At 42.1% G+C, this 144,179-nt stretch overlaps 3 protein-coding genes across 7 annotated transcripts; 1 reads left to right on the top strand and 2 right to left on the bottom strand.

Moving 5' to 3' along the window:
* Window positions 1–16,275: 16,275 nt before the first annotated feature.
* Window positions 16,276–71,849, bottom strand: PDXK (pyridoxal kinase). Its single transcript, XM_061453463.1, has 11 exons — window positions 71,507–71,849; window positions 45,722–45,776; window positions 32,128–32,232; window positions 29,037–29,120; window positions 26,930–26,976; window positions 25,441–25,526; window positions 24,761–24,806; window positions 21,768–21,879; window positions 21,225–21,361; window positions 20,742–20,808; window positions 16,276–19,958 (listed from the first exon to the last, which is right to left on the bottom strand). The coding sequence occupies exons 1-11, from the start codon at window positions 71,597–71,599 to the stop codon at window positions 19,846–19,848; spliced, it is 945 nt and encodes a 314-aa protein (XP_061309447.1). The 5' UTR covers window positions 71,600–71,849; the 3' UTR covers window positions 16,276–19,845.
* Window positions 71,850–84,049: 12,200 nt separating this feature from the next.
* RRP1B (ribosomal RNA processing 1B) lies at window positions 84,050–103,636 on the bottom strand. The gene is made up of 16 exons (XM_061453464.1): window positions 103,472–103,636; window positions 101,371–101,453; window positions 100,380–100,437; window positions 99,578–99,663; window positions 98,031–98,092; window positions 96,309–96,438; window positions 94,803–94,867; window positions 94,105–94,268; window positions 93,440–93,534; window positions 92,526–92,623; window positions 92,006–92,025; window positions 91,491–91,616; window positions 89,943–90,685; window positions 89,291–89,437; window positions 88,509–88,575; window positions 84,050–87,404 (listed from the first exon to the last, which is right to left on the bottom strand). Exons 1-16 carry the CDS (start codon window positions 103,602–103,604, stop codon window positions 87,214–87,216), a joined length of 2,268 nt encoding a protein of 755 aa, XP_061309448.1. The 5' UTR covers window positions 103,605–103,636; the 3' UTR covers window positions 84,050–87,213.
* Window positions 103,637–103,742: 106 nt separating this feature from the next.
* HSF2BP (heat shock transcription factor 2 binding protein) lies at window positions 103,743–135,173 on the top strand. 5 transcript variants are annotated; one of them, XM_061453466.1, is made up of 9 exons: window positions 104,523–104,661; window positions 107,171–107,318; window positions 108,866–108,969; window positions 113,307–113,456; window positions 117,472–117,610; window positions 118,962–119,079; window positions 125,885–125,988; window positions 126,413–126,528; window positions 134,480–134,669. In XM_061453466.1, exons 1-9 carry the CDS (start codon window positions 104,587–104,589, stop codon window positions 134,528–134,530), a joined length of 1,005 nt encoding a protein of 334 aa, XP_061309450.1. In that variant the 5' UTR covers window positions 104,523–104,586; the 3' UTR covers window positions 134,531–134,669. The 5 variants fall into 5 exon arrangements, with proteins under 5 accessions (XP_061309451.1, XP_061309452.1, XP_061309450.1 ...); XM_061453467.1 differs by lacking the exons at window positions 104,523–104,661; window positions 126,413–126,528 and adding an exon at window positions 103,743–103,800 and having other exon boundaries at window positions 134,480–135,173; XM_061453465.1 differs by lacking the exon at window positions 126,413–126,528 and having other exon boundaries at window positions 104,527–104,661; window positions 134,480–135,173.
* Window positions 135,174–144,179: the final 9,006 nt, after the last annotated feature.

The raw sequence follows: 144,179 nt of genomic DNA on the forward strand, positions 1-144,179 counted from the left end.
GGTAGGCAGGGATGGATAAGGAGAGGCAAAAACACTGGATCTCTAGCCTGGCAAAGTAAAGGTGTAAAATTCCACAGCTATTTAAAGTATGGGCTTGGCAGCGAGAGAGGGGAATTGCCCATTTTACCCTGAAGGAGCATGTGCAGTGTCAGCTGATCACAAGAGCGAAACCCAGTGAAGCATGGTGCAGGCTCCCCCAGGAAGCTTTTGGAAGCACCATTCTTCAGGAGTTATACAAAGCAGGCCTAGGCATGGTGTTGGGCACTGGAGCTTTGGCAGAACCGAAAGGGAGAAGGGTCGACTTGGGAGGGTGAGGGGGCATAGGCAGAAGCAGTCTAGATGAAGCTTTCTCATTTCCTAGTTATCAGCTATCCGCAGTTTTCTGCGTCTTTATGGTCTGCTCTGAGTGCCAACATACAGGCTGGGCTTCTAAAGGAAAAATAAAACAAGAAAAAAATGCTTGAGCATATTGAAAAGAAGGCACGTTATTAAAATACCACTGGAAGTCACAGAAAAGCCATTTTGAAGCTAGCCATGCTGTCCTATTGTAAAAGCTGCCAGGTTTCTACAGCATTGCCTCTGTGACTGTGACCAAGACACTGATGGCAAGCAGAGCTTCTGAAGCTCATTGTGGGCAACTTGGCAGGCATGGGTCATTTCTGGCACGTGAACAAAACTCTGGCAGTTGGCAGGCCTCTATCAACATTGTAGAAGTAGAGGACAGAAAAAGATGACTGGTTTTGGATCAACTGGAGACAAGGGGCTCTGCCTGCACATGAGCCGCCTGGTGGTGCAGGAGAGCTGCTTCGCCCAGGCGCTTGCCAGGGGACACCGGTGGGAGCAGGCCGAGACATCTGCTCTGCATGGAGCCAGGACAAGGTCATCAAGAGTTATTACTAGACAAAAACGAAAACCTACATGGCTTTTCCAAAATAGCTGGTGTCCTGCAAAACTACTTAAGAAAGCACCCTCCATTTTATGTACAGCTCAGCAACAAAAGCTTTTACTTTAAATCCTCTCATTTCAAAGTACCTGGGGTAAAAAAGCAAGCTCTCCTGATTTCTCCATCGAAGCAGGACTTTGTGTGGTGGTCATGTTAACAAACAAGCTGACATAAAAAACATCTGATGCTGTTTTCCTGTTAGCCGTGCTAAATCCTCTCTAGCCAGCATCCCAGTCCTTCACAGCAGGCCTGCTCTTTGGATCACAAAATCTTGTTCCACCTCCATCAAACACCTTTTCACATACTCATATGTGTGTATATACACATCCCATCCCCTACTCCGGGGATTACTCAATAAACCAGCTTAAAAAAAAATAGTCTACCCGAAGCATTACATTCCTTAGCATTTGCCTTAACTAAGCCAGTCATGTGGACCAAAACCAGTTTTCCCTCTAAACTGTGGATAACTAAGCTTGAATTCAGTGTCAACAAGGAATTCAGTCTGTAACTACACACTCAAGACAAAAGCTCTAAGCTCGACTGTGAATTTTTCTGTTAACAAGCACATACATCAAGAGGCAGAGCAGTATCCTGGGTACCTGACAGACTGATTGCTGCTGCTAATGAGCAGCCCTGATTAAAAGCTGTTATTTTCTGTCCATAACAGTACTCCGAAGCAAGTTCCTCTAATAAGCTAGCTCTTGAGCAAAACGATCACTAGCGGGTGTAGGTCTTTAAAGCATACCCGAAAGCTGGTAAAATGGGGTGGAGTTGAACGTACTTTTAATTAATTTAGGGTCAGACAGTCTCTGGGGTGTCAAAGTGATCTGTCACTATCATTCCCCCAGCTGCACCTGCAAGAACCAGCTGAGAGAGGCACCAGGATTTACGAGCAGTGGCAGGAGGTAGGTAGCTGTTCCATTGCCAAAGAAGAGCTCAGGGAGGGCAGCATGCACAACTCACACCAGCCTGCAGAAGGTGTGCAAGCACAGACCGCTGGGCTCCCTTTGCTTGGGTTGCCACAGGCTTCTTTCTTCAAAGGCTGTGAGTAACATTCAGGGTGCCAGAAGGCTCCGGGAGGCTGACTGGGGCTCGCAGCACTTAAAGCCGCATGGATCAGCAAGAACAATACAAACTAAGAGACTTGAAATGGTAAAGAGCTGCAGACCTGACACCATCTGTAGGTACAGCACAGATCTCAGAAATGTGGACAGCAGTACCAGGAAGTTGTTCAAAACAAATTCGGAGCTTTAGGCAACTGTTGGTATGGGAGGTAGCACTATGGAGCTGAAAACCATCAGGGAAACAGGAGAGAGCTACAGGAGAGGACCACTCCTATGCCTGACTGCACAGGGCGAGCTCTTCATGCCAGACTTGCTGTAGTTACACCTTTACCTGGGCTGCCTAGAACACATTTATCACAGGGCTGCCAGCAGCCATAAGAATGGGCAGTGCCTACCAGGACCTCAGGGCCCACAAGGACAACATTATCAACTCCTAGATGCTTCTACTGATGCTGCGGGTGAGGGCGTATGTGCAACACCGCAGCTCTCTTGTCTGAAAGAGCACCAACGCAATAAGCGGGTTGCGGGGTGACAAGCAGCAAAGCCCTCGGGGAGGCAGGAGCAGAACTTGCTCTGCTCTGTCCCTACCAAAGGCTCCTTCCTCTCTGCTTGCTGCCGCAGCTGTGAGAGGAGCCAGGACTGGGAGCCCAACCCTGAAGCTCAGCAGGTTGCTCCCCAGGGGAAAGGATCTGCTTGGTCCTTATTTGCTCTTCACTTTTGTTCCTCATCAGAGACAGCTGTAACGCGACCATTACTAGATAAGCCTCCATAACTCTTCTGATAAACGGCCACCTGATTTCGCATCAGGCTGGGCTATCGCAAGTCTCTGGATGCAACGCTGCTATGTAATTCTCCAGCAGAGCTTGGAGTGGCAGGAGTGTGTGTGCTACAGGCACAGGTGGGAAAGTGTGACCAAGAGCTCCTGCCCGCAGGCTCCTCAATGCTGCTGCTCTGGGTGCCATGGAGGGAGACAGGAGCTGGACTGCAGGGCCCATTCGGGCGTGGAGCTCCCTGTGCAGGCCAGGGACGCCCTTGTGCCACCCCGTCTGCTCCTTCTGGGGAGGCTTAGGGGCCCTGGGAGCTCTGTCCTGCCACGAGGAGGGTTGCGCTTTGCCCGCTGCAGGGGCCAGAGAGCCACGCGCTGGCCGTGGCCGCCTGGGTGGGGTGTCGCCATGGGGCTGTGGTGCCTATGGGGTGCCGTAAGGTGCCAGCAGCAGCAGCAGCAGCACTGCCACTGCAGTATAGCTCAGGAGAGCGGTGGGTGAGGCGGCCGGGTGGAAGGCAGGGCTGGATGAGGGCTGGGGCACAAGTGCTGGGCCATGGAGGCCTCTCAAAGGCCGAAGCGAGGGTGCAGGCACCGCAGGGAGCTCCTTGGGCAGGGATAATGCTGCCTTCAGGGCTGGGCGCAGAGGGGCCCGGCCGGGGCTGGCAGCCACGATGAGTGCACGAGGGGCTGTGAGGACGTGCCCCCATGGTGCAGCGCTCAGCAGCCTTCCCCTTGCTGCCTGCCAGCTCCCTCGTGCCCTGTCACAGCCGTCTCTGGGCCCCTGCGTCTCCTGCCTCCCTGTGCGAGCCACCGTCTCCCTCCCGGCCAGCCCTGCTGAGGGCTTTGCCTTTACCCCTTCTCTCCCTCTTCCTGCAGACCATGGCTCTGGGCATCGTCCGCATCCTGACCGTGCTGAGCATCCTTCAGTAATCTCTGAGGGTTAATGAGCGGCCAGACCTCAGCACACAAACCCTCCTGCGGCAGCGTGAGGGGGAGCAGGCGGACCAGAGGCAGCAGATGCTCTGGCTGCAGCAGCAGATGGAGCTGAAGAGCCAGGAGCAGAAGAGGCAGGAGCAGGAGAGGCAGGAGCCGGGCGGGCTCCGCGAAGTTGCGGTCCTCGCTCTCCGGCAGCACTGCGGGTTGGGGCTCGCTGCCGAAGCCCTGCTCATGCTGTTGGGGCACTTGTGGCTGCGCAGGAAGACGAGAGCGGCCGCTGGCAGCGGCAGCCAGCACGGGAGCTCCGGCACTGCGGAACAGAAGCGGGGCAAAGAGGAGGAAGGGCCCGGCAAGGCAGAGCGCAGCCGCACGCCGCGTCCAGCCCGCTCTTCGGCTCGGCGTCTCAGAGGACTGAGGGGACGGCGGAGGCCTTCTCGGCCTTCTCCGAGCGCTTCCCGAGAGCAGCTTCATGACGGGGCTGCACACAGCCGTGGGAGCGCGCAGTGCCTCCAAGAGGGCGCTTGGATGTGTAGGACTTAAGGATCATTTTGCTAGACATAGATAAGGTAGCTAGGAGTTGTTTCCTGTATAAATTAGGATTAGGCTCTTCAGTAGCAGTATACCTGCATGCGGTAAGGACTGCAGCGCAGCTGGCTCTCAGGCATTCAGCTCAACCAGTGTCCTTCAGAAGATTTGGATGCAAGGCGACTCGCAGCAGAGACCTCTGTGAACAGTGTGAGAGCGACCGCAAAAATGCCAATAAATTAAGACATGATCAAGGAGACGTGTACCTGTTGTCATGCCTCTGGTTTTGGCCTGCTGTTCAGGAGACCTAACCCAGCAGCAGCTGTCAGGCTAGTCCCCTTCTGATGCTGCACTGAGATTTACTGCCCACTCTTTACCGCATGTACACCCACTGAAACCTCAGTAGCTGCAGAGGCTACTTAAATAGCTCAGATTCCCAGAGGGATTCAGCGTGTTTTACCTGTCCCTATTCCTGACGCTGGGGGTTTGAAATACTCCAGCGCAAGCAGGATTAAATTCTTTCCTTCTGGCTTTTAGGCGTTCTTCACAATAATTGAAATTGCCCAGATCTGCAGGAACTTGCGGTCAGTTGGCAGTTAATAGCAAGGCACTGCCTCAGGGAGTGAGATTTTCTTGTATGGGATTCCTGGGAGGAAAGCTCCAGCCGGCTGGCCGGATGCAGAGGAAAGTGGAAGCACCTCCGTCTGCTTCCCTGAGGTGGACGGCAAGCAAAGGAGAGGTAACACACAGCAGGACAGGCACAAGGCTCAGCTCCAGGTAACTTATAGGAGGCATTTGTGAGAGGGCAGCAAATGCCAGCACATGAATCCCACAGTTACCATAGAATCGTAGAATCATAGAATAGTTAGGGTTGGAAAGGACCTTAAGATCATCAAGTTCAACCCCCCTTGCCACGGGCAGGGACACCTCACACTAAACCATATCACCCAAGGCCTCGTCCATCCCACTGCCAGGGATGGAGCATTCATAACCTACCTGGGCAACCTATTCCAGTACCTCACCACCCTAACAGGAAAGAATTTCCTCCTTATATCCAATCTAAACTTCCCCTGTTTAAGTTTTAACCTGTTACCCCTTGTCCTGTCACTACAGTCCCTAATGAAGAGTCCCTCCCCAGCACCCCTATAGGCCTCCTTCAGATACTGGAAGGCTGCTATGAGGTCTCCACACAGCCTTCTCTTCTCCAGGCTGAACAGCCCCAACTTCCTCAGCCTGTCTTCATACAGGAGGTGCTCCAGTCCCCTGATCATCCTCGTGGCCCTCCTCTGGACTCGTTCCAACAGTTCCATGTCCTTTTTATGCTGAGGACACCAGAACTGCACACAATACTCCAGGTGAGGTATCATGAGAGCAGAGTAAAGGGAGGATCACCTCCTTCGTCCTGCTGGTCACACTCCTTTTGATGCAGCCCAGGATACAGATGGCTTTCTGGGCTGCAAGCACACACTGCCTGCTGATGTTCAGTTTCTCATCGACACCCCCAAGTCCTTCTCCTCAGGGCTGCTCTGAATCTCTTCTTTGCCCAACCTGTTGCTGTGCCTGGGATTGCTCCGACCCAGGTGTAGGACCTTGCACTTGGCATGGTTAAACTTCATGAGGTTGGCATCAGCCCACCTCACAAGCGTGTCAGGGTCCCTGTGGATGGCATTCCTTCCCTCCAGCGTATCAACCGAACCACACAGCTTGGTGTCATCGGCAAACTTGCTGAGGGCGCACTCAATCCCACTGTCCATGTCAGCGACGAAGATGTTGAACAAGACCGGTCCCAACACCGATCCCTGAGGGACACCACTCGTTACTGGTCTCCAGCTGGACATTGAACCATTGACCACAACTCTTTGTGTGCGGCCACCCAGCCAGTTCTTTATCCACCAAGTGGTCCATCCATCAAGGTGATGTCTCTCCAATTTAGAGACAAGGATGTAGTGCGGGACAGTGTCGAACGCTTTACACAAGTCCAGGTAGATGACATCAGCTGCTCTACCCCTGTCCATCAGTTCCGTAGCCCCATCATAGAAGGCCACCTAATTGGTCAGGCAGGATTTCCCCTTAGTGAAGCCATGCTGGCTGTCACCAAGCACCTTGTTGTTTTTCATGTGCCTTAGCATCCCTTCCAGGAGAATCTGCTCCAAGATTTTGCCAGGCACAGAGGTGAGACTGACTGGTCTGTAATTCCCCGGGTCATCCATTTTCCCCTTCTTGAAAATGGGGGTTATATTTCCCTTTTTCCAGTCGTCGGGAACTTCACCTGACTGCCATGATTTCTCAAATATGATGGCCAGTGGCTTAGCAACTTCATTTGCCAGCTCCTTCAGGATCCGTGGATGGATCTCATCAGGACCCATGGACTTGTGCACGTTCGGATTTTTAAGATGGTCTCGAACCGGTTCCTCTCCTACAAGGTTTTCATTCTCACAGTCCCTGCGTCTGCCTTCCAAGACTTGGGTGGTGTGATCAGAGCCTTTGGCAGTGAAGACTGAGGCAAAGAAGTCATTCAGAACCTCAGCCTTCTCCAAATCCTGTGTAGCCAGTTCTCCCGAGAGCTTCCTGAGGGGGCCTACGTTGTCCCTGGTCTGTTTTTTATTTGCTATGTACCTGTAGAATCCCTTCCTGCTATCCTTAGCATCCCTAGCCAAGTTTAATTCTAACTGAGCCTTAGCTTTCCTAACCTGATCCCTTGCTTCCCAGACAACATCCCTGTACTTTTCCCAGGCCACCTGTCCTTGTTTCCACCTTTTAGAAGCCTCTTTTTTTCAGCTGAATTTTCCTCAGCAGCTCCTTATCCACCTAAGGAGGTTTCCTGGCCCTCCTGCTGCACTTCCTTCTAGTTGGGGTGCAACACTCCTGAGCTTGTAGGAGGTGATCCTTGAATATCAAACAACAGTCTTGGGCCGCTCTGCCCTCTAGGGCTGTATCCGATGGAACCTTCCGAAGCAGGTTCCTGAAGAGGCCAAAGTCTGCTCTCTTGAAGTCCAGGGCAGTGAGCTTGCTGCACGCTCTTCTCACTGTCCTGAGGATCTCAAATTCGAGCTTCTCATGATCGCTGCATCCAAGGCTGCCCTGAAGAGTCACATTTCCAATGAGCCCTTCCCTGTTGGTGGGCACGAGGTCAAGCATGGCACCTCTCCTTGTTGGTTCCTCTATTACTTGCAGAAGGAAGTTGTCTTCCACACAACCGAGGAACCTCCTGGATTGCTTGTGCCTGGCCGTACCGTCCTTCCAACAGATGTCAGGGTGGTTGAAGTCACCCATGAGAACAAGGGCCTGTGAGTGTGAGGCTTTTCCTATCTGTCTATGGAGTACTTTATCCGCAGGTTCTCCTTGATCAGGCAGTCTGTAACAGATCCCTACAGTAATGTCTCCCATAGCTATATTCCCTTTAACCCTGACCCACAAACTCTGTGTTAACTGCTCACCTGTCCCCAGACAGAGTTCCGTACTCTCCAGCCTATCCCTAACATAAAGGGCAACTCCCACTCCCCGCCTGCCAGGCCTGTCTTTTCTAAAGAGCCTGTAACCTTCCATTCCAACACTCCAGTCATAGGAGCCGTCCCACCATGTTTCTGTGATGGCTGTTATATCATACCCCCGTAGACGTGCACACATCTCTACTTCCTCTTGTTTGTTCCCCATGGTATGGGCATTTGTATAGAGGCATCTGAGCCAAGCTCCAACTGAAGCCGGCTCATTGGCTGGAGTGGCTGGAATACATCTACATTGCTCCGAGCAACTGACAGGTTCTGGCAACTGACTGGGTGTGTTGGGATGGAATGATGCCCCCTGCCCCCAACACATCTAGTTTAAAGCCTCCTTGACCAGTCTGGCAAGTCTCCTACCAAAACTGCTCTTTCCCTTGTTTCATCAGAGCAGCTCCACCAGCCCCCACTAGACCTGGCCTACAAGCTTGGGTCCCGTGTTCAAGACACCCAAACCCCTGACTATGACACCACCCTTTTAACCAGTTATTAACCTAGCCAATCCTCCCAGCTTTTTTTAGGTCCTCCCCTGTACCCTGGAGCATTGATGAAAAGACCACCTGAGCTCCAGAGCCCCTAACCACCTCCCCCAGGGCTCTGTAGTCCTTCTTTATGTTCCCCAGGCTACTACTATCTATATCCCTAGCACCCACATGTATCACCAGGAGTGGGTAATAGTCCGTGGGACTTACTAGAGCAGGCAGCCTCCCTGCAACATTCCTGATCTGTGCCCCTGGCAGGCAACAGGCGAGTTGACAGGCTGACAGACAAGTGCTTCTGTCCCTTTCAGTGTAGAGTCCCCTACTACTACGACCTGCCGCTTTTTCCTAGCAGCACCAGCAGAGATCTTCTTTACCAGTGCATCAGCCGGCTGTTTCTGGCGCGAGTGCGCTTCCTCATTAGCCCCCTGCAGGACAGCAAAGTGGTTCTGCATGGGGACAACAGATTTAGGAGGAAACCCTTTGCTTTTAATTGTCCTTTTCCTCTTTTTTTGTTGTTTTTTTTTGTCACTAATTCCCACTTCCCAGGTTAACGGCCTCCTTCTTTCCTTCATGATCTAGAGGGGAAGCTTGAGGCCCCTGCACAGTTTGGGCCAGGAGCAAGCATTCCAGCTTCCTCAGCTTCTCTGACATCTCGCAGTCTATTAATAGTCATCCCGCAGCTCAGCCCCTGCTGCAGGAGGACCCCCACCAGGGAGCACCGAGCGCAGCCCTGCCCATGGCGCACCCTCCCGTCACCAGACCAGTGCAGGCACTCCCTACACCCCGAGCTCTGCACTGCAGCCTCCCCTCTCATCAGCTCTCTCTGGGTGTCTACGCTGGCCACTGCCGGGGCAGCCAGAGCAGAGCTCCCAGACCGGGCCCTGGTCATACAACGGGTGCTCACCATCCTGCTTGAACTGCCCGTGCGAACTGCTGCGCAAACTGCCTCTACGTGCTCCTGGTTGCTCGCGCTCCCTGGGGCAGGTTTTTAACCAGTCAGGACCATGCCTGGGAACTTCCACTTAACTGAGGGAAGAGACATAGCACCAAGGAAAAAAAAAAAACCAAAACAAAACAACTCAAACATTTAGGAAAGGAAATGGTATTTTATTGAAAAAAAAAATTATGTTTCACTTATACACCATGAAAATACCGAGTTGTGTGTTATTTTCATAAGAAGAGGTCAAGACTTTCACAAGAAAACCACATTCTTTATTACAATGTTATTACACAAGATGAGGCTCTGGTGGCATCTGCACTGGGCGTTTTCACTAAACAGTAGAGGGGGACTAAATGTGCCTTGGGGAAAAACCCTAAATATTGGCCTCTTCCAGATGCTACCCCATTGAAGACATGGCACCCATTTGGTCAATATGGAATTATTTCTGAATTAGAGACAAATCTCAAGATTTACTCACTTGGATTTTGGGCAAATTCACGGCTAGCCCTCCCCTCCATTTTATCAGTCTGGATTTGTATTTCCCATTCAGCCAGCTAAAAGCATATCAAAACAGCATATAGACTGTCCCCCTCCCATCTTCCAGAAAGAAAACAATACTGAAGGGGATATATTACACAAACAATCACGAACAGCAAAGGGCAAGATCACTGGATGCTGCTAAATTCTCTGGTGTTTCCACCCAGCATTGTGTCTCCAGCAACAGCCCCTGCAGTTTTCTTCCCTAGCAAGGCTTATATTCACGTATGGCACATATTAGGCACGTGAACACGTGCTGTACTAAATAACAGCCCACAGGACAGGAGTACCTGACTGCAGGTGGTATCCAACAACAGGGCCATTTGTTTGAAGCTGCTGTGCTCCAAGCCAGCTGTGACAGGCTCTATCACATCACTTGGCAAGGGCTCTTCTGAAAAACCCTTAGGAACTAGAGACCTTCAGTATGGCAAGATTTGAAAATCTGTAGGCAAAAAAGAAATACTAATGCCACTTAAATTCCTTATTTATTTACCTATTTATGTGATTTCTTCCTTCCTTAAAGGGTCCAGGAAGGAAAAGAGCTAGACCTGGCCAATTCTGACACCATGCAAGTGCTTTGAAAGTGGATTTGAAGCTTTCTCCACCTGGATCTTCCTACTAAGTTCCCTAGTGAGATAACTGCTTTATTCTGTGCTATTTTCTACGCTGCACGAGCATCGCAGAGATCATTAAGAACAGTCACACAAACTCTTTTAGTACCATAATGTTTTTGCAATACAAGGGGTGGGCTGGATTGAGAACACCAAATTCTGATTATTAAGCCTGCAGCTCTTTTTGCAAGTACTCATCTGGCAAAGTCTTCTTTTACCACTCACAGTGCAGCTTTGCCATTAAGTTCTGCTTATCCAGCATCTATCTCACTGCCAGGAAAAGAGGCAACCCCATGCTCCCTCATTTGTCTATCTGCACATTCCCAACCACCCCCTAGCAGCAGCACAAGCGTTCCCGGGATGAGGTAGGGAACTAAAGGAGATGAAAGCTTGGGGGGGGGGAAGGGGGGGGGGGGGGGGAATGGGCAGGGGGAAGGTGGCTGGATAAATTTCCCATTGGTCTTAGCTCCTTCTCTTCACTTGTTATGGGACAGGCAAGTACCAGGGAAAGCACAAGTGATGGGAAAGGAAGGCTAGGGCAGGGCAGGGTTTTATGGTGTAGCTGAGCTGAACAGGTCAAATCTATCATAGCAGCCAGTAGTTCTCTACCTTTCTTTTCCAAAGAACAAGAGTCAAGCCTAAATCACCTGAAGAGCTCACTTTTAGAGTCTCATACTCCACGGCCTACAAATGAAGTCTAGCCAAACTACATGGCTAAGCTAGGTTCCTGCAACAGGGAGAATGAATACCCTACCGCCTTACACTGCTGCCAGGAAAGCGGTGTGCTGTTCAGCGCATGCTTTAAAGTGCAGAGCTGTGCTAAACCAGAGCTTTAGCGCAGTACTTCAACATAAACAGCCCAACAACTTAATGGAGAACTCATCTCCCACTTGCTCAATTACTCTTCGGAATTTCCTCAAAGGAAGGTGCAGGCAACAACAGTCACTGCTACTACCGCAAGTACGCTGCACCCGCTGACTCCCAGGGGAAGAAAAGCCAGGCACAGCGAAGCATGCAATGCATGGCTGCTCCCTTCCATAGCCTCTCATCTCCACAGTGCATTATTAATCTCAACACTATTTTTCTCACTAACTCAGCAAAGCAGAACTTTTCTTTTAACATATCCAAAGCTCAGGAACTCTGGAGGGAAAAAACAAGTTTTGTTCCAGTCTCTTGGCCTGTCCATTTATATGTTGCTATCAAGCACTTGTAAGGTCCCCAAGTCTTACTTAGAATCATAGAATCATAGAATAGTTAGGGTTGGAAAGGACCTTAAGATCATCTAGTTCCGAAGCCCCTGCCAAGGGAGAGACACTTCACACTAAACCATGTAATCCGAGGCTCTGTCCAACCTGGCCTTGAACAGCGCCAGGGATGGAGCATTCACAGCTTCCTTGGCCAACCCATTCCAGTGCCTCACCACCCTTACAGTAAAGAATTTCCTCCTTATAGCCAATCTAAACTTCCCCTGTTTAAGTATTAACCCGTTACCCCTTGTCCTATCACTACAGTCCCTAATGAAGAGTCCATCCCCAGCATCCCTATAGATCCCCTTCAGATACTGGAAGGCTGCTATGAGGTCTCCACGCAGCCTTCTCTTCTCCAAGCTGAACAGCCCCAACTTCCTCAGCCTGTCTTCATACAGGAGGTGCTCCAGTCCCCTGATCATCCTCATGGCCCTCCTCTGGACTTGTTCCAACAGTTCCATGTCCTTTTTATGTTGAGGACACCAGAACTGCACACAATACTCCAAGTGAGGTCTCACAAGAGCAGAGTAGAGGGGCAGGATCACCTCCTTCAACCTGCTGGTCACGCTCCTTTTGATGCAGCCCAGGATACGGTTGGCTTTCTGGGCTGCAAGCGCACACTGAAGCTGGCTCATGTTCATTTTCTCGTCGATCAATGTTGCAGAATGGCTCCAAGAGCAAGGCCATGGATCCTTAGAGGCCTTGTGCGAGCAAAGCAAGGTGTAGGCCTCACAGGTATCCGGATACCGGATGTGGGAGGAGAATGTGAAGGAAGCTGTGTAGAACTGACCAATACTGTTGTGACTAGTAGGCGTGGCTAAACACCACGCCGATATAAGCGAACTGCGCCACAAATAAAGTAGAAGTTTGCTTATCACCCATATTGGGTTGACGTGTCTTGCTTCTCCTCGCCGCTAACAGATCAACACCCCCAAGTCCTTCTCCGCAGGGCTGCTCTGAATCTCTTCTTTGCCCAACCTGTAGCTGTGCCTGGGATTGCTCCAACCCAGGTGTAGGACCTTGCACTTGGCATGGTTAAACTTCATGAGGTTGGCATCAGCCCACCTCACAAGCGTGTCAAGGTCCCTCTGGATGGCATTCCTTCCCTCCAGGGTATCAACTGAACCACACAGCTTGGTGTCATCAGCAAACTTGCTGAGGGCGCACTCAATCCCACTGTCCATGTCAGCGACGAAGATGTTGAACAAGACCGGTCCCAACACCGATCCCTGAGGGACACCACTCGTTACTGGTCTCCAGCCGGACATTGAGCCATTGACCACAACTCCTTTTGTGCAGCCATCCAGCCAGTTCTTTATCCACCGAGTGGTCCATCCATCAAATTGATGTCTCTCCAATTTAGAGACAAGGATGTTAATTAAATAAACAGATCCCTCATCACATACTTTTAACCTGCCCTAGATGTATTTGATATTTTATTCCAGTGCAAAATCTAAATTTCAGGTTTATGCCACAAACCTCACCTGATTTTATAATGGATAGGGTAGCAATATTTAGGGTTTTCATTTTAAACAATGGCATCTACCATCCTATTGCCCCTCTCTACAATCAAGCGCACAAGCTTTACTGCAGAAAGAATACGATTCGTAACTGCCAACCAGAAAAATACACAAACACTACAAAAGCCTACACTTTGATCAGAAATTAAGTCATTTGCTACTAACAGAACTGCACTGGTTTTCTGTCATAAACGTCATTAAATTGCTACAAACACCTCGAAGACAATCATTAAGATGTGTAAACATATAGCAGGTCTACGTGGTCAGTACAAAGCACCACACAAAGTACATAGAAAGTCTGCTCATAAATACTTTTTTTTAACAATTTAGCACTAGAAAAATATTACTTTAAAAGGCATCTTTTATTAAGTTATTCAGTTTGTCCAGGGCTGCTGGGGTTGTTCTATCCCTACTATATTACAGCCACCTGACTCTCTCTCCAAATCATTTTACTTTTCTGGAAGAAAAGGCTACATGTGGCTGGGATCCAAAGCTTAAGTACAATCTATAAAAATATAATTCTTTTAAGACCTTCTGCTCACATCCTGAAGGCCTGCTCAGCCAGCCCCCAAATTCTGTTTCCCACCCCCACCACACTGCAAATAAAAGCTTCGAAATACATACATACATACACACACAGAGTACATGTGTTACACTCTTCTACACAGAGATTTTTCTAAATAGCAGTGCAACCACAGGGCAATAGGTAAGTACACGTGATTTCAGTGGTAACATATGGCATAGCCTTCTCATGTTGCTGGTTTTCTTTGTCTGAATAATGTGCTGCCTTATTCACTGCTTTGCAAATAGTGGATTTATTAGTATTATTTGCACTGCGGAGGCACCAGGTTAGGAATGTGTTCTTATTTAAGAGCAGCCTTGGGAGCATCACATTTGCCTCAAGGTTCATTGCTGCTGCAGCAGTGACACCACCAAACTGGTGGCTGGTAGTTCTATTTCTGGTATCCAGTACTGGTTTTCCTGGTAAAGCTCACGAGAGCTTTCCTAGACTGTTGAAAGCCAAACTACTTTGTTTCCTTCTGGAAAATGTGAGAACCTAGCTTGGGCTCTCCTGAAAAAACATGCTGATAAAGCAGCTCCTTTCCATTCTGCATTCAATCCTCTTCGCTGGGTCCCTAGGGCATACTCCTCCAGTTTCTGATTTAACCTCATAGATCTACCTGAAATCTGCTCCTGCGTGCATGTATAAACTTGCTGCTTTACTCATTTGAAAGAGAAGAGGTATTTTTAGGGCTGGGATTGAACAGTTTCCATGGTTGGGTATGTGTCTTCAGTGGACATGTTTTAGAAAGCTACAAAACTGTTTAGCAGTAGGATCTCCCTAGAAGCAAATACCTTTCACAAAGAATAACCTTATCCTGTGATTCTAACAGGAGATGAATGACTAGTCTATGAGCCAGTACAGCTGCAATGAGATGCAAAAAACAGTTGTGTTTTGATTTATGAAGAAATAATTTTGGCTGAAGACTGACCAAAATTTGAAATGCTTCTCAGCTTCTAGACTACTCTTTAAACAGGCAAGGGCCTTTACTCAGGAGAGGTGGTTTTGTTTAGTACAAATATGAGCCAAACTTCTCCAGTGGGTGTAAGCATAATGAGGTAGCACCTTCTCTAATACGCAGTGCTCTCGTTAAACTAGGTACCTGCTCTCTTCCTCATGCAAAATGCTGCCCTAGCAGAAGACAGTATAAAGTGCTGACAGAAGCACTTGCTCTGACATGCAAGAACAACTGTTTCCTAATGTACAGCCTTGTAAGCTCTAACTTACGCAGTAAGACAAAAATTCCACGAAGGGGAGTGCAGCTAAGCACTGCATGAGAAACAGACCTAAAAATGAGTTACGTTTCGTGTTCCAAGCCCCTCTTCTCACCTTGTACGTAGGAATAAAGAGCACAACGCAGAAATCCTACACATGCAAGTAAGAGGCATACAAGAGCAGTGGTGCAGAACGCCAGCAGTTGTCTTCCCATGACATTTCTTAACAAAAAACAACAAACCAACAACTAAGACAAGAAGGATGTTACTCACTTCCTCATAGATGCTGTCTTACAATGAGATGATTACAGCACTCAAATGTGTGCTCCTTCATCAAGTACCCTTTCTCTATACTAGGATATAAGTAAGGAGACCTTTAATTACATCCACTTTATTCAGCAAGACTATCGAACTGTTCTTGTTCCGTTTAGTTCTGAAATTATTCACATATGCAAAAATAGGATCTAACACTTTGTGTGTGCACAGTATATTAAATGTAGATGCTTTTATTACAATCTTCCTTGCCACATATTTTAAAATAAAATAAATCAATACAATCACCGTAACAGTCTATGGACAACAAATTAACACCATCCAATCAGAACACAGTTAAGATAATCAAAAAGGCAGTACGAGTAGCTGGAAACCTTGGTCCTCTGATTTTCCTGTATAACATATTGACTATAGATTTCTTCCATTTATGAGAAAAATCAGCAAAGAAAACGTTAACAATTTATACAGATTTCTTAAATATCTATATAGAGTGTGAACAGCACTGATTGTAGCACAATGTCTTTATGCACTTCTCCCAAAGAGGTATGTGGGAATTTTAAGCATGTAGAGACTAATACAGGCCCAGAATAGAGTAGATCTTTTGTAAACAACTTTTGGTCTCTCCTGCATGATGGCTCCACAAATGAATGCACTTGGGAATAATCAAAATGGCTGACCACATACACTGCAAAATTCATTCCAGAAAAAACAGATCCAACATAAATTACTTCCAGTGGGTGAAAGAATGGTGGGGAAGTCGACTGGACACAAACAAAAAGCATTCATCACTCCCATGCATACGTGTACGCATTAGAAGACTCTCTTGCTGCTAACTTCACACGTACGCATGGGAGTATGTGTGGCAGTGAAGTCAGCAGTCCCTAACTGGTGATGCTGGACTGGTGGGCTACAGACACCTTTCATGCTGTTAGGACGGTCACGGAAGATTATCCAGTAGTTATTGATTGTTAAGAGATGTTAAGCCTAATTCTTCACTGAAGACATAAACCCAACCTAATTTAGATCAGGTCAGTGAGAGTTTAAAACAGGTATCACATGAGCAAATCCCAGAGACTTAAGCAGAAGAAGCTAACAGCCCATTGCTACAGAATCCAGCTACTTCAAAATATGAATGCTTGCTAATTGAGTGCACTAGTATTTTATTTTTTTTCTTAATATGGATATGTCACAGTTTCTAGGGAAGGTGTGAATTACTGAACTGATTCATAGTGGGAAAAGACCACACCTGAAAGGTAGAAGCTGCTCCAACAAACATACAGATTTTTATGTCAAGATGACAGTTCATTATGGTTTACAGATAAAACATTATTTGCAAGGTAGCTTTAGGTTCTGTAAATCCCAAGCTTCTTTGTTTCAGAGAAAGCCAGCCCTTGCCTTTCTCTCACTTCCCTTGTGAAAGTCTACTTTTTTTTAGTGGTAAGAGAAATTGTGTTGTCTCACACTTACTAAATGGGCTTTCTGTAGCACATGCTCACAACAGGAAAGGTTTCTTTGACAGCGATTACTTATTGCTTCTTACAAAAAAAATTAAAAAGCCAGTTTTGAGCTTCTCTCTCCTGTTGATCCGCTGATGTGAAGAACTGGAAATCTACATTTTGCACTGCACTAGAGCAGGGATGGCCACCATATGACCCTCAATTTGTCCCCATGCAACTCCCAAGACGGACTGTGTTACGTGACTGGCAATGAAGTTATTTCAGGGAGTGCTGGGCATTTCACAGCTCTGGCTATAGGGAAACAGTACAGCAGGATCCACTTCCTGGGTCATACATTCCAGGCAGGTAAGGGTGTGAAGCATAACGCCACAAAGTCAACCATGATATGTACAGACAGGGAAGTTCAGTATATTGATCCCTTCTTCCCAAGAGTATGGTAGGGATTATATGCTTCCACATGAAATAAGTCTAATTTTAAAAGATAAATAAACTCACAGTTACGTTTGGAATATGGCGTGCAAGACTTCTTTAATCAATGCTATAGACAGTTAAAATCCTTTTGTGTTCAACTGCTGGAATGCATCACCAGCAACAATATTTAAGTACCTTTGCTGTATTCAACTATCAAAAAAGGCAACTGCATTCCTGGCACAACTGCCCAAGCAAAAAGCAGCATATCTAAAAAGGGGGCAAATTATTAATGCTGAGCTATCTCCTAGCATGTCTGGAAGTTCGTGTCTCAGGAAGAAATAAACTATTTGCATTAATTTAAAAATACAGCGCCGCAAAGAAAGGCAATTTGTTGTACTTCACAGAATCACAGAATGGTTGAGGCTGGAAGTGACCTCTGGAGATCATCTAGTCCAGTCCCACTGCACAAGCAAGGTCAAGTACAGCAGGTTGCTCTGGGACATGTTCAGTCAGGTTTTGAGTATTTCCAAGGGTGGAGACTCTACAAGCTCTCTGGGCAACCTGTGCCAGTGTTCTATCACAGTGATTTATATTTTTTTAATGTTTAAATGTAATTTCCTGTATTTCAATTTGTGCCCATTGCCTCTTACTCTTTTGCTGGGCACCAGCAAGAAGAGCCTGGTTCCTTCTTCTTCACCTCTTCCCATAAGATATTTATACATACTGTCAAGATAGTTTATGTCTTTTTCCATGCTGGCTACCAGCCATGAGCTCATAGAATCATAGTATCAACCAGGTTGGAAAAGACCTTTAAGATCATCCGGTCCAACCCTTACCCTAGCATCTCTATTACTGACTGATAATTTTAGCAACTGTTCACATCCCTGATATTATTATTGCTAGAAAGTTATTTTATGGCAGTGGTTACTAAAAACTGTGGCAGGAGAGTCACATTCTGTAGGCTGTTTCTGGTGGGGTTTCCACCCTCCTTAAAAGTCTCACAACATACGAATTTATTTTTTTTTTTAAATGTCAAATGCATGAGAGAAAAAAATTATTATTCATTGTTGTGACTGAAAGCCTAAAGTTTGCCTCTTACATTTACTGCAAAACGTGTTCATCTCTTAAATTTCATTTGCTTCATGAAATGAAAAATATGGGGGATTTCAAAATTATTATTAATTATGAAATCTTACTAGATAAAAAAGAATCTGTTCAGCCAAAAATTCACCTTAAGGATAAATTACTCTTCTACTAGGTGAAACCAATTAACTTTTTCAATGGCAGAAAATCCACAAAAATAGTTGGATAAATGAAGACTTCAGTGGCCAAAGCAATCTCCAAACCAGCTCTTCTGGGGACTCCCAAGCTATGCAGGTGACACTATCTGTTAGGCAGGTGTGATGAGGAAGATACAGGAAAAGTTATCTTGGAGATACCCAAGAGTGAGTTTCCTGAGCATACTCGAGTAATCAAGTTAAAATTAGTCCTTTCCACTAATACAAATTTGCTTCATGTCACTGGAAATAGAAATGCAATTTTAAGCTCCCTATACATCTTAAACAAATAAAGCTCATCAGCTGAATTTGGTTTTAACATCACACTAGACCTCATCTTGGGAAAAGCAAGAACCTCAGTTTCATTCAGAAATCATATAGAAGTACAAGTGGTCAGTACTGTCAGCGTATCTGCCCTACTTGTGTAGTACGTGCGTGTGATGTATAGGATGCTGAAATTATTAAAAATCCAATTTTGAAACCTTATGAAGGGAATTTTGAAATAAAGATGCATTAATAATAATGAATTTCTGTCATCTCTAATCAGTGTAGGCTACAGAGACATTATGAACAAATTAATGTTGTATGTTTTACTGCATCTGGTAAACATACATAGTTTAGTAAGGTTTAGTAAATCACAAATACTACTTTTACAACATTGCTTCATTGATAAGCCTGCCCATACTGCTCACTACTGTTAAATGTAAGTGCCCTGGGCAGTTTGTAAATGCATCTGTCCATGAAGAACAAACTAGGGAAGCCAGCTTTCAGGGCAAGAGCTGCTTTCTCTTTTGTCCTTACAGATTGTTTGTCCTTAGTTAAAAATAAACAAAGAATCAAACCTGGCCTCAGAGGCAGAACTACAAACTTCTAATCAGTGCTACTGAATTCATATTAATGAAGATGTTTCTGGAGCAGCTTTTGGAAGAAAATCATGTGGGTGCCCATAGACATCAGAAATAAGCAGCCAGTACCTGCAAAAACTGAAACTGTGCAGCTCTTCATAGACAAGAAACAGGAGCAGTTATCAGTAATGTGAATGACTCCTCAAGGTCACTTCAGAGAACTTAAATGCCAAACATCTTCAAAGTACTCCTACACACAATCAGAACTTTATGTGTAGTTTTAACCCTGCTTAGTTTCATAGCAGCTGAGATACTGAATACCAGAGTAGGTAACCAGATACCTCCAGGAAAAGCGAGCATGGAGCCAGCTCCATTGGCCCTGGATGCCATCTTGAAAAATATTTTCCAGTCAGTCAAGCATTCCATTAGCAAATTCACATCTAAAGTCTTTGGCAAGGCAGGAACATTGTGAACATTGTACTCTCTTGCCCTGGGTAATTACACAGACCACATGAATTTGACAGCCATTTTGATGCCCGCCAATATGCTTCAATGCACACCAACTTGTTTTTAAAACTGAGCAAGGCCAGCACATATGTTTGAGAGTGGATATCTGCCTATGCTGGGCACTATTTCATGAAAGTCAGATTTCTGTCACAGATCTAAGGCAAATATTACAATTTACAGGAAAGAAATGAGGACATCAATACATTGTGCGTTATTGGAGACATACAACCTTTATAACACTGTGGCTTTCACTATGATCTCTGGGTTTTCTATGTCTTTTTTGCTTTGGACCATTCTGAGTTCCAGCTGGGCTGAGTTTGGTTTGTTTCCTTCTCCAGCTTGTGCTAGAAAGAGTACATCAGAATGTCACTAAAGATAGCAGTATAAAAAGAGAACAAACTACATTGTTCTGTTACCCCCCCTCCCCAGTCTCTCTTACTACCCCTTAGTTTCTAAGGTGGAAGATCCAGGTAAGCACTGTGATTTCCTATCACCCCTGTTCTGTACCACTCTCCAGGAAAGAAACACAGCTCTGCCATTAATTAGAAAGTGACACAGCCATGCTCCAGGAACCAAGAGATCTGTACCTCTTTAGGAATTGAAAGGCATGAGAACTCCTAAGGGGAGAGAAGACAAGGAAAAAAAAAAAATCTAAAAAAAAAAAAATAAAAAAATCACTTCTTACATGGCCAACACAGCAAACAGACAGTTTATTATTAGATGATAATCCCTTCTCAATACTAAACACACGCACTCCAAGGGAAAGTAAGTGAGCTACACATGAAACAGAGAGCAAAACACTTAAAAAGAGAGCAAGAAGCTCTCTTGCACATCAAACTCAGCATTTCCTCAAGTTCTTCCACCACTGTTTTGCAAAGCAGTCAAGTGCAGTCAGTGTGACTGCAGTCCCACTACAAGCTGAACAGTGACATCTTCAGTCAGGTGTTGTCAAAAATCAAAAAACTTGGAGGACACAGTGAGGAACAAAGACTGTGAAGCTCTCATTCTGTAAATCCTCTGCTTTTACACTGAGAGCTACCTTTGGCCAGGAAACCCAGAAATCTCTTTAAATGTTTCTTCTGCTGTAAATCCGGATGGAACAAGGGAACGAGATAAGAATTAATTACCTTTTGCACTCTTAATGGTCCTTTGCAGAACATGCTGCATGGCTGACACAGTCTTTTCACATGCTACCTGCATTAACATAACATATTCAGGTTTTAGTAAAATTCCAGCTGCTTAGTTAATATTATTATTTCAAAACCACTGGTATTAAGAGGCAAACATGACTGAGCAGTCACAAACAGGATGACAACCATGTAATATAGAGTTTGGGGAAAAAAATTTAGACTCTTACTTCTTCCAAAACAGGTATTAGAAATCACACACCTGTAAGGACTTTATGTGCTTAAAGGGAAAGAAACAGAATAACATATCCAATGAATTGATTTCAGGGCTTATGATGAAGTGAGAGTAAAAAATGTAACTACATACATGCATGCAGTCTCTCTCTCTTGAGAAGAGCATCTTATTTGTCAAACAAAAATGCAGTAATAAAGGAAAAATAAACAGTCTAAGCTTGCAGAGACATAAATAACTTCTCTCACAACCTTCAAATTGTTTGGATGCTTATGTGTCCATGCCAAAAGCATAGCAGCGAACAAGTCTCCTGTTCCAACAAAGACAGCATCCACTTTAGGAGACTCCACTCGAATTCTTTGTGTCATCTTGGTACCATCTGCTTTAGCTAAAATAAAACAGACAGTTAAGTAACAGACCCAGCAATGAATACAATAGCAGTCACTATAATTTAAAAGTGGTTACTGGATTTGAATTCCTTTGTTGTCTGCAATATAAAGATGCTAAGGATTACTGTAAACTTTGTACCAGCTCTTCTAGAAGATGCTACCTTTCAAAACTTTGCCAAGTTGGGATAGCTTTTACAACTTATATACTGTAGTTATTTCACTTAAGAGGGAGCAGGTAGCTAGCACCTTTATTTTCATGTAGGATTGAGAGCCACCTATTTTCATTTAGACAGCAGCAGCAGCTTGCTCAGGAAACCACATATTTATGGAGAGGGCTGAAGGTAACTGAAAGCACAGAACAGGTTAAAAAAAAAACCCAGTTTAATGAAGGAGTTTGTGACTTACTTTTCCTGTGGCTTCCCAGAGCAATTAGGTAGTCGTTTCCTAGAGGTGCTTGTAGGTCTGAGCTTGTGATCACCACAGTCTCTGGTCCCATGGCATGGAGCATATCCATTACCTTTCCATGTGCAAAAAGGCAGAAATCAATTTTTAATCACCACTACAATGTGTGTTGATTAAACTTTGCATCATTCTTAGTACTAAGGATTTTTTAACAAGCACCTTATTTTGGCATCTTTTGTAAGGAGAAAAAAGAGTTTCTACTCAAAAGAATTCATTGAATTAGGAGAAATTATTTGAAGTAGTAGAATGAAAACATGCATTTAAATGAACACACCTGTTAAAATATACAAGCATCTCTATTATCTTTGGATGCTGCTCTGAAAAGAATACTCTGCTTCAGATGTGATCAGATTTTTTTTTGTCTGCATCACGTTTTCAGAACATATTATCAAAAGAATAAGAGAACAAATACACAGATACATGCTAGTTTTCAAGATGGCAGCTCAGGTGCTAGAAAAGTCACAACTCCAAGTCATGAAGTCTTATTTAGCTACTACTTCAAGAGTTAGCAAAAATGAAGAGTTAAAAAGCTAAATCAGAGGCACAAGTGTGTGTCTGTCACAATCTTTTCTCATTCTGTTACAAACGCCAAATTACACCTGTAAATTCTGTACCTTTGCAGGTGTATTTCCACTCTGTGTGTGCCTCACTTAAATTCATTAATACTCTACTTCTGACATCATGATCAATTGCCACAGAAATGATTTTGATTTCACAGAAGAATTACTTCAATAATGATTTTAGCATAAAACACAGATAAAATATTAATTCTCCCAGAAGAGTTTAACTAAAAATCCTTTCGGGCTAGCTATGACTCAGGAGGAGCTGAATGATAAGGATTTATTTCTGCTATTTTGTAATTCTCTATTGCTTGCTTTCTTGCCTAAGCCTCCAAGTTTCTTCAGCTGTCAGAGCTCTTTGCACAGACATCAGCTGGGTTTTAAAAGAAGTAGGAAATCCACCAGCATATGCCAACATAATCAACCTGTGTGCATGTGAGGTAACAATAAACTCTGTTGTATTTCTTAGTCACAATTCACCAAGAACCTAATCACCACTATTTCCAGCTGTAGGACTTAGTCACTTCTACATTAATAATTCATCATATTTAATGTTAGAAGACTATACTGTTGCCACTGTTTTGCTAAAGAAATGAATGAAGGTACGTCACCATGGAAATAGATGCAGAATTCCTATCACCTCCACAGGGGATAAATTCCAGCATGGGTTATTACGATCTATTTATAACATGCAGCTGGGGAGACATTAGAATATAATATCCTGAAAGCAACTATTTTAAAAATGCTTCCATTCCTAAGTATAATTCTATCTCTTTAGAAGAGATTTTTTTAGACTTGTTATAAGTGCGAGATATCACATGAATCAGTCAGAAAATGAACTTGTAAAATTATTTAGCACACGCAACTTGTGTTTACAGCTGAAATATGCAAACTTATAACTAATGGCTGTACAGCTAATAGCATTGGTCTTCAGACTGTGGTTCCGCTGGTGAGGGCCAGAATCAAAAAACTAGGTTTCAGTTAGCAGCTAGTGGCATGAAGCACAGATTAATCAGCCTCGCCCAGCACAGTGTTGTAGTCTAAAACTGCAGGGGAGCGAGGGTGGATGGACAGTTAAAAGAGCTGGAGCTGCTTCTGTCCTGAGATGGTAATCAACCCGTGTTGCATGATGCTGCTGAAGGAAAAAAAACAACAAACATTTGGGCCCAGAGACCCCAGCTACTCTCTAGGGTGCCACTGCAGCTGCCTTTTGTTTAAAGATTTTGTGTCCCTTTGAAGTTCAAAACCAAAATGGAAAAAATAACATCAACCCATTATGAAAGCACTTGATCAGTCAACAAAACAAAGAGTTCAGCCCTTCCCAAGACATCAGTAAAACCATATTCCTATTTTGTCCTCCACCAAGCCATGCAGTTTTTTATTTTCCTCAGTTTGCTTCAGAGGGTAAATCTTTACACCTCAATGCAATCTGTTTGCAGGCAATCTATCATCTCTGTATGGTGATGACAGCGGCTGTCAATGCTGTGGATTTGTCTGTCTTTCACCAGGTAGCACCTGAAGGCCAACATTCCCAATCTAGTTTCTCATGTATGCACCCTATTCCTTTGCAACCCAGGTCTCACCCCCTTTTGAGTCAATTTAAGGAAGAGAAACAGCACCAACAAGCACTGTCAGGAAAAGATTCAGAGTGTATTGAACAATCCTTGTAAGAGCTTGCTGGTAAGCTCTCTTCTTGCAAACTGGCAGAACGAGAAACGTCCGTCTTAACACTCAGCATTGCTGTTGCACGACTCGCTTGTGGACAGCAGAGGGAGTGATTCATGCAGGTTTCTAGCGCTCAGCGTCACGCCGGGTTTTCACCCCTACCACTGCATTTCCACAGCGTGTTCTTCTGCTACCCTTCCTATACTGCAGGAAAACAAACTCACAGAGATCTACCCATTACCATTGCAATGCCTTTATTTGTGGTTCTTGCGGGAAGTTTCTCCAGGAGCCTGACACCAGAACTTAAAGCGGTTTGTGCCTGGAGTGCACGAGCTTTAATGATAAATGGAGAGAAATTAGATTGGAAATTAGAAATTAGATTGGATATAAGGAGGAAATTCTTTCCTGTTAGGGTGGTGAGGCACTGGAATAGGTTGCCCAGGGAGGTTGTGAATGCTCCATCCCTGGCAGTGTTCAAGACCAGGTTGGACAAGGACTTGGGTGATATGATTTAGTGTGAGGTGTCCCTGCCCATGGCAGGGGGGTTAGAAGTGGATGATCTTAACGTCCTTTCCAACCCTAACTATTCTATGATTCTATGAAAGGACAGAGGCCAAAGTGACTTCAAGGTTGAAGACAAATAGCAAACTACAGCATTGCAGGCAGGAATTCCAAAAGAGATTATACACATCCTACCCCTTGCCTACTTACCTCTAAAGCTTCCTTTTCTGTGTGAATCTTCCTGCCCGTGAGTAACCTGAGAATGAAACACAAATCTTAAAAGAGCACAAGCTCTCCAGGCAATGACTGCTTTGTTTACTCTGAAAGGAGGAAAGCTTGGGCTGCACCATACAGGCCTAACAGGTTTGTAGCTACAAGATCTGCTGTACCAGACCATTGTCTTTAAAAGAAACATGCAGAGACACACAGCACTTCTGAAGCCACCCTAACTCACACCAGTCCTAACCTGCTTCCTGTATTGATCCCTGGACCATAGAATTCCATCACAAGTGTCTTCTTTTCATCTCCCATGCAGCTGCTTCCTCCCCTTAGGGGGGACAGCCTGTTATGTATCACAACAGATTATCCCCTGACCAAAGAGTCACAGCTATGTAGACAGTACAGGCAAGACATTTAAATTCGTAACTCCTACGACAGGTTCCCATAGTGCTAATTCTGAATCTCATTTTAGGGGGTTGAGCCAAACAGTTTTGATATTCTGACATATAATAAAGTGTTTCTTTGAACAGCTAAAAAACCAAAACCCAATACATACATACATATGGCAATATATCGAGACAAACTATACTGAGACAAAATAAAAGAATAAGATCAGTCTCCCCTGCTTTTACTCCAAGTTTGTTTGTCAGTGAAAGGAAATAAGTACTTACTCTGCTTCAAACTGGTTAGGAGTAATTATATCAGCAACAGGTACAACTTTGTCCCTGTAGACTGGGAGAAGATCCTTGGGCACATACTAGGGGAGAAGGAACATTATCAAATGTTGTCAGCAGCATCTGAGATACTGGACTGCAACTCTCCTTTCCTCAGCTACCATTCATGCTGTCATACAGCCCATCAGCAAAGGGAGATTGGTTGTCTAAGCAGGTGACAAACTAAGATGTAACAGGAGTCCACAAAACCTGTTTGTTCTTGAGACTCAAAGCTGAAAAGCATCGGCTGCTTTGGTATGCACTGGAGCTCAGCTAGGAAGGAGTTCAGGTTAGATTGCATACAGGGGACACCTCACCATCCTGAGTCCTGCTGTAACTCAGTTTAACAAAACCTTTAATGGAAGTTCATTGTTCTAGTAGCTGATATTCTCTGGCAGAACCCCCTTTTGTCCCTGTTTTTTCTCTGTTAGTCTCAGGAAATCCAGAGAGGGACTTTTTACAAGGACATGTAATGAATGGACAAGGGGTAATGGCATTAAACTGGAAGAGGAGGCATTTAAATTAGACATTAGGAAGAAATTCTTCACTGTGAGGGTAGTGAGGCACTGGCAGAGGCTGCCCAGAGAAGCTGTGGCTGCTCCAACCCTGGAAGTGTTGAAGGCCAGGTTGGATGGGGCTTTGAGCAACCTCGTCTAGTGGAAGATTTTCCTGTCCATGGCAGGGGGTTTGGAACTGGATGATCTTTAAGGTTCCTTCCAACCCAAACCATTCTATGATTCTATGGGTCCCTGTGTTACTGTCTCCCATTCCAATTGTATAAGTAACAGATACAATCCCACCGCAGTGTTGACCACTACGTAATGGTTTATGAGCAGGTAAACTGTAGAAAGGTACAGGAACAAAGAGAAATTCATAGTGCATGACTAGCTAAGGCAGAAGAAATTACTATTGCTGATCTCTTCCCACACTGCATTTTTACTAAAACTATTCGCTAGTTTTAATCAAAAAGGAATACTTCTTTGTCAGTATGCTGCCTGCTATTGTCACACAGAAACCTTCTGTCACTGATCGCAGCTCCGCGCCTTAGAGTTGTTGGATCTCACACGAAATAAGTCATCTTCACTTAAGTGGTATGTCAATTCACATGATCATTGATAATGCCAGCCGGGCTATCAGCCAAAACAGATCTCCTGACAGATGAGGGAACTCCAATGAGACAAAGATGGGGAGCAGAGGGGTATGTTCCTGGTGACATGGTCTGTATTCCACCTTGTTGCTCAACAGTTAGAAATAATCCCATGGCTATGCAGCCATCATTCTAATACTAAACTCATTCAAATACAGGAAATCAAAGAACAAACTTTCTTGATGCTGGAATCCAAATCCACAGTTAGGTAAAGTAGCTTAGGTTTGATGTTTAAAATTAGTAAATCTTTATACATCTATATACTCATTATACAGAGAATCCAAACAGGTAAGTACTCACCATAGAGCCTTCTCCATTCCATTTGTCACCCATCACTGGATCGCATACTGTAACAGAATAAATGTGGCTTTAGAAATGGGGTACAATTATAGAGACCTCGTGGGAGGGAAAAGTTCTAGGTAACAGTAGTAGCTATGTAACAGAACTGAGCACCTTACAACTTACATACTCTCACAGCTCTTGCAGCACACTCAATCTGAAACTTGTAACTGGTGACTGCCAATTCTGAAAGAGCAGGCCAAGCATCTTAAACAACTGTCAGAGGGTTATAGGCACCCTCTCCTTACACGTTTCCATGTTGTTGTATCTGAAAGTGATGAGTATGAGAAGGTCTGACTGATGGGAGTAAAGGGGCTTTTGATATGCAATATGCAGAAAGCCCTCCCCCTTCACTCCCCAAACCAAAACTCTGGAATAGTAATATGGTGGGGAAGAATAGTAATATGGGAGGAGCTGATAGCTGTGAAGAGAGTCCTATTTTTAATTTAGCATAAAAAGATACATGCCAAACTTACACACCAAAATGCTGTGTGTACACATAAAATAAATATGTGTATTACAATGAAACAAGAAGAAAAATCCATGCCAAAGTAGGTAAACTCCTATCAACACACATTTGGCACAGGTTATGAATTATAAGTAGTATTAACAACATACTCTGAATGCCCTCAGTTTCAAAGTGGAGATGGAAACAGCCTAGCTTTGTATGTTAAAAAGGAACATTGTTCATTATAATAAAAGTTAAAAAAAGCTTTTAGCAAGATAAAAAAGAAATACAAATGGGAAAGTATCAAATCAAGGTTCGATCAGTATTTAATGAAGTTTCTATGGGTAAAAAGAGGGTAATTTACTTTACGTTTTAAAAGTATTTTCATATAATCATAGAATAGTTATGGTTGGAAAGGACTTTAAGATCATCTAGTTCCAACCCCCCTGCCATAGGCAGGGTCACCTCACACTAAACCAAGTCACCCAAGGCTCTGTCCAACCTGGCCTTGAATTACATTTCCTTACATTATAATCTATTTCTTAAATATAAAGGATCTTAGAAGCCTGGCTGTGTTCCCATCCTCTGACCACTTCCTTCCTGTTCTACAGAGCTAAACGTTTCTTTCTGCTCATACTCCCAACAGTTTTTAGCTTTCACTTACTAGTACAAGGCTCCGGAAAAGCTGGCAATACAACAGTGTTAATAAGGGCTAAAAAGCAGCAAACCCTGAATTCATGAAGATCTCTCTGCTACATTTTTCTAAATGAGAACTCTGCTTTGTTAAGTCAGATATCACACTGTGCAGTATGACACCTTGCAAATCCTGCAAACCATTCTAGATATTTCCTGACCGCAGTTTACAGAACCTGAAGGTGACAGGCTCAAACCTTCATTCACAGCTTCATATCCCACTAAATTCTCACTGACTTTGCCCTGTCACTCTAAACGTTTTGCTCAATTCAAGCCTACGCTGGGTATGTTCAAAAGTCCTGAAACACTCAAAGATTCAGGAAAGAAAGAGGAAAATCTTTTATCACAGGTTTAAGTTTGCTTTGACACGTCAACAACAGTTGCTAGAGTCTGTTGCTCTTTGAGTGCTCCTAGGCAATCTTAGCAGAGGGCTCCAGAGTTGAGTTAAATAAACCTCAGAGTTTAAGCTAAATTATGAAGCTTATAAGGCATAGTAAGACACTTACGGGATGCAACATGAAACCATAGCAGGATAACATGAGAGAGCCTATCCTGCTGTTGACTGACTTGGGAAACAAGGAGAGGCTTGATCTATCAGCAGTTACAGGCTATGCCTCTGAACTACAAACAGCAGCAACTGGCTGGGATTTTACAAGTCTTTCTTTGATAACAGCCAATCAGTCCTCAAGGTGCATTCTCCTTTGGACAGCACAACGCAAGAAAATTTCTGAAAGGCATAAAACCATAAAGATAAAAACCTGACTCCCTCAACACTTAAGCAATGCTGAAACGCATCTTCAGCCAGACCAGAGTACAAGATGGTTGTGAAATGCTTGGTAATGTCAGACCAGGGTTTTCATCCTAAAACATTAAAATGATGGGCATGTACACTGATGAAGCAGAAAGGATTATAATATACATCCTTACCATATACTAGGTTAGAATTCTGTTGCTTCAACTCCTGGACAATGTCCACCACCATTGCAAGAAACGATGTGTCTCTTGTATACCCTTTGGGGAAAAAAAGACACTTCTGAAGTTACGTTTTCACAAACACTTTTTTTCTTTTCTCTGGATGGGAATGTTGCATACTTCCCATTCTTGAATGATGCATTTTTAGAACAAAGAAATTTTAGTATTTCATTCAGGAATAATAAGTAGAAGACAAATTGAGACAGTGTTTGCACAACTACAAATATAACCTTAAAAATCCATTTACCAAGTATGTTATATAAGAAGGGCTCATACAACTTCAAAATGCTTGACTATATACACAAACAGGTCAGACTTGAAGGAAAAAACATGCCTTTTCTTCAAAACAGCAGTCTGAATCAGTGCTGTTTATCATCTAGTAAATAAGAAATATTCTTAATTCCATATACTTTTCACGTACTGTAGTTTGAAACAGGTTTTTTTGATTATTAATGTTGGTCCAACACATTAATGCCATGGAGAATTAATCTTTAATATTTTAGAGCAATGGCTGATATCTCAATAAAATTCCTATTTTTAAGCTTAGCAATGAAATAAGCTGGAAATAAGTTTTCTTGTATCTCAAGGCCCTAATCACAATGCTAGGACCGCAATACTCTTATTTCATCATTAGTTTCTTTATTTTATAGATGCTTCTTTTTATATTTTATGCATTAGTTTTATTTACAACATCTATTAAATAATAATTTGATTTTCATTGATTTTAGTTCATTTAATAGTAGTAATTTTAGCAAGGTAGTTTCTTCAAATGTTCAGCTTGGAAATGTCGACTCCACTAACATTTTTAAATACATTTTGGAGATGTTTTTTTTTAACTCACAAATTTGATCAATTCTTAGATATTGCAGAGAAATGCAAAAAGTTTTTGACAAAATGCTTTGTCTAATGTCTATGAAATACTGTTAATCAGTCAAAACAGCCAAGCAGAGATTTTTCTTTACAATAACCTGTGATGGTAGACTGGCTGAAAAAAAAACAAACCAGATTATGTTTATTAATGATTAATGTTATTGACAGAGGTGTTTGAAAAAAATTACACTGATTTGGAGTTTCTCACCTTGCGTATTTTACTCTAAGTGAAACAAATACATGGAGATCTACAACTAATTAACAGCTACAGAAGTTAACAAAGTGTTATTTTGTATAATCAGCCTAAAAATAATAATTTCAATTTCAGCCAAGATATTGACAGCCATCAGACATACAATTACAGTCAAATCCCACCTGCTGACAATATTTTTTCCATGTTTGAACAATCAAATCCAGGCTGTTAGAAGTACAAAGTGCAGTTGTGCACTATAGTGATAGAAAAAAAAAATAAAAAATCTGTCTTTTGGCTGAATGAAAAAAAAATCTGAATTATAAGTCTGACCACAGCACAAATGAACACTAAACCACTGACTTTCATTAGATCTTAAGAAACTAGTGCCATTTCTACCCATGCCTTCTTTTTTTCCATACTGAAAATGGCTATTTTTTTAAATGAGATATTTTTAAATGAGCATGAACACACTGACCCATCTACCCACAAATCCTATTTGAAAAGGCACATTAATAAATATTTCTTTTATTTTTCTCCAAACTTTTTCTGCTGAAGATTACTGGGTTTCCTTCTACCATTTTTAATTTCTTACCTCTGTTTTGCCAGTGTAAGACTGTGACAGCAAAGTGTAAGACTGTGACAGCAAAGGAGTTGTGAGTCTCTTCAAAGAGTTCAAAGTAAAATAAAAAAAGACTATATCAACTTAAAAGTTTACAAATTTTACACACTAACATCTCCTGAAACTCCTACAATACAAAAGCGTGCTTTTCCGGAATATGCCCTCTGAGTTGCTGTGAGGAAAGAAAGGGTGTGCATCTATTTTTCAATCACAAAGAATGTATTTATGCTGAAATTGATTTCTTAACCTTAATCCAGGCTGTTTTCTGTTTAGTTTCCTTTACTTTGGAGCTATTTCCTGAAGAACTGATAATAACTCTTCAGATATGCCACAACCTTCAAGACAGAATGACTGCTTTATTAGGGTTATGACCCAGACACTTAAAAGTTTTCCCTGTGAATGAAGCACTTTCCTGTATGTGTAGAGATGAAATTAAATCAATAAATCAATAAAGTCTGGCAATATATTTCTGTTTACCTTTAAAAAGTGCCTGTTCACAGCTATAAAATATTGACACTGTAATCTAAACTAGGTGCCAGCACTTACTGAGGTGAAACCCAATCAGTAATCTACATTTGAGAAACAGGTATTAGATGAGAAGTAATTTTTTATAAAAACTGCACATAGGATTTCTCCTTTCTATAAAACATTCTACAAGAAATTTTCTTTGTCTATATTTATAAGTATTTTTGTCTGAATTTATAAGCAAATACAGAAATACTTCTACATTTGTTTGCCTAATGGCGAGCAAATGAAAAACGCTGCATGGTCATTATGTCCTTCAGAACTGTATCCATTCAAAGGGCCTACACAGTAACAAAAGGAAAAAAAAAAGAAAAAGAAGTACATCAAGAGATATGACAAAAGTCAAAACCAAAATCCAACCGTGCTTACAGTTTAGTCTGTATCCAAGGCACTGCCCTAGAATGATCAAGTACAAAAAAGGAAGACAGACAACTTGTGTATAAAATCATGCTATAGCACTAGAGAGTGCCAGTCCTGCACATTTAGGAGAAATGGTTAAACTCATGTCTTCATAATAAAAGTTTTAAAATAATACTCTGACATTCCTCACCCTTTTTTTCAGTAGACACTCCCAAAACATTAATTAAGTCTGTACATGACTGGCCTGTACAAGTCTGTGAACTATACAAGGCTATCAATTTACCTAAAACGCTGGAAAACACTGGCTGTTTCCAGCTAAACAGCATGAGCAGTTGAGACTCATACACAGACAAAACTGCAGGAGGAATCAAAGGAGGGAAAAATGCAATTGCTTGGTTTCGAATAAGGAGCGATGTGATTCATATTCTTTTACTTTTATTCACATACCATAGGAACTCCAAGGAACAAGCTCTTCTTACCTGTGAGTACATAATCGTACCGGTTGACCTTGTTCAGCTTAAGTCCTTCATACAGTTCATGAAGCTCTTCTGAATTTAACACCTGACCCTTCCAGTGGGCATAACCTGCAAAGTAAATGCCAGATAATTTTTCAAGAGCTAGATTTTCTATTTAGGATCACAGATATTAGCACTAAAAAGCATTTCCACCTCTTCTCCCATAAAACAGTGTTGCCAAATGAAAGCTGCTGTCAGCAGAACAGTTAATGATGTGCTCAACTGCTTCTTAGCGTCTCTGTTTCCCAAAGGAACTACAGTGACTACACTGGAGTCCGAGATTGTCCATTTAGCAGCAAATCGAGCAGAGTACACGAAAGCTCCTGCAAGTTTTCTCATGGAGCCTATAAAATCATCCCTTTCCTGTGTGGAGGCAGACAAACGTATGGTTTAGATTTCACTGGAGGAGGGTGTCAGTATAATCTATTTTTGTTATTTTATACTATAAAATAAAAACAAGCTTAACAGCTAGATGACAAGCTTAAATGGGCTTGTGGATCTGTCTGGACACAGGCATGCAGCACTGCTGCACCCATCAGATACGGCATTTGCTGAGAGCTCCATATAGGAAATAAGAGCGACCAGAGAACATTGCCATGGATGCTCTTTAAACATAATATGGCATCTGACAGATTTTCTTCCTAAAATAGCACTGTTTTAATGCTAAGGATCCTAGAGGAGGCAAATGAGTATCAAAAAGACACCATAAACAGAGAGATAACATCCATACACTCTTATCCTTGAATGATCTTTATGAACTACAAGCCAATTATTCCTGGCTGAGAAGCAGATGAAGTTACGTGGGAGAAACTGAACTGATTTTAGCAAATAATAGACAAAGCTCCATGGCAGCCAATTTCAAAGAAAAAAACAAAAACAACAACAACAACAACCAAAGACAAATCTTCCTTGACAGACGTTAAATATTTGTTGAAAAATGTAAATGCATCTTGTACCTTATCATCAAAGACCACCCATCCAGATGGCAGCCACCAATCTCTCTATATAAGAATGATGCTTCCTCCAGGATATTAAATGAAGCATCCGAAATTTAATTCTTCCAACCTTCATGAATCCAGAGTTTGTTAAAAAGCTTATCTTTTTATTAACTGGAATTTGGAAACGTAAAATGTTAAATGAGGTATCTTCTTCCAGACCACTACCCTGTGAAGACAGTGGTATTTTGTTTAACTTCTGCTCTTCGTGTTAGAAAATTCTGTGATAAAAACTGTTGGCTTTGATGATCACTCTAAACTGTGTTATTAGAATAACTGCCAAAAGGTGCCTAGAGCCTAGGATAAGCACATTTTTTGGTTTTCTTTCTTATGAATGCAAATACACCCACAGCAGGGTGAGCAGATGGATCATTTTGTTCTTCTCAGCTCATAAGGGCCTAGCCTCTAAAACACAACTCGCTGCCAGCTGGCTGTGAGACTGAATCACATCAGCCACTACAATTCCTTCCCTAGCAAATGTTTTTTCAAAAGCCTCTATGAAGAAACGAAGTGCGGGATTCCTGTATGTTAGGAATGTAGTTCCATTGCAGAACACAGTGATACTCAGAATGGCAATGCCCAACACCTAGGCATATATCTAGCCACAAGTATATGAGGAACCCTCGACTACAAACTCAGTTATTCAGCTTATTTAACACACATGCAGATGTTTGTTCTGTCACATCTGCAGCTTCAGACAGAAATAATCTGCCTTCTCCTCTTCTCCAAATCTCTACTTCTATTAGCACTGCAAAGCCATCCACACAAGGACACAACAGAATATTTTCACAGCATCACAGAATGGTTTGGGTTGGAAGGGACCTTAAAGATCATAATAGTTCCAACCCCCCCCTGCCATGGACAGGGACATCTTCCACTAGACCAGGTTGCTCAAAGTCCTGTCCAACCTGGCGTTGAACACTACCCTCATATTGAAGAACTTACTCCTAATATCTAATCTAAATCTGTCCCCTTTTGGTTTTTATTCCCTTGTGCCTATCAATAAAACCAAGTACAGTTATCACCCAGAATCAATGTCAGCTGGCAGAAGAGCAGTCGTTCATTTTACACATGGCCATAAAAATAACTGTGATAGACTGTCAAGACAATCTGTTCTCAGGAGCCATTCCTACAGAGAGACTCTGTACATTCAATATTTAACTAAGTTAATCTCCCTATGTCAAGCTGTCTTAAACAGCGCAGGGTCCATGTCACACTGATCCTCCACTGAAAGAGGGAAATAAATACGGAAACAAAATGTTAGGTAGTGGCCCAGCTTAACTCAGGAATTGGAAAATTACCTACACAGGGCACGAACTCTGCAGCAATGACTTCCAAGGGTACTTAGAGGAACCTTTTTACCACCTGGTAACACATTTAATACAACCTAATCACACAATAGCTGGAGTAAAAAAAAAAAGTCTTACGGGAACTCCCAGCAATTCACACAGAAGAAAAATGGTAATGCCTTCACTGGATCTGCAGAGAACTGTGATTTCAGTAGGAGTGGAATCATGTTTGAGTAAAAAGAAAGAAACAAAATCAAAACTGGCAGCAAGATGGGAACAACCCTAAAGCCTTTCCTCAGGGTAACTTCATGTACCATTATGAACAAGCGGCAAATCCTATGACCCTGCTTTTATCCCACTCTCCTAGTGGAACCAAATAACAGCTTCTCTAGAGAGACAGAATAAAAAGTCAGTTACTTACATTCAAAAAAAAGGGCTTCACTAGCTGAAAGATGGATAATCTGGGGTCCCAGGGAAAGGGACCGTCTTGAGAGGGGAAAGGCAAAAAAGAAGAAAGCTGAGTCTTCCTTGTTTGGTTACAAAACCACAAAGTAACTCCCATCAGTGCTGGACTGAGGTAGCAGAGAGAACACTGAAAATCATGATACAGCTGTCTAAAACTGCACTTGGCTCAGTCTAACTGCATTAGTCTCCCCAGTTAGTAATAATTTTAAACACACAGGTAAACACATAAACATCTTTATACCCCTATGCTTATCTGTGCTACAGCCTTTTATTTCAATTAAATGTTATATATTTGCATTTAGCAGATAAGGGAATGAAGAACAGAGAAGATATTATGACTCTTGTCACTTATCCCTCTAAAATGATGAATGTATTCATTAGACTTCAAGGAAATATCTTGGTTCATGTGTATAAAAAATAAAGAAACCCAGAATCACAACCAAGAGAGCAGCTAATACTGCACCAAATATGAATTTACGTACTTTTATTTCTTGCCTTCTTCCACTGATACATTTGGGTATTTTTGCTTTGGAATGTATTTATAAGCCTCTTAATTACTTTCAAAAACAAGGAGAAAAGAATATAAAACCCAGGCATACCAGGAAAAAAAACAAAAAAAGAAAAAAAAAACAACCCAAACCAAACACCCCCTGCCTCAAAAAACCAAACAAGCTACCACTTAAGAATAGTAAGGCATGTAAGATTTGTTTTCCAACCCAGAACATTCTGTTCTGACATTTGAGTTCCTCCTGTAGCTCTCCCAGCAAAACTATTCCAAGTGGTTTCAATAACCACGTATTTTACATGGGAAAAAAGGAAGGAAGATCTGTCATTTAAGGCACATGATGGGCAGGCTATCTGGTCCCAGCTGTGTTATAAAATCCACATGCAAACTCTGGCAAACAACCCGGCCTAAACATGAATTAATCTTCAGCTACCACGGGGCCTTCAACAAAACTAGAAATACAGTACCAAATTCTCCACTGGATTTTTTACAGATGGTCAGTGTGGGAGTAAAATACTACCAGTGTTATGCATGAGTGGAGATCTTTTCGTCCCACATTCCACAGGTGTGAATGACTCTATATGGGTGGTAGACTGTGAAGAACCACAGCAGCAAGACATAATTTTTTATGTATTAGACCTTCCAGCCAACCTAACCACCCACTACACACCCACTAAGTGGAAAAGTGTTCTGCTTGAAAATAAAGCACTGGGGAAAAAAAAAAACAACAACAAAAACAAACAACACACTATTTGTTCTGGAGCAGTTTCAAATGTATGATTTGGATGGCAAAGTAAGCACGTTATATGCTTACCATTAACTAACCAATTAAAAACTAAATTGCAAATCACTGAAGAACTAAAAATGCACTCCCAAAAATCAACAACACACTATTTGTTCTGGAGCAGTTTCAAAGGTACAATTTGGATGGCAAAGTAAGCACATTATATGCTTACCATTAACTAACCAATTAAAAACTAAATTGCAAATCAGTGAAGAACTAAAAATGTACCCCCAAAAATCAACAACAAAAAATATATCAAATCTAGATTTTTATTTCTGCACATCAGATGATGAGATACTCCTGCAAACAATACAGTAAAATAGCACAGAATCTTTGTAGTTGCATGACAGCTTCTTTTATTTGTATGTGAAGCATGATGCCATTCAAGGGTGAGTCACTCTTATGATTAGTTCCTCACTAAGCAACATGACAAACTGTTCTCCCAGGGGGACTGATTTAAAGCGCATTTTCCAAATTTCAGGATTATCAGAGACTAAAGAAACCTGGATTTTCTGAGCAGGAGTCAGCAGAAATAGGCCATGGGTATCATACTAATTTAAAGACAGGGCAAAAAAAAACCAGTAATGATTCACCAAAGAAAGCCTGTTAGTCATAAATTCTCTCTGCATTTTGCCTTTTGCTGACATGACCAGGTTTAAAGATGAGTATGAGGAAACCAAAAACACCATGTCCAAAATCTTACACACTTTGCTCCCTGTGACCCTCTGGTATGTGGCCTTCTTTCAGAAACGAAAGGTCACAGCTAGATTTTGGAGCAGAAATTTGACCTTCAGCTTTAAGGATGACCACAGAAAGGGCTGTCATAGAAAAATAAGACAGAAAATAAGACAGAAAACTCAAGTTATCTTCACCCATTCATCCAGCATGATTCCTGTGTACTGGGGTACTGCTCCCCACACAAGCCACAGTCCAGCACAGCAGTTTCTATTCATTAATCCCTGAAGCTGTACACTGACTTACAGTTATTAGTGCAAGTTGGTGTGCTGGCGTGTTTAAATGTTCAAGCTTGGAAAAGCCTTCCTATGAGGCCACCACATGTTCCTACGTGCCTCTGTCAAACAGGAGGTGCAACATCACTGGGTCTAGAATCTATCCTTCAATTTAAGAAAGGGTATAAAGGGTTTCATGGAAAAACTGCAGTGTTATAAAACCAGACCTGTCATATAAAGGAATATGTGCCCTTCCTTTCTTTTCTGTTCCTTCCTCTTCCAGCCAAATGACCAATGTTACTAAATATAATCTTTTCTTCACACATGGCAAGTGCTAAACACTCACCATATTGTGATTTTTTTCTGAAAACTCTGCTTCCCAAAGTCATGAGGTTCTGCAGCAATCTTTGGGTTTCTTTTAATGCATTTACTAAGACAATCAAGACTACAAGGGGAGGAGGAAGAGGGAATAAAACAGAAGTGACTCCTAAACACCAGGAGACAAAAAAGTTCTCAATATATTAAAGACTTGTGATTTTTGAGACAGTTTTGGTGTTGGGATGTTCCTACAGGCCTTCTGGAGGTGAAGGGTGGGGAGATGATCACTGATTGGTTCCTTCTACTATCTTCATTGTCTGCCAAACCTTGAATGAAGCACTGGTAACCTTTCTCCAGATGTGAGACTATTAAAAAAAAATCTTCCTTCTTTTCTAAGAACCTGGTCATCCTATTGGCAACATAATTTCCCTACCTTCAGACGCATTCAGTTTATGGTCCAATAAAACATCTTCTAAGCTCATTTAACACCCTGTAAAGCTAATTTAATCTTGTAGCTGAAAGCCAACAAATGACAGGTGCTCATCCATTTTGAGTGCCAAGTTATTTCACGTGAAAAAAATTGCTTAATTTCTGGAAGATTACCATAGTTTTACCCAGCTATCAAACACGTAACAACAAAACCCCCAAAGCTGCAAAACTAAATACATTAAGGAAACATAAAGAAGACATAAGTCGCGTCTAAGTAGGTCTTAAAAACATGAGAGAACCTTTGTATTGTGCCAAAGGGGACAAGCAAAATAAACAGCTTTTTGCCTAAGCACGGCAAGACCCCCACGCCTTGTTTAATTACTACCTCTTTCGTGCCTTTCCTCAACAAGCAGATATGGCTTTCTAGCTACCTTTGAAACATTCATTTCGTATTCCCAGGGGGGCACTGAATTCCTCCCAAGATAGGAACATCTTACAGCATTCTGAAAGCTGCATGGAGCTCAACATAGTAAAAGAGAATAGAAGCTTCCTGGTCTACTCTCTATTCTGAATCAGTTTATTAATACAGCTGTATGGGTGAGATACTAGTAAAGTATTGCAACTTTCGTTGTTTGGCGATTATTTGTTTGTTTGGTGTCCTGGGTTCAGCAGTAGCAGTCATTTTTTCTCCTTTTTAGTTGCTGCTTCAGCGCTGTGTTTTTGACTTTTGGCCTGGGAACAGCACTGATAACACCTATGTTTTTAGTTACTGCTCAAATGTTTAGTCTGGCCAAGAACATTCTGAGTCTCATGCTTTGCCAGGGAGGAGGGGAAGCCAGGAGGAAGCAGAGACAGGACACCTGACCCAAACTAGCCAAAGAGGTATTCCATACCACAGCACGTCATGGCCAAGGTGTAATTGAGAGTTACCCGGAAGAGCTAGTCCACTGCTTGGTCGGGCTGGGTATCAACGAGTGGTATTGTATTCTCTTCCCTTGTTATTTCCCTTATCATTATTATTACTGGTGGTAGGAGCAGTGGTTTGTGTTATACCTTAGTTACTGGGCTGTTCTGATCTCAGCCTGTGGGAGTTACATTCTTTCGATTCTCCTCCCTGTCCCTCCGGGAGCGGGGAGGGGGGGGAGAAAGGGGGGGAGTGAGGGAGCAGGCTGTGTGGGTTACTGACTGCACTTAAACCACGACAGTTCTTTTTGGCACCCAAGGTGGGGCTGGAAAGGTTGAGATAACGACAGATCTGACTGGAGTGTGTCTAATCATATTTGTGATAAGCATTCATTGTTTCAGATTAATAGTCACTTGTCACAATGCTGATTTATTGGCTCTCAAAGTTGTTATTCCTGATCTCACAGTTTCAGTATGTCATACCTTACTTCCATCTGGTATTTGCTGTGTGTTTATCAGGTGGGGGGCTTGGGCTAAGGTTCTTGTCTCATTGTACTTCATGGTAATGACTTGTAATACAATAGAATCATTGATTATGAAACTGATCTGGCTTATGATCCGAGTGTAGTCACCACCTTTATACTTTGGGAGGTATATAATAGAAGTGCTTAGCAATTACACATCTTTTTTCTCCTTCTCGGGTGGTCAACCTGTGAAGGAGACGTTCTGTTACTCTCCCCACCCTACCCCTCCCAGACCGTTTACAGCGTCTAATCAGGAGTCATCATCACATGACGAAGAAGAAGCAGAGGTAACTTCTTGACCTCGGACCTCAACCAAGCTACAGAATATGCAAAAAGATTTTACCCGTCAACCAGGGGAGCACATCATCACCTGGTTACGCCGATGCTGGGACAATGGGGCTGACGGTCACAAACTAGAAGGTACAGAAGCCAAGCAGCTGGGATCACTTGCTAGAGAAGGGGGAACTGACAAAGCAATTGCAAGAGAGAAAAAGTCCCTCAGCCTCTGGAGCAGCTCTTGGCGGCTGTGAAAGAAAGGTTTCCATATGAGGATGATGTCATGATTCGTTTGGCCAAGTGGACTACTTTAGAGAAAGGCATCCAGTCTCTGAGGGACTCAGACATTGTAGAAATGATCTATCACATCAAGCTGAATAACGGGGATACACCCATAGACCCAGATGAAGTCGAATGTACACGACCCATGTGGCGAAAACTTACACGGAATGCACCGTCATCATATGCCCATTCATTGGCAACAGTAACCTGGAATGACATAGTACCACTAACAGTGGATGAAATGGTTCATAAACTCCGAGAGTTCGAAGACAATCTCACCCCCTCCCTCATCTCAGTTGTGGAAAAACTGTCCCAGGACCTCAGACAATTGAGGGACGATCTATCTGATCTATCCAGCTCCTCACGTGTACCAACACACGTCTCAGCTGTTAACAAAAGGCATCCTACGGTTCAAGAGAGAAGATACAGAAGGTATACATCATGGGCCACTCTATGGTTTTACCTGAGGGATCATGGAGAAGGCATGACGAAGTGTGATGGAAAACCTACTTCAGCTTTGGAGGAATGGGTACGTGAATTGAAGAGGAGAACAAAGGTCAAGGATGTTCATCCCACAAAAGCTGCAGCTTCAGTCTCTGGTGAGCAGGTTCCCAGATGGAGTGGAAGAGCTGATTTTACTCCAGCTCCTGTGATAAAGAAGAACAATCCCTTTCTACAAGACCTAAGTGTCCAACGTTGTGATGACTATTAGAGGGGCCCTGCCTCCAGCCAGGTGGAGGTAGGGAACAATCGGATTTACTGGACTGCGTGGATCAGGTGGCCTGGCACATCAGTCCCACAGAAGTATAAGGCTCTAGTAGATACCGGTGCACAGTGTACCCTGATGCCATCAAGCTGTCAAGGGGTGGAACCCATCTATATTTCTGGAGTGACAGGAGGATCCCAAGAGTTGACTGTGCTGGAGGCTGAAATCAGCCTGACTGGGAGGGAATGGCAAAAGCACCCTATTGTGACTGGTCCAGAGGCTCCATGCATCCTCACCATAGACTACCTCAGGAGAGGGTACTTCAAAGACCCAAAACGGTACTGATGGGCTTTTGGTATTGCTGCTTTGGAGACTGAGGAAATTGAGCAGCTGTCCACCTTGCCTGGTCTCTCAGAGGATCCTTCTGTTGTGGAGTTGCTGAAGGTCAAAGAACAACAAACGCCAATCACGACCACAACAGTGCACCAGCGGCAATATCTCACCAACCGGGACTCCCTGATTCCCATCCATCAGCTGATCCGTAGACTGGAGAGTCAGGGAGTGATCAGCAGGACCCGCTCGCCCTTTAATAGCCCCATATGGCCAGTGCGAAAGCCTAATGGATAGTGGAGACTAACAGTAGACTATCGTGGCCTGAATGAAGTCACACCACCATTGAGTGCTGCCGTACCGGACATGCTAGAACTTCAGTATGAACTAGAGTCAAAGGCAGCCAAGTGGTATGCCACGATTGATATTGCCAATGCATTTTTCTCCATTCCTTTGGCAGCAGAGTGCAGGCCACAGTTTGCTTTTACTTGGAGGGGCATCCAGTACACGTGGAACCGACTGCCCCAGGGGTGGAAACACAGCCCTACCATTTGCCATGGACTGATCCAGACTGCACTGGAACAGGGGCAAGCTCCAGAACACCTGCAATACATTGATGACATTATTGTGCAGGGCGATACAGCGGAAGAAGTCTTTGAGAAAGGGAGGAAAATAATCCAAATCCTGCTGAAAGCCGGTTTTGCCATAAAATGGAGTAAGGTCAAGGGACCTGCACAGGAGATTCAATTTCTGGGAATAAAATGGCAAGACGGACGTCACCAGATCTCCACAGATATGATCAATAAGGTAACAGCAATGTCTCCACCAACTAATAAGGAAGAAACGCAAGCTTTCTTGGGTGCTGTGGGGTTCTGGAGAATGAACATCCTAAATTACAGTTCGATTGTAAGCCCTCTCTATCATGTGACCCAGAAGAAAAATTATTTTAAATGGGGTGCTGAACAACAACAAGCCTTTGAGCAAATTAAACGCGAGATAGTTCATGCAGTAGCTCTTGGACCAGTCCGGACCTGGCCAGATGTAAAAAAATGTACTATACACTGCGGCTGGGGAGAATGGTCCTACCTGGAGCCTCTGGCAGAAAGCTCCAGGGGAGACTCGAGGTCGACCCCCCGGCTTTTGGAGTCGGGGATACAAAGGATCTAAGGCCAGCTATACCCCAACTGAGAAAGAGATACTGGCAGCCTATGAAGGGGTTCGAGCTGCTTCAGAAGTGATTGGCACTGAAGCACAGCTCCTCCTGGCACCCCGGCTGCCCGTGCTGGGCTGGATGTTCAAAGGCAGGGTCTCCTCCACACATCATGCAACCAATGCTACATGGAGTAAGTAGGCTGCACTAATTACACAATGAGCTTGAGTAGGAATTCCCAGTTGTCCAGGCATTCTAGAAGTCATCATGGACTGGCCAGAGGGCAAAGATTTTGGAATGTCACCAGAGGAGGAGGTGATGCGCGCTGAAGGGGCCCCACCATATAATAAACTGTCAGAAAGTGAAAAACAGTATGCCTTGTTTACTGATGGGTCCTGTCCTATTGTGGGAAAGCATCGGAGATGGAAGGCTGCTGTATGGAGTCCTCAACAATAAGTTGCAGCAATTGCTGAAGGAGAGGGTGAATCGAGTTGGTTTGCCGAGGTGAAAGCCATCCAGCTGGCCGTGTATATTGCTGAACAAGAAAAGTGGCCAGTACTTTATACTGACTCATGGATGGTGGCAAATGCCCTGTGGGGGTGGTTGCAGCAAGAGAAGCAGAGCAACTGGCAACGCAGAGGTAAACCCATCTGGGCTGCTGCAATGTGGCAAGACATCGCTGCCTGGGTGCAAACTTGGTGGTGAAGGTATGCCATGTAGATGCCCATGTACCTAGGAGTTGGGCCACTGAGGAACACCAAAACAAACAACAAATGGATAAAGCTCCTAAGATTGAAGTGGCTCAGAGGGACTTAGATTGACAACATAAGGGTGAATTATTTTTGGCCCGGAGGGCCCATGACACTTAAGGCCATCAGGGCAGAAATAAACATACAGATGGGCTCATGATCAAGGGGGGGACTTAACAATGGACACTATTGCCCAGGTTATTCATGACTGTGAAACATCCTGCAATTAAGCAAGCCAAATGGTTAAAGCCTCTTTGGTATGGAGGACGATAGTTGAAGTATAAATATGGGGAGGCCTGGCAGATTGACTATATCACACTGCCACCAACCTGCCAAGGCAAGCGCCATGTGCTTACCATGGTGGAAGCAACCACCGGGTGGCTGGAAACATACGCTGTGCCCCATGCCACTGCCCGGAACACCATCCTGGGCCTTGAGAAACAGATTTTGTGGCAGCATGGCACCCCAGAGAGGACTGACTCAGACAATGGGACTCATTTCCGGAATAACCTTATAGACATTTGGGCCAAAAAGCATGGTATTGAGTGGGTACATCACAACACCTACCATGCACCAACCCCTGGGAAAACTGAACAGTACAATGGGCTGTTAAAACTACACCGAGAGCAATGGGTGGTGGAACTTTCAAGCACTGGGGGACACACTTCCCAAAGGCCACCTGGTTGGTCAACACCAGAGGATCTGCCAACAGGGCTGGTCCAGCCCAGTCAGAACTTTTACATATTGTAGAGGGGGACAAAGTTCCCATGGTGCATATGAAGAATTTGCTGGGGAAGACAGTCTGGGTTATTCCTGCTTCAGGTAAAGGCAAACCCACTCGTGGGATTGCTTTTGCTCAGGGAACTGGATATACTTGGTGGGTAATGTGGGAAGTCCGATGTATACCTCAAGGGGATTTGATTTTAGGGGAAAACAGCCAGTGAACTCAATTGTATGCTGTTGCCTGCTATGTAATACTTTTATAGCCCACCAACTAGATGTCTTCAGATCACCAGTGACTGGCCCCGACTTCCCTCCGACCATTATCCCAACAGAGAATGAACTTCGATAGAACCAGATGAGTTCTGTGGTAAAGGAACGATCAGCATCAACAGGCAATGATCCAACACTGCACACAGCCTCTCCTGCCCCAAAAGACTGTTACATGAGATGGAATCCAACATCACGGACCCAATGGACTCAGCAGCTTCATAGGGATTGGTCCATGCATTAAGGAATGATCTGTGTGTGTGTGTGTGTGTGTGTACGTGTGTACGTGTGTACGTGTATATACATATATATATATATATAAAAAAGAGCGATGGTATACTGAAAACGTGGGATCTGAGCATGACGTGAATGGTATGGAATAAGGGGTGGATACTGTCCTGAGCTCAGCAGTAGCAGTCACTTTTTTCTTCTTAGTTGCTGCTTCAGTGCTGTGTTTTTGACTTTCGGCCTGGGAACAGCACTGATTTCTAGTTACTGCTCAAATGTTTAGCCTGACCAAGGACTTTCTGAGTCTCATGCTTTGCCAGGGAGGAGGGGAAGCCAGGAGGAAGCAGAGACAGGACACCTGACCCAAACTAGCCAAAGAGGTATTCCATACCACAGCACGTCATGGCCAGGGTGTAATTGAGAGTTACCCGGAAGGGCTAGTTCACTGCTCGGTCGAGCTGGGTATTGCCGGGTGGTATTGTACTCTTTTCCCTTGTTATTTCCCTTATCATTATTATTACTGGTGGTAGGAGCAGTGGTTTGTGTTATACCTTAGTTACTGGGCTGTTCTTATCTCAGCCCATGGGAGTTACATTCTTTTGATTCCCCCGTCCCTCCGGGAGTGGGAGGGAGGAGGTGGGGGGAGAAAGGGGAGAGTGAGTGAGCTGCATGGGTTATTGGCTGTACTTAAACCACGACATTTGGTTTTGTTTGATTGCTATTGAGGGGAGGGCTATTGAGTGGGAGGGGCATTTGAGGGGTTTTTTATTTGGTTTTTGGTCAGTTGTTTTATGGGGTTTTGTTTTGTTGGTTGGTTGGGGATTTTTTGGGCAGGGTGTTTTTGGTTGGTTTGTTGCTGGTTTTTTTGCTCTTTTCCAAGATGTTAAGGTCAGAGTTTATTCCTGGAGTTTATTCCTGGATTACTTCTAGAATTCCTTTATCTAGAATAGATCTCCCCACAACCAGCCTGCCAAAACCAGGACAGTAGATCTGCCTCGATCCAGAAGTGTAAAGTCACTTGGAACTCCGTTATGGGTGAAAGGCGTTGCTAAAATAAACATAGATTTCAGCTTTCTATTTAAAAATTAAGTCTTCTAGCACTGTGAGTCTGAAAGTATTATGTGAGTGCATCATGTTCAGGCTAAGAACCCAAGTGAAAATACACCCAAATGCATTAACACCCCATTCCCTTCCTCCCTTCAGAATGTAATTTAGGATACTTGCTAGCCAATCTGGTTGGGCAGAAAAAGAGAGAAAACATTATGTCTAGCTCAGTAGTCTTCTGATGTTTGGGTTGGTAATATGATTATGAGTGTCATGGGGCCATAAGGTGCAGAAAACAGTACTGAAGACTCCCTTGTTCATGGAGTGAACATGCCTGCAGAGTGAACATGCCTGCACATACCTGCATAGATGTCAGTACTTGTGTTCTTTCATTGTCTGACTTTAATTAGATTACTGACTAACAAAAGAAGTAGCAGAAGAGGACATTACCACCTAATCCCAAATCCAGACTTCCGTGAGGCTTGAAAACATGAAAATTACATTTCTGTCCTATATCGTGAAAGTGTGACTGAAAACATAAATCTGATCTCCTTTCTACTGTCCTGTGATGAGGTGAGCTACATGTTAAGTAGAGCTGAGACACTGTGGGATGGTATTTGAAGATGCATATAAAATTTTACCTGTATGATTTGAAAACTGAACAGAGTTCACCGTATCAACTTCAAATCCCAAAACCTGTAACAGAACACAGGAATATTTTTTTTAATAACACGTTTGTTAATACATCATCAAAATCACAAAAACACAAGAAAGGATTCTTATTTCACAGTGCAGATTTAGAAATCTTAAGTGTTGGTTTAAAATGAAAGCTGAGTCAACATACAAAAGCCGTAGTGAGGAATAATGTAGGTACCCAGACTGAGCCTTCCTGCAGACATGCGGCCGTGCAGGTCTCTGGCTGCAGTAAATGCCTCAGCCCGGCACTTGTACTGGATGGAGCCAGTGGCACTGCTTGTGTGCGGTGTGAGTGAATAAATGATCTGCTCAGGCAGGCGGCTGAACTGAGGGAGGACGTAGAAAGGCTGAGAGCCATCAGAGAATGTGAAAGTGAAATACATCGGTGGAGCCACACCCTAAGGCAAGGGAAGTGGTTGAACAAGTGATGGATTCCCTTCCCTCCTACCATCAGATAGAAGGAATGAACTTAAGGGACAAGGAGGTATGGAGGGAGGTCCCTCCTCGGAGAGGTAAGCAAAAACCCTCGCATTCCCTTTCTCCCTCCCAGTTGCCCTTGAGTAACAGGTATGAGGTCTTGGAACTACAGGGCCAGGTAAATGGAGATGGAGGGGTAAATCTATCTAGTGAGTCACCTAGGGCTTGTCACTCACCCCCATGCCTTAGAACTTCCTCAAAGAAGAAGAAAAGAAGAGTAATTGTGGTGGGTGACTCCCTTCTGAAGGGAACAGAATGGCCCATTTGTCGACCAGATCCATCCCACAGGGAAGTCTGCTGCCTACCTGCGGCTCAGATTAGAGATGTTAAAAGGAAACTCTCTGATCTGGTGCAGCCCTCTGACTACTATCTGCTGCTGGTTTTTCAGGTGGCAGTGATGAAATTATTACAAGGAGGGCAAGGGTAATGAAGAGAGACTTCAGGGCCCTGGGACAGCTGGTTAGAGGGTCTGAAGCGCAAGTGGTGTCTGCCTCCATACCTGTTACAAGCAAGGGTGAAGAGATAAATAGGAAGAGTCTGCAGATTAATGTATGGCTACGTGACTGGTGCCAAAGGCAGGGTTTTGGGTTTTTCAATCATGGGCTGCTATATGAGACACCTGGTTTGCTGGTAGCAGGTGGGATACACCAGTCCCAGAGGGAAAAGGTTTTTGGGGCAGGAGTTAGCAGGGCTCATTGACAGGGCTTTAAACTAGATATGAAGGGGAAAGGGGAGATAAGTGGGCCTGTTAGGGACAAGCCCAAGAGAAACATGCTAGGGCTTGAAGGATGGCTGACTAGGGAGGACTCTCAATCTATTGCTTCATTTGAGGGAAAGGATAGTTGTTTAGACCCTGTCCTGAAGGGGAAAAAGGTACCAGGGCAAGAGTTAGCAGAGCTCACTCACAGAGCTTTAGGTTAGATTCAAAGTGTGAGGGGGTTGTAGCTGGGTTTGAACTAGTGGGGCATTGTTCTAGTATTAATGAAGACCAGAAGGCCTCCCACCTCCCAGGGGTGCCACTAGCGTGCTCTGCTTGCTCCCTGAAATGCCTGTACACCAATGCACGCAGCATGGGGAATAAACAGGAGGAGTTAGAAGTCTGTGTGCGGTCTAAAGGTTATGACCTGGTGGCAGTTACAGAGACATGGTGGGACAGCTCACATGACTGGAATGTGGCCATGGATGGCTATGTCCTTTTTAGGAAAGATAGGTCAGCAAAGCGAGGTGGTGGAGTTGCTCTTTATGTGAAAGAGCGACTACAATGTATTGAGTTCTGTCCAGGGGCAGATGGGGAGCAAGTGGAAAGTCTGTGGGTACGAATTAAGGGACAGGCTGGTACGGGTGATACAGCTGTGGGGGTCTATTATAGACCTCCTGATCAGGATGAAGGAGTTCATGAGGCTTTCTACAGGCAACTGAAAGCAGCCTCACAACTACATGCCTTGGTCCTCATGGGGGATTTTAACTACCCCGATATTTGCTGGAAGACTTACACAGCCAATCACTCACAGTCTAGGAGGTTCCAGTGCATTGATGATAACTTCTTAATGCAAATGGTGGACGAACCAACTAGGAGAGGAGCGCTGCTGGATCTAGTACTCACCAACAAGGAGGGTCTGGTTGAAGCGGTGATGGTCAATGGCAGCCTTGGCTGCAGTGACCATGAGATGGTGGAGTTTAGGATCCTGTGTGGGAGGAATAGAATACCTAGCAAGGCCACATTTCTGGATTTCCGAAGGGCCAACTTTGGCCACTTCAATCAATTGCTAAGGGAAGTCTCATGGGAAAGGGTACTAGGTGGTAAAGGGGCTCAAGATAGTTGGTCAGCATTCAAGGACCACTTCTTCCAAGCTCAGGATCAGAGTATCCCAATGGGTAGGAAGTCAAGTAGGGGAGCCAGGAGACCAGCATGGTTAAACAAGGAACTGCTGAGCAAACTCATGCGGAAAACGAGAATCTATGGATTATGGAAGGAGGGGCTGGCCACTTGGGAGGAATATAGGACAGTTGTCAGAGGATGTAGAGAGGCAATTAGGACAGCTAAGGCCTCCTTGGAACTTAATCTTACAAGTCGGGTTAAGGACAATAGAAAGGGCTTCTTCAAACACATAGCAAATAAAACTAACACAAGAAGCAGTATAGGCCCACTGCTGAACGAGGTGGGTGCCCTGGAGACAGAGGATATAAAGAAGGCAGAGGTGCTGAATGCCTTCTTTGCCTCTGTCTTTACTCCTGCAGACCCTCCCCAGGGAACCCAGATTCCTATAGCCCCGGAAGGAGTCAGGATAAAGGAGGAGTTTGCTTTGGTGGATGAGGATTGGGTTAGGGATCAGTTAAGCAATCTGGACATCTATAAATCGATGGGTCCGGATGGAATACACCCACGGGTGCTGAGGGAGCTGGTGGAGGTCATTGCTGGGCCACTCTTCATCATCTTTGGTAAGTCGTGGGAAACAGGAGAGGTGCCTGAGGATTGGAGGATGGCAAATGTCACTCCAGTCTATAAGGGTAAGGAGGACCCGGTTAATTATAGACCAGTCAGCCTTACCTCCATCCCTGGAAAAGTGATGGAACAACTTATTCTTGACACCATCTCTAGACGTATCAAGGATAAGGGGGTCATTAAGAGCAGCCAACATGGTTTTACCAAGGGGAAGTCATGTTTGACCAACCTTATAGCCTCTTATGAGGAATTAACTAGGTGGATGGATGATGGTAGAGCGGTAGATGTGGTTTTTCTTGATTTCGGTAAGGCATTTGATACTGTCTCCCACAGCATCCTCATAGATAAGCTAAGGAAGTGTGGGCTTGATGATCAGGTAGTGAGGTGGATCAAGAACTGGTTGAAAGGAAGAAGGCAGAGAGTTGTGGTTAATGGGGCAGAATCTAGCTGGAGGTCTGTGACTAGTGGAGTCCCTCAGGGGTTGGTGCTGGGACCAGTGCTGTTTAATATTTTCATCAATGACCTGGATAAGGGAACTGAGTGTACCCTCAGCAAGCTCGCTGATGATACTAAACTGGGAGGAGTGGCTGACACACCAGAGGGCTGTGTTGCCATTCAGCGAGACCTGGACAGGTTGGAGAGTTGGGCGGAGAGGAACTTGATGAAATTCAACAAGGGCAAGTGTAGATTCTTGCATCTGGGGAAGAACAACCCCATGTACCAGTATAGGTTGGGGGTTGACCTGCTAGACAGTAGTGAAGGGGAAAGGGGCCTGGGGGTCCCGGTGGATAGGAGGATGACCATGAGCCAGCAATGTGCCCTTGTGGCCAAGAAGGCCGATGGCATCCTAGGGTGCATTAGAAAGGGTGTGGTTAGTAGGTCAAGAGAGGTTCTCCTCCCCCTCTACTCTGCCTTCGTGAGGCTGCATCTGGAATATTGTGTCCAGTTCTGGGCCCCTCAGTTCAAGAAGGACAGGGAATTGCTTGAAAGAGTCCAGTGCAGAGCCACAAAGATGATTAAGGGAGTGGAACATCTCTCTTATGAGGAGAGGCTGAGGGAGCTGGGTCTCTTTAGCTTGGAGAGGAGGAGACTGAGGGGTGACCTCATCAGTGTTTACAAATATGTAAAGGGTGAGTGTCAGGATGATGGAGCTAGGTTTTTTTCAGTGATGTCCAGTGATAGGACAAGGGGCAATGGGTGTAAACTGGAGCATAGGAGGTTCCATGTGAACATCAGGAAAAATTTCTTTACTGTGAGAGTGATAGAGCACTGGTTGCCCAGGGGGGTTGTGGAGTCTCCTACATTGGAGATATTCAAGGCCTGCCTGGACAAGTTCCTGTGTGATGTACTCTAGGTTACCCTGCTCTTGCAGGAGGGTTGGACTAGATGATCTTTTGAGGTCCCTTCCAACCCTTGGGATTCTGTGATTCTGTGGTACATTCAGCATAAACAAAAAATGCAGTACTTTCCTACAGCAGTGAACACGGAACAAAAGCGACATTGGAAACAGCATCAGAAAAACAGGGTTCTGGATCCGCTGGCTAGAGTCCATCTGGAGATAAGGATGGAGAGACTGGTCCAGCAGCAGGCACCAAAGACCTGAAGAAAGCCTTGGCTAATCTTTCTTAGCAAGAAAAGCAGTCTAAATTTCAAGGTTCTAAAAGAATGCAAAATATGGAGGGAAGATGAGAAAATGAACATGAGCCGGCAGTGTGCGCTTGCAGCCCAGAAAGCCAACCGTATCCTGGGCTGCATTAAAAGGAGCGTGACCAGCAGGTCGAAGGAGGTGATCCTGCCCCTCTACTCTGCTCTTGTGAGACCTCACCTGCAGTATTGCGTGCAGTTCTGGTGTCCTCAGGATAAAAAGGACATGGAACTGTTGGAACAAGTCCAGAGAAGGGCTACGAGGATGATCAGGGGACTGAAGCACCTCCCGTATGAAGACAGGCTGAGGAAGTTGGGGCTGTTCAGCCTGGAGAAGAGAAGGCTGCATGGAGACCTCATAGCAGCCTTCCAGTATCTGAAGGGGGCCTATAGGGATGCTGGAGAGGGACTCTTCATTAGAGACTGTAGTGACAGGACAAGTGGTAATGAGTTAAAACTTAAACAGGGGAAGTTTAGGTTGGATATAGGAAGGAAATTCTTTCCTGTTAGGGTGGTGAGGCACTGGAATAGGTTGCCCAGGGAGGTTGTGAATGCTCCATCCCTGGCAGTGTTCAAGGCCAGGTTGGACGAGGCCTTGGGTGATATGATTTAGTGTGAGGTGTCCCTGCCCATGGCAGGGGGGTTGGAACTAGATGATCTTAAGGTCCTTTCCAACCCTAACGATTCTATGATTCTATGAAGATGCTGTTAACATTTCAGAAAGCAAATCGTTCTAAAAGGGTGACAGAAGAATCTTAAAAGGGATCAGTGTTATGAGCCATACTTGGATGTCACAAGCAGTTTCTTTACAACTAAAAGAGAACAGAAAGAAATCACAGAGAATTAATTTGAGACATGATTAGGCAATGATAGGGAGAGAGCTCTTAAAAACACAAAGTAAAAAAGGCCCAAAGCATGCTTCAAAAACCACCTGCTACCTTGCATTACCAGCAATTCAAATATTGAAACATCCACGAATTTGCTACTACAATCAAGAAACTCATTCTTGTTGCCCAAAGAGAGCTAAATATAATGAAAATAAGAGCATCAAATAAGAAGAAAACTACTGAGGATTTTTAATCTAGCAGTATGCGCTTAATACAGACAGGTACTGCTGCTCAAGCCATTTTTAGACATTTTTATCTGCCATGAAAGAAATTCTAATGTAACAGTGATGTAACAGTCTGACATTTAGTATTTGTTTCCGCATCCTACTTGCTCTGAGTAAGAATTCTCCTCAAAAGAAGAGCTGCTATGTATGGCTCAGTGAGTCATACCAGGAGATAATAGTAATGATGCATCACTGTTTATGATCCACTTTCAGGCAATTTGCTGATGGGGGAGTGAATAAACGAAGCTTTTGCCAGTCACGTTTTTCACCGAGATGCACGCCTCTCCCTTTTAATCATGAAGGCAACCCCTTTACATGTATTAAAAATCTCTGGGTTTATGGTGCCAGGCATTAGGTTTTTGCTGTGCATGTACTTTCTTTTGCACATGAAAGCCATTAAGTGATAAGCCCTTATTTCAAACCCTGGGCCATTACAAGATGGAGGTACGTGCTGCAGCAGGTAGTCCCTTTTGTCCACAGCACTGCATTTCTGTCATTTCTGCAGCTCAGAGTCAACACAGGTCTTCACAAAGTCTCCTCTTTAATATACAATAGAGGTTTCTGTTAATTCCTAACCAAAACAAAAAAAGAAGTAATTTTACATTAATGATAGACATAATGGTGGGTTGTCTCAGCCTCAACAAGTTAAAATTAATTTCAGCTACTACTCTCACTCCAGGTTTTTGTTTCGCCTTTATTTTAAAGGCACAGGAATTAAAGGGGTGAGAACATGGCAATACCTTGGTTATTATTATCATAACCACTACATTGTTATGAACTTTGCACATGCTTTTCAAATAAATAAATGAGAACACTGCCTCTAACCAGACTGTCATCCCATATTCATTTCACCTCCCTGCAATGAACAAACTTAAGTAGTTCTTATTTCCTTCAAACGTCTTAGCAACAATTGTGAATTAATCCATTTCTCTCCAATATTCAGATCATGTCTCTCCAATTATTTAACACCCGACACTACAGAACATACTTACTATGATTTACTAACGAATGAGGTTTACACTTAGTGCTTTAGGGAAGAAGAACATTCATAAGTGCTTTGTAAGGAAGGCTGTTACTACAACACAGATAAGCACTGTAGCAGCTGATGGTCACCAAAAGAGCAGTCTTTCTTTACTGTCTCTACCAGCATCAGCTATCATTTGATTGAAAAATCAAGCTGTTCTGTAGGATCAGGGATTTTTGGTTTGTTTTGGCCAGTTAGTCTGCTTAGATCAGCAGAAGGGAAAATTCAAGGAAGACCACCTCTTCCAGAGACGGCAGGTGCCAGCCTAGCTGAGCTGTACACTTGGTAAAAGAAAGCTTCAAAAGCAAGTGCTTTTGAATAGTTGAGGAAAAGTCACAGACGGCTCAAATTCTGCAAGGGAGCTTGATATTCTCAATTTTCTCATCAGTGCAAAACTGGCTAAACAGCCTTTAAAGGTTTCCAGATAATCACTTACTAGTGTTAGACTACTCTGTCACAGTTTGTCATTTGCTCTAAAGTTTTGTTTAGAATAAACGTAGATGACTCATCTAACACACCTAATTACAAAACCCTCTAGTTCTGATTCAACCCCCAAAATAAGCTCCGTTAGTCCAAGGAATTGCATTAATGAGGATTCTTATCAAACCAGAGTAATTAAAAGACATATAAAATGTCATTTAAAAACAAAGTAGAATTATAACCTCTAATTAGTACTACCTTTGAAATAAGAGCAACAGATGTTAAGGTCTAGGCTTAGTAAAGAGTATTAAAATAATCAGAAAGAATGTTTAAGTCATGGCAAGCCAGCACATGTTTGCTACTAAGGAAAACTGCATTGAAAAGTCATGGAATTTAGTCATCAGATGGCCTGAAAACAAGGTATATTTGAGTGCTAAAAGCAACTTTTGACAGCAATCACCTCTTCTACCACTACAGAGAAAACTGTGTCTTAATTTTGGTTTGCTTAGTTCATTTTAACAAGCTTGTCATTTCAAGTGAATATGGAAAAGTTATTTTTCTCCTTAAACTGATTAAATAACAATACTAGTAACTATCATCCTTGCATATCTAAATGACCATACGTATCTGAAACAGTTTGATTCATGGAATAATAAATACTTTCCTCACTTCCAAAAGGCACTGTATTCAGAAGATGTCTTGTTAGATCTTTTTAATATATACTTGTATTTTTAATTTCTTGGGCAGAGCTAACTAAAAGCATCGATTCTGAATTTCTGCCCAAACCAGAGGTTAAAGAAATCTTAAGCGAATTTTAACTACCTAATTAAAAATACATTCTTTTCACATGTACAGACCTAGAAAACTGAGATCAGAGCAAGTGTACTGAATCAGATAAATCATGATAAAAAAAAGTCTCTCATATCTGCACACTAAAGTACCAAATATCACCTGAAAACATGACTAAACTCAATTATTTATATAAAAATTATTGTTTGTTGATGTGAAAAACATTTAAATTACTTATTTTAATTCATTAAAATCAACCCGCTCTAGGTACTGATGTTTTTTTTTCCTACATACACAAAAAACCCTCTCCATGTTTCTGAAATAAATACATACATGCCAGTTAAATTGTCACCTCACCACCTTTCCATATCTTACGAGCAATAAAAATGCTGTAATTCAGCAAAGACCGCAAGCGAAACAGTAAATAAATACGAAGTCAGATCTATACAGTAGTTTTGTGGCTTTCAGTCAACAAAGGACAAATTCAAACTGGTAATGGTTTATCAAGGTCCACTGGAATACTCAATTGTCTCTACAGTCTGGTTAAAATAATACAGAAGCCACAAGTAGCACTTTGCCAGGTCTACCTGTGTGACAGATGCCTTTATCGATACCAATAGTTTCACCTCATACTCCTTGATGCACTACTTTCCCTCTGCTTCCTGAACTCCTCTGCATATCAGTCTACCACATTTGCAAAATGACTGAAGTTTGGGTGTTAAAACTGTCTTTTTTTGCGTGTGTGTGGGCGTGTGTGTTCCTTGCCCCTCTGAGTAAATAAACTGAAGGCACTCACTTCACTTGGATTTTACCAATGGCAGCACTAATGCCTTCAAATCCTATTTGATTAGTGTGAGAACTGAGCTTACTATGAAATGGACATAATGCTCTAGAACAGCTTGTAAATAAACCTGTGTTACTTCTCCTCCTTGCTAAAAAAAAAAAAAAAAAAGGATCCTGCAGTGATACTTATGCCTGTCATTTTAGAAATGTAGATTAAGGCAGATATTTTGCAAATGTCCAGAGCTCCAGTTGCCAAGGATGCACATCACCTACATAATCATTATCCCCCGTTTTGGATGATCTGGTCTCTTACAGGCCCTCTAGTAAAGAACAATTCCTGGTTTCCGTGCTCTCCCTCTGCTGTCATTCTGTGTAAGTATCATTAGCCCACAGAACTGAAAATCCTGGGCAAATCTAAACCCGTAGCCAGTCTGGGGGAGAATGATAAGCACTCTTCAAAGGAAAACAGTAACTGAGTTCATCCTAAATTTCTCAGCCTCCAGAGTCAGCACATGTCAAACAACATTCTTCACAAGACCCAAACTAAGGTTGCCTACAACACATCATGTAGTGACATTTATTGTAATTGAAATCTGAAAGGAAAATGGCAAATCCAATATATTTTTTAAGTATCTTCAAGCAAAGGAGACAGAACTGTTACATTTCTAAAAATAAATCACTGAGCATCAAAACTGCAGACGGTTTGTATTTGGAAGGCATGGCTGGCAGATCTGAATGATACGCTTCAGAAGTATATTCAGAAAATTAAATCCAAATACACACACTGGAGCAAAATGCATTTGACACTGAAACAGCTAGTATGGAACACGTTATGCACAAGATCAAATTGTGCTTAGTTCTTCCTCACAAATAACTGAAGGACAGGAACGAACATCATAGTCCTTCCCACAGTGCAGAAAGCGCAATTCCAGCCTTACAAAGAGAAAGTGCATCACCTGTGCAGGCACCTAGTCTACAGAACTATCAGAATGCACATCTTCAAACTAGCAAGTGCTCAAGGGAAATATCAACACACAAGAAAGGAAGAGACTTTGAAAATACATGGACAACATCTAAAGGTCTTGGCTCTTTTTGGAAAACTGGACCAACAGCCTAGTTTACCTAAAAGCACAGAAGTAACTTAAACCTATATCCAGCCACTGTGCCACAATAAAAAAGCAAAAAATGGATCTCCTTCAGGATTCAAATTTACATGTGATAGCAATTATTTTACTACTAGAACAACCTAAAGACTTAGACAAAAAATGTCTTAGGTTATATATATAACTAGATGACAGTTCTGGTTCACCTCTAAAAATGCAGTCTTTTAGACCCTGCCACTGTGTTAATGCCTGAATTAAGAGTTTTGTTACATTTAGAGTGTCTCTTCCTCTCCCTTCCAGAAAACATTTCAGTCACACATACACTAAAACATACATTTCTTCAACACAGAGAATTAGTGCTTAAGATTTTTAGAAATGAAGGACTACAAACACGTATTTCCTTCAAGAGGGCAGCTTAAGTTGCGTCTGTTATGTAAAGGAGGAGATTGAAAAAAGAGAAAGAAAATTATTCCACATTAAGAGAAATCATGAGTGCAGCAACAAAGAAATTAACAGAAAGATTTTGAAGCAAATGCAACACCTCATATTCAGTGTTAGTGATTGCTAAGCTTTATGTTTAAATTTGTGCATATCCACATGGTCTGGAGACAAATAAAAGTAGGCATTCTTACCTCCTAATCCTATTTGGTCTGTGATTGTTAATACCACTTGAGACAGAAAACTGTTAACTACAAAGCCTTGCTCTGCCTCAGAGTAAATATTAATTTAAATTCTCATTTAATAATTTTATTTACTCTGACAAATGCTTAGAGAAATGTGAACTGCTTCTGCTTAAAATTCGCATTGCAGCTTTACTATGCTTCTGCAGAGAAAAAAGTAAATTTTCCAAAGTATCACACACTTCACAGAACTCAAGAAGTGCTCCTTTTTTCATGCTTGTATTCAGTTTGGAAGGAAAAAGTCGGTTGGTTGTTTTTTTTTTTAAAAAGAAAAAAAGAGAAATATCTTAAACCTCCTAAGTGTGTGAGAAAAACTGTCACTTGAATTACACGAAGTTCTGAACTGATAAGACATTTTATTGCTGTCCTGGGCACTAAACATTCAAAACAAATAAACAATTTCCAATGCATTACATGTACATATTTAGAGAAAGAGAAGTTTTGAGAGAGAAGTTTACAGACATTTAATGCTGAGAGACATGCTGTGGAATTGTTGTGCTTGGAGGTTTTTGTGACACAAGAGAACAAAGCCCTGAGCAACCTGGTCTGAACATAGTGCCTACCCAGCTCTGAGCAGGAGGCTGGACTGCGGATCTTCCTGAACTCCCTTCCAGCATGGGTCACTCCATCATTCGATGACACCACCACACAGAAAAAGATCAGTTTTACTCACAGTAGCACTCCATGTGTACAAGCACACAAAATATCATTACCCATCCTAAAGTTCTGGTTATAAGTATAAAAACCAGAGGTATGCCACGTTTACAGTATTAACTATGCCAACTTTGTCAGTAAACATATTATGTCCTTTGCTGTTAAATGATCAGTGGACCAATTTAATTAGAACATTTTAGTTTGTACTTCATTTAGACAACCTTAGAGAACAATTACCTACTTCTGCAAGAATGAAATTCAGTCAAAAACACCTCTCTCTGCTGCAACAAGACCACTACATATTTCCCTCTTTGGGAACTGGGCTTATGCCTCTGGTGGTATTTCATTTTCAGGTTTGAAACTGAAACTACAAAGTAGTAGTGCTACAGCTCAAGTCAGAGGAAAAATCTGGAACAATGAGTAGAGGTAGGGGATGGGAGGGGAAAGCAGTATGAGTAACAAAGAAAAGAAGAAAAAATTGTGTAAAACCAGTTTGTAAACTGCATACATGTTTCTTCCATAGTATTTAAGTCCTCTGATAATGTTCACAGGTTGCTATCTATATTTCATGAAACAAAGCTGAGATCTCCATCCAAAATCCTCAGCTCCTTCAAAGCTCTTCAATTTGGAAAATATTACCTTTACCATATCAGAACACACCAAAACCCATTTTCCCAAGTGACAGCACAAACCAAAAGGTTTGTAAACCACAAGTCCAGGAAAAGTATCAGAGGTTGAAGTTGCAAATCAAGCTCAGCCAATCATTCATACAAATTCTTTTATTGCTGACACAAGGTACCAGATTTCTTGTATGCCTAATTAGTTTCACAACCAGATCTGCGCTACAAACGTGCCACAGGTGAAAATCTCACTATATAATTTGTTTGTTCACATCTCTAAGAGGCAAATTTATCTCCAAGGAGAAAACATTTTGACAAGAAAAGGGCACTGACTAGGAAGAAGGAACAAGAGTCTGCTAAACAGAAGAGAATATCTGAGACTGTACTTCGAAAGGAGGATTCATACAATGCCACATTTATTTTGGGGAGATCTAGATGTATTACAACACTTATTTTTCTCGCATTTCAACTCTTCTATTTTGTATCAAGATACCCACTTTGTATATAAAGTTTATGGAAAAATGATGCCTCTGTTTCAATTATTATTCAAATGATGAACCATCTAAGCCAGGTATGTCCTGTCCTTTGTGCCACCAGATGCTAACAGACTGACAGAGCAAAACAGCAGTAAATATTAAGAACAGTGAGAAGAAGGTTAGCACATACTAGACAAGTGAATCAAAATCATCCAGATAGAGCCTAGAAAGGCAGCATTGTGAATTATGCAGAATTCCAAATCAAGGTTTCAGGTGTGTAAACTCAACTGTGCTACTGATTTGTTTTCCTTTACTAGGCAAGATCAACATGCAGATGTATTTTCAGAAATAACTGCTAATTTCATCTGCTTTCCTACTTGATGACTTTCCGACTTGATGATGCCTAGGAATGATTCAGGAAGTCACGAATTCAGGCAGACCCCACTGCTTTCCCTGAGAAGCAATGGTCAGGATTGTCCCTATTGCAAGCTGGCTCAGACTGACCTATGCTCCACTAAAATCTGCTTGAGTTCAGAGTGATTGTCTCAGCAGAGAAAACATGCCTGAAAAGCAAAGAGCCATGACAGATACTAGGATGTTGTTTTAAACCAGTTCTAAAAGAGTCTATTACCCTCAAACCTTCCAGTGTATGTACTCTCCTCCTGGTAAAAACAGTTATGCTACTGAAGGATATCTCAGCTAACAGCACTCTTGATCAAGATGTGGGTATTCTAAAGCACAAGAAAATCATCGTAATCTGACCTCCAGATCATTCTGTATTTCCAAACCCTTTCTAACCATCGCACTGTCATTTAAAGAAGTAGAAGGAAAGAGTCTAGAAAATGTGGTCTATCATCCTGCTACCTTAAACACAGCACTATTACAGATTTCAGTGACAGAACCTGTAAAAAATAAATGCTATTTTAAATATTTCATATTCACCTCCTCAAAGCCTTGAAAATAAAAGCAGTCACAGAGCCCTGTGAACTGGACAAGTGTTATCAGTGAACAGTGACAAAGAAAGGAGAACATTACTCTGCAAAGCACTGTGCTTAAACCAGTATCACTTGAACTCAGAATGTAAAAAAACAATGTCCTGTTCCTCATCCACGCAGTAAGAATACAGCTGGGAACAAGATACAAGCCCTTCCGTGCTGCCAAAGAAGAGCTTAGGGAATTTATGTTGCACAGAATCGATTATACTGCATTATATGTACTCTACCTGTGTGCTGCCATCATGTCTACAATACTGTATTATACATGTGGTCACCTTGGTTTTTCAGAACACAGACCATATCACCTGCTGCAGCAACCGCAAACCCCCTCTATTCTAAAATTAATGCTTTTTTTTGGAAGCCTTCTCATATACTTTAAAAAAAGCTGGTGTTTAATTTGTAAAAATTGATAGAGACACATGACTAGCCATGTGGCTCTACAGAAAGGAAAAATAAGTCCTCAGTTTAAAGAAAGAGTCAAGCTTTCCAAGCAATGGGGAAGTGCTTTGACTTGTATCATCTAAAACACACAGCAGCATTTAAAAAAAAATATATAAATGAATAATTACGAGAAAATCCTACACCTCACATGTGTATAAATACACATAAAATACAAATACACAGTTTATTAAGCTTAAGAATATGTGAAGTTCATCCCAACAAACATCTGAACTATGATTATGTATTTTAATTAACAAATAATTAATTGCCTGATTACAGTCTTACTCCTCTGCCTCCACAAATGCAGTTAACATCCGAAAAGTCAACAAGGTGAGCTGGTGCAAGGAACGTGAATAAATGGATCTGGGCCAAAAAAAGGAAGGTAACAGTAGACAGGTATACAAACAGAGCATGTCCAGTGCTCCATACAAGCGGAAAGTATCTCAAAGTTGTCAACCAGTAGCCCACCAGACAGCAATGTTCGTACTGAAAGAGAAATAGTTGGCCTGCTCAGGACTGCACAAGGCACATTTGGTTAACCTCAGAGGCCCTTTAGCTGAGCATATGACAGCAATACAAAACCAGTCAAAGGCTTGAAGAGCCCTGCTATATGATCGTATTTTCTTCCAGAGGACCTCCCTCCTCATCCACATTTAGATCACAGCTGGCTTTATTGCTATTAACAGGCCCTACACCAACAGGAAAGTGACTCTTCTAGCAGTGTAACAGACAGATGCATCAGCTAAAGGACAAAGCTTTAGAGCATAAAGACATATGTAAATGGGGTTAGAGAGGCTTAAACAGACACAATTTCTGAGGAATTTTCAAGAAAACTCATCGTAACTCCCCAACTGCTGACTTTTAACAGAGCATGTGTATAATCCACTAACAGAATTAGCCAGGCATACCTGTATTTGTCTAAAAAAAAAAAAAAAAAAATCACTGTGCCACATAAACCAAATCATTCCAACCCTTCCAATTTTATTTTACATAAAACCCAGCTTAATTGAAAGCCATTAACAGAATTAACTTTAATACCACAGTTAAAATTACCCTGTCAAACAAGGTAGTTCAGTTTGGGGGGATTTTTGCAAAGTAACGGCAGTTACATTTTCCAGTAAAAAGTCTCTGTCTCGGGCCATGAAACGCTCTATGTACCCACTGTATTACAAGTTATTTGCATACACATCCTGATGTTTAAGTACTGCAGTTTGGAACTTTACCTTACACAGCCATCACTGCAGTTCCAGTGAACCTCATTGCTCCTCTGGACATGGAACAGGAGTGCATTCAAAATGGCTGAATTTCTATAATCAAATTAATTTGGAGAGGGAGAAAGGATTGCCCAGTTGCAGCTTGCACCTCTCATTATCTGCCAGCTCTTTCACTTAAATGCATCTCTTTCCATTTCATACCGAATGAAAAAAATATACATTGTACTGGGTGTAGAAAATTAGAGCACACATTCAGTTTGAGAAAAGAAACTTGGGAAAAAGAAAAGGCATGTCCTAGCAATTAGTGAAGTAGGCATAATCGCTGGTGTGGGCTGATAAACCGAACTGAAATTGCTATTGACTAACCCAATCTCTTCTCTCGTTCTGAGCTTTTAATAAAGCATATCAAGTAAATAATGAGAACTCTGAACATACAATAGGGCTGTATTTTAGGGCAGCATTTGACAAGGCACTGCAAATAAAAATCATTAATATATTGGAGATACTGTGCCAAGATCAGAAGAGAGGAGCAAATAAACTAGCTTAGGAGCAGGGATTCTGGAGGTATTGTTGGTGCTTCATTAATCTACAGACAGGTACCAAATAGGCCACTTTAAATTCTAAGGTTTGAAACAGACAATTACAAAACAGACAACAGCCCCCCCCCCAAAAAGAACAAAAAACACCAAAAAAAAAAACAAAACAGAAAACCCCACAAAACACAACTGCAGAAAAAATTGGAGGGAGAGGAAGTTATTTCACCAGCGACAACACAGGAAACACTGTAACAGAAATAAAAAAATAGCATTGGGATAGTATCTGATACTTGTTAAAAACAAGAGAACTTTCTACTCTTTACAAAAACCTACAAAACACTATGTGAAGACTATGCAAATAATAGACACAAAATCAAGAACATACAAACTACCTAGTTAGAACTGTTCACCCTCAGACACACATGCACACACACCAAAAAAAAAAACAACCACAAAAAAAACCACCAAACCACAAACCACCAGGCCTTTCCCTACCTGAACCTGCTTTTTACCTCAACTTCTTGTACTCTCAAGTCAAACTCCACATTTCACTGTTTTCTTTCCTTCCCAACTTTGCTTTCCAGTTACAAAAGAACACACATGAAAAGAATATGTGTGGAGGGGTCTGGGATATGTGTTATATATGATACAGCCATATTTATTTGATGTTTCATTCTTGCTCTGTGGCTCCAAGTTCTCAGGTCCAGGCAAATCACAACTAGTGCCACACCAGCAAAAAAAAGAGAATGACCTCAGGCTGCCTAATGCCTGTTTCTGGAGTGCTGCTCCTTTTTCAGCTCTGACCAACTGCATACCAGTTTTGAGGATCTACAAGCTGACTTCAGCACTGGACACCACAGAGGATGTACTGAAGACAGGAGCAGAAAACAAATGCCTCTCTCTTCTGCAAGAGCAGACTGCAGTTTTTGTCAAAGTGCTCTGTCAAAACTGGTACTTAGAATTTGCACATGGGCTGATCTAGCTGTAACATCCTGATCATCTGTACAGAAAAGACTTTAACATCCTGAGACTGCAGTGAACTTGTTCTCAACTATTTTATTTCTTTATTTTTCTGAAAAGGCTCACAAATATGTCTGTATCTGAAACATAATCAGGCCAAATTCAAGGTTATCCAATAGTGCCTTAAACATTCTCATCCAAATAAGCCTTAGAGACACAGGAATGCTTCAGAGCAAATACCACCAGGTCACCCATTTTTACTTTCCACCCTGATTGGTGCGCATTGCTAACTATTCAGTGCAATACACTAAGATGACATAATATACATGCCCTTACCAAAATTCCCTCTAAGCCGTTTTGTTCAGCATTAAGAAATTCCTTGTTCTATATCATCAGCATTTTTTCACAGGCTACTTAAACAAACAGCCTGTAGTGCCTGTGAGACACATGCTCATCACCTTTACTCCAGGCATTACACCAGTTCAGGATCGACCCAACTGCAGAGTCAAAAGATTTGTAGTACAGCTGCTTTATTAACCTTCCTATGGGCAGGTGGTCATTCCTGCCATCTGGGGTGGGATCAAGTGATGAATCTGCACGACACTGATTTATAAATGCTAAGGTAAATGAAAGACAAGGAAATAATAGCTTCTGTTTCCCCCTTAATTCTTCCCACTAAAGGGCAAACACAAAAAAGGGAGAATGAGGTGGTGCTGTGGGTGACTGAATGCCTTCCACCAACAAAATACATTCCTCCCCCTCCATCCTGAGACTTTCATTGTTATTGTTAGGTAACAGTGACTTTAGATACTGGTTTCAGATGGGGAAGCTAGTTTGCATAAACCTTTGAAGAGTTATAAAATCTGCAGGTTCACTGCAAATTTCAGATTCATCATCCCTATGCTGCTTCCTTCTACACTTGGATGTAATTTGACAAAAACACCATACTTGTCACTGCAAACTCTGCCAACTGGAATCATGCAGTTCTTCCTACACAAGTTTACAAACACTGGTTAGGAGAAGCAGACATACAGAGCAGCAACAGGTCCAACAGGCATGGACTGAATTTCATTTATTTCAGTAAATGAAATGGCAAGGGGGATCCCACAACACATTAGTTTCCTCTGATTTTTATTTGCTTTTTATTCCTGCTGTTTGTCTTTTAGATAGCTAGCGCTGTATCACCAGTCCATTAGCAAGGCATGACAAGAACATTATGTACATCTAAGGTGGAGTTATCCATCAAGAGATTTCGTTTATCCAGCACATATGCTTTATTTGGCCTTCTTAGGTAGCTAATGAATGGATCCCACCCTCCTACCAAAGCTTTAGATGTTAAACTGCAAGATAACAGATGCTTGTAAAAACAGAACAGGAATCAACTCCCTGAAGGAGGTGCCACGTTCTGTGAAGATCACACCAAGACTACCACAGGGAAAGAATGAAAGAATGAAGCCTCTAGAGAACAGTTAAATGTGTCACTAATTCCTTCAGAGCAAGCAAATTGTCTTAGATAAGAGCATATTTTGAAGAATGCTTCCTTCAGTTGATGCCAGGTAGAGGAACCTGGGGCTTGCTCCTGCTCTGGCACCTGTTAAGCCAAAAGAAACTTCTGTGGGGCTGTGCAGGGAACTGGATCAGGAAATTGACTCACAAGGAAAACAAACATTTTCTGAATTTTCCTCTCTGTAAAGTTATTTATAACCTGGGTGGCTTGTTTGAGCAGTCTACCGCCCAGCCTCAAAAAGTTACTTTCCTTGAAGAGTTGACATAGACAGCATTTAGTGCAGGTGGAAGAACCAGCTGGTGCTGGTAAGAGAAGAACAAGTTCCTGAAGCTGGCTTTGCTACTGAAGCCAGCAGATTGTGAAACTATACCCCAGAGGACAGATGACAATATAACCTCTTAAAAGAGTTGCCATGTATTTGTTTGGTTGTTGCATGAATGAACAGATGCACAGCGTTACTTCTAGCTACAGTGAGCACAGAAACAACTATCCCAACCATAAAGCCACTGGCAATATTTGAGCACAAAAGGAATGAGGTGTGACACAGACTACAGCTTGTGCTGATCCACAAACAGCAACAACAATTAATGGCTGCAGGAAATACTATCCCTGCAGGTCTCGGTTTTATCCATTTTTCTAAAACTTTTTTCCTATTTTTGTTAGCTGCTCTGTGTATGAGGGTTTCCAAAGGTAACATGGTGCCCACCCATATGAAACAGGACCTCTATTCCATGATACAGGCAGGGAGGGAGGGAGGCAGGGAGGGTAAAAGAATTTTCCTTCGGCAGTATTCGTCATCCAAAACAAATGCTGTAAAATACACGAAGATGCAGAGAACTATAAAAAATACATATATATTTTAATTGCTTAGATTTAGGCCAGACTTTACTAAATGGAATGTTAAAGAAAATATTCTTGGCTTTATTGGCTAGCAGTCTGCCAATTTGAGTAACAAAAAATGTTGCCGTATTCTGATATTGTGGGACAGACCAGCACTTTACTACTTTGGCAGTTGCAAGTAGAAGGACCTAATGAATGCTATTTTTGAAGATCACCATGGATTCCCTTCCTTGAACTTATCAATGTCATTGATAGCTGTGTCATCCTTGTTTGAGATTTATACACAGATCATCTTCTGAGAAGTAAAATACGACTGGAACCTGCAGAGGGGAAAAGGGGAAGAGTTGTGATCAGACTGGAAAGGATCTGCTGGTCAGGAAATCCATTTACTTCTGCTTTTGGAAAACACTGCATCTACAGATCAGAAAGTGGGTCTCTAGCTTTTGCTCTGACATGGGGAAAGAGACCATTTTCCAGTATGTCTCTAGCACCTCCTCAAGCCTACACATCCCTCTGACAAAAGGTGCATTGTACTTCCAAGGGAGCCAAGTTAAATCACAATGGAAGGATTTCTACTCATCTCAAACTAGTCCATTTGCTTAAAATTTACACAGGATGACAGAAGGTGAAGTGCAGTTTGGTTTTTTTGCTTGTGTTTGGTTTTGGGGTTGTTGCTGGGGTTTAGTGTTGGTTTGGTTTTTTTTTTTTTTGGTGGTGGTGGTGGGTTTTTCGCTTTTTAATGAACCACACAAGAAGTTTTGGTATCACAGTTTTCTCCCTTGCTCTATGGGTAATTGTTCCAGATGTTAAGGGAACTTGGTGCCATGGATGAATTAGCACCAACAAATATGAGCCCTGAACAAACATTTGGAAAAATTCGGAGAGTTCAGCATAGTAGTATTTTTTTTTCTGTGACAAGTTACAGCACTGTTGCCAAGCCACAAGAAGATGAAGTGGTCTGGCTTCTGTTGGGGCACATATTATTATCAACATGGACCTTCTTGGCCTGTTTCAAACACTATGCTCATTTGGTTTTTCCCCCTATATTCAGATGCACACTTTATCACACACAGTAATTTCAGAAGAATGGACGTTTTATGTACCGGGACTAACGTTCAACTCCTCACATTAACCTTGCTTCACCAACTCAAGCCTGTTTTCCACACAACACAAGCAACTGAAGTGGAACTTCCACTTGCATCTTTTCAGCCTAAAGAAGCTAAAAATACCTGCCTGGCACATGTTCAGTCAGCCATGGATAATATTGCATCCCTTATCTAAAATGACTAAATATACTCTTCAAGGAAAGGTGACCAGCATTTTTTGATATAAATAGAAACAATGAAAAGTAAGTAACAATACAGAAGGGAGATTTTAAAGGTTTCATTAGCTTGTATGTCATCTATTTTTCTCAGGTTTACCTTTGTACCATACTCATACATACAACTAAAAATTCATTTTTTATTTCAAAGTATATTTTTCTTTTTAATAATTTCAATAAATTTTAATCTATATATGCAATTAAGTTTAACTTGAAGCCCCTGCCCTGAAATCTGATCATTATTGGCTTACCTATCCTTTGTTTACACAGGGAAAAAATATTCTCTCAGCTATTTCACTTGGAGCAGAAACAAGACATAATAACTGCAAGAATTCAAACAAAAAAAAATTAGAATAAAAATCAAAGCCTTAAAGATAGAACACAAGGACATTTGCTAATAAAAAAATGCCTTAAGCAAGTAAACGCTACTGAGTCTCTGAGTACACAAACTGCTCCACACACAGTGCAGCTCAGCCTTTAGGCATGGTTTTCCAGTCCTTTAATAAGATTTGCAATTTCTTGACAACTCATTTTTATTTTTTTTCCAAAGAAAGTGGGAGAATGATGGTAAGGCAGTTTTGCTTGCTCTGAAGTCAGATATCTGCACATACTCGTGGTCACTAAATAGTATCCCTTTCTTAATCTTTCCACTTTGCTGCGTCATGTTAGATGAAAAATTACATTTATGTAAAAAAAAAAAACAAAACAACCAACAAATAAACCCATAATCTACTATTTCTTCACTTCAGCACACAGTCCAGCGTAACGACGATATCAAATATCAGCCTATGCATCTGCATAGTTCCAATTTTCACAAAGTACACGGGAAAAGTTAGCAAATCTTAATAATGATAAATTATTGTAAATATTTATCATGATCTTTTTTAAAAGTTTAAAATGCCAACTGATCAACTGGCCCCATACACACTCCAAAATGCAAAATAAATGTTAATGCATCCTAGAATGCTTTTTGTCAGCTTTTCAACTGTAATATATAATCAACCTATATTGTATGACTCTATTTTCATGACTGGTAGGAACAGTTACGAATACCGCTATCACATCCTTAGACTTGACCTCAAATGATGAAGGTTCAGTCAGCTGTGCTCTCAGCTTCATAGAGACTGTGTTTGGCCCTGTCACCTAGAGTCTGCATCACATTAGCACTCCTTTTAGGCAGGCTTAAATTAGTTTTTCAAATCAATTATTTTGCATTAGTAATTGAAAAGTTTTCTGTAAAAAGTTTGTGAAGAAATTTGGGATCTCTTAGTTCACAGTTCTACACAAACATAAAATAGTTTATGACTACTGTGAAGTAAAAGTGACACCCCCATATTTTTCCCCATTCTTTGCCTCAGTCTGGTCACCTTCAAGTAATGTTAAAGTGCTAAAAGACTGACACACAAACTGGGGTTTTCTACTGTTTCAGTCTTTCAAGGAATATTCCACTTTCTTGTCCTCTCCCAGTCCTGTCCCTCTCCCCTTCCAGTTTACCATACAGATCAAAAGTCCACCTCCTACAATCTCCTCAGAAGTTCAAAGTTCTCATGGTACCGCTGAGCTCCCAGAGAGCCAGACCCATCCTTTCTTCATAGGTGGGTTAATCTGGATGAGTTTTGCTTTTTTTTTTTTCTTGGGGGGGCGGGGTGGGGGGTGGGGGGTGGTTCTTTTGTGTGATTCTTTTTCTTGTTGGGGTGGTTTTATTTCGGTTGTTTTGTTGTTTTTTTTTTAATTCATCTGTCCTTTCTGTCCCTTGTTTACCTTTCTTACAAGAACAAAAACAGAAGCAATGAAAAAAAAATTAAGTAAGGGTTTTTCAGCCTTTGATCTGTAACAAAAATAAGGGCTAGCCAGCAGGAACATTTCTTAGTTATTCTGTAAACATTTGATTGATTCATCCTTCTTCTGACTCATATAATTAACACAATAGAAGTAGGTTCTGAAAAACAGAACAATCTTAAATATGAGATGCTCTTTTTTTCTGTCTCTTTCTGTACAATCCTTAATCTGTTTGGCTATGTTGTTCAACAAAAGAAAGAAAGAAAAAAAGAAAAAAAGCGCCTTAGACTTTTCTGCTAGAGCAGCAGATATCATTAAAGATAGGCTGATACTGATTTTGGTCTCAGCATATGAAAGCAAATTATACCCTTGGCTGAACTGTGCAGTGCAAAGACTATCCTTAAATATCAAAGAAATTACCATCTGTAGTGACCAAAGTTGCTTTCCCATCTTTTTTACAATTAAGAGGGAGCTAAAAATGTAGACTTACTGTTTCTTTTGCAGAAAAGAATCACAGAGGAGTAATCTAAGAATGAGAATCATCTGCCCTTACTAATACCTGAAAACTATTTCCATTCAGCAGGGGAGTGGGGGGTGGAGATAGTGAACAGGGAAGGATAATAATAAAAAATAATAATTGAACAGATTGCAAAAGGCCATCTTATCCTGTAAACTGCAGATGCTGTTTACGGTGGTGTCCCACAAATCAGAACAGACAATTTCATTCTCCAGACCCAAACAATTAATGGTATTTGGCCATGCTTGTAGCTCTATCTTCAAGATAAACAGATATAAAAGAAAGTCAAGAATTAAATGCCAAAACATGACAAGATGTTCTCAAATTCTGAGACAGACAACAATTCTGAGGCAGACAAAACCAAAACCAAAAAGATAATAACGCCCATTAGCATTATCAAACAACATAAGAACATAATGTACAGAACTCTGTGGATCTCAGTGTTACCTACACATAAGCAAAGATCAACAGCCTCTGGCTTGCAGACAGGAGCAGAATGTAGTCCAGTGGAAACCAAATTCTCATGCAAGTACTCAGGGGAAACTGGCTGTAACTTTCTCCTTTCCCTTCCTTGTACTCTCTAACCTCTTTCTGGAAAACTCAGAGAGGCTGCTCTTCCTCTCTTAGATGCTGGACAATCCTAAACCATTTCCTGATACCAAAACCTGCTCAGGTTACACAACTGCAAATTAAGACTATTTTAAAAATAATACTGAACCACCTTTTAAAGAGACAGTAAAGCCATGCAAGTAAAAACTGTTTCACCTCTTGACAAGACAGAATTCAAAGCACAGCTGAGGACAGTTCCCTTCCCGGTGTTTTACCTGGGAAATGCAAAAGTGTGTTTCCTCCAAGACCTACTAGTTAATCTAAAATCCCAAACTACTTGAACAAATGTATTTTAACCTGAAATAGTGTAAAGGGTTCTAACACTTCTCACTCTGCTGGATTACTTCCATTATTATAACTGCTTTAATATATGATCTAATTATCTTTTGTTGTGTTTGCTATACAGAAAGTGTTTGCTATATACTTACAAGAGAAAGTCTTCCCACAAACCTACTTGTTAAAAAGTTTAGCTTTTAGTGTACTGGAAGCCTAACAAAACAAGCCAATTGATTAAAAAAGATAAAATAAAAAAGATATGAGAGTTCTCTGTTGTGCACATTGTTACACCAGCTACTGCTAATAAATAATAATGCCATAGACTTCCACTAAAGATAAGTCATTTAAATATGCCTGATGTTTTTTCAGAAGTCTGCAAACAAGAGGTGAAACTATGTCTGGTTTTCTATTTGGATGCTGCTGTCCAAATGCAGATTCCTGAACTGTTCTGTCAGGATTTCAGCCCATCAGACCTCACAGGGACATGCACACACACATCTGCATATTGAGTCTTGCAATGTCAACACTGATGAGTTTAGAAGGAAGCCTCATTTAACCATTACTGATTCAGAAGACCAAAGTAAAAAAGAGAATGGGAAATAACATAAGCATGCCAGATCCTCAAGCCTAAAATTACATTTTATTTTTATCTACATAAAACCAAACCAAATCGAAGAGGCTTAGCGTTGCAATTCATTTCCTTGTTTAAAAAGGAAGGTTTCACTTGGTGACAATTTGCTACATCTGATGCTCTAGTAAAATCAGGGTTTAAATAACTTTCTAGCAAGGACATCTTCATTGAGGGTTGCCTACACAGGCTTTTCAAGTGCAGTTTGTAGTGACAGGAATTCAGTTGTTCCCCAATTACCTTTTTTCACCCCAGCATCTTCTCGTTATGCTATACACTGAGGAACATTACACACTGTGAGTGTGATAGCCTCCTAAACAGAACCCAGCTACAACATCAATAGGCCTTTTTAACTATGGCAGTATTTTAGTGTCATAGTCAAGGAACTAAAGACACTTCACAGGAACTGACTTGCCGAGTCATACAAGACACCCATACACAGGCTAATATGCCACAGAAAGGTTGAGTTACAGAAGAGTAAAGAGAACCTTTGACGCAAAATTAAAGTTAAGAGACTAGAGATTTCAGGAATAAATACTACTGGGTGCCCCTGTCATACCACAAAAATAGCTGGAGGGGGCAGAAGAGCGTGAAAGGGGGAGCTCAATTTAGAGATCATTCTGGTAGAAGAGGAGGGACAGCTGGGCCAGAGATCATGACAACCTTCAGGCATGGGTCTTCACATACACAGATTTCCTATAATGCATGGATTTCATATGTACATTACCCTTCACCACATACTAATTTTCAAGAGACTTGGTTACATTATAATTGGATGGCAATAAGGGAATGTGATGTTTATGTTGTCGCTGGCCTGGTCTCAAGTGCGTGATTTATCAGACTGTACCATCTCTCATATATAATCAAGTGAAATCACGCTATTGCTTGTTAAGCACGTACCAAGATAACCAATGCACCAACACACTGTGTTCTGGCAATGAAATTCCTGGACAGCAAGCTCTGCAGGTCAAGGAACAAAGACTTCTTGACGGTAAGGTCCCCTTAGGATAGAGACACTTCAGAAAAGAGAACAGTGGCATGTGTAAAGGTTCACCCCAAAGCACACCAATGTTTTCTCACCATCAGCTAGACCTTGGCAAGCAACTCTGAATTCAGCACATGCCAGCCCTGAAGGCCAAGATCCAATTATACACTCAAGCCCCTGAACATGTCAGTTAATTTCTCTGCTCTAGCCTTATACAGCCATTAAGTGGTACCTACACTCTACTCCAGCTTCCCCAGATCCTTAGAAATTGAGGGGTGGGAACTTACCCAGCTCCACCGCCAAAGACTCTTCTTAACTCTCATCCCAGCATCACAAGGACCTCATTCCAGCAAGCCGAGCTCCCTGTCCCCAGCGCAGGGCACCCAAACCCAACCTGTTACCAGAAGGTGGCCCGCTGTCGCCCTCAAGCCGCAGCGCCCGCTCGACACCGGAGCACATGCCCGGCGGCACACACAGGCTCCCGCACCGGCAGCGCCCCCAGTCCCCCTCTCTTTAAACCGGCTCGCCGTACCACCGCCACAAGCCAGCAGGGATAAGACATGACGTTAGCGGGAGCCGCCGGCCGGGGCCGTGCGGCGCGCAGCCGGTACGAGGCTCGGCCGCCAGGGCCCCGTCTCGCCCGAGTGCGCGGAGACCGTGTCGGTCACTTGACCCCGGCTCCTCCCGCCCCAGCCCCGCGCTCCGGTGCTCGGAAGCGCACCCGTGCGGGCTGCTCCCGGCCGTGCCCTGACCTTACCCCACTTGGCAAGGGGCGCCCACCCCCTGCGCCGGGCAGCCCTGCCGTCACACCTGCCCGACTCCCCTCGCCGCCCCGCGGAGGGGAAACAGCAGAGGGAGGAAGGGGCGCACGGCGGTCGGCCCGTCCGCGCCCGCTCACCTGCAGGGGGAAGGTGGCCGCCTTGTTGCCCACGTAGCCGCGGACGACGTGGCTTTGGATGGAGAGCACCCGGCACTCACGCTCCAGCTCCATGACTGCACCCGCAGCGGGCCGAGCTCGGCGGCGCCGGGAGCAAGGAGCAGGAGGCGGAGCGCGGAGGGCGTCACGCGCACGCCCTGCCCTCCCCTCCCCTCCCCGCCTGTCACACACACAGAACACTCCCCGCCGCGGGCTCAGAGAACGTCCGGCGATGGGCGCGGACACCTAATGGCCGCCTCCGAGTCTCGCTGCTCAGGGGGAGGCAGCCGCCGCGGTGCCGCAGGGGGGCGAGGCACGGAGCCCCAGCGGCGCTCTCGCTGCAGGTCCCGCCGCGGCTGCCACACACGCGCACACAGTTCGTCACGCACCTCAACGGCCGCCCCCCCCGCCCTCGGCGGTGACAGGCGCCATCCCGCACGCATGGCTAACGCCTCATGCTGCCCGTCCCTCTGAGGCGAGCAGGGTGCCGCCTCCCCCTCGCCCACCGTCGGCAGCGGTAGGGCTGTGCCCCTCACCTCGGTGCCGGTGATGCGCGGAGTTTCCCGGTATCTCCGGTGCACCCATCCGGCACTGCAGTGAGGCGCTCGCCAACCCCACAGAGGCACTGCTGCAATGTCACCCAGACCTCCCCAGCGCAGAGACCCCGGGGCTATGGGTACCACAGACACTTTCTAGAGGCTTCGTGTCTCCACCCAAGCACCATGCAGGACACCCGTGGCCCACACATGTGGACACCCTTCTTCCAGTCCTGCATGTTGTGCTGGGCTCTGTCCTGCCCTCGCTGCGCAGCACCACGGCACCAGGTACCCTGAGCACGTTTCCAGTGCCCATAGGTACATGCTGGTCAGTGCGCATCACATTGGCCATCCAGCCCTCTGCCACCCATCCTGTGCATTAACCATCATTTGCTGTCCACACTTCACTGTGGCAGTAGCCACCTACACCTTCCCCACAGGAACAGCAAAGTGCAGCACATACATCCCATCTGTACTTCCCCTTCTCAAGTGTTTAGAAAGTCCTGTGGAGCCATGGATGCCCCAAGCAGCCCCACACAGTGCCTTGCAGTGGCACAGCAACCCAGGCAGCGGGTGCCCTGGTAGAGCACCACCCTTGCAGCTGGGTTTTGAAGTGAGCACAATTGTGTGTTATTGACACAAAACACCGCCTTCAGAGGGCTGCCAAAGTGAAAGAAGATGTATGTGTTATTTGGCAAGTGCTACAATACATCAAGACTCTGCTGAGATAGGACTTCATAATGTGTTTGGGAATTTCATCTTCCTCTGGCCGTTTGTCATTACTGAACGTCACAGGTCCAGTCAAAGATCACAACAAGAAATAATGCCTGATGCCTATTGTTCTTCTTCATAGATAGCTTTAAACTGACTCTTGAATATTGTCATTATTTCTTAGCGACATGAAAGATCAATTTCCTCATCATAAGTAATCTTTCGGAAAATGAGGAAGTATACTGTCCTGTTTTCTGTTGTCACTCCAGCTGCAAGAAACAGGGCTTGTTCTAGGCTGGCCTTACTACTGTGAGTTTCATCACCTATAAATTCAGGTATTTTCTTGAACTGTAGAAACTGGCGCATCTCCGTGGAGTATAGAGCCACAACAATGAATGATCCGCACCATGTATGCTACAGCTCCAGCGTCTGAGAAAGCTGCTGGAGTTCTCCTTGTATGAAGGATAACCTCCTTCACACAAGGGGTTTATCTCAAGGGGACACAGGTCTGGATGGCAGGGTAAGCCTGTATCACTTACTACTTAGGTGGTTTACAGGCAATTATAGACAAAGTCTTCCAGAGTCTCTTGGAAGGAGCATTTCCTACCCCACTTTAAAGAGAGAAATGCAGCATCGGAGAGGATCAGATCCTGGTCCACAGTGTGCTGAATTGTAGAAAGGGGGCTGCTCTGCTGGTAATCAGGCCTTGTAGCTAAGTTAGTGAAGTTTGTGTAGCTGGACAAGCAAAAAGAAGCAGAAGAGCCTGTAGAAGTACATGGAGTGGGGAAGGGAGTGTATGCAATAAAGTAGATAGCTGTGGTTATCCTTGTTATGGGTGGAGAGCTTGGAAAAGGCTCTGAAGTGCATACATATGGGTGTTGCACAAAAAAATGGACAATATTAATTTAAACACTGTTGAACATGAGGGGAGATGAGGGGTGGCCATGAGAGGTGAAGGGTGATTGTGAGGGGAAATCATGAGGGGAGAGGAAGGACAGTGATGAGGGAAGATCATGAGTGGAGAGGAAGGGCAGCTGTGAGGGAAGATCATAAGGGGAAATGAGGGGCAGCCAAGAGGAAAGGTCATGAGGGGAGAGGAGGGCTGGCCATGAGGAGCGATCATGAGGGGAGAAAAGAGGTGGCCATGAAGGAGATCATGAGGGGAGAGGAAGGGCAGCCATAAGGGAAGATCATGAGGGGAAATGAGGGGCAGCCACAAGGGAAGATCATGAGAGGAGAGGAGGGGCAGCCATGAGGGGAGATCATGAGGGCAGGGGAGGGGAGGCCATGAGAGGAGATTCTGAGGGGAGAGGAGGGATTGCCATGAAGGGAGATCATGAGGGGAGATGGTGTTGGGAAAGAAAGGGCAGCCATGAGGGGAGACCATAAGGGGAGAGGAAGGACGGCCATCAGGGGTGAGGGGCCATCGTGAGGGCAGATCATGAGGGGAGATGTTTGGCCATGAGGGAAAATGGTGACAGAAAAGAGGGGCAGTCATAAGGAGAGATCATGAGGGGAGAGCATGGGCATCCATGGGATGTGAAGGGTGGCCATGGGGGGTGGGGGGACATTCATGAGGGAAGATCATGAGGGGAGATCATGAGGGGAGAGCAGGGGCAGCCATGGGGTGTGAGGGGCAGCTGTGGAGGGTAGAGGTGGCAGCTATACAATGTGGGCCACTATGGGGGGCAGATGAGGGGTGGCTGTGAGTAGAGGTCATCAGGGTCAGGCATAAGGGGAGATCTTGATGGGAGATCAGTTTGCCCTTAGTGACATGGTTTAGTGGTGGGCTTGGCTGTCCTGTGATAACAGTTGGACTCAATGATCTTAAAGGTCTTTTTCAACCTAGCTGATTCTATGATTTACAGCTGTTAGACCTCAAAACTGCCCAAGCATGTCTGACAATCTCAATGGAGCAAGTTCTTCCCCCAAGAAGGAAAGCACACCTCATACATTTAGTAATGCCTGCCCTTTGGTTTTCTACAACCACTACTCCTGCACCTAGTAGACCACATCGGCAAAGCAAGGATAGGCTCAAGGAGGTTTCACATTGCAGAGCACAGCTGATACCAGACTGTTCCTATACCTGACTGAGGGAACTACAGCTTAGGTAGGAATCATAGAATCATAGAACCATTTAGGTTGAACTCAATGATCTTGAGTCCAGCTGTTTATCTAGCACTGCCAAGTCCGCCACTAAACCAAGTCTCGTAAGGACCACAAGTCTTTTAAATAACTCCAGGGATGATGACTCAAGCACTTCCCTGGGTAGCCTGTTCCAATGTTTGACAACCCTTCTGGTAAATATATGTTTCCTAATATCCAGTCTTAAACCTCTTCTGGTACAACTTGAAACTGGTTCCTCTTGTCCTATTGCTTGTTACCTGTGAGAAGAGACCAGCACCCACCTCAGTACAACCTCCTTTCAGGTAGTTGTAGTTGCAGAGGTCTGTGAGAGCGACAGTGCTGAGGCCATTTGCAGGAAGGCAGGGAGGGTGCAAATGCATCGCTCTGCCTGTCCCTGCAGGTGCTGGAAGTGAAAGAGTGTTACAGAACACATGCTGCTTCTCCAAGCAAATGGAGAAACCCATTCTATGCAGGATTGCTACCTTCTACCTAATATTCTGAAAGGTCCAACAAAGGCAAGTACTGCTAGCAATCTTAATGCTTACCCAAGAGGAACACCTGAAACCTCCCTTTATACTCCAAGCTGTAAAAACTGCAGTCTTTTTCACGGATTAAGGAGTAGAACCTGCATACACAGCCAAATGTAAACAAGGGGGTGACTCAACAGTATTGAGCTCCAACATTTCTCAGAATATGGGGAAGCATACATGTCTATACATTAAAAAGTTGCCACAAGGAAAACAAACACTAGAAAACAGTTCTCCTTCCCTTCCAGAAAACAGCTCATCTAAATGTGAACATCAGTTTCTGAGTGGTGTTTTTTTACAGACTTTGCCCAATTTATTCTTTAAGAAGTCAGGCCCCTGCCTCATAAAAAACAGTTTGTGTCTCATAAAGAAGTGAAACTAGACTTCAGCTCCAGTCATCATGCATTCTGTTATGCTATCCTTCTCAAGCCTATTCTGTTTGGAAAAAAAAAAACACAGAACAAAAACTTTACTAGGTTACTAGGACTATTCAAAGAGCAAATAACCATTCAGTGTGTGACAGAGGGCTTCATGAGGAAAAAAGAAAAATGTTTCTTCCACAAATGCAACTCGTTCCTCATATGCTCTCCTTCTACATCTCCCTAAATCCTTCTCACATCTCCCCCACTTCTTTGCTCAGCCTGTCATTGCACCCAAAAGCAATACATGTCGTGGCAGACCGGAGGCATTAATACACATGACAGTTAGCCAGCCAGCAATTCAGGGGATACCTTCTTGCTCCTGAGCAGACAGGGTAAACATCTTTATGGTCCATTTGTTGCCTGGACTGCCTGCCTTCCAAGGTCTATGTTGTTACCCTTTGGAATTTCAGCTCACTATGCATGAAGAAATCATGAGATTACAGTGAATAACAAGCTTAACATGGGTCAACAATGTCACAATATTGCAATAAAGGTAATCTCCCTTTGGACTTCATAGGCAACAATATAGTCTGCAAGGCATATGAAGTAATCCTTGCAGCGTATTCATCACTGGTAGGGTCTTTGGCAGTACTGCCAATTTTTTGGAATGGCATTTTATTTGAAATGAAACAATGGAACAGTGTGAGAGGCTGTAAGGAGGATTCAAAGCTCAGGACACACAACTAAGGAGGAAATGGTTTCTTTAGCTTAATGAAAGCTCTACTCTAAGAAGAGCCTACAAATACATATAACACAGAGCTATGAAGGAGCAGAAGGGAATAAACTAGTGTCCATAATGAAGAGTTTACCTCCATTATGCAAAGGATTATGGAAACACAGGAAGAGGCTGCTTTGGAAGATTGATGAGTTATCTTCAGTTTCTTTGTTTTTCATAACTAGTGGAAGAAATATTTTTTATAAATATTAATATCTATATTTAAGTTTGTCTTGGAACAGGGGACAGACTGCATTAACTACCAATATCTCCTGAAGTTCAGATTTTCTATATAAGCACAACAAAAAAGGTATGGGGCTGCCAAGAATATGGCGCACTCAACTTGATAAAAGATGCATAGAGAGACTGTCTTAAATCAGATTTTGTAAATTATATATGGATTCTCTAAATCATCATAGGCATTGACAGAAAATAAAAGGTCAAGGTCACATAAAGGTCATATTAGTAGCCTCTTCTTTTCTCAACAGCCCTTCAAGGCAGCAGAATTGGACCAGCAGAGAGTAATAATTGTGAATTCCCCAACCAGAAGACCATCTGTCTTTTTTTACTGGTCAGTTGAATGATTGCTAAGACATTGTAAAGTACCAATTTATGTTTGTAATAGTAATAATAAAGCATCAGCAGCATTTGATGTAGGAGGGGCTGTTATTCTTGTTTCACACCAGATTTTCACTTGGGGTGTATTAAAATGATTAATATTGTCAGGAATTGTCAAAAATGACAGAGACGGGGCCATTTTCTCAGCAAAAGAAAGCAGATCATTGAAAACTGATCTTGCCGACAAAGCTGTTATACATGGAAGGACTAGACAGGCCGTTCTAAACCCTTTGACAGACAGGTGGGCTGCTGTCTCTAGTACAAAAAGCGCACTCATCAGTGCCATTTCTCCAAAACCTAGCATAGAACAGAACTGCAAACCAGCAAGGCTGACATGCTCTCAGCTTGAGTGAAAAAACAGCCTGCAGAGAAATTGTTGGACTTAAATCCATACTGAGTCCACTAACGATTATCCATGCAGAGCCAGTACTCGTAGGTGCCCCAGCTTCTTTAAACAGAATGGAGAGAAACAGTCCCCATAACGGGCAGTAAATAATGACAGTGTGTCGTGGTTTAAACCCAGTCAGGCAACTGACTACCACAAAGGAGAAACATGACTGCTACTGCTGAACCCAGGACACAATGGTACATGTAATTCTTTGCTCCAGGCCCAGTTATGCAAACTGCTGTGTGCTGAAACTTGAGGAATAAGGACCTATATATTTATTATGTCGTGGTTTAAACCCAGTCAGGTAACTCATTCACTCACTCCCCCCCTTCTTTCCCTCCCCCTACTCCCAGAGGAACAGAGAGAAGAATCAAAAAGAATGCAACTCCCACGGGTTGAGATAAGAACAGTTTAGTAACTAAGGTATAACACAAATCACTGCTGCTACCACCAATAATAACAATGATAAAGGAAATAACAAGGGAAGAGAATACATCATCTGAGCACCAGCCAACCGATAACTCGCCCCCCCCGCCAAGCCCGACCAAGCACCGACCCATACCTCCTCCAACCCCGCAGTCTCCCAGCCCTTCCGGCTCACTCCCAGTTACATCCTGGGCATGACGTGCTGTGGTATGGAATACCTCTTTGGTCAGTTTGGGTCAGGTGTCCTGTCTCTGCTTCCTCCTGGCTTTTCCTCCTCCCTGGCAGAGCATGAGGCTCACAGAGTCCTTGGCCAAACCAAAACATCATTGTTATCAGCTCTGTTCCCGAGCTGAAAGTCAAAACACTGCACTGCACCAGCTACCAAGAAGGAGAAAAATGACTGCTACTGCTGAACCCAGGACATTATATTAAGAGATGATACAATCAGAAGAGTAACAGTGGGCTATCCATTCCCTTCACCTCTAACTTGAACCTGTTCTCTATCACCAACTTGCTGAAACGCTGTATTCTGAGCATTTTTGCAAAACAGGGCCTCAGGGAGGAGATCATGCAGCATATCAGCCTTCAAATATCAGGGCTGGTCTTGCAATCCTCCTGTCAGTTGTTTTATTAAAGCAAATGGAACTGCTGTTACCAAGGGGCCAGGTGTCAAGCTAAGATACATGCCAGTGACAACAAAGTTCTTTTTACAATGCTGCACCACTGTCACAAGTTGTCACAGTTGAACAGCATTGCATTGCATGGCAGTCTTGATCCTCATCTCCTTCAGGAACCTAAAAACGCACCTGTCTAAAAAAATGTAAGACCACTCTACTGTGAAATTCTAAGCTAAAACACCCCTTACACTGGTACTAGTAATTGTACACGAATATTTTGGCTGGTGCCAATGCCTGCCCATTTTGGTTCCAGCGTCCATTTAACAAAATGGTTGAAGTTGATGAAAAGGAAGCAGAAGGCCTCCTTTGGTAGGCTAAGGGAGCTGCAGTGCTTAGGATCAGCTTGCAGTTTTGTGCTGAATGCTAATGCTTGCACCCTCAGCATCCAGTCCTATTGCACTTAGTGGCTACTGCCTAATATTGGAGAACCTCTTTATTATCAGGAGTTTAATCTCAGTTACCCTTTTTTATCCTTGAATAACCATTCACCAGCATTAAAGAGGCAGCAGAGCCTTTACCAACCAATGCGTTTTGAGCAGCAGACCGAACCTCTGGCAAAAAAAGAGACAGGAGATGCAAGCAGTTACAGTGCAATATAGTATGACGTGGCATGTGATCATGATAACAGCTTTAGAGAAAGGCATACAAATATTTTCATTTTGCTTGTGCTTCATTTTTACTGCACTTGGGGGAAAGAGTGAAGAAATCTGTGTGACTTTGTTGCTTTTAGTATTCTGACTTCATAGACATTTCTGTGCCTGGTTTTTAATATTTAACCTTGAAAATTGCTTGATAGAGATTTTGGATCAGAAATGCCACATGATGTGTATTTGTTTTATAAAACATGGTAACAGCTGGAAAAGAACAAGGACTTTCCTGGCAGTGGGAATAAACCCCTCAGTCATGAACTGCATCTCTCAGCAATTTGTCCTGTGCATGTCTTGCATCACATGCTGTCATCTTGCAGTCATGAGTCACTTGCTTCAGCTCCCACTGCTGAGGGATATAGCTTGGCAAACCTACACAGCTTATTCCCTGAGGAAATGTGCACACAAAGCAGTGGGAAGTCAGGCCACTGCTGTGCTCAGAACAGAACAGATTTGCATTTGAGTTCAAGCTGCAGGGTGTACATGCTAAGTTGACTAATACCACATCTATTTCTAGTCCTGTTACCTGGGTAATGGTAATTTCGTGTTGTGCTTTTCCTTCAGTGGTTACAAAAAAATTTCTACTTTAAATTAACCTTTAAACATCTGCATGAAATACAGTAAGTTAGGAACAAACTACTTAATTTTTCCAGTTAGCATGATTTCACTAGTTAGCAAAATAGTGATAATGGAGGACAGATTTCAGGAGTCTGAAAGATGTTAGTTGGGTTCAAGGCTGGAAATTCCTTTCTGATTTGTTCTTGCTTTTGTCTGTGTTATTAAGGGACAATTCTTTCCACTGTTTGTAGCTTTGATCACTGGGACTAGTAGCAACAGCTAACCTATGTGATTCTGAAGGTCTTCTGGTCTTTCCTTCTTATTACAAAAATACAGGCTAAAATTAGCAGACATTAGTGGGACCAGGATTTCATACCAAATTTTCATCAGGAATTTCAGAGTGATCCAAAGTTTGCTAGATTTAGCAGTTTCTAGTACTTTATTGGTTCAGCACCCATAAGTACCTAAAAAAGAAATTAAAAAAAAAAAGAGAAAAAAGAGAAGCCTGAACACTGCCCCACTCCCCTCTCCAGAACTGCAATTCACACAAATAGCCAAAGTTACAAAAATTCAGTGGAACATTAATCATTAGCTTCCAATCTTGGAACATGAATGATGAACAATTCTTTTCTGGAACCCAGCTCAAGCTCCTCTCAGCAAATACAAGCAGTTAATAGGCAGTCCCCCAAAACTCTACCAGATGTAAAAGGCATAAAATGAGAGCCTATGGCTACAGACTGTTAGCATAACATGAGTAATGCAATTGTGTGCAAGCCACAGAATCTGGATTTGGGCTTCTGAAAAGTGAGAGCCAGAAAACAAGAATGTTGTTTTGGACTCATTTCAGTCTCTCACCTAAGTGAAAACAAGATGCTTCATACAAGATTATTTCTTATGAGGATCTTTCATATTCCTAAAATTGGTATTTTGAGATTGAAGGAGAGAAGAGAGAACTTTTTACATAGAACTTACCATCTCAACATAGTGAAAAACATCCAGCAGGATATTGGTAGGTTTTATAGCAAAAATTTTTCTCCAGGACAACCAACAACCTTTAAATAAGCTAAACTGATACAGAAAGGGTATTAAGATTGCATGAGATAAATAGGAAAAACCTAGAAGTTGCCATCTGGTCCTGGCAGATAAGTGAGCTGCCTGTTATTATCAGCAGGAATAGTAAGTTCCTTAGCCAGTTAACATCATTGTCCACAGCTGGTTAGAAATAATCAGTAAAAATGTCAGCATCATATGCAAGTCCTGAACAGTGTCAACTGCAAACTCCTGTGCCTGATGTTACAATGCAATACAATACTTCCTACTCTTGATAAGCAACTGTGTTGGGAGTTCAGGCCCTCAAATGGCCGATTTTGCAGCTTGTGAACATCAAACAGTAATTTCTTCCCCTCTGGCCAAAAACGGCTTCTGAGTGGATTTCTAAGGAAAAAACAGTGGGCATTTTCTGCTGTCATTCTATTTGAAGGCAGTGCCGACCTAACGAATGATTCCTGTTCTTCCTTTCAAAGGGATTAATGACAGGGAAAGACTTAAATTTCTTTTCAGAAACAAAATTATGCCGTGGCAATACTCTGCTGTGGCAAGTACACGTTATTGGATTATGCAAGTGTTTACAGTTTCAGCCTTCATTTTATAGCAGATGTCTCCCAGATGTTTACCATACTACAAAGCCTACGAAAACACGGGTCAAAACTGGAATAAGATATGCTCCCTCAACTGACTGCGGAATTCACTTCCCTGGAGATCCTAACTCTGGCACTTCCACGTATTTCACAAATATGTCTCAGAGAAGTAGGATTTAATCAAGGTTTCTCTCCACATTCCCCCCTAGCTCGTAAAGAGCAAAATTTCCTCTCAGATATTTTAGTATGGTATCCTCCTCTGAGCAAGATCACAGAGAAGGGTCCAGGCTGAAGCCTGACCAAGCCTTCATGAAACTAAAGCTTTCAACAGCAGATGGAGATTCTAAGAAATCATACACCCAGAAATTTCACTGGATTTCAGGGAAGAGTCTGGCCTTTTGGCCATTAAGATCTTGAACTCCAGTTTCAGTCTTTTTCCCTCGTTTTAATTTTTTGTCTTTCTGACCTTGTATGCATATTTTTGTGCTGAGTATTACATTCACCATCATGTTAGTCTTGTTAGTCTTCAGGGAAGGTGGACCATAGAAACAGTGACGGCAGCTTTTCAGCAACAAACATTGCAGGCATGCAAACAGTAGACAGTTTCCAAGACTGCAGAACTTGTACCCACGGTCAACATCACACAGTGAGCAGAATTCAAACCTCCCAGGGCTTTACTTTGATTATGCAAGACAAATATCTGAAAGAGAAATGTAAATAAGGACCAGTTTAGCCTAGGAACTGTGCAACAGCACTGGGTTACACATTCTATGTGGAGCCTTGTGCTGAAGCCATTGGAGTTGTTTTGAAACAGCTCTGAACTTGACAAGTGTCTGCTGCTGTTGCATCCAAAACAATGTAGTATTTGATAAGAATGGCATACAAATCCTAAAGGAATGTTATTAGTAAGTGTTCTTATTTGTTAACTCTCAAAAAGGAGCCAATACACAGCTAACTCTAGGAAGGATTTAAAGCTCATTTTCTGGCTGGCATGACTACAGAAACCCTTCTCTTAACCTGAGTGGGAATTTATATAATCTTGTATGCAGTCATTAAAGATGCCTGATTACAGCAGACTGGTCCAATATGCTGAAGTTACTTTAGAGATCACAGAATGGTCATGTTAATAATTTTCTCTGTCAAAAATATATTTTTTAAAGTAACAGAATCCACATACTTTTAGTTTTTTTTTTCCCAGAAAGGGTTTCTATGGTTCAACTTTCGGTTCTGCAACAGATCTAAATTAATCATGAAAGAGGCACTACATTTCTCCTTGATATGTAAGGTGAAAATAAAATGTAAAATGTGCTTGTGTTACCTTGCAGACTGTTGTGTAGACAGATATTTTCTGCTTTCTTGGAAACACCAGCCAGTATGGATCACTGAAAAGGCCATCCAGGTCCAACCTGCTTGCCTGGAGCCCATGAAGCAGCTCAAGGGGCACCAAATCTTAGTGATCCCCTGGAGTTGAGGGCAGGCACTACAGGTTTTTCTGTGCAGTATTCCAGCAGAGTAAGGTCCTCAGGTGGCATAAAGGTGGCTTAAAGTATGGCAGGAAGCAGTATCTTGCTCCCCTGGCTGAACTACAAATTATTTCCACCTGACACCATGTATAATAAAAGCACATGCAGCACTTAGTTTAATTTAGTATGCTTTCATTATGTCCTTCAATGCTGTCAACGTATACTACCACCTAGAAACAGAGTAAGTCTCAGAATGGTTTGGTTTGGAAGGAACCTTAAAGACCATTTAGTTTCACCCCCCCTGCCATGGGCAGGGACTTAGATGTGTGAATTATTCTAAAGATGTAACAAGAATGTCACTTTTACAGAATTTTGTTCTGAAGGAAATCTGTTTTCATTTTACCTGAGGATTTAAGTTCAATTTTACTAGTGCCACTGTTGTGGACAGGTCACTTTTCTTTGTCTGAATAAAGTTGTTTTTTTTTTTTGTATTTCTGAAAATTCTGTGCCTGTCAAGAAAACATGATTATTTTTTTTTAATTGATCCTGTGTAGTTTCAAGGCCTGTCAGTACCCGAGATGGAGACGTAGCACTCCATGCAGGGTTCCTGTACATATGTAACTCCGTATGGCATGCTGCTGCTAACAAATGAGCAAACAGCTTTCAGAGTGTCTACCTCTTACCTACTTTGGCATGTGCACAATTATACCTTTGAAGTAGGTATCCTGACACATTATCACTTCAATTACCAATTTTAATTGTCAAGGAATGACAGCGTGTGATCTACTTGTTTCTCCTGAGCACTCTTTCTATCTATGGCCTAATTACAGAAGTCAGAAGCTCAAGGTGTATGAACAGGTATACCCTGCCTCAGCCTTACCCACTTCTGATGTGTCTGAGTCTCCATCAGTTTCAGTTATTTATACAGCAAAAATAAAATAAAAAAGAGAGAGCACATGCATGCATGTAAAACCAACTTCCTTTGTACTTTCAGGTGTCCCTCCACAATGGTACCCTCCCATCTCCCACCCCCTAAATTTACGAGAATTTATGGATTTACCAAAAATACAATGTCCACAAAAAAAGATGGTTTATTGGACTAGACTAAATGGTGTAATGCTTCACAGCATTATACTGTGTTTGTACTAACAACGCTATTGCAGAGGTACATAAAATGACACATGGAATTTTTTTTTTCTGCCTGTAAGTCTAAGTACAGGAAATAAATGACAAAAAGGGTATTTGTTGCTTTCCAAGTGACACAACTTTGACTATATAAAGATCCTGCATACCCAATAATTTAAATATAATGTCAACTTTTTGCCTTGCTGTATTCCTTTTGTGCTTTTGCACTCTCTTGAAGCTATAAAGGATTATAAACTATTAGAGATTGGTAAGTACAAAGTTGATCAGATTCGTAACAAAAATGTAGAGACAATCATTACAAAATGCTGTTTTTTAAAAGGTATGCCACACTGACTTTGACTCAGACCATAATTGGCAGCTCTAGAGTTGGAATAACACTATGAAAAAACCTATGAAGCGACATCAAACAGGTCAGATCAGTTTTTCTTTTCTCCTTTCCTATAGATACATTCTCTCCTTACAGTACCATTGTGTCTGTGCAGTGGATATCCTGGATGTTACATTCCTTTCTCCTTTTTTTGACTTTTTGTCTTCAATGTTTATTGGAATTGTCACTACCAAATATTTTGGGTAATGTATTATATTTAACCCAATAACTGATTAACCCAACAACTATTTAAATGCATTGACGCTGCTTGGGTTTTGTTGGTAAAGTTGCCCTGAATGAAATTCCTGACACCACTGAAGACACTATGTACTACATATGTATAATTACAAAACATCCCACCAGTTTCATGGCACAGATGGATTATGAATGAATCCCAAGAAGCAATCACATCACAAAAATTTGAGATAAAAACCTGACTGACGTTTCTGCCCTCTCCATTTAGCACTGTGGACAACAAAATAATTGGACAAGCAACAGGTTCAATGGATCCACAACCAATAGAAAAAGATCCAGACAACCATTTAAATACATTTTCATAGTAAGTTATATGTATTAAAACCAAAACCAAACCCCAGTGCATCCTGATCCTGGATTTTAATGCGCACCCCAGATCCACCTTCTGATTGCAACTGTACCCTTGGAATAACGTGGCATCTTCAACCTATGGCATTAACAACCATGCACATACAAATGCTTTTACGCATATTCCACAAGAGACTTCTCACCCACAGTACAAGATAAACATTACAACATATTGAACAGTCTGTTAAATCCTACTTACCATCGCCTTGTCAAAGAAATCCGTTATGCTAACATACAATGAGATATTTTAAAAACATAAATGAACAATAATTGTTCAAACGGCAAGTATTATTAATTTTATCAGATGTATTCTCCAGAGATCTTTACTGATCAATCAAACCAATGCAAACTAAAACAAAACCAAATGAAACTGAGTCCTTCACTTTAAATGAGAAAAGACGAGCAAAATGACTTTCTGGTGGTATCAGAAACCATGGACCATTGCAAAAGTAGTGCAAGAACTGGCACAGATTACAATTGAGCAATTGAGACCAACCTGCAATCTGCAAGTACATGGGTGTTTTTAAGAAATTCTAGATGAGCTACAAAAGAGCAGTTTTAATCCAGTTGTTTATGAGGAGTAATCTGGCAGAGGATAGTTAGCGTCAAAGACTGGTAAAAAGTAGTGCTAAAGTATGCAAATATATTATGTCACAAAATTTACTTTTGCTGGCTGAAGCAGCTATATGTTAACCAGTTATTGGAAGATACGATAACAAAGCAAGCCTGTCTCTTACAGGGTCACAGAAATATCTGGTGGGAAGCTTCATTAATAGCTTTGCTCTGGCACCAGGTTGTGCTTTGAAGCTGAGCTGTAACGCCGAGATCTGCTGCAAAGCCTCTGCCTCATCCACATAAGCAAAACTTCCAAATAAAGATTTCAAATTTTCCAGGGGTATCAAAAATGATTTTAGTTGCATTTGCTCTCTCCATCCTCACAGTTCCCCCTCAGAATACACTAATGGTCTCTCACAGAAACATACCTCATTCTTTACCAGAGAAGCAAAGAAAAAACAAAACATGCACTGTAGTAATAAAATATCCAAATAAAAAACTACCACAAGGAAATGCTGCAGAAAGAATTACTCTGGTTGTACATCAAAACCAAAACCAAGCTGCCCAGGCTGTAAAGTTTTACCCTGTACTGAGAGACACCGAAGCTTTTTTGTCTGAACAAAAGACACACTATACCAATCTAGTTGACTTCAGTACAATCAGAGGTTCATTCACTGAATGAGATCTGAGTTTTGGTAACATGTGGTAACAACAGCTGCTAAAGTAGAAAATTAGGAGTCTTGTCAGACCTTCAGGAAAGACAGCAGTGGGGGGGTGGGAAGACCTGGAAACAAAAAAATTTCTCCTGTGTGAGAGTTTTACTTCGGTTACAGTAAAAAGGAGCCAGCTTACGATATGTCAAGTGTAAGCCAGCTTTGGCACTTATGTTACTGAAAATAATGTGGTGACTGTTCCCTATGCAGCAGGCAACCAGCTGTGAAGGTTTATTTACAACAGTGACCGCTTGGAGCAGCGAGACATTTCTTATCCTAGGGAAGGGAGAGCTTGCTTACTATCTGTAAAGCTCCCAAATCCAACTGTTATTAAACAGAGACTTGAGGTAATCATTACTTCCAGAAGAATTAACAGGATGCCAAGGGCAACGCATGGAAAACGGTGGGGCAAAATTTTAAAATACATGAGTAGGAGTAAAATTACATTGTCTTTTTCCCTCTTCAACCCCATCCAATGAAAGACAATTTAATAGCATGAAGTGCAAGTTTTCTTAAACTGGCTGAAAAAAACCCCCGTCACTGGAACAATAAAACCCTGAACATTCCTTAATTAAATGAACAAGTCTCTTGGAAATTACATGGGCAGAGACCACATTTTCTGTAGACCAATCCTGACCAGAGACTGGGTTTTGTTTCTTTTCTGTAATAGACAAAACAAGTATTCCAAGATACAGCTGAAGTGATTTCAAAATAGCAATGACCCAGGTCACAATCAGAATTTTGTATATACAATTTGTATTAACTTAAAAAAATAAAGAAGTTCAAAATACTTCCATACTAGCATTCTAGGTTAGCAAAATGCCCTGTACAAAAGTAGGCCACATCTGTTGGTCTAAAATATGTCCATAGCAGTTGGTCTTTTCTTAGCTGATACAGTAAATGGTTTCTTCACTTGAGGCTCTCCTGCTGGAGTGCCTGCGGGTGACTTCAGCACCCCATGACGGGGTTTCTGTTCAGGATTGAAAGCCACACGGGAGGGTCCTTCTGGGCTCACTAATATGCTTTTGTCAGTCTTTTTAAATTCTGTTGAAAAACAAGCAACAAGTTAAAAGAAATGCAACTCCTGGAATAACTGGGCCCATCAATCAAGTGGAACTGCCCAACCCTGGAAGTCTGCCTGAGATCTTTAAGTCCATCAATAAGGATCAGAAGCCTAAGACAGCCAAAAAAAATGGAGAAATGGTGGTGAAGTACACCTCCTAGCAGACTGCCTTGGAGAACGGGGCCTGTTGCAATCCACAAAGAGGCTGTGAACCACTCCCCTTGGTTTCAGACCACTGGAGAGTCTGGGACTACTCTTCAGAAACAAGTTTTACAGCTATCGTGAAGAACACTGCGCCTGAGTTTAAAAGATGACAATGGATTAAGAAGTATCTCTTCTCTGACTGCTAAACAGCACTGCTCTACAGATTCTTGGTTATCCCCTTTCTGCTGGCAGACAGGCAGTTTTTAATTCGTGCAGCTATGTTATATTAAGTCATATATCTAAACACGCTGCTCTCCATTTTAACTTGGCCTATAGCACACCTTAGAAAGTTAAAAGAAAAATAGCTAAATGAATACATGGCATAAACTTCTATGCTATTGAGCAAGACATTTATTTAACAGGGAAGACACTTCCGCTTACATGTGGGATCTAGACAAGAAGTGACTTTATCTACTCGTTGCCTTTAATAAACCCACAGGCAGCCAAGACAAAACTTAAACTTTACTATTACACATCCTGAGCTTACCAGCGTATCAGAACCTTTGTCTTGGGAAACAGAAGTAAGCAATTAAGACTGTGAAGTGCATGTGTTTCCCTAGGAGGAACCCTGCAGAACAGGCAGCTCAAGTAGATGGGTCTATTACTCTGCTGCACTGTTTTCTATCCCTGTTTTCTACAAGTCTGTAATGCAGCACCCTGGAATCATGCCCAGTCTAGTTGTTGGTCCAAACGTCCTCACTTTACTATCTCCTCTGGACAGGAACTGAAGGATGATTTATAAGCTGTATACAAATATTGAGGCAAAAAAAGGATCAGCATCATCCTGTTCTAGAGAGGTGAGGAATATAGCTGTGTATACAGCTTCCCCCTTCATCAGCTACAAGAGAGATTGTGGAGACACACAGATGTGCTAGACTCACCAGCAGTCATATTCTTATTCAAGCCAAATGTGACTCTTTTGGAGCTGGACGACTGCAGCTTGTTCAGCTGTAAAGCAAAATACAGACATGAAAGAAGATGATTACCTGCACCCTAACAAAACCAATGCAAAGCAGCCTACAATTCCTTCATTTTATTTAAAACTCCCCCAGTCATCTAGCACTGACCCTGCTAAGACAGTACTGCTTTTCTAGCCAAAAGCAAACATATTCCATTTATACAGAAATCACATACTCTCCTTAATGTCATTACATGATTCAACAACATGAAGATACATGTGTATTAAATACACTGGCCCCGCTGCACAAGTGCAAAGAGGAACTGAAAAGATATTATGTGTTTAAAAGGTTTAGAAAAGAGGGCAGTATTTTGAAGCCCTATACTGTTGCCAGCCTCCAAATATGGGAAGAAAGTCCCTTGTGGCTCAAAGTCCCTTAGCAAGACTGAAAGTCAGTTTTTGATTTGCTTCCTGTGAAATGAGCAGGTTCAGAACAGGGTCCTTTCAGCAAGAAGGCATTTTTGAAAACAGGGGAAGGAAGTAAGAGATTTAAAAATGCCTTCCCCTCATTTTCTGAAACTCTGGAGCTATGTGTGACTCTGTCTACAAGGGAATGCAACAGCATTTCCAGTTTTATCTGCCCGTGTTAGGAAACTAACTCAGAGTGGCAAAGACAGTAAAAAGGAGGTCAGGCCGTTTGCTGGGACTGGTGGCTTGGGAAGAGACCTGTGCCAGACTCAGCTGCCACCTGTGTGATCACATTACCTGTATGGGTGCCCTGGTGGAAGAGATGGCGATTCTTGCTTTCCTGAGGAATACTGCCTTTGGCAATGTTGTTTTTTCAAATTTTACAAAATCACTTCCTGGTTTTGCTTTCTTTTTCTTTAATGATGAGAGAGCAACACTGCTTTCCTGTAAAGGAGGGAAAGGAAAAAATGCTGTCAGTACAAAAGTACTGTAGTTAACTATACCCAGTACAGCGATCAGTGCTCAGAGCTTATCATATGTGGCTTCAGTAAATATTGCCACAACTGAGAGAGACCTAATTGGTACTCTCAGAAGTTAATTTTGCAGTTAGCATGACTGAAAACAGAAGTTTAAGGCAAGCTCTACACAGAAATAGAAAAGTCACTGCAAAGCAAAGAAGGAAGAATTTGCAATACATTTCCCTGGCTCATCAGAGTGCAGACAAGTTATTTCAGCTGTGTAGCTGGCATACGCTTTAGTGTCATTGCACTGGAGGGCATAAGAACAAGGCAGTGGAGGAGGATTTCTGGAGAATTGAGTTCTTTTGGTGACAATGCATGGTGACATCAACATGCAGCCTGCCCATGAAGCCCCACACTCAAAAAGCTAAAAATGAGCCTGACAGTTCATGAACAAAAGAACAGCAGAGGAAAGCGTGAGATATACGTACCCCTTGCCTGCTTTTCTTGCATGCAGTTTCCAGAACTCCATTGGCTTCGACAGAGTTTAGGACCTCTTTTACTCTTCTCTTCTTTTTCAAGGTTGCTGCTTTCTGGCTGGAAACTTTCATCCCTTCCAAACCAACTACCTTTGTCTTCGTCTTCAATTTGACCTTTCTGGCCAGTACAAATTCAGAGTCTGCATCTCCAGTGGGGGTCCCCAGCAAGCCCTCCTTGTTGGATTTCATGTTGTTCTGTTGCAAAAGCATATCCCTATTCACCAAGACAGCCTCACCTTTCTGTTTCTTTTTCGCAATCTTAGGAATTAACAGTGTGACAGATGGGCTGACATCCTCTGCCTCACTGGCATTAGCTGGTCCGTCCTGACATGCTGGTTTTACAGGAACATTTTGCACTTTTGGATTCATTTTCTTCAACTGACTCTTTTTACTCTGTTCTGAGTCAGTTAAGCTGTTTTGCACAGAGATATTGTGATTTTCTCTGGTGTCAGTTGCTACATTTGTGGTCTCATTTGCCTCATTTACTAGCAATTTCTTTTTCTTTCTTTCCTTATTATTTTCTGGCACTCTTCCCTGGCTACAAACATTAGTTCCAGATGTTTCAGCTGTTCCCTCCTCATAATTTGCATCAGCTGTTACAGAATCAGCACTTAGGCTGTCCTTCTTCTTCCTTTTTTTCCTCTTCTTCTGGGGTAGTGGTGCCTCCTTCAGACTTGATATCTCTTGTTCATCCTCTAAATCCATCCCAAAAAGAATGCCATATGAGACAGATGTGAAACACAAAGATACAACAACTGAATTTTATTCTATCTTTTCCCCTTTTTAAAAAAATTTCTTTTCTTCTAAAACAGGTGTGTACCAGTTTCCTCCTACCAGCCAGCACAAGTGTTTCAGTGTTTTATTATTACAGCTGTTCAGGACACTGCAGTCCTCTGACATCTGGCTTAATTAATATTTTGCCCATCTTGCTTTAGCACAGCTAACATCTAAGCTATTTCCTGAGGTAACCCTATTTTGTATAGCCATATCGCTAGAAAATAGTTGTTACTCCCATCTGTTAAGACCATCAGAAGGGCAGCTCAGGGGTTCAGTAGTTTAGTAAGATATATTTGGGTATGATTTGGCTTGTGACACGTCAATACAAGCCATAATGCTAGAGATACTTGTACTTGGTTCTTAGTAACTCTTCACCTTTCCAGAAACGGCCCCAAATTCCTACACTCTAACAATCATCCTATTTTAAGAAGACGGATGTGTTTCTGTTCTCCTGCAATAAATGGAATTGCTCAACGGAGCAACGCAAACTGCTTCCAGTTCTGCTTTTGATTAAAATTGAGGTAATGCTTACCTCAAAACTGTTAACAAAACGCCCACTACTTTCAAAGAGACCTTCATTTCACATTTAACCTTCATCACAACAAGACACAAATCAGCACATCCTGAACAACAGGTTTGCCTTCTTCAGAACAGCTTGTATCTGATACAAATTACATGAGTGAATGCAGGCTGTGCCTCTTCCAAAGGTTGATCCTGCCTTACCTTTTACTTTTTCCATCTTGTTTTCCTTCCAAGGCTTGACAGCTTTTTTCTTTCGCCTTCTCCTGCTGAATTCATCATCATCTTCATCTGTAGAAACATCTTCAGGAAAATCTTGAGGGAAGATTCCTGTTGAGGAGGAAGGATAAGGTATCTGAAAACCAATAGTTCTATTTCTGTGAACACTTATGCTGTTCATATACAGCGTAACTTCCAATGAAAGAAAATCAAAACTGCTTGTTGCCCCTCAACCCAAAAGAAAATAATGAGCGATACCTATTCGTTTAAGTGAAAATAATAATCTTTGTTTTAAGGACAAAGTAAAGTATTGCTCAAATTGTGAAGGGGATTTAGCCATCTCAGCAAAACCATGCAATGTGTCTTAATGAGATTTCAAAAATCCAGAAAGCCTCCAAAATCAATATTCTTGAAATACAAATTTAAAAAAAAAAAAGGATTCATTATGTATCCTTTAATGGAAAGAGACTACTGTCTCTGTATGCTGCTCAGGCCCTTACCTTCTGCTAAGTCCTGGAACCTGGAGGTGGGGAGGAAAGGTGAGAAGGAAAAACAAATCAGCATTATTGGTTTAGTACCAATAACAACACAAGCAACATAGTGTCACTGTACTTATTATGGTTTTGGCAGAAGAGGAACAACGTTATTTTGCACAGGAAGTTACAAAGAGCTTATTCCAGAAGAGATATGCCTCAGAAATCCACAAATTTAAACCAAATCACTGAAAGTACTGAGAAAACAGCAATTTAACTTTCCCTTTTCTGTAGTATGTCTCCCATCACATGCAATCCTGCAGTCCAAATCCACCCAATGTAGATACACCTCAGGTAGCTGCAGCTGTCTAGTACCATGGAGTAACAGTAGCACAGGCTTCAGGCACCTTATGCATGTTACTCAGGGCTGTGAGGCAAGGCTGCTCTAGTGATACTATCACAGGGACAAGTGAGGGTGGAGAGAAAGCAAAGTAAAAGTTGTTTAAGACAAGGTGGCATATACAAGGTGTATTTCAACAGAACTCACTTTTTGACCAGCTTGTACAGACGCTTTCTGTTAAGGGAAGGTGTATTTTTCTTGCTCGCCAATTCAAAGAGTTTGTCAGCAACAGCTCTGTAATCAAACTGTTGGGAGGAAAGTGTGATACAGCTTTTCTTAGCTTACTCATGGAAGATAACCCACTGCAACTCATGGTATCAACACTTCAAGTAGTGTTACACATCCTTTACACAGCCACTTCCTTTAAACCCCAAATACTTTTTCTCTGTTGATATTTACACCCCTTTCACACATGTATACTGACTTTTACAGATGGTTGCTTCATTAACAGAACAGCTGAACTCAGTGTATCACTTTCTCAAATGTTCCTAACCTTCATTCTTACATGACAGAAGCCAACCAACTTCAGAACTCCATCAAATATTTAGGTAAATATCAGAATTAAAATGTGTCATGTCCTAATTCTTGCTTGAAAGACACAGATGCATGAAGGTATCTGAAGGTACCTGCATGTGCATTTGATGGGTGGGTCTGTCAAAAACATTACACTGCACTGGAAATGGGTCTAAAAAAACCTGACTGCACCATGTTACCCTCTCTCTTATAGTCAATGAAACTTATGTAGACTCCTTCAACACCCACAGTGACTTGGATTTTACCATACATTTTTGAACTCTTGAAACAGAAAGGGAGGATTGGAAAGAAGAAGGTGTGGGAGAGAGGGAAGAAGAATTCAGAATTTAGACATGGATTTTTTTTCTTATAAAATATTCAAGAGTACACCTGTTACATAAATAACACCTTACACTAAAGCAGAAGAAGATTAAAATTTTGTAACATGTTTATCTGATTAACACCCTTTACTTCTGTACCTCTTGAAAGCGGTGGGAAAAAAGAAAACAGAGGGGGAGTATCCATAACAGAGCAAACAAGCCACAAACCTGAAGAACAGTCCCAATACCACCACCTGTATTTTCATTAAAATCCTCTGTTTTTTCAGAGCTCTGTGCTGATTTTCTTGACAAACATCTGTCTGCTATTATAAAAAAAACCAACAAACTGAGTATTAGTGGTTTGTTTGAGATAGCTTGAGATGGCTGCTTCATTAACAGAACAGTTGAACTTGGTATCACTTTGTCAAACCAAGACAGCATGCACTTCTCTAACAGACAGAATAGCAGGTGCATTTTTCTTCATGTGATCTTATGAAGTCTGGACTGATTCAACTATTTTATGTCACCATTATGCAACACACAACTGTGGCATTATCTAAGCGCCTTTTAAAAAATTCCCTCTGCACCAGAGTGTATCTGAATGGAAAATTTTCCTGCTCAGCTTCTTTTATTATTATTATTTTTTTTATTTAAAACTTCCACAGAACACCAAAATCTCGTCTTCTTCAAAAATGTTATGGATATCCAAGAGCCAGTCACACTAGGTTACCACCTAGCACTCTTGCAGAAATACAAAGAACACTGATTTTTGTGACATGTTCCACCTGGTTCAGAGCATAAATGTATTTTCCAGACTGGTTCAGAGCATAAATGTATTTTTAAGAAACAGATATTTAAATCCTAGCAAGTGTTCTTCTTCACTTCCATCTCACCTTTGGTTTTAAGCATCTCTTCATTTTCCTGTTTGTCTTCTTCAGACACATCCTCCTCATCACTGTTGTTCTCGAGTTCTTTCATCAGGTCCTCGATGGCATAGGGGGACTGATCCACAATGATCTCAAAGATACCAGTGGCTATGGCATGCAGCACACATCGACTGCGTTACAAGAGAGCAGCAATGAGAGTTGAAAGGCAAAAGCATACACAACCTCCCCTCTCACATGAAGAAACGGAAATTTGAGGGACACAGGGAAAATGAGTAAAAAACGTGGAAGAGCATATAGCTCTCCAGATGAGTAAAGTGAACCTGTTACTTCCTAAAAGTCCTTTAATCCAAACAGTGTCCTGCCAACACTTCCCCCTCAAATTTCACTGTGTTTACATGCTGTGCTATATTACACTGCAACAATGAAGAATCTAAACAGCTCAGCTGATCTATGCATGTTTAATAAAAAATAGCCAGACAAAACCAAATGAGATCAATACAGTTCTTATAAATCCATGAAGATTATTTATAGCTTTGATAAACGCAAGTTATCCTCAAATGTCTAAGCACATCGTTAGTAAAATATCATTCTTTCTCCACATTCTGAAGTTATACTATGACTCTTCTTTGATGCACTTATTAACATGTGGACACGCAGAATTTCTCAATTCTTAAGAAAAATATATATGTTTTCATGAAACTTACTCCTTTGATTTGGCAGCAATTTTGCAGAAAGGTTCAATGAACTTCAGATTCTGGTCTGCTGTGAGCTGTATGATTCAAAAGAAAAAAAAAAGTATAGTAAATACTGTATGTGTACAGTCAAATTCCTTGAATGTTTGGTGTAGGGGGATCTTCTTCAAGAAGTTAAGTCAAAGTCTTTCAGCATCCTATTTACTTCCAACTGACAAAAGTATCCAGTGAAAGTTCTTGTTATCACTGCTACCACTAACTTCCACATATTCCCTGGAACCATTATAAAAATGTTGACTGCTTTGCAGAATCTACTGAGCATAGAAATACAACAAAGCTTCTTATTTTAGATATGGAAATATGAGGCAGAGAAAACTTAAGTAATTTTGTGAGCTATCACAAAGAATGCCTGTAGCAGACATGAATAAGATCTGGGTTTCTCTTAACTGGACTGTGTGCGCCGAAATACTGTCAGCTACAGCAGCACTAAAGACAAAAGTCCTTCCCTAAACTCAATGCATAAGTATCAGCTGTGATTTCAAATAGTCAAGACTAAATTCCCCATGCATTCCGTGACTGACTCAACCCCAATTTTGTGCCTGTGGAGCTGCATACATTATTAGGGCTCCAAGTGCAAGCACTTCTCTTGTGCAGACATCTTCTCCCTCACATTCCACAATCCAGAACCACAAAAGCTGCAGGCAGGACTGCTTTCGATACTGACTGCAAGGGATACATATGGAAAATTGCAAACAGCTTCGTCCATTGCAAGGAGATGCATCAGATGCCAGAAACAAGAGGAGGTAAATGAGCAGAAGCCTGGAATGAAGTGTGGGGCAGCGGTAGCTCGCCCTAGCGGAGTAACAGAAGAAACCGGAGGAAGCTCAGCAGCGACAGCTGCAGTTAACAGGCTTTCAGTTGCTGCAAAACCCTGCATCACAGTAACATCAACCAAAATTAAGGGCAAATGAAACCACAGTACACAGCAGAGAAAGACAGTCGTCATTAGCAAAATGAACAACTGGATGCAGAGGGCAAATTGCTCAGTGCACAGCCAACAAGATTTGAAGCTGACAATATGCAAATTACTAGACAACTTTGAAAGCACACTTTCTTCCACAATTAGGTGTTACACAATCAGCCAAGAGCAGGCCTTATGTCAGTTTTTGCAAAAGCAAAGACTGCCAAACATGTTCACACAAGGGAAAAAATGTTAAATCCTTTCTCTTGAAACAAACAAATGAAAATGGTCTGACTTTTCTGCTGCTATTTCTGACCTTAATTTGGAGCACTATAACAGGAACTCAGGAGAGTTCTCAGGAACTATATTCACACTGTACACTATGAATAAAAGTAAATGCATAAATTGTAATAAGTCCCTTCTTCACACTTAGTCAATGTTGCTTTGATACATTTAAAACTTAAAAACCTACAGAATCTAAAAATTGTATTTCTTCTAAAATGTTGCATGCCACAGTCAACATTCATCAGAAAGGAAATGACAACGTATTTTCTAACCTCCTTTGCACCAACTTTAGCCAATTCATCCAGATAGATATCGATGAAATGTAACTTTATCCCAGTGGGAGCATTGTTGTCAGGATCCATAACTTCTTTTATTTGTAGCTGCAGGAATAGTTCAATTAGACTAGGGGAAAAAAAAGGCAAAAAAAAAAAAAGGAGAAAAAGAACATGATAGTCATATTTAATTGCTCACGTCCTATTTGCTTTGAAAATAAACTTCAGTCAGTTTTATCAGTTCTAAGATGATTATCCAACACTCATAAAAAAGAGATCCAGTGGCAAATTTCCACATCTTAAAGCAAACTTTTAAAAACAATCCATCCATAATAAAGTTCTTTGAAGTCTAGATGATTTTGTAGCATCAGACAGTCCACTCGACACAGTTTGGTGAAAATCAATGTTTTAAAATTCATATCCAGTTTGGACTGAGGTGTAAATGCTGTATGATTGACGGGTAGGAGGATGGAATTCTGCCATTTGAGCATAGTGTTCTGAAGAGACAGCTGTCAAGTTCATCCATCCCTAATGGGCTACACCTCGTAACCTTCCATTTTTGAAGAAAGACGATATTCATTTTGATGCTCACCCAAGGATTAAATTTAACACCGATCCTTCTCAAACTCATTTTAACTGTGCAGACTTTACCTCCTTTAATGCATGTTATCCACTGTCTCCTACAGCGAAACAATTACACTTGCTGAAGAACAGATCAAGGGCTAAGCTAGGCATAAAAAAATTATCTCCATAGCTCAAGCCAGAAAAGACTGAGCTGCCTACAAGTTCAGTTGTGGCTTTGTTCAGTTACTGACTTCTGGAGTACTAACAAATACTGACGGAGTCCATGGATCAGAGACGTGCTGTCATTGCTGCATTTAAGCAGCAGTTGGGACTTTTTTCTTTTTTTTCTCCTGAGGCCTATCCTTGTTATCTTTCAGCAAAGTGAAGCTTTGGCTATTCCATGCTTCTCCCCACCCTTCTGTGGGACCTCTTGAAATTTTGCACAGAAGACATGCTTTCAGTTCCAAAGAGAATTTAAAGCATTCCAAAAGCATAAAGATTATTTCAGTTTTACTTTAAAACTCCTTTCTTCAAAAGCATTTTAAAAGAAAAGAGAAATGGAAGACATGCTAGGCAGCTTCTAGGCTCACCTAGGAGGGAAAGGCAGCTCCTGACCTGCCTCATTCTGCAAAGAAAGGAATCATGATCTTCTCTTTCCATATTGTGGTCTCTGCTGGTGAAGGGCCTCCAGGCCATCTTTCCAGTGAAGCTGGAAAAAGGGAGGCCAAAGGCCCAGGTGATATTCCACTGATAGCTATCCTCACTAAATCAGTCAGATCTAACAACCTCCATGAAACATCTGGAGCCCTCAGATTTCATGACTGCTTGGAATACCAGACGACAAGCTCCTATGTTTAGGTTTTGCATAAGCATACACAAATTACTTTCTCCAATCTGTTTCTGTGAAACATGCACTAAATGGCTTAGGTGAATGTCAGTTATTGATCGCAGAGTGTATTTAACTTAATGAAGAGTAACACCTAATTTTGTTTCTAAACTACCTATCATAAGTGATCTGGAGAACAAATAAGCCTTTAGTCTAAGACTTCACAACAATGCCATCTATGGAGAAAAAGGATCTATTAAATGAAAATATATTTGATAAAGGTAAATTGGGCAACTTCTTTATGATGCAACTAGATTCAGAAATCTGCTTACCTTTCATCCCATTCATTTCTTTTCAGCACTTCAAAGGACTGCCTCAAAATCTTACGCATTAGCTGCAAAGTACAAAATATGTTATATGTTCATGAAAATTAAGGAGTTACTCTAACATGACTAGACTACTTAGTAAACCTCTTTGTAGCACAAGGTGGAAAACTTCCTGATATGAACATTTTGAGAGACACGTCTATCACGTCAAGCAACAGAAGGATGCTGTGAAGCTCAAAAGACATTAAACTATTTTCATACCCTAAGTCCAGAAAAAATCATGACCATTTCTACTATACAGCTTTGTCTTGCACCATCACCCTGATTTCTTCATTAAGTGCTGCCAAATCTAAAAAAAACCCCACAGCTTAAACCAGAGACAACAATATGGGACAGGTGGTAAGAATAACTTTATTTACTTGAAACTTGCACTAAGAGACAGCCATACGTAGAACAGCTACACTGAACTGGCTCAAAACACTTCACTTACTGAAAGACCTGATTTCCACACATGGTAGGGGATGCGATTACCCACTCAATGCCATGCTCTTTGGCCCAAGTGTCTATAAGGTTGTTCTGGAAATGAGCCCCATTGTCTCATTCAATTCTCTCTGGGGTACCATGTCGTCACAAAATCTGTTCCTCAAGCCCCAGGATAGAGTTCCAGGCAGTGGTGTGGGGCACAGCGTATGTTTCCAGCCATCCACCATGGTAAGCACATGGCGCTTGCCTTGGTGGGTTGGTGGCAGTGTGATATAATCAACCTGTGAGGCCTCTCCATATTTGTACTTCAGCCATCCTCCTCCATACCAAAGAGGCTTTAACCGCTTGCCTTGTTTAATTGCAGCACGTTTCACAGTCATGAATAACCTGGGCAATAGTGTCCATTGTTAAGTCCACCCCTTGATCATGAGCCCATCTGTATGTTGCATTTCTGCCCTGATGGCCTTAAGTGTCATGGGCCCACCGGGCCAAAAATAATTCATTGAGAAACAAAAACCAGCAGTGAATGTGCCTGCAGTTAACTTTTTTCAAATAAATTAATGTGATTTTTTAGTTTACAAAAGTAGGTCTTTAGGATTCTTCTCTCACCGATTTTACTGTGTTTTTTTCTTAATACAGTGTTTCCTATAGAAAGAATTCTGATAGCTGAATGTACGACAGTGGATACTTTGGTGGTAGAAAGTTTGGGTTCTAGTGTAACTAATTTATTAACAGTAATAAAAAAGTCTGATAAATAACTGGTGTGGCTGCAGCATCCTCTGAGACTGTATTGATATTCTGTATAGAAATAAATGAGAAACATCACTGTATTATAAAGAAAGGCAAACAAGTTATTCTATGAAAGCACTTGCAGCATGACATATACCATTATCAGCTTTAGATTTGCAGTGGTGAGTGAAAGCCTTAAAACAAGTATCTCTTGCAATGCATAAAGAAAATGATCACTTTTCTTCTCTTCCAGTGTACATAAATGCATGTACATAAAGCAGCCTTTCAGCCCACCATGGCTACACCTTTTCTTGCCGAAAAGAGCTACAAGGGAGAATTACCATATAGTACTTATCAAGACGCAGACTGTCTATCCCATTCCATTCACGGTTCATAGTTTGCCAAAATGTCTGAATGAACAGGCGTCCTGTGAAAGAGTAAGAAAAAATCCCTGCATGTCTGGCACAATGGTTTATTTTGCTAACCTAAAAGAATCTCAAGAAATTACTTCAATGTGAGAAAGGGATGCATTTCCCAAGGGATTTGACTAGTGACAAGCATATTGCTCTGGAAAGACATGCTTGAGACAGGTACAAGGACATGTCAATTATACTTCAGCACATAAGGAAAGGCACACAGCTACTTTTAAAGATACGTAATCACAGGACTAGCTTTGTATCTATTTTGTGCTATATATGCACAAGTAAAAACATACATTCTGCACTCACTTCTACCTGTGCAAGTTTTCGTATTGACTGAACGCTCTATTTCAAGTGCATTTTGAGCACTAGGTGCATAATAGCTCACAAAACATGGTTGGGTTTGAGTAGGCAATACACCCAACAAATAAGTCTATGCAGAATGGCAAAGTAAGGGGACAAGTTTGCTTTGCTATGCACCCTGCAAAGTCTCATCTTTATCACCCTGGAGATATAACTCTTCTCCCGCAACAACCACAAACAAATTGCATCTCATGCTTCTCTTAATGCAATCACACATACCAGCTGGACAAAAAGCAAAGACAAAAAAGACCAAAGCAGCACCTGTATCTGGCTGTCTCTACTCTGGTACTGTGATAACAGCCTCAAAATCATCCAAGATGAAAGTTCTTTAAAAAGCATTAGATAATGAAATAGTACTTACGAGTCTCTGTATTCTCAATTGCATGGATAAGCTGTGAGATATTGTTTGCAAGTTCCTCCTAAAGTAAATAAACACATTTAGTATTGCACATTTCAGAGCTTGGTCTCACTAAACATGCAACCAGAAACCAGCAAGAAGTATGAATATCACGAAACATCCTTCAAAATGAAAAATATTCTCGTAACAGCTACTTTAGTACTGCAGTTATCCCACAGAGATTAAGTCAGTTGTAAGTGAAGATTCAGGGGTACCAAACCCTGTTTATTTCGCCACATCTCTGCATAAATCATCTTTTTGACAGCAAACTAAATTAAATTAGGAGAAAAAACCCATGTGCTTGAATTAGCAAATAATGTAAAACGTCAGGGGTACTCTTTTCATATAGCGTAATTCTAGGTGGAGGTCTTTGTCCTGTGTGCAAAATAAACCACATTCATGCAAACAGACAAGTGATTTGAAAACTGGTGAAGTGAGGTGACCAAGATCTGGGACTCCAAAACTGGTATTTTTTTAAAGTAGAGAGAAAAACTGCTGGTAGTTTACTAAAGTCAGTCTTGGAGACAAAGCTGGAGTAGTGGAGAGGAAGTGCTACCAAACTAACAAAGAAAAGGAAGTATGACACTTTCAAACTAGGCTAACCAAAGGTTGCACATACACTGTAGTTGCAAATAAGGGCAACCTGCCATCACTGCTTTATTTCCATCAGATCAATGTACTTGACAATGGTACATATTTCAGTTCTGGTTTTGGAAGGTAAACAGCTACACCTGCCATTCAGAGGGTGACTCCAAACATGATGCCGTTCATTCTGTCCATGTGGTGAGGATCACGCAGGTACAGTCACCTCTCCTGCACATGCCAATTAAGGGCAGCAGGGTAAGAAGTATGAGTAAAACTCACTAAGGTAATTTTCACTATTCTCAATTAGTATTTGCCTAATGTGTATTTCAGAAAAGACCCGCACAAGTAAATATAAAACCAGTTACTATACCTGTAGCAGAGGTTTATCCTGCATCCACATACAATAGAACAGGCCCTTCCATATTTTTAGCAGTTCTTCCTGACTGAAGCCACCTACAGTAAAGAAGTCAGAATGAAAACGAAAAAGAAAACCAAAACCAAACCCACATTTCCACCAAAGTATTTTTATGCAGCTTTTTCTCCAAGTCCAGAGAAGTCAACCTTTGTTTTGATACTATTAGCTTGAATAGTATGTAACGGTAAGTAAATCGAAGAGCTCTGGAAATTAGTCACCCTTTTTTCCTACTCACTTGCACTTCACGGTGGGCTGACTGCAATATGCAAAAGGTTCATATCCCAACTGACAATTTCCCTGTGGTTATTTTCTATTATCTCAAGGCATCAGGTTAACCTGCAACCCTTTCCCTCAGTTAGAGCATTCCTGTTCATCTGGTAGGCTACTTCCACAAACCTAAAGGAATCTGCACTTTGCAATGAGAGAAGCACAGAGCACTGCTGAATACACAGAAGCCATGTCCAACTTAGGAAGCCCCCAGAGCTAAAAATAGCTGGAGGCTCAGAAAATTCTGGGAAGAATACAATGCACACTCACTTGCTCTTATTAGTCCCCAAGCAACCCCTAGATCTATAGTGACTGTCAAAAATGGGATAATGGGGTATTTGGCTCTCTGGCTTGACCCTGTTCTTATGTGCTCTTCCTTCTGTCAAATGTTGCTAATGGATTAAATACTATTTGGAAAGGGAAGAGGGTAAAGAGAAGAGACAACATCTATTTCCCAGCATCTTTTCAAGGAATTAACTCGGGTTTGACCAGCATTCCAGTTTCAGTTTAGCTCTTGGGGCGCCAAGTTTAGACTGGCTTCTTCAAACCCAAAGGAGTGTGTATGCATAAACCTCCATACATTTCTCAAATGTTGCAGGAATGTTTACTAGGGTCAGTCACAGTACCCTGCAAATGCTCATGACCAGTTTCTCCTCCCATGTTGTGTCCAGCTTGCAATATAGCATGCTCAAAAAAGCAGTGCAGAAACATCACAGAATCGCTTGGACATCTCTGTACTGTGCTCCTTATCACTCCAACAGGAAGGTTTACTGAACTAGATCCATGCATTCACACATTGCTATGATTCATAAGTCTCCTACAACCAGTGTCCATAAGGAGAGGGTGCACAGGAGGCACCTTCTGGTGCAGGCAGCTTCAGAGAGGCCTAGACACTAGCTGTCTCCAGGTACACCACTGAAGTCTCCATGCACTGGACTCTTGGTTCTAAGGTGACAATACACAGCTCCAAGTAGGATAATAAACTTTAGAGAAAACCTTTTCATACCATGAACGTGGAAGTAATGGGTTACTCAGATAATCTGAACAGGTAACAGTAAACTGACTGCAATTGTACAAATGCTGAAACACTCCTGGGCTTTTCTCAATTCCCTACAATGCTCCTCAATATCAGTCACAGAAACAGGCAGTCACCACCTCACCAAGTAGTATCGCAGAAAATAAAACCCTATGCTCTATGTACTGGGCTGGGTTCAGTCTGTACCAGCTCAGTGCATTTAGATTCTGTTCCTGGGAAGGAGAGTGCATGAGCTACACTGCATCGATCCCGGCAACGTTAATGATGCCAGCAAAACCCACCCCATCCCGAGTCCTCCAGCCCCCTGAACCGGTGTTGGGCCCCGGCCTGCCCGCGGCCACCAAGAGGAAACTTCACGGGCATGTATCCTTAAAGCCCTTGGCTGCCGTAAGGGCTGCTGGCAGCGTGCGGCGCTTGCGGTATCACCGAGACAAATACTTCCTCTAATGAAAAATGCGTAAAAAATTACCGTCCCCCAAACCAAAATGAAACCCCAAAACTCCTTTGAAGACCCCACAGGTGGCGGCCCGTCAATGAGGGCTCAGGCCGCGATACAGGCGGCGGGAACCCGCTCTCCTCTCCACGTGCTTCCCCACCCCCCGCCAACCTGCAGGGCCGCCGTTCCACGCGTGCCGCGTCCCTGACGGCACCGGCACAGCCCCGCCCGGGCCCCGCCACTGCGGTCCCCATCTGCCCCACCGACCCCAGGCCCGGCCATGCCGGACCACGCCGCCCGACCCCGCCGGGCCCTACCGGCTGCGCGCTGGGTCCGGACGCTGATGTAGCCCCGCAGCTTCTTCAGGGCGCGGTCCCGGATGCGCTTCTCGTTTGCTGCCAGCCGCTGAGCGAACTGGATCTCGGGCGGCTGCACGGCGGCGGGAGCCATGGCCAATCCCTGTCCCCTGTCCCCTGTCTCCCGTCCCCGTCCCGTCCGCGCCGCGCACAACCGCTCAGGGCGCCGTCTGATAGCGTCACCCATAGCCCCGTCGCCCGTTTGCGCCGTCATCACGCGGCGGACGAGGGCGGCTTCATCGCGTGGCTGAGGCGTGACAGGCGCACTGGAGCCAATCGGAACCGCTAGTGTTGTAAGGGACCTCTGGAGATCATCTGGTCCAAGCCCTGCCAAGGCAGGGCCACCCAGAGCAGGTGACACAGGAACGTGTCCAGGCAGGCCCTCAATGTCTCCAGAGAGGGAGACTCCACGACCACCCTGGGCACCTGTCCCAGTGCTCTGCAACCCTCAACATAGAGAAGCTCTTCCTCGTGTTGAGGTGAAACTTCTTGTGTTTTAGTTTATGGCCATTGCTCCTTGTCCTCTCACTGGGCACCACTGAAACGAGTCTGACACCATTCTCGTGGCAGCCACCTTTGAGATAAGATCCCCTCTTAGTCTGTTCTTCTGTAGACTAAACAGGTCAGGTTCCCACAGTCTCTCCTCACAACGGAGATGCTCCAGACCCCTGATCATCCTTGTGGCCTCTGCTGCTTTCCACTCAATCTCCAACAAACTGCCCCAATGATCCCGGTGCCCGGGCTTAGGATGGACCCTAGCCCCAGGTCCCCCCCTCTCACCGGAGAGGGAGGGCGGGGCTAAGGCGAGGTGCGGGGTCAGCAGTGTGGCGTGACGTCAGGGCCGCGCCCTTCCTGCCTTCGTTCTTCGCGCCAGGCTGGCGGCAGGTGTTGGCGCGATGTGGTGCCACGCTGCCTTCGCGAGCGACGCGCAGGTAGAGCGCGCGGTCCGCGCACCGACCCTTCCCTGGCGCCGCCCCAGGGTCGCGTCCGGTCCGGTCCGGTCCGGTCCGGTCCGGTCCGGTCCGGGGGAGGCCCTGCCGCGGAGGTCGGCCCGGCCTGGTGGACCGTGAGGGACGATGGCGGGAGCTGCGCGGTGGAGCTCTGAAGGGGAACGTGCACTGGCCGGCAGAGCCGGTGCTGTGGAGCTGGTAGTACGAGGCAGGCAGTAGTTCGGTCTCTGGGAATCACCGTCGGGAGCTGCGGTGGGTGCTTGGATGGGCTCCTGCCCACAGCGTTGGCTTATAATACCTTCCCCTCGTTCCAGTAAGGGGGGAACGTGATGGTACTGTGTAGAAGAGGGACAGTTACCCTGGGCTGGTTGTGATTCTCTGCTGGGTGTTGAAAGAGTTGGGCTTCAGCCTGGCGAAGAGACGGTGTTGGGGAGACCTTAGAGCAGTTTTCCAATACTAAAGGGGCCAACAAGAAACCTGGAGAAGGCCTTTTTAGAAGGGCATGTAGTGACAGGAGAGTAGGTAAGAAATTCGAGTTGAAGGAAAGGAGGTTTAGATTAAATATAATGAAGAAATTCCTTACTGTGAAGGTGGTGAGACCCTGGCACAGGTTGTCTCAGGCAGTTGTGGATGCCCCATCACTGGCAGTGTTCAAGGCCAGGCTGGTCAGGGGGTTGAGGAACCTGGTGTAGCAGAAGGTGTCCCCCATGGCAGGGGTGTTGAAACTAGACGAGGTTTATGGTCCCTTCCAACCTAAACCATTCTGCGTTCATTGCCAGCTGGGGTCTTTGCCCTGTTCAGCCCCCTGCCAGGCAGGGCAGGGGGATATGCAGATGATGCAGGTTGTGAGCTAAGGTACATAACCTGACCATTGTGCAAGAGATCTATAAGGACTGAAGTCAGATCTCCTACATGTAGGAGATCCTACAACATGCCGTTACTGTAAGGGGCTAGACAGAAAACTATTGTTCTCCATGGTCTGTATTTGCTTTTCACATACTATTATAGTGGGGAGGGATGTTGAGTATCTGCTTAAGCAGGGAAAATGAAAGTTGGCTGCTGGAACTGCAGTATTGCAAAGATCTGCATTTACAGTGGAACCTTAAATGATAATTTTCTCCTTACTGTATATTTTATTCTCAATCCCGGTATTTCAGCAGTGTGTTTTATTTGAATTTAGCTTCTGCTAGTGAACAGAGCTATTTATATGCCCATACCAAATTGTGCTCCATGAGTTTGAGCAATACTGCACTGTGTCTCTCTCCTTCCAGTTTGCTGACATGCACATGGTATTCCTCTGTAGGAGTCCTCTTGCCATGTGCTTATTACATACTTCCATGAGACCTACATCAGTTTTATTTTTCTTAAATCATGTAATGTGGTGGTACTTGGCTGTACTAACTTTGCCATAAGCACTTCGTAAATGCAGGTAAGTGCAAACAAGCAAAGTTAAAAGCAAGATCTTTTGTCCGTACCTTTATTGCAGCTCTGATGCCTCTGAACCAGGAAAGCTGAAATTGGGTTTGGAAGACAGCTAGGGAAAAACAGAGTAGAAAGCAAAACTCAGAAGGAAATGGTTAACGTGAGGAAGTAAGGGAGGAGAATCACAGGAAATGGTTGGAAAGGACAGAAATACAAGGGTAGCGTTGTCTGTACCAGTGATAATGACCTCTATTTGTCTTGTGCAGCTGGATGTGCAGCAGAAGGCTGTGGGGATGGCATGTTTTCTAGCTGTAGCAGATAGTTTCTTGTGTTATGTAGTACCCTTTTCATTTGGAATAAGGTGGGAAATCTAAAGGGTCTAATTTTATCTGCACTTTTCTCAGTGCAGAGCAAACCAGTACTAAGATATATGACAATTTTGCTTTGTGAAAGCATATCAGATGATTGATGTTGTTTTTTAGGCAAAGGATGTTAAACCTTTCTTATGTCTGTGTGTATGTGATAGCCTTATTAAGATACAGCAGTGTGCATGTGCATATACATCAGAAATTGGAGTTTAGAAGGTTTTTCTTTATAATTTTAAAATTAATGTACATTCTCTTAGACTATGGAATTAAAGTTATTTTATAGCAATAGCTTGGTAGAAGAGGAAGCTAGTCAAATATTTTTTATTTTAACTCGGGATTAAATTACTTTTACATGGAATTGCTTGCAAATAGTTGCAGGTATTTTTTGTTCTTCACAAAAGATGACTATCGAAAAAATACAATTTCCTCTCAAAGAGCTGTTGTAATTTAGTAAGGTGATTGAAGATCTTGCAAATATTTGAGTTAATTAAAAAACTGAGTTATTGTATCCTTTACAACAGTCTCGAAACAATAGCTTGGCGTATGCATTAGCTGCTGACATTTTAAAATGTGGATGCTAATTTTTACAGCATTCTGAGGTACATTGTACACGTTTTAGCTGAAGAAACAAATACAGAGAGGTGGTATGATGTGCTTTAGGCCAGAGTGTGAAAAAAATTAGCTTATAAAGAGTCCATCTCTGAGACTTCTGGGTTTAGTTATTATTGGATAGCTGTCTTCTCTTAAAAGGTTACAAATTTCTGGAATGATGTAATAGCAGTGTTTTTGCCCAAGAGAAGAGATTCCAGGAGAAAAAACACCGCAAGACTGGAGTCGTGTCTTTGGTTGGTGGTTGTGGTGGGGTTTGTGTGTATGTGTGGTATTTTTTTTGTTGCTGGGTTTTGTTTTTATTTCAGAAGGCTGAGACCAAAGATGAATTTGTTAAAATTAGAAGGAGGGATTTGGAAAGGCTGACAACTGAGGTCATGCAATTGCGGGATTTCTTACCCAAAATAATAAACGGGGATATCCTGGGGACATTCCAGAAACTGGATGCTATTGAATCAAGTGAGTAGTACCATGTTACAACCTCTTACAGTTTCTGCTAAAACTGTTTGCAAGAAACTGTCATGCCTCACAAATAGTTGTAGAATTTGCAGAAGTATTCCAGATTAAAGTGTTATGTACAATGACTATTTGTAATGAGGAAAACTACAAACCGCATAAGAAATGTCAAATTAATCTTTTAAACTGTGGATAAAAGCATTATTACTTAGTTCAGGCACGAAGGGGAGCTGTATGAAAAAAAAAGTGATTCCTCTTTGAGAAAAGCTGAAAGCATTCTGTTTTCAAAATGTCTTTGAAATCTAATGTTTTTTAGATGCACATTAGCAAAAAAATGTGGTAAACAGCTGTGGATAAAAAAAAGTCAAGTTTAAAGGAAGAAATAATATTGTATTTAGCCTGTTGGGTGTGGTGGTGTTTTGTTTTTTTTTTGTTTTTTTTTTATGTATGCTTCTGTTGCTATAAATATTAATAATAAAAGAAGTTGGAGATTCTCTGTTACAAAGGTCTTTTTAGTGTTGTCCCCAAAGCCCAGTATTCCAGTGTTATGATTCTCTGTACGTTATTTTTTCAACAACTTCTCTGCTTGCAGTATGCCATCAGGACCAAATCTGAGTTGAGCTCCATCCCTAGCCTGTAGCCTACATGCAGCAGTACAATTGACTTGTTCTAGGAACTGGTTTTTGTCTGAAAAGACATGGGACAAGCACTGAGACATAACTGAGGATTTTACAGAGTGCATCTCTTCTAGAATGTGAAGTAGTTAGTTGAAAATTAATTTGCAACTGCTAGCTAAGAAAAGAGCAAGACAGAGCCTCAAGGCCTTTCTGTGATACCAAGTAATTAAGGCAGAGGTTCCAGCTGACAGAGGTTCCAGCAAGACAGAGCCTCAAGGCCTTTCTGTGATACCAAGTAATTAAGGCAGAGGTTCCAGTTGCCTCAGCTGACTGCTCTTTGGGAAGATTCTTCTATGCCATCATATCCTAACACAAATGAAGACTGTACTGCTTTTCCTGCTGCCAGTCAAGATGTCATTTGCGTCAAAAGAAGTAGTGTAGGATCTGGAAGTGTTCCCTTTATGCTGTTGCAAGGCATCAGGGATTGTTTCCAGTTGTATTAAATGTTCAAGATTCTCAGCTAGTTAGATCCTTGCTGAGTGAGGAAACTCACTGAATTTCAACGATGTCAAGCATGAAAACCTACCAAAAAAAAAAAAAAGGAGAAAATTGATTTAATTTTTAAAAATCCCAGAGGAGCTGAAGCTCAGTTCCAGAATGGTTTCTTATTGGCACACAGTGTTTAACAGCTAGATGTGATTCTCTCAGTCTTTCCTTGCTTTAAATCAGAAACATACGTTCGTTTAGTTCCTTGTCAGAACTGTTGAAATGTTGCAAATTGCGATATATGAATTTAGCCACGAGGAGGTGATCTAACACAAGCAAATAGTTAAGGCACCTCGTTAAAGTTGCAGTTTGTGGATTCTTAGTTCCTTAGTGCAAGCCCATTGGTCATAACTTACTACTTCGTGTATCTAATTTGTTTTATCACAGACATGGAGAAAAAGGAGGAGGAAATACAGGAGCTGAAAATGGATTGTGAACACTTCAGAGCCCGTCTGGAAAGAGCCCAGGCAGATTGCATGAAAGAAAAGAAGGTAGATTTGTTATCAGAATATTGGTATCTGTATGCTTGAGTTTTAATAGCAAAAGGACTAATGATCACTTTTTCATCTTAATGTAAAAAAATACATCCTCAGCCCGAAAAACAATCTGGACCTTCTATTCAAATAGTCAGGTGGTGAGTAAATTACTTATCAGTACGTAACTGATGTTTTTTCCCCCTTGATATTTCTAGAGCAAAGGGGTCAATGTTATAACTAGACAAAATATGGTATGATAAGTACCAAAAAGTAGTCAATGTGTACAAATAGAGGTATGCAGTGGCAGTCCGTCTCTCACTTAGGTACATAACTCTTGCATAACTGCAGAGATCAGTTATAACTTCTGTACTGTGTGAGGTGCAGTTGTATGGGGTTGCATTACGTCATTCTTGGCAGGGTTCATTTTGATGTATGTAAAGTTAAAAATCATCCACTAGTGGTTTGCTTATATTGGCATGTTGGAGTAAAAGATTGGGTGTTCAGGAAGATTATGGTGTAGCTGGCATCAGAAGGTCCTTTGCAGAATCACATATTTTGAATTAAATGTAACTATAACATTTTCAAAGCAGACAATAGAAGATAATGTAAGCAATGCAAGATACAAAATGAAAACAGTCTCTCTTTTGGCTTGTTATAAGTAGTGTAGCTTTGTTTAGTTTTAATAGTCTTTCCCAATGTACCTGTTGATCCAGTTGTCACGTATAGCTGTGATTTTCAGAACAATTACAGGTCTTCTTTTGCTCTGTCAATATTGTATTTAGTGATTATGAGAGGGGAGATTCTGGACAATGAAGGAATAGTAGAGACTGTGACATCTCAGACTGTGGGTCTTCTGTGAAGCCGTTGGGGTTCATGTAGGACTACACAGACGGCTTAATTTCTAAGAGGTGTGAGAATCAATTTTTATTATTTGCTGCAAAAGTTCATTTCCTTGGAGCTGATGGTATCTTCAGTAGTCAGCAGAAGCTCACTTTGGGCTCTAGAATTAGCATCTGCCTGCCTTGGCATTGCACAAAGATGAATCTGCAGAAACAATTTCATTTTTGAGAGGCGGTCATAGAGTCATATAATCATTTATGTTGGAAAAGACCTTTAAGATCATCAGGTCCAACCATTATCCCAGGACTGCCAAGTCCACCACTAAACCATATCACTAAGAGCCTCTTCTGTGCAGTTTTTGAAATTAATGAAGAGTTCAGGCATGCGGTTTTAGAGGATATCTGCTTAGGGAAGATATTCAGGCCTGAAGTTTGGTATGAATGTAAAGCATGATGGAGTAGTTGTCCATTTGGATGTCTCTTAGTTCAGAATAAATATCTTCTGGGATAGCTATTGCAGTTTGGCTGTGTGTACATGATTAGTTTTGCTGTGCACCCAGGTCTTTATTTGTATAAGCATCCAGTAAGATTTAATGTTGCTGCTTTAGGTATTAATGAAGCAGCTCTACCCTTTACTCTTGTTAATATTACAAAATAAATGGCAGGTGGTTTAGGTCTGTGATGTTTTACTAAGCGTAGTTATCTTCATATTCCTGATGAAAGCTCTTCTTTTCCTATATTTGCTCTTGTGCAGTATACACTGGTTGTCTAAATGGCTTCCTTTATGTGTCACAAAGGTGTATTTGTCCGAGTGGATCATGCTTATGTGTGTTGTGAAAGCCTTTAGCTCTTCAGGACGGTAGAAGATGGTGTATGTATATGTGTGATTTTTGTTCCTGTTAATCACTTTGCATGGTGTTTTTCATTAGGTTGCTGTTCTGCTATAGGCATCTTTGTATGCAGTTTCTGAATTATTTTCTACATATTTATCTTCTGAAAGAAAAGGGAACGATTCACTCAAACATAAAATAAGTGCATTTCCTAGTTGAGAAGTCCTTTTCTTAGAGGATCATTAATCAACATTTTGCATTCCAGAATTTCTGTGCAGCGCTATCTCACCGATTAGGGAATTGCTGTGCTTTCTGAACCTGAGCAAAACTTGAAGTGCACATGTTATTCTTGGCTAATGCCTTCTTTGTCTGTGTCAAGCGCTGCTGTATTCTTGTGCCTTGACCCGTTCCTCAAGATGGTGGTGTTGCATAGCACAGTGGTTACTTCATGATGTGAACTCTCAGGAGCTTTGCTCCCAGCTAGGTTGTTTGCTTTTGCGAGCTGTTTATTTTCCTGGCTCTTGAATGTACTATTTTATTTGCCTTGCTTCATATCTTTGTTCTGATGTTGCTTTTGATCTATTAAAAATTCTGGCATTTCTTGTACTGGCTTTGCGTTCTTGTTGGGGGACCTAGCTTTGGTGTTAAGAGTTTTAGGTCTTCCTGTTCAGTATTGGCATCTAAATGCAGAATGCAAATAAAATGTGATAAAGATATATATTCGTAAGTCAAGGGAAGAAAGACGGGGACAATATAGGGATTAGCCAGGAAGATGCCTTTGGACATTTTCTTGATATACATGGCAGAAAAGCTGATAGGTCTGGCAGTGAGTTACGTAAAAGGTAAGATTTGGCTAACTTGCTTAAAAATGATGAAAGTATTAAGAAAAAAGAGACTTTTCCTGGGACTTCTGTGCCTAGGGCATCAGTAGCAAGTGTCAGTGTTTTGTATCTATTAGACTATAATGTAAAAGAGACTCCAGGGAGTAAATATGCACAGAGATCTGCTTGATAAATGTAATTTGAAGTTTACAAATTGTAGCCTGTGTGTCGCATTAGCAGCATGATAAAGCAATGCAAATCAGGCTGTCAGGTGTGACACACAGGAGGCTAGGTGGGTGACTGATGTACAAACGAAGTACAGGCAGCTTTGTACTGGTTGATGCTATGTTGTGTAGATTCTCAGATTATTTTATGTTTCTGTTCTTTCCACACCCTCAACACAAAGCATTCAGGTGAACCCACAAAATGACAATATATGTATTTTAAAACCTGGATGGCAATACATGGCTGAAATGTTTGTTCTGTTTACTTGCTTTCAAAATTGACATATAAAGGATTCCTTCCTGTTTTCCCATCCTTTGTCCTGATTGCTAAACTCATGGGGGAGGCTGGGCTGAGGAGGGTGCTTTTCTGTGATGAATCTGAAAATCCCATGCTCGCTCTCTCTCTCTCTCTCTCTCTCTTTCTCTTTCTCTTTCTCTTTCTCTCTCTCTCCTCTCTCTCTCTCTCTCTCTCTCTCTCTCTCTCTTTCTCTTTCTCTTTCTCTTTCTCTCTCTCTCTCTCTCTCTCTCTCTCTCTGTTAATACTTGATTTAGCGTTATTTTTCTTGTCTGGCCTTTGTCTTTCCCTGCAGCACTGTCTTGCACAACCCCAGTCAGAGTTAGCAGAGAGCCCCTGCCCACCCTGAGAGACCAGGCTGTGGTATCCCTGCCTTGATTCACACTGAGCAAATCGTTCCCTTTTCCTTCAGAAGGTAAACAAAATTCAGAAACTGCACACAAGGATGCCTATAGGAGAACAGCAACCTAATGAAAAACACCATGCAAAATGATTAACAGAAACACTGGCTCTAAACTGAGAAGTGCAGGAGCTTTGCTACCCCTGTGGCAATTGGTAGGGAGCCAGTGAGACCTAGGATCGTGCCTAATCTCATGATACTTTTCTGGCCAACTTCCCATGTGATTGGAAAGAAGTACTGCCAAACTGAAATTGTGTCTTGGTCATGTTGGATTGCTCTATTCTGTCTTCAGCCTTTTGGCAAGGACCATTGAGCAGCTTACTTAGGTGATGGATGCATAATGGTGCTGGGCTTTCTTGGTATGAAGTGCTCTCCAGACTTCAAACCATAGCTGTGTTTTTCCAGGGCTTCTGTCTTACTGTGCCACTGCTGATCAGGAATATCCCAATAATAAAAAGTTTGAAGAGATGGTAGTATTTATGCTAGATATCCATCAACTCTGCCACGTTGGCTAAAGCAGAAGTCTGTTTTGAAAAATGAAATGACTCTCCTTTAAGTTGTTGCCAGTATCTTTTGTAAGGTGTCTGGAAAGGTTGACCTCTGATGCTGAAATCCCTTCTCTCTCAGACAAGTAGCTGTTTTCTTAGGAGGAGTAGACTCTCCTATCAGACTTCTCTAGGTGCCACTCAGTCTCAGTGGGTCATTTGGTCTGACCTTGTGGACAGGCTTCTGGTTACTGTCAGCCTCCACGATGTAGTTACTACTTAGATATAGCTCAGGAGAGAAGGCATGTATCTGCAACTGCTGTGAGTTTGCCACTCCACACCCTCCCTTTCCTCCATTTCGTATATGGCCATGATGATGTTTCTTCTTCTGTCCCTTAGCCTAGAAACTTCTTTTGGCTGATACGAAGTGCAACCAAAATTTCCTTACACTATTTCAGGAGAAACTAGACCTCCGCCAGCAGCTGAATGAGGCCAAGCAGCAGCTCCTGCAGCAAGCAGAGTATTGCACAGAAATGGGTGCAGCGGTGTGCACGCTCTTGTGGGGTGTATCTAGCAATGAGGAAGCTGTTAAAACCATTCTAGGAGGAGTAAGTATGGCAGGTGAATACTTACTGGTGGTAATGCTGTTAGGCCTTTAAAATAAGAAGTTTGCTCTATAATACACTTTAATATAAGGACATATTTCAGAAACTAATTGGACAGCAAAAATATTTTCTGAATTATATACTCTTTGGGAACCATCCATTCTCATTTAAGAAGTGCTGGAACTATAAAGTGTTACGAAGCAGGCTGGAAATAAATGCAGTAATTCTTGTGTTACCAAAGAAGGATTATCTGTTTTCCACCACACACAGCTAAGCTGTGTCCACAGCTAGCACAATATAAATATTTTTTGCAAGCTAACAGAAGAAGAAAATAATTCTTGGGCACATGCAGCAGTTCTCATGCTTGCAGGGAGTGTGGAGGAGCTATTGCCATGGAAAAGAGGCAGATCCATTGGTTCTCAACTTCTTTAAATCTCTGTGCTGCCTTAATACTTGTGTGACTCTTGGAAATTTAGAGTCTAGCTGTTAGTGAATCTTACTAAAACTTCAGTGTTAAATGTTGACAGGTAACTTATTAAAAAACAACAACCACTACCAAACCACAAAACAACAGTTAATGATAGTAATATTTCAGTTAACACAGTTTCACTGCCAAGTGATGGAATTAGAAGGGATCAGAGGAACAGGCCTGATAAAAATCTGATGTTCGGTGGTGTTGCAGCCAACATGAAAAGGAATTGTATTTAATCCAAGTGAACTGATGCCATAGTTTCTTCTGGCTTGTTGTTGTTTGTTTTTTTTTTTTTTTCCAGCAGCATGATGAACAGATGAGTGAATAGGATTAGTTCATCATAGTAAGCGGCAAACTGGTGTGTTTGTAAGGTTTTCCAGTTTGGGTGCTACAAAATAAAATTGCAACTTTATAGTTGGATATCAGAAAGCTGTACAGTGATGCCTTTGATGGTAACTTCTGATGATTAAAGATCCAAGCAGCAGCAGTAACTAAGGAAAAAAAAGTCTGTAAAAACACTGTATAAAGCAGTTAAAAAGAGAGGGGTGAGGGGGGAAAGGAAGGCAGGTGGCTATTACAGAGCCCCCACATAGCAACAAAACCAGTGTAAAATAACATTCTGTATTTTCCGAACAGTTTATAACTGTAAGAGTTGACAATATTTACTGACTAGTCCTTATCTGACTGTGAAACAGTACGAAATTGTATGTTTTGTACAAACAAAATGCTAGCAGTGATGAAAATTACTGTATTTATAAAAGATGAGAGTAAAATTAGTTGATACTTGCTTTCAGCAAGACTTGTAAATTAAATAGAATTAGGTGAAACCAAAACTCATGATTTGTATAAGGGTAAAAACCCAACTGTGAAGACGGAATACTTTTGTTTCTGGGTTTGTTTGAAATGCAAAATGCTTCTATTATAGTAATTCCCAGTAATCATTAGAGTCCATTAAACTGCTAGACTTCTGGAGAAGGTCATAGCAACATTTTTGGCCATAATTTTCTTGTGATGGCGTGCATAATACAGTAAGAAAAGTGTCAGGGTTTGCAACAAGACTATTAGAAAAAACATAAATGGGTTGTATGGCGTTTCATCAAGCACACATTACAGCTGGCAGTGAGTCAGGTTATTAGAAGATGGAGATTGGTCATACAAAGTTTTTTTGCTTTGGGTTATTTTTGGACAAGTTGTACAGCTTGTAGCATTCCCCCCCTCCTCTGAGAAGGTGCTATGAACTGCAGAAATGTATAAGAACATCAAAAGTGCTTCAAAAATTGCTCATATCTTAAGCATGTGGGGAAGGTGGCGTCAATTCAAAATTATTTCATGCCTTGGGGAACAATGCTGAAGCTTTCTTCAGTCTTTCCACACACACAGAATAGGGTTTTCAGACAGTTTTATCCTGAAATAATGTTTGGGACCAGTATACTATTGGTGTCCATATAGGTTAGAAAAATTGAAACTCAAGTAACAAATTTGAAATGTAACACAAATAGTTGTCAAGGCAGTGGGGGACAGATGCCTACTGTTTCTGCTAGCATTTAACATTTATAGAGGGAACTTTAAGAAATATCCAGAGAAGCAGCATGAGAGAGAGTTTTCAAGGATGCCTATCTGCTTGTACCACAAAAAGAAGTAAATTAATTCCCATGAGATTGTTTTAGGTGTCATTCAAAAAACTTCAGCCAGACACCCATGTGACAGGGCTCTCACATGGAAACTCCAGGTTTGTTCCAGAACAGCGTGGAGGCTTGCTTCAACTTGAGAAATCTTGGATCCTACAAGGTGGTCTGCTACTTCAATTGTCTGCTGTGGTGGTGAATGGCTTTATATTTTATGGAAGCAATTTTGCACATTAGTTGATGTTTTAACACAAGTTGCTTGGATAGCAAAGGGCTGTTGGCAGTATCAGAATTCAGGCACTTTAATGGCTGCTCTCAGAATTGTCCTTATCTCTGTCTGTGGGTGAGACATTCTTCAGTCCCATGAAAGTACCATCAGGCTAATAAGAGACTACAGAGTATGTAATGTTTGCTATTTATAAACCTGATTGGTCTCTGCTGCAGCTCCTCAAGACCTGAGTGCTAGTTAATGGCTATTTAGAAAGAAGGTTGAGCAGAAAGGACATCAGCAACACTTCAAAAGACTGGCACACAGAAGATTTTGCTTGTTCTCTGTGCAACATGCTTGGTGTCCTTAGTACTCCGTTACGTTCCCACATGAATACATGTTTTCATAATAATAGCTTGTGCTAGGCTGCTGTAGTAGACTCTCCATTTTCTCAAATGCCCTCTTGAACAATAGTCACTGCTTATGTTAAGATTGCCACCTTTGAGGTGCAGTGTCTGTGTAACTGTAAAAAGTACATCAGCACATGCAGAAGTGCACTTTTTTCCATTCTCTTTCCCCATGATCCTTTCATTCCCATTATTCTGGGACCATAATATCATTTGTGAAGATAAAGTATGGAATTTTTCAGTCATTTTGCAAAATGCATAAAGGTTAAGGCATTTCTTGGGCTGTCCTACTGAGTTGCTTCTGGGAATGACTAAGAATTTCAGCTGCTTTGTGGAACGACTGGCAGTTATTAAAGACAATGGGAAACCTGCCATTACAGGCTCTCTGCTATGCTGTTTTTGTTATGAAACCCAGCATCCTCTGTGTTAAATAGTGTTCTAGCAATGTTTTACAGGTCAGAATTATTAACAAACTGTTCTCTCCATCCTTCTTTGTGGGCTCTGCCTGGCTCTCTGACCAGGCTTTTCGAGCTTTCCTGAGCTTTGTACCAGGTGTCTCCTTCCTCAACTGCGATGCCCCAAAATACAGCAGTATTACAGCTGGGGGGAAAAGAAGCATAACATAATTGTGGACTGAATCCCTGTTTGTAAACTCTGGTATGATGATCATCTTTCTGACATGACATTGCTGACTTTAGTTCAACCTGTGACCCAGGAGAGACTTCCATTTCCTTTTCTAAAGAACTTCTACTTAGCCTGTTGTTCTCCATCTTGTATAGAGTGATTAGGGATATTGTTAGGATCCAATGGAGTTCTGCCTTCTTTTTCTTTTTTTTTCTTTCCCTTTTTTTTCCTTTCTAGGTTTCTTGGGGAATTTGTGTCAAGTCACTATGTGAGGCTGCTCTCCAGCTGGATAGGATTTTGACAAAAGCTGCTGTAGTAGCTCAGGTACATGTGAAACACCTGATGCAGCTATTGCAAAGCAAAGAGATAATATCCTGACTTTTGAAATAAGCTTTAGTTCTGATGGTTCATATATGTTATTGTGGGTTTAGGAGATAAATGCACAATGGTTTAGTTTTATAAATAAATGTAACTTTGAATAATTTTCCATTTTCTTCTGAGGTAAAGGTTTCAAGTAGTATGGGATCAAACATGTCGCTTAGTGCATACTGCTATTTTATGTTGGTGTTCTTTTAAGTATGGATGTTTTAGTAAGTTTGAAGATTGTCCAGTTCTACTGTAGCATCTTATAATCATAGTTGCTGTAGTGTGTATAATCACTTTTTCTGTTCTGCGCTTGCAGAGTAAAGCAGTGAAGTTTTTCACAATCACTGCCCAGACCATGGAAAGCTTTGTGAAGTCATTAGGCGAAGACATGAAGCAGCAGGATTTGGATTCTGATGAAAATCAGTTTGTGTTAGCTTTGGCAGGGATTGTAACAAGTAAGTTAATGTTATCTCTCAGAATAGCATTCCACATGTACTGTATTGCCTTGTATGTGCTGCTGTAAATATAGGTTGTCAGAGTCAGATATTTAGTTCATGTTGGTCTTTTGGGTGACTTCCTAAAAGTTCTAGCAGATATTAACACTTCTGTGGGGCCTTGTACTGTCTGTGACACAGTTAAGGATTAGATGGCTAAGAGCCATTGAGTTTTGAAATTCCCTAACACATCTTTTCAATCTGGAGTAAAACAAAGATTGTTCTACTAGTCTTGTATGCTCACTTTACTTTGTAAATGTCAAGTAATTTACTTTCTGAATCCTCAATAGCACTAACATCTTCAAGATGTATGAATTGCAGATGATGTGAGTAGATAAACCTCATCTTAAGGTATGTACTCAGCATTCTGAAACTGCTTAAGAATTTTGTTGCTGTCAGATGGACTGTGCCTTCACTGTCTTGAGTCTGTAGTGCTAAGAGAAGTAAAAGGTAATAAACTTGACTTCCATACTAAATGTTTCTTTTCAGGGTCAGGAAATAAGTAGAAACCCACGGATCTATCTTAATATGTCTGCCACAGGCTTGAAAGACTGTGAGAAATGGGGTTGATATGTCATGGCATTTTTGTGAAACTGCAGCTGTCAAAGTGACGCTAATGATATGATGCAAGATAGATGAAGCAGTGGGTATTGATACAAATAGCAGCTTATTTGAATGTGTGATTTTCAGGTGTTGTGGTGCCATTAAAGATTGTAATGAAACCCAGTATGTGGAGCATTATGTCATTTCACCAAGGCAGAATACAGTTTTCTCCAATTGCTTCACTGAAAAAAAAAACAGCCCAAAACTCAAAGAAGCAGAAATTAAGTCTGAACAAATACAATGTTTAGATGCTGGGGACAGGAAAAAGGGAGTGTTGGGTCCTGCCTGAGGAGGAAGTGGGGTGGTGGAATGAAATCTTGCTTTGGTGAACCAATAAAAATTATATATATGTAAATGGTATATAAATTAATATCTTTGAAATGTATATAAATTATGCTATAAATTTTGCCAGTGAATTTGATATTACCAAGCTTTGTTTCTTTGTCTCTGTAATTTGGGAAAGTGTTACTATTAGGGTACTGGCCATTCTGAAAAAAAAATTTAATTACCAAAGTAGAATTATGTGAAGGCATTTGACCAGCATGATTTGTTGCTTCAGTGTTTGCTATGAAGACGAATATAGTTTGAATTTTATATCGAAACCATGGTTCATTCATCACAGCTGGCAGATCTTTTAGTGGCCCTGTAATTAGCATAAACCTTTGTTTGAAACATGATTTTTATGGTGATGTTTTATGTTCTCTCACAGATGTGGCTGCGCTGGCATGTGGCCGTGAGTTCTTGGTTAGTTCAAGTCGTGAATTACTGGACACAATGATGCAACTCCTGGGAGACATGAAGCCTGGACTCTGTACCAAATTTAAAGTGTATGATGACTTTTTTTTTTGTCACTTTCAAATGAAATGCATTGTCTTGCAGTGTAAGGCACAGTGATGACAGTAGTTTTCCCATTTTCCCATTATTTTCTTTCCTGGGGAGGAAACATAATTTTTGGAAACTTTTCACAGTAGCATTCCTTGCAGCTGTACCAGGCTTGGCTATAATGCTAGCTTCAGCCAGGCTTTTTGTCTCTTCAGAAGTCTCTTGAGCACCATCATTTATAGAGATGAGCAGGGATGTACTGTTCTACCTTAGGAGAAGCTCATGATTTGAGGGTCAGATAAGAAAGGTGTGAGGTCAAGTTATAAAACACAGAGGATGCTGGAAATTTATTCCCTTTCAATATGAAGGTTATAAAAGGCTACATCTGCTTAGTGCAGAAAGTGATTTATATATTTGCTAAGAGCAACAATTAAATTAATTTATGCTACTTAGTAGCCGGCAGCACCATGTACTTAGGTTTGCAAAAAACAATGCATATGAAGGAACCTTGTGATACAGCATTGCAAAGAAAAGGCCGTGTTGCACAGTTCAGATGCTGGAAGAGTTGGTGCTTTCCAGCTGATGGAGAGATTAAATAAACTATTGTCTTTGCCTTTTTCTCAGAGCTGTTCAAGCTGGCGATACATGAACCAAGCAGATAATCGTGCATAAATCAGTTCTTGCTCATCTGTAAGCAGTGGGCACTTGCCCCATGCATCAGGTTAGTTTATTCATGAAGATGGCTTAAGCCAGCCTGGTGGTTTTTTGGTTTTGTTTTTTTTTTTGTTTTTTTTCTGTTTTTTTTTTTCTGTTTGTTTTTTTTTTTTTTAATGGATGGGACAAACACCCACTAAGAATTCATACCTAAGCCAGCTGTCACAGTTCATCTGACAAAGAGCAGCTGCATCTGTGCACCCATTTAGGCAGGTTTTGTGATAGGCATGAACTCAGGCTTGGTCTTAACTTTAGATGGAATTTACCTTGCCTAGTCTCAGCTATCAGAAAGCTAGATGTCGCGTATCTGCTAACTGTCTGGGCTCCTTCCCACAATCAGTAGAAGGAGATGGTGCTGTCAGATGATTGCTTGCTCAACCTGTGTTAGGGAGAATGAGTTGCCCTCTGAAGGCGCTTGTTTTTTTTCACACTGGGTAGTGAGGGGGAAGCTGAATAGCCTGTGCTGTAGGTAGTGAGTAGATACTTTGATATCAGCCATTTACTCTTTCCCAAGTGCTGGCCTTGAAGGTCAGTAGTCAGAACAGGGTAGTTAACTCTTGCAGCAGTGGTGGCTTTTTTTGTAAAGCCCCAACTGAAGAATTGTATGAGCTTAAGAAAGAAAAGGTAATTTATGTCTTCATGGATACAAAGAAAACAAAAAGAAAACATGAAAAGAGGACCTGTACTGTTTCAAAATCTGCACTGAAAAAAAAATCAGAGGTATTTATTTTGAGAGAAGTGAAAGTGTTCCTAAACACACACATACTCTGGATTTCAAGCAAATATGCGTCTGTGGGTGCAGATTAATTATTTTTTAGCATTGCAGATTGTATTAATGTACAATCAGTATACTCGTATTAATGTATTAAGTAATACATTATTGTACAATCATGTACAATTGGACAAAGCATTTGGATTTGAGGGCCTTCCTTTTGAATTGAATTGATGTTTTAATTATTGGTATTTTTAATTACAGTTCAAAATGTGCCTGCTTGGCAGAAGAATTACACATAGTGATATCAACTTGACTGCTGTATGGCAATACTGATAAAATATACATAAAAGAATCCCATGAAGTGGCTAGAGATTCAACAGGGGCCAGCCTCTTAGGCTTGCAAATTCAGTGAAACTTAAAAAAAAAAAAAAGTTGCAAAAAGTATTTGCTAAGTGAGAAGTGTTAAACATTTGTTATAATGGGTTGAATTCAGTGTTTTCTGGTGTTCCACAGAGCCAGCTTTTTTCTTTTTTTTTTTTTTTCTCCTTGCTCTAAACTTGCCATTTGGTTAAAAAAAATTGCTGTATTACAACATTAGTGCAAATGCCAGAAAGCAGATTTCTTCATGGTCTTGTCATGGAACAAGGGATCTTAATTTGCTCAGATGTTTTAGTGTTTGTCTTCTGTATCTGTGGTCAGGTTCCTTTTTGTTTATGAGCTTCCTATGTGTCTTGTAACTGTTCAGTTCTTAAAACCTATTACTTATGCTAGATCTCTTTCCTGTCCTTTCTGGAGCTTTTGCACTCTCCCAGTCCAGCAAAGAAGAGTTCTGGGAGTTGGTTTTGGGATTGGTTAGTTTGTTTTAAAATTCTCTTCATGTAAGGCTTTTTAGTTGCTCGTTAAATAACTCTTTCAGAGCCGAGTGCGTCAGAACTCCCTTTTCTCCCTACTGTAAGGAACATAAGGCAGTACAAAATGAAAGACAATTAAGAGATAAGAATATGATAGGTAACATAAATTGTAGTGAAGTTTCAAAGTTGTGTATAGATGGACTCTGGAGTCATCATAAATGATGTTTACACCCACACTGTTTATATACATATACACACAGACAGATGCACTTTTAAAACTGTACCTCTTGGATGAAAATGCCTGTGCATTGTATTGGAAATGCAGTGTTTTTCTCAAAACATCACCATGCTATTACATGGAATGCCATTATCAACTTTAAATTTAATCTGTTAAAGAAAAACATTAGCCTGTTATTTTCAGAGATCCGTTTGTCCTTTGCCCAGTTTTGAGGTTTACAAATCTCTTCTAGCTTTTATTTTCAAAAATATTTTTCTTTACTGTGTGACAAATCCAGGGAAACTGACTCTAATTCTACACACAGCAGCTGTCAAACAAAGTAAGCCGGCAAAGAGGAGTTCTCTTTCCTTTTCTAGTTTTAGCAGTGCTGTGTTTTACTTGTACCAGTATATAAATAAAATATTTACAGGGAAAAGCTATCATGTATTCCAGCGCTGCTGCAGTGTCCATTCTAGTCCACGAGTATGTAATAAGTTTATTCAAGACATCTAGTGAGTGCTGGGACTGAACTTCCAAGGGTGTCTTTGCCATTCTGAAATAGCAGTAGTTTGAAAAACTTGGTTTTCTTCACATTGATGTAGGGTTTGTTCAGCATTTGTAATTGTTAGGCAGTCAATAAACATTTACACAGTTGTTCAAAGCTATAATTAAATTATTAAGAATATTCAACTTGCCTTATGTAGCAGTTGAATGTAGCCAGTGAAATTACGTAATTTAGTACATCTTAGTACATTTTATGTACTAATCCCATGTATTAAGTAGAGGAGAAGGGGCTTTAGCTTTAGCTGTGCTTTTAGTTCAGATTTTAAAGAATGCATTGACAGATAAAGTAGTACACAAAGTTAATTAAATTTGTGTTGTCTAAATAGGAAGACTATGAAGTACATAATTAAAAAGTCTTCCACATCAAAAAAACCCAGAAAGTATCATTTATCCAATAATTATGTCTGTCATGCTTGCTTCAGTAAGCACTTTCGCAGTAAGTCTTGCAAAAAATACTTAATAGAATGTGCAAGTACTAGCGGTGAAGGTGGTGTAAAGGGCCTGGAAATACTTCTGTGTTGTGCTCAGGTGAGAGTGCTTAATTAGCAGCAATATGCTACTACATTGGCTTATGGGGTGGATTATGTCTTCCTTTGACACTCCAGTTCCTTGGATCACTGCCACCCATCCCTTTTTCCTATACAAAGCAAAGAAGTGAAATAAAAATGTAGCAGTATCATTTTATGTCACTTTATTTCTAACTGCCAATGTCAAACAGATTAAGGGTGAAAGACACTGTCAAGAAACAACGCTTTCCATTATGAGATACCGTTTTACTGATCATTTTCGTTCTGGCTGATTATAGGTAATTAATGGCTATGCGCCTTCATCAGGGCTTGGCTTCTGGAAGCCAAGTAAGAGCTACAGGGGCTGTATGAAAAGCAGAGTATGGGCTTTACAAGCTGCAGTTTCAGTTCCACAGCACCCCTCACCTCTTGTCTGAGGCCATTGATGCAGTAGATTTAATAATCTGTTTTTTGTCTTACTGCTTAAGAGCCTAGGTGATCAAACTCACAGTGTAAGTTACGCCTCTTACAACTCAGCTTATCCTGCAGTGGGTTACTTTCTTTCCTGCTTTCTGAAGGTATGTGCATGGAGAATGTCTGAAAGTCTGCTGGTGGCATAGTAGCTTAAGCTTGAGAAGTTCAGATTCAGATTTGAGAATGGGGCGTGAGGTGTGAAGTCTACTCAGAATAACATTATTTCCCTTTTGTTTGGAAATGGTGACAGTGTAGTGACATGCAGGTTTATCACAGTCATGAGAGATAGCAACAGCCAAGCTGGCCCCAGAACAGAGAACATTCTAGCCCATTCTTGTTCCTGTGTTACTGTTTTGTATGCAGCCCAGTGCCCTGCTGTGAGTGGGTATGATGACACATTACATCAATGTTATAGAAGCCTTGCTCATTTGTCTGTGCTTTTCATTGTCCAGAAGATTGATTTGTGTGTTATCATCTTTGAAAAGAGATAAGATAAAAAGTAATAGTGTCCATCATAATACGTCATAAAGTGCATTAGTGCACTGTCCCCCCAGCTAAACTGCACAGCTGTAAAGATGATCTGCGTGAAAGGCAGGACAGGAGGACATGGCTAAAAAGGTGGAAGAATTTCAAAGACAACTTCTGACTCCAGAGCATGGCTCTTTTTTTTGGCAACATCAGGGGCCTCTTGGCTTGAAGTTCATAGTATAGCAGTGATCTGATTTGGAAAGAAGCTGAGCATTAGTTTGTCTTGTTAATGTTGGCGGGGATTTTTTGTCTTGATGCTTTCTGCTTTTGAGTATTGGGTCCTATTCCTACTGGTAGGTAGAGGGAAATAATTTGCATTAAGCCCACTGAGACTGTGCTTAGCTGGAAAAGGTTTTATCCACGAAAACAATAGAAACCATGTGGAAGATGGTGTAACAGCATCAAGATGAAATGTTTGAAAGCAGAATTTACTGCAGAAACTGCAGAAGATTTAACAAAATGCTTTGCATCAAGTATTAGCAATTGTTCTGGGTAGCTCTGGAAAGGGAGACTCATTTTGAGCCCCAAGTTACTGTACTTGTCTGACAGTCAAAAGCAGGTAAATGAGGTAAATGTAAATTTTGACCCAGGAGCTTTATCTGAATAAAGAGGCAAAGCTGCCATTTCTGTATGCAACTTTCTGTAGCTTACAACGTTTCCTCAGCTCTGTTGTGGCTAAGGCTGAGGGCTACCAGTAGCCAAGCCCCCTTTCTATGACAGGAAGTATGAGTGGCTGTGGGAGAAGCCAGTGGGATAGGCAGGCTAGAGCAGTCCTTGTAAAATGCAGAGCCTTCTCTAGCCTAGCTTGTTTTCTCTCTGTAGAAAAGTTGAGAGTTTGGTTTAATTTGTAATTAGTGATGTGTGCAGCCCCAAAATGACTAACAAAATTCTTACTTTAGGAGGCTGACAAATTAGGAAATCCTGGGTTTAGAAGCTTTCGAAAATGTGGCCAAAGTGAACATATACCTACTATGTGTATTTTTATTTTGTCATTTACGCACTGACGTGCAAGGGACAGTCTTGGTTTTGCTTCGTCAGACATGTCAGCTTAGGTTTTTTTTCAATGTTCAATTATGGAAATGTTTCCTAGCTGCCAAGCCACAGATCTTCTCTGTTACTGGGAAGACAGGGTATAGGTTCTGTCCTTCAACATCAGTGACCACAATAAATGACAAAAAGAAATCGCCTTCTGGGGAAAAAAAAATATGACTCTGATTGGGCCCAATATTATTTGGAAAATAGTTTTGAAGAGGTGTAGGTGAGAATGCCATCTGGCCTTGTGTTATCCTTGTGTTGATCTGTGCTAAGACAAGAGAACAGTTTACAGCCAAATTCAATTCCAGTGTTACTGACTTAAAAAAAAAAAATTAAAACCATCCCGTTGTACATTGAACATAATCAGTTTGGATTCCTGAAGGCAGAGTAAATAGGAAAGTCAATGATGACATTTTAAAAGACCAGCAGTTGTTTATTTCACAGCAGGTTCTCACTTGGTGACCCATTGCAGAAGGGGTGAGTCTAGCTTAGGAGGGTTTGCTAAGCTGAGCTGGGTCTACCTTCTTCCTCCTTCAGGCCTGTTCCCTTCTTCCAAGTGCTTCTGTAGGCATAGTAACTACTTCTGTCAGTGGAGAGAGACTACATTTGTGGTTGCTGTATGCTGGCCATGTAGTGCATCTGCTCCCATTTGCAGGAGGAGCAGGAAGATACATGAAAGAGGATGGCATAAGCTGTGTGTCTGTGTTTCAGCTGACTCGAGGGTCAATGTACAGAAAGGCCAGAGTTGCACAACCGATGGAGCAGAGACTTCCTTTGACGTTTCTCGTACTCAGTATACAGTCTTGCTTTCTGTGTTTCCTAGTTGCCCCTTCATTTTTCAAGGCAAACAGCTTATTTGAGATGATGTCTGCTCAGTGGGGATCATCACCACAAAAGCTCTATTGTATAGGTTGTGTGGTCATGTGAAGCCAAATTCCTGGTTTTGCACATCTCATAATGAACCTTAAGGAGTTTGACAAGACTTTCTTACTCACTCATGGGGTACTTTTCCACGAGTTTGAAATATGTTGCTTAACAGTAGAAACAAGATTTTGCACAACATTGCTTATATATAATTTTTGTCTCTCTTATGAAAACATAAATTACTAGAATAGGCTTTTGCATCAGTACATGCTTGGCATAAATAGCAAAAGATGCTAAAACATAAATTAAAGGACATGACATCTTTTTTTCTTTCAATTCTAGGCTAATGCTAATGTCACTTTACAATGTGAGTATCAACTTGAAAGGCCTGAAGTACATCAGTGAAAGTCCAGGTTTTATTCCTTTGCTTTGGTGGCTATTGAATGGTAAGTTGCTCAAAGAGCCTTGTGAATTGTGACTTCTGGGATTGTAGACTGACAGTAGGTGTTGCAGAAGACGAAACAGAAGTTTGTATCTGTAACCTGATTATGTATAGCTTTTGTCAGATTAAAAGTAAACAAAAAGGGCAAATAGCTAGAGGGAGCTGATGTGCATATCACACAACATATTTGGCACTGTATGTAATATTCCATTAATACAAAATTTATGAGTAGTAGAAATATGGAATGGAGAAACTTGAAGTGGATTAAAGAAAGCCATCTGTATTTTCACAATAAACTTTAAGGGGAAACTGTGTATCAATTCACTGCCATTTAGCAAAAGAAAGTATAACTCTGCTCTAACACATTTTGGGGAAAGAAACTGATCTCTGTAACTGCTCACTCCTGACAAAAGTGGCTCTTTCTACAGCTGGAGAGAGTCCTTGTGCTCTAATAGGATTTGGGCTTGCAGGGCTTGAGTGCTATTCCTGGCTTTGGCCAGTGCAGAACTTCAGGGATGTCTGGGACTTCTGTTTCCACTCTTGGGTACATGAGTGACATCAAGGCTCTGCTCTTTTGGAGGCTTCAAATCCCTGTGTAGGAGCCAGCAGAGATTGACATTCCCGGTGTACGTTGGACTTGGCTTGCAGCTGTATGCACAGCTCGTAAGGGACAGTGAGGACAGCAGTAAAGACAGAGCCATGACATTGTCCTGCCTATGGATGGCTCCTACAGCTGGTCTGTCTTGGCTTTGTTAAGGTTTTGTGGCTTGTCTGAGAGAAGATTTTGGTGTGCAGTTCATAGGACTGGGGCAGCTTGGTCATCCCAGCACCCTCTGCTGCTGCAAAGCTTTTCTAAAATACAACTAGTAAATACAAACAGCAGCTGAAGTGAGAGAGGCTGTGTCTGCTTTTTCAAGGAATTCATCTGATATTGAAGTTTTGGAAAAGCTTTGATTTGGGCTGGTAAACTGGAAGCTACCGACATTACTCACAGTTCCCTCAACTATTTTACAGAAAATGTAGGTACTTGTGCTTTTCACCAAGTAATTTCTTGCTTTGCAGTGCCAAAGGCTCTCTTTTCTGGGATCTCAGAGGATTAAGTAACCCTTGTAAGGCTGCTGGGAAACACCAGTTTTGGTCTTTTGGTATAGTTTCAGAAAAGTTGCACTCTGAGAGAACATTGAATAATGGTCCTTTGTTATGCTGTGCTTAGAAATTTAACATGCTAGTCCGGATTCTCCTTTATGTTTGGCTAGTATATATAAAAAGACAAAGCAAAAATCTGCAAAACCCCCTCACCAAACCCCAAAATAAACCAAACAAAAACCCAAACACCCTAAAAAACCCATAAGTCCCAAGTATGCCCTTCTAAATATTGCAATAAAACAAAGAAGCTAATTGTTTGATCCAGTCTGGTCTTTCAAGAAGGCTCCTGGATTACTTGAGAGGATCAGATGGGGCACAGTTATAATTAATTTGCAGCTGATAATGAAAATAAATGGGAAGGCTACTGTGCACTTTGAAAGTGTTAATTGTGCATGGCTGGGTTGTAGAAGGAAGGACAGGCATGGCTAATTCCTTCACTTTTTGATAATAAAGTTCTCCAGTTACAGCAAATGAGGAAGATTCTCAGATAAACTGCATCTGTTAGTTCAGATTTCTGACTTTGGAGGGAGTCTGCTTACTGTCAAGGGAGAGGGCTGACTAGCTTGTGTATCAGGTGAGAGCTCAGATCCAAGACTTGTTCCAATGATTTTGTATGATATCTCTGTAGTTTTCTCTACATATAATCTATTTCTAAATGTTTTGATTTGTAAAACTTAGTAGCTTCCTTCCACTCCTGCTCCTTTTCTGTTTCTGTAGCCACCATCTTCAGCTTCTGATAGCCGCGATTCAGCTTATAAACACCTGGAGCTGCTACAGCATAAGGTCTTAACAGCTCTATCCATGCAAGAGAATAGAGCACTATACTCTGCTGGCAGGGTATCCTGTACATGCTGCCTTCCTGCAGGAAGCTTCTTCAAAGAGTGTTTTGATTAAGGCTTATGAGATGATTCAGCTTTCCACAGTCCTGTAAGCTTTTATCAGCATTCCCCCTAAGAAAGGCCCCAGAAATCATCCTCTGACTTTTATTTTCAGAGAATCATCCTGTTTGCTTTTCCATCGTCAGTCTACAAGTGTCTGTGACCTCAGTCTATACATCAAGGCCATTTTCCTCCCACTGGCCTGTATGCAGTTGATAAATCCCTCAAATGCCTTCTCTGAATTTCAGTCTCTGCTCGGTCTTGCCCCCTGAAAAAGAATGTCCTTCACATTAAGTGAAAAGAGAAAACAATTACCTTTATTTTATTTATTCCCCTTTGTAGTATTTGAAGCAAAGAGGTATTTGATTCAGCTTGTCTAGCAGGCTTTTTGAAGAGACAGGAATATGCCTTGACGTTGAATATATGGATTGGAAGAGAAAGGAGGAAAAAAAATCTAATGAAGATTTCTAGTGGAGTAAGAATGTTAACAGTAAACTGGGTTCATCTGTCCTACTGTCTTTGGAAAATTTGGATGAGCTGGTATGACTTCATACTTGCTAACAAGAATTCTTAATAGCCCTTTCTGCTGTAGGCTATATTGATAATAGGAGAAAAACAAATGTTTGACGTATTTTTTGAAAGTAATGCAGATCTCTGTAGTTCTAGCACTTTATGAGGTGGCCTATTTTCTTTTCTTTTTTTTTCCTGCTTTTTTAAACACTGTCTGCAAGATAGGCACTTTAATAAGCAACACTAATATTCTCAGCTAACTTATGTAGCTGTTGTATTTTTGTGTAGGTATCAGCTATGCCTACCTGTATCTTCCCAGGCTGGTGCCAGCAGAAAACACGTGAATGATGACTCAGACTTCTGCCCGTGGAGCAGCTTGTGGGATCAGTAGAGTTCTCATCTTGTGAAGCACCATTTGTTTGCAGAGCAGCTGTTCCCATCTTGCAGAAAATAGGCAGCTTTAGTTTTTTCATCAGCTGCTGTCCCTGTGTTGGTGTCTTGGCTAAGGGTTTTACATGACTTTCAGATTTAAAAAATCCTGTTCTCAGCAATAGAAAAAAGTTATAAATTTTGGTTAGAAATTCACCTGAGTTTTCTCAGTTACTTTTTTGGATGCTTTACATCTCCAGATGCAATAAGACTTTCATTCTGTAATTCCCAAAAGAAGTAGACTGGGACTTTTTTCTGCCAAGGACCTTTTAAAGAATAAGAAGACAGTCAGCTCAGGTAGTAATAACAAAGACTAACTTTATGTTTTTAATTTTTGATCATACAGAACATCTACTAACAAATGGGTGCTCGAGAAAAAGGGTCTAGGCTCTTTTCCGGTTTTTGTGTTGGTTTTGGTTGTTTCTGTTTTTTACTGTTCTGTATCTTTATTTTGGTTTTCCCCACTTTTCTATGAGTAAAGTCTGTGAAGTTAAAAAAGATTGCTTTCCATGGATACATGAGGAAGTGTAGAATTCAGAGAGACTATGCCAATGACATTTCACATCTATAGCTGGGAAACTGCTCCAGGTACTTCATTAACCAAAAGACAAGAGAAGTATGACTAATTTTAGATCTTGCCCTTCAGTTTCCTCCACCGCAGTTCCATACGGAAATCTAACTTTGTTTATCCAAATTCTTTGCAAATGACGGTCTCTATTATAAATGCCTGTATGAAGCACATTCTCATTTTGTTAATGCTGCCTGCAACCTTCAATATTTGCTTTTCGTGACTAACCCTGAAGGTTTCTAATGCCTTGCTTTTCTTTCTGACTTGCTTATGGCAGTGAGAGGTTTTTAAATTCAGGTTATTTGCATGGCAGTGTGTTATTTAAAAGACATCTGTACAAACAGAACCTCCCTATTTATAAACTGATGTCTGTATTAAGACATACTTTTGGTTCATAAATAAAAACCTCAACCAGTCTTTCAAGTGCTCAGCAGTTTCATGCTCTGGAGACTATGAAACTAATCTTAAAAAGAGGATTGCCCTTCTTGCCCTTTAAGGCCACATCCATTTTCTTAAATGCAAAGATGTCAGCTCTGACGCACAAAATCTCTGAAGCAGAGTTAGCTGAGAGGCTGGAAGAGTGGCTGGGGGAAGTCTCGCTGGATGCTTGCCCTTTTCCATACTCCTTTCTAAGCAGCTGCTTGTATTTGCCCACATGGATCTCTGGCTGTGTACAGTGTGGCTGTTCTTGCCATCTGAGCTGGAGCTTCTTGACTAGGTCCTCGCCGTACTTAGCAGCAGACCCATGTAAACTGGTGTTCTTCTGTGAAGTAGAGTGTTTCTCCTTTTGTGAATGAGTGTAAGAAAACCTTAACTCTGGTAAAAGCATCTGTTGCTGTAAAACATTGGGGTTTTTTCTTACATTCTTACCTATTCAGTAGCTACTGTGGGAATCCTCAAAAGCCCAAGCTAGGACTGGTAGGAGCTGGATGACATATCTAATAGCTCACCCACAAGCCTGCCTGGTGCAAAGCAATGTCTGCGCCAGCTCCTTTTCACTCACAGCCCCTAAGTAGCAGTTGGGCAGATTGGGACCAAACTGCTGCTTTAGTCCGGACCCTGGCAGTCTCTCTCAAGGGTTTCCCAAATGAAAGTGTAACAAGCTTGGGTCTGTAGGAAAGTGAGGAATTCTAGTTAGCTGAACTGCATGTGAGAGCAGCCACCTGGCCAGGTGAGAGGAGTCTGAAGCAAACCCAGCTGTTTCACAGGAGCTGGGGCAAATGTGATGGAAAGAGAAAGGGTATTTGTGTCCATAGGAATTGCAGTGGCAAAGCTCTGTTATCCTTTTGCTTTGTTGTTCTCCCTGCTCCTTCCCCACATAGCATCTTAAATGCAACACTTCCTGTCTTCTCAGACCTGTCAGCATTACAAAAATGTCTGGAAAACTCTCTGCTGCTGCAGATACTGGCTCAGCTCTGCCAGCTTTGGCAATGCAGAGAGATCTTACATGGGGTAAGCCATGGCCCTATCTGTGCTGAACATGCTGTGAACATAGGTAGTCAGACAAGTTCATAAAAAGGAAAAGGAGAGTGGAAGGTTGCCCCTTTATACTAGAGTCTGACAGTAATTGAATTGAATGGCCTTTATGACAGTGGTTGTAAGCTTTTGGAATACTGCTTCTGTACATAAAATAGCTGTAAACAGGTTAGTGGTAATAAATCTTGCATTCAGGTGGCCAATGAATGGTATGGCCACGTGTAAATTGAGTTCACACAACTCTGAGCCAATTGTAGATAAGCGTATTGATGTAAGGCAATTACTTAAACCCTGCTGAAGGGAACAGTTCATCTGAGAGCATGGTGCTAATGACAGATGTGACTAAAATCTGTCCATGCTATCACTTGCTTTTGTCAGTGACTGAAAGTCAGTGACATCAAACCGTAGTGCTGGCAGCTAGCAGAACGTCAGCAAACTCCAGTAGTTTCAACACCTTGTTAAAATTGCATCAGCGTTTTATGGCGGTGGTAGGCTTATGCGACGCTTGTGATCACTGACTGAGGCAAGCAGCTTGATTTCTTCAACTGTTCTCCAGAAATAATGATTATGGTTTTGAAATTTTAGTTGAAGAGATGTGTGTGCTAGTTGTTGGGCGGATATGATGCAGTGATTTGATTACAGCTAAAGGATTTTTTTTTGATCTTGCTCAAACAAAATATTACTCAGCTAGTGTAGAAATTACTAAATCTGGAAGCTACTGAAATAAATATAATGCTGAATAATGAAGATTCCTTACGTGTCTTCTGAGTGTTCCTAAGACAGAGGTTTTAGCAAAAATCTCCAATGAGATTGGAGAGACAAGAGAAAGACTTCTAGGTTGTTGGGTTGTTGTTTTTTTTTTAATCTTCTTAGGAAACATGATTATCCATAATAAGTAGTATTCTCAAAACCACATGTAATCCTAAGGGAGTATATTTTAAGGCATATGTATTTATTTAACTTGAAGCAGATCAGAATACATGCAGAACAATGGCAACCAGAGGTTAAATGCATATTAAGTCATCTGCTGCTGCTGGATCATTTCCTTCCTTTGCTATATGCCTGAGTGCCTAATCTGTTCTTCATTTGAGTGACTCAAGCCTTTGAGCTGCCCTGGCTGCTGCTGGAGATTCTTCCTCGAACCTTTTTGCTCTTACTGGAAAATGCTCCTGCTTGTCAAGCTGGAAATCATTTCTTGATCTCCTACAGATCCTAATTTTGTTAGCTCCCCTGCTAACGCTTCTTCTCTGATCAATTCTTTACTTTCTACAGCCTTTAAACACTTGCTGATAATAGTAACAGAAATGCCTATAACAGTATTAATAACAAAGCGTTTTTTTATCCAGGGATTTAAAACATCCTGCATATGTGAAGCTTCCCAGCTGTACTGCAAGTCATTAAAAGTATTAATGGCTTTGTTTCATGGAGGAGTAATGTCACACAGAGAAAGGTGGTAATGAACTACATAGATTTCACTCCCCAAAACTTATTTCTTCTTACCGATTTGGGCTATGGCTTGTTGCTGCTATTTCAGGTCAATAAATGTAAAATAATACTAAGTACAGAGAAAGTGGGCAACCTCTGGCAGGCATGAAGACAAAAATGAAAGGAATGGGAGGATGAATTCAAGGCTTTTAGACAAATTTGATTAGGTTGGAACAAATCTGAAAACCAAAACTTGCACCCAAGTTTTTTTCAGAAGGATTCACTGAAGGGTTGCTGTCCAAGACATTGGACATAAAGCCTTGCTGTCTGTGAGGCTGAGTTGCAGCATTTCTCCATGAATTATGACTTCTCAGAAAATGGCACCTGCGGGCGGGTACTGCTGGAGATGATGACGGAAAGAGACCCCTTAGAGCCTTCAGCCCAGGTGGCAGCAGTTGCTGTTCTATGGATATGGCTGCTTCTGCAGCATGTGCAGCACTAATAATTTGGTTTTTAAAATACTGATTTGAATGTCTAAAGTTGTCTAGTATTCCAAATAGCTACAATTCTCATTGCACAGAAAATGCATGTTTGGTTTTGGACAATTTCTGTGTCCTAAGGCTATAACCCACTCTGCTGGTTTCCCAGGAGGAAGTAGAATTCTTTCTTTAGAAGTTTATACTTCAAACGGGAAAGAAGGTATGATAGAAAAGACCTACATCTGTCACTTGTTATGGAAAATGGAGGAAGAGAGAGTGAATGCCTGGCTTGTGGCTGTAGCTCAGATATCACAATCTTTAATATTGTACTTCAGCCATGTGCTAGTGGGAATTACTTAAAAATTCCCATCTCAACAGTTAGTTTTATGCCTAAAGCCATAGTTTTCTTCACTGTCCATGATATTCTGCTTTCTCTCCTGGGTGCTTTCAACATTTCTCCTTATGCTTTAATGAATAATTCTGCTCAGTCCTTTTTCAGGTCACCAGTGTGTTAGGTATTAAATATGTCTCATCCCACCGAAGGCTTCCTTCAGACTCAGTACAGTGTGGTTTATTGCTGCACTGCATTTATGTTCCTTCAGTGAGACTTTGGTCTCTGTGGTGATTTTGTGCACAAAGTGATCCAGATTAATTTTTTGCAACATTTCTGCACAAGGCTTTATCAAAAGCTTCCTGGACACTAGGTATGCTAATGACAAACACATTAAAAATGCATGGCACGTGGAGCAAATTACTACTTCAGCCATAAAAATATTACACATTTTCATTTGAAATTTACAGAATAGAGAAGTTCAAAACTGGGGCTTTCTACCAGACGCTTTTGATTAAGCTATAAACAACTAAATGCAAATGGACTGTTGTGAGCAATTAAAATATAATGCTCCTAATGTTTCAGTAATTAAAAATGCATCCTGTGTTCTTAACAGTAGAGTTATGGCTTCCTAGCTTAAGTCAGTCAAAGGTCTTTGCTACATTTTTCTGGTGCATTCCTAAGCAGCAGTGCTTAGCTTCAGTACCCATTTCAATTTTGTGTAGATGGAGTTAAACACTCGGAAGGTTATACATGGTTACCAGAAAGTTTTAAAAAGATTAATATTTTATTGAGCTTTGAAGAAATCTGAAGGCTTGTAGAAAAAGAAAGAAATTAAGGAAAAGCCTGGTGATTGACTGCAGATTTGATCAGTTGATCTGTTTTTTAACTCTGAATAGTCATGGAACATAGCTTGTTCTGCTCTTAAATCAGATTGCATCCAACAGTACCTCTTGGCTACTGACTGGATAAATCCAAGTTGATAAATTACCTGATTTGTAGCATTTCCAACATTTGAGAAACAAGAGAAAGGTTCCTGGTTATCTCTCCCTCCCAAGCACTGCTGAGCACAAGCTGCTGAGAAGGGCAGAGACGTTTTCAGTTTCCTTCTAGAGCCAGCCAGCACCACAAGGCAGCTGTGAATTATGAAACTTCAGTTATTCCCTGTCTGGTGGGTCATGATGAATGGCATTGTAGAGCTTTAATGCTACTTTTCTAGTAAGCACTGGATTTTTTTCTCCCCCTGCTTTTAGACCCAGATACAGAAGTTTGTCTTCATGTGCTGCGGCTCCTCCAGTCTGTGATTCTGGAGCCAGAAGTATTGGCCAAGTCAGCGTCTGAGATGCGTGATACTTTGCCATTTCAGCGTATCATTGCACTGTCAAAGAGCCGCAATGCAGATCTACAAGCACTTGCAAAAGAACTACTTGAAGATCTTAAAATACTTGAGTATGAAGCATAGAAGAGCTCTATGACATCAACTGATTACGTCTTTCCTATATTTTTATGCTGCAAGAGTTGTTGGAGGTGGACTTAACTGAAAAAAAGCCTCTGCCTAAGTTCCTCTGACAAAATCCTGTTCAGAAATTAGGTAGCCCAACTAAAATAATATTTGGGAAAAAGTGGGTTTTGCCTGCCCAAATATAATCTCAGGTGATCTGTTAGAGATGGGACAGACTTAATTTCTTTGAGTAGGATTTTGCTGGTAACAAGTTTCTGAAACGATCCAGGTTATGTTATCTACTTGCTATATATAGGGAGTAAAGTAATAGTTTCTTTTATTGATAATATATAGTTTATTGTAGTGGTAAGTAATCCTTTTGGTCCAACTTTGTTGCTTTTTCACAACTCTTCTGTGTCAGAATGCATCCCAAGTTCCAGTTTTATTGTTCTTATTTCTCACCTTCTCTATTTAATAAAACAAAACTTAAATTCTGTAGCATGAAATGGATTCTGCTTTCAAAATTCACATTCAGATTCACTCGAACTGCAAGTTGACCCAGTCTGTGGCTGCCAGGCATAACAGAAATTGAGCCATTGTTTTTTCAAAAGCCCTAAAAAAAGGAAATGAATTACTCGTCTGTGGTACCTCATTGTGTGCTGAAGAGGCTAATATGAACTGCTGCTCTGTCAAGAGGAGCACTGCATTCCTTCACAACTGTTGTGTTTGTCAGAACTTCTGTGTACAGCTTGTTTGCCTTGGTGGCAAATGTAAACATTTGTGTGTTTAGTACTGGTAGAATTTACACTTTTTTTTTTTTTTTTTTAGAAAAAATAACATCCATTCCTGTGATGACAGAAACCCAGCTGTTTGGGTGATGCTGTTCAATGGAATGGCATACGAGAAATGCAATGGTGTGGTAGCAGCTTTTTCCATACTAAAGTTCCTGTACTTTAGCTGTGAACTCTCAGCTGTGAATTTTGTATTAACAAAATACAATGTGGGTTTCTAACCCAAATATATAGAAAACATTCTTCTATAGATTTGGATGAGATATTAAGAAGGAATTTTTTACTATGTTGCTAGTGAGGCACTGGCACAAGTTGCCCAGAGAAGTTGTGGTTGCTCGATCCCTGGCAGTGTTCAAGACCAGTCTGGATGGGGCTTTGAGCAACCTGGTCTAGAGGAAGGTGTCCCTGCCCATGGTATGGGGGTTGGAACTGGATGATATTTAAGGTTCCTTCCAACCCAAACCGTTCTGTGATTCTCAAATGTGAAGTAAACATTGTAGGATTTAAATGTTATGATTGGCAGACAGTTTTAAAGGGAGACCATTGTAAAATGTGTAAGTTAAGGTAAAGGTCACCTCCCATTGTGCTGTTTGCAGAATGATGAATGTTCAGAGTTAGAAATGTAATAAATCACTTATAATAATTGCCTCAAATGCTACAGATGGTAGCAGTCTGATTTGGGACTGTCTAAATGAAGACTAAGATACAGATCTCGCATACATGAAAGGGTTGCACGGGGTTCCTTTTTGTTTGGTTGAATACATCAAACTTACCAAGTGCAGATTTTTTGAAGCATTTAAATGTTCTTTAAAGCATGGGGTTTTTTTTGGATTTGTTTCCTTATCTTGCTCTCCTAGTTAAACCTCCTAGAGTTTAATCCTAAAGTGATCAAAATGATAATCGGTAATTTCCTGGAATATCAACTTGTGAAAGCGTTCAATTTTGAGAAAGACTAAAGGGCATTCGCTTTCCATTTGTTTGGTATCTGCCCATGAAGGTCTTTCATCAAACTTTTGGAAGCCAGTAAATAACAGAAAAAGAAAGTAATTCTGTGTGCAGAAGAGCTGATAAAGCCTTGTGTTCTGTGAATTTGAGATATTTCTTGAAAATTTCCCTGTCCCTCCTAGCCCTTCCCCTAAAACCAAGCCCACCCAAGGGGCAACAGGAGGTGCACAGGCTGAGGGTGACAAGGATGCCCTTGGCCAGGTTAGTAAGTGGTGGTGATGGGCCGGTTAGCTGCCGCCAAGCAGGGTGTATGCTACACTGCCACCTTTGCCCTTGTGAAGGTTTCAATTTAGGTCTTTTCTGCTGTTACCCTAGCTGGTCAGGTAGCTTGAGGGAGCTTAATTACCTTTGAGAAGTCTTCTCCCTCTGTCAACTTTGCTGAGAGCTGACTGATAGATTCAGTGTTATGAGAGGGATTGGCAATGCAATTGCACCTCATTTCCATATGAAATTGGGAAACAAATGCTCAGGACTGTTCATGTTAATTGTGTGTCCACTGGCATGGTCAGCACTTAAAAGCCATGGTAAATAGGCGATTTGAGATAGTACAGTTTTTCTGGAGCAAGCTGCTTATATCTGGTAAGCCTTTGAATGTCTCCCAGATGACTATTTTCAGGTGTAGCTCAGCAGGACTTTTTCTTCAGAATCATATTCAGAATCAAGCCATCAATGATCCACTGACCTTGAGAAAGTCTTTTTTTTATGTACTAAGCATTTCATTATGCAAGACTGATAAATTAGAAGAAGTCACCCCATCTATGAAACACAGGGTACCTTCAAAAATATCAGAAGCATCAGAAAGAGCCTGTGACAAACAGGTCTCTAGCAAAGTCTGTATGTTTTCCCTAAATTTACTTTGGCTAGGTATCTGAAATTAATGCTAAAGCTTTAATTCTTTATTTGGGTTATGGAAAAGAAAAAGGCAACATTTGAGGAGAATTTGTTGTCAGAGGAAGCAAATTCGTAATACTTTTTGGGTTGGGGAAAACTAAAAAAAGGGTCAGTTGAGTCAAGCTGTGCTGAAGGCAAATGGATAAAAGCCAGGGATAAGCCTGATCCCTTAACATTACAGCATGTTTGAAATTTCATAAAGGTTTCTCATACTTAAATAGTAAAATAGATTGGACATTCCTAGTTGCAGATTGCGTTATGAGCTGTTATTTCCTTTTGCTGTTTTTCAGGTTCCTTTATTCCCCACTCACCCATTTGATGGAGCCGGGGACCAGCCCCCTGCTGACCAGACTCTGCAGGTCTAGGGCTATGTTACAACTGGCTGAACCTTTTTGCTGTGGGAATGAGGCCTGCAGCTTTCCATACAGGCAATCCCAAGGAAGTTGTGGCTGCTCCATCCCTGGCAGTGTTCAAGGCCAGGCTGGATGGGGCCTTGGGTGACATGGTCTAGTGGAAGGTGTCTTTGCCCATGTCAGGGGGTTGGAACTGGGTGGTCTTAAGGTCCTTTCCAACACAAACCATTCTGTGATTCTATGATCTGCTATATCCCATGCATACGGTTGGATATGTCATGGTGGAATTCTTCCAGACCTTGGCATCTGTCATAAACTAATGGTCTGTACTCTCCGATCATTGGTATCAATGCCTTCTTTGTTGTTTCTTTCTCCACCCTAAAATTAGTAGGAGTCTTGTGCCATTGGCTGTAGAGAAAGGTCCAGCTATTTGCTGAGAGAAGGTGCCAACTGTTTAGTTTAGATGGCTAAAGTTGGGTGAGATGGATCCTTCCTTTTGGTGTCTATTTTGCAGTAATAGATACAGAGCTAGTTTTCAGGTTGCCCTGCTGTTCACAGACAGGGTTTTAGAATCTTGTTTGTTGATAAGCTTGAGAAATCCCTGTTTGGGGGAGAAGAGCATTTAAACTCTTAATTTGCCTTCATGTGGCTAGTGTCAGAAATGAGGCTAAGTAACTGTGGATCCCCTTTGAGTCTCCCTCTTCCTTGAAACACATGCGGGTTTTGACAGTTTATGAATGGAAGGAAGTCTTTAAATAGCAAGTGGTGCTCCAAAAACTTAGAGCCTGTCAAAGCTGCACTTACAAAGTTGGGCAATGGGTGATGTACAGAACACAATGTGATACTGTAAGGTGCTCCTGCAGTTGAAAACTGGTTAACATAGACATTATGAATCTCTGGGTTTACTTTGCTGTGAAGTTTTGCTTCAGACTGAAACTGTGGCCATTAGGAAGTTTTACTGATTTAAGATCAAGTGTGCAGACTATGCTTCAGAAAACACCAGCTTTAGAATGTTGCTTTTTCTGGATCCTGTTGAAAAGTGTGGGATTCTTCTGTGTCATAGTTGATTAACTGCATTACTAGGTTGCAGGAGAAGAGGCAGTTCACACAGCCAGAGCACTAGTTCCACTAGCTGCGTTCAAAGTATGGAGTTAGTCCATTGTTGCCATTTCCTCTGTTGCACAATCTCAAAGTTTCAATGAAGAAGAAAATGTGAGTTTGGTGTTGGCTTTGAGATTATCAGTTACTGCAGACTTATACCCATGTAACTCAAAGCAAGATTTGGTTCTTATGACAAGCTGTCTCAAAAGATTAGAAGTCTCTTTTAAAGATCCTCTGAAGAAAGTACCTGTTTACTTCCCAGTATCAGCTGCACAATTAAAATTGAACTTCACTCCTTTCAGTTTTACGTACTGTGTACAGAGCCACCGAAATTACGTCAGTTTGCTGATGCTCCTGGGAAATAACCAGCTTTTCATGTTTGATGCTGATGATTAATTAGAAGCAAAGGGAAAATTAAGGAGGATCCCCCCAAACGTATTTCCAGTAACTTAAGTTTAGCTTTGTAATGGACTCCCCCACCAGTTTTTCATGTGGTTATCTTAGGCTGATCTTTGGCCTGGACTGTGACCTAGCCACAAAGAAACTGGAAAACCTCAATAGAAGAAAGTAAGGCCCAGTCTGAATGGTGTCTTTGTACTGCATGCTGAGTGGCAGGCATGGCAGCATGAGTGGCCTGGTGTCTCTGGAGTGGACTGTGAGATCTTGGATGAGAAGAGCAACCAGCTGCTCAGTTCCTGAGGGAAGCTGGTGTTGGTTGCATGCTGATACTGGCTCACTCCCAGGAGCTCATGACAAAGGTGGCGAACTTAAAGGTCAAGACACATCATCCCATTATGGTTATTTAAGAGAGGGAAGTAAGTAAGAATGGGAAAGGGTGATGATTTGGTCATACAGCCACGAGTGAACTTCCAGATGACTCCATTTCAGCTGGTTGCACCAGTCATTTAGGTGCTCCCTTGGGTTAACATTTGCACTTGTGATATGCGCTGATTAGCACAAATTGGACTTCAGAATTGATAAGACTTTACAAGACTTGCAAATGTTTCATGATTCACCTCCTCTGCTGCTTCCTGCAAGGGTGCTGGAGATGAGGAAAAGGGGTTTTATTGGGGAATAAGGAGCCTCTCTTTCCTCTGTTATCCCTGCCAATGCATGGCCAAGGAAGTTAAGGGATAAGCAAAGCACGGCTGCGCCTCCCTTTCTTAGCATCTAATTTGCAGCTGCATGTGGCCATGTCTGTGTTGTTCTGTAGGTGATTTTCTGATTTGTATGTAGGAGCCTTTGCAACTGCTAGTTGCTCCTTGTATATGTGAGTTACAAGTTACAGCTGATAAAAAGTCATCAGAAAACTTGAGCTCATGCAGTTTTTTACTTCCCCAGTGCTTTACGATGACCTTTACAACCTGTAACTTGCTCCATCAGACACCTCTAACAGACTTTGACCAAGTTACAGTTCTGCATATAATTTATAGGACTATAACTTTTACTGTGGGTGCGACGGCAGTTAAAGCACTTCTGGTGCCAGGTGCTCATTCTTCTTGAATGCGTGTGCTTTTCATTTTCTGTGCTGTTGGGCTGCTGTTGGGCAAGGCAGCAGTCACTGAGGGCAAGGCTGGTGTGGTGTGGGCCTCAGAAAGGGCTGGAGAAGCAGAATGTTGGGTGACCAGGGTGGTTCTGCCAGGTAGATGGGGAAGGTCAGGTCTGACTGAGCTACGTAAGTGGCTTTCACACCACCGGGGTCTTGCTTTGCACTGGAGTAAGGAATGGGTTGGGCAAGTGAGCTGTTAGAAGCTCTCCATAGAGAGAGAAATGCCGCTGGGGTCAAACTTAAGTGCGGCAGTCACACTGTATTAGCATAAAGCAGAAAATGGTGAATGCGGGAAAATAAAGCCCAGTTCTTAGGTCTGTGTCCCTGTCTCCTGAGCAGGATCTGTGGTGTCCAGAATCAGATTCAAGGGCACCTTGGTTTAGCCATGGCATGTGTGAAAGCTGATCAGTGCAACCCACCCCTTGCTATTCCCAGCATACATACAGTTTTACCACAGGACTTGAGCTACAGTTCCTGACATTTTTACAGCTGTTGTAGTGCTCGTTGGGTCCTTTGGTGCAACACAAGGATAGGTCTTCGGGACTTCTCTCTCCAGTCTGAGTGAGCGGGGCTGTTCAGCCCGGAGAAGAGAAGGCTCCAGGGAGACCTTAGAGCAGCTTCCAGTGCCTAAAGGGGGCCAGCAGGAAAACTGGAGAGGGACTTTTTACAAGGGCATTGGCTGATAGGATAAGGGGTAATGGCTTTAAATGGAAAAAAGGTAGATTTAGATTAGACGTTAGGAAGAAATTCTTTACTGTGAGAGTGGTGAGGCACTGGCACAGGTTGCCCAGAGAAGTTGTGGATCACTTCCCATCCCTGGAAGAGTTCAAGGCCAGGTTGGACAGGGCTTTGAGCAATTTAGTCTGGTGGAAGGTGTCCCTGCCTGTGGCAGGGGTTTTGGAATTGAATGGCCTTTATGGTCCCTTCCAACCCAAACCAGTCTATGATTTTGTGATGCTATGGTAGGAGGGAGTGATGTCTCTGAGGAGGCAACCAGCAAGGCAGAGCGGCCAAGTGGCATGGGGCAGACATTACTGGGATTTGAGCAGTTCTCCAGGCTCTTACCCGTTGGTTCAGCTGGTATGTCTGCCCAGGTGGGGAGCAGCGGTGATCCTGAATGAATTTCCTGAGCCGCCTTACTCTGGGAGGACAGCTGAAAGCACCAGGGCCTTGCCTGTGCCAGAAAATGGCACTAGCTTTATGTGGGATGCCTTTTCCTAGTAACAAGCCTGGGGCAAAGGACAGGATGGCAAGCCTGAAGGGCAGGCAGACACTGTAGGCCTGAGCACTGGTGAGCAAAGGGATCTCCTTGCCTGCCCTGGCAGACCTTGGTGGCACTGGAGGTGTGCAGGCAGAGCTGCTTGCAGGGGAAACGGGACCTCTGGGGTGTCTGTAATGCATAATGGGCCCATAGTCACAACTGGTGCTGCAGACGGGCAGGTGGTTACCTCTGCTTTGCACACGTGGGCTTGCCATAGTGCTTGCAAGATCCCCAGCATGCACATACAGAAATGTGTGTGCTCTTGTGACTGCTTTCTTGATTTCACAGCTTGGCTGGGTGCAGCTGCATTTCGGAAAATGCAGTGGGTGCTTCATCCTGTGACTGGCATGAAGAGATGTAGAGCTCCTCGTGCACTCAGAAATTGTTCAGCAGCAAGAAGCTAATGATGGCAATTGCTGTTCTTCCCGAACATATCCTTTTTCTTCTTTTTATTGCAGTAACTGTTTATTCCTTCAGAGTGATTTTCGTGTACATCATTACTACCCTGTTGCAGCAGAAGCTTAACCTCTTTGAACAAGAGTAGCTAAATAAGAGTGAGTCACCCTCATTCCAGTAAGGAAGCCCCTTCAGGAAGCCTCTCTAGCAATGATGTCCTGCGCAGCCCGGATCTGCCGCAGAGCTATTCAGCTTTAACAATGCTGACAGTGTGTAATACTGCCCCGGAAACCTTCAGAGATTGCTTTTCAGACACAGCCAGTGTCTCCAGTGCCCAGGCAGCTAATCTAGCAGCAGACAGATCTCGGGTAAGGAAGCCAAGGGAAAGGAGGTGCTCTCTTGGCTGTAAGTGGCAAGGGACCAAAAGGTGCTGGAGTTGTTTCGTGAGCATAGATGGCAACCTGGAACACAGTTGGAAAAAAAAGGATTGCCTCTGGGGATCTGAAAGTCAGCTGGAATGCTGAGCTGCTAAAAACAATAGTCCTGCTATAAGTGGCCTAGGGAGACAGGAGGCTTTAAGGGCAGATTAAAGTATGAGAGCACTATGAAACTGATGTGGAAGCTGCCACAGAGGCAGCAGCTTTTGAGCAATGTACTGAACCTGTGACAGAAAGCACTTGGTATCCCATAAGCCTTTTGTCCCGAGGTTGGTACACAGTTTTCAGGATGGAAAAAGGGAGAAAGTGCATTTGCCATTAATTCTTAATGATAATGGAGTATTCTGCAGTGATAGCCAGTTTCTGCTATACACGCTGTCTACAGCAGGGGGTGGCCCACTGGCAACCTTCCCCTGGTAAGGCTGTTTACAAGAGGAGCATAGAGGAAATGTTTCTAAGGCACTGCTATAATGACACAAAAAATGAAACATTACTGCACAAACTGAGCATTTCCACTGAAGTTCTCTGCTGCTACTAAATTATAGTTTCTTAGATCTGCATTTGAGTTTCTTTGGGCACAAGAAGATTGTACAGCTTGTGCTCCTGCTGCCCAGGAGATACTTTCTCCATGGCTCCTGCTCCAGGATGAGGTAGGGTGTAGCTGCTGGGCTTATCTGGGACTTGGGGGATGTGGATTTGGTTCCCTGAGCAGTCATAGACCTCCTGTATGCCCAAGTAAGCCATGTGGATGAAATTTGCTGAGGGGCTGAGCTCCTATTGGAGCATTCCTGATTTCAGAGGGAGTATGCTGGAGGTTTCAGTCCTCCAAATAAGATTTCTGCATTGGTTCTCTTTTCATATAGCTCCCCTCCTTTCTGCCTTAGTCTGACCACTTTTATTTGGGTTGCAAAAGTCTTTGGGTTAAGTAACTGAAGTGTCTGGCAGACAGAAGGGGGCTGTCATCTTGCTTGGCTAGTATTGCAGTCCAAGTAATGGGTGGCAGAGGAAAGGAGAAGAGGAAGCCTGAGATGTGGAGGATACCCAGGCTACTGCTTCCAGCCTCTGGCTGGCTCCTGGCTAAGTTGGTTGCGTAGCTGTGACATGGCCTCTCTGCTGATCTGATAATCCATTCATAGGTAATGAGTGAGACTCATGCAAGCTGCTAAGAGGACCCATCTTTGCAAATTCCTGCCAAGTCCTTTTCATCCCAGGAGATGTTGCTACTGCCAGGTTACAGAACAGATACAAGGAAGTGTTCAGGCACTGGCACAGGTTTCCCAGAGAAGCTGTGGCTGCCCCATCCCTGGCAGTGCTCAAGGCCAGGTTGTACAGGGCTTTGAGCAACCTGGTCTAGGGGGAGGTATCCCTGCCCATGGCAGGGGGTTGGAACTAGATGATCTTTAAGGTCTCTTCCAACCCAAATCGTTCTGTGATGATGAGTTCTATGAACTCAGTGGAAAAGAAGGCCCTGGCCATGCTTTTCCTGCCTATCTGCAGTGCAGCTGGCACACAAGTCTGAATTTGTGTGGTGTGAGGTCTCTTGGGCTCATGCTGTGAAAGCAGGACATGAGTGCCAGGAGGAGCAGCTCATATATTGAAGGGAGGACTAAAACTGGTGCTCTAGCTTTCACCATAGGTTATGGGAGGAAGAAGTACTCCAGCCCTGTGCTCCTCTGCCCCTCCAGATGGGAGATTGGTAAGATCCTAAATAAGGATCTTGAGATCTTA

This window comes from Pezoporus flaviventris, unplaced genomic scaffold (genome assembly GCF_033815535.1).
Source record: "Pezoporus flaviventris isolate CSIRO_AGI_PZ_B2104156 unplaced genomic scaffold, CSIRO_AGI_Pfla_v1 ptg000015l, whole genome shotgun sequence".
Taxonomy (NCBI): domain Eukaryota; kingdom Metazoa; phylum Chordata; class Aves; order Psittaciformes; family Psittacidae; genus Pezoporus; species Pezoporus flaviventris.

Excerpts from the sequence above, each read along its gene's own strand:
- HSF2BP (XM_061453465.1), top strand. The coding sequence starts at position 104,587 with ATGGCGGGAGCTGCGCGGTGGAGCTCTGAAGGGGAACGTGCACTGGCC. Across the intron at positions 104,662-107,170 it reads CCGGTGCTGTGGAGCTGGTA|GCTGAGACCAAAGATGAATT; the intron begins GTACGAGGCAGG and ends TTATTTCAGAAG. Across the intron at positions 117,611-118,961 it reads TTTGGCAGGGATTGTAACAA|ATGTGGCTGCGCTGGCATGT; the intron begins GTAAGTTAATGT and ends GTTCTCTCACAG.
- PDXK (XM_061453463.1), bottom strand. The coding sequence starts at position 71,599 with ATGGAGCTGGAGCGTGAGTGCCGGGTGCTCTCCATCCAAAGCCACGTC. Across the intron at positions 29,121-32,127 it reads GTACGATTATGTACTCACAG|GGTATACAAGAGACACATCG; the intron begins GTAAGAAGAGCT and ends TTTTCCCCAAAG. Across the intron at positions 26,977-29,036 it reads GAATTCTAACCTAGTATATG|TATGCGATCCAGTGATGGGT; the intron begins GTAAGGATGTAT and ends ATTCTGTTACAG.
- RRP1B (XM_061453464.1), bottom strand. The coding sequence starts at position 103,604 with ATGGCTCCCGCCGCCGTGCAGCCGCCCGAGATCCAGTTCGCTCAGCGG. Across the intron at positions 96,439-98,030 it reads AGAAATGAATGGGATGAAAG|TCTAATTGAACTATTCCTGC; the intron begins GTAAGCAGATTT and ends TTTTTCCCCTAG. Across the intron at positions 93,535-94,104 it reads AGAGATGCTTAAAACCAAAG|CAGACAGATGTTTGTCAAGA; the intron begins GTGAGATGGAAG and ends TTTTTATAATAG.